This window comes from Ovis aries, chromosome 10 (genome assembly GCF_016772045.2).
Source record: "Ovis aries strain OAR_USU_Benz2616 breed Rambouillet chromosome 10, ARS-UI_Ramb_v3.0, whole genome shotgun sequence".
NCBI classification, from domain to species: Eukaryota; Metazoa; Chordata; class Mammalia; order Artiodactyla; family Bovidae; genus Ovis; species Ovis aries.
The window spans coordinates 74,798,108-74,942,286 of NC_056063.1; the positions used below are offsets into that span (position 1 = coordinate 74,798,108).

The window sequence follows — 144,179 nt, forward strand, 5'->3', positions numbered from 1 at the left end:
AAGTACAGACACCTGGCTGACTGGTAGACACCCGCTCCTTTAAGGAAAAAAGCAAACGACTCGGAAGACGGAACAGTTTTACCAACCAGCAGTAGTCACCCATCTCTTCAGAGGACCATTTTTTAAAGTTGCATAGGGAGCTGACTTGGACATTTCCGTAGCTTGAATGTGGGCACGTCTTCCTGGAGCCTCATCGGTGCACACACACACCCCCCCACACACACATGGCAGGTACACTGCCCCCTCTTAAAGAGTCACGTTCCAAGGAGAGTGTGCAAAAATCCTGTTATAAAATTTATTCGTGAAAGCATTCAGACATGTTGAGGTTTCAAAAGATGATATGCAGGTTTCACTACAAGATGCAACAGAAAACCCTCCTGGGAGGATAGGCCGGCTGGTGCGGCAGGACACAGGCCGGGCGCGACTCCAGCCAAAGTGAGACAAGGACGCTTCATCGGGGAGAAACTTGAAATAACTTAAAGCTTCATGAGGCGCGATATGTTTCCATTTAAAACACTTAAGAAATAGTACCATCAATGAAAACAGGAAAATCAACTTCTAAGTGTACCGAAGGGGCCTTAGGGCACGCAGGAGGAAAAAAAAAAAATCTGCATTTGCTGAGGTACAAACAGAGGGAGTGTTCCCGAAGAGGGGCATTTAATTATTATTAATGGCAAATCCTGCAGATACAAAATAAAACCCAAATCACTGGTCACATAATTCAAAATTTACATGTAATAAAGGCAAGGCAATAGACTCAAGTTATGGCCTGTCAAATATTTACTCCACTGACGGTATCTACAGAAGCACTTGGCCGATGTGTACACAGTGATTCCTATGCACGCCGAGAGGGTTTCCGTAAAAATGACACTATTTACAAGTCTGTACACTGATCCACCAGAGCGATTTCTCCGTCTCCTGGGGCGGGGGGGTGAGGGGGGGCGGGGGGTGCTTATCAACGTAAAGCAGGATACCTGAGGTTTCGTTTCTTCAGTCGCCTTATCATAATCCCAGATATACATTTCAGGGTTTATTTTTGTTTTCAAAGACACTTTCCTTGATATGTGCACTATGGTTAAAATTAAAAACGAGAATAATAAAATAATCGCTTGGAGGAGCTGGCCTTCCCCCACCCCATCTGGGAGTCCATCAGGCCCCAGGCCAGCAGAGACGGGCTGTGGGGCCCTGGACAGGTGACCCTGTGGCGGGAATGGGCCCCTGATGGTGCGCCTCTTCAGCGGAGTCAGCAAAGGCTCTCGTTGAGTTTTGAAAAGGAAGAGGGTGAAGAAGGAAAAAAATAAAAGGAAAAACAAAACCCCAAATGCCAAAAGGATTTCAATGGGATGAAGTTCCTCCACCACTTAGAGAATATCTGGGAAGAAACAAAACAAGAAACAGAAGTAAGTCAACATCATTTTCTCTACATTAAAAAAAAATTAATTTGCAAAACTTCAAGCAATGATCAAAGTCCTAGTTTTCATAGACAACCCCAAGTTGTAACAAATTAATTAATGGTACAAGCTATCAGTGAGCTAATTATAGTAGGACATGAAGAATTCATGAAAACTACGAAAATCACAATTCCAACACTAAAAGCTTCATAGATAATTTAGTTCAGTGTCCCAGGAGAGAGGAAAAGAAAGATACAAATAAACAGGTAAATGATATACCTTTACTTACAATCAATTTTTAAAAATTGAAATATTGATAATACCCAATGACACAGTAAGATCCCAAGGGCGCACGTGCATTCCAATTTGATCAGTCTAAGAAACCCTTTTTGGCCACAAAAATATTGATGGCTTGTTCAAGTAATCTGCTTCCTAAAACTATCTCTTAGATTTTCAGTAATTAAAATTAGGAAACAATTTTAATGTCCAACCATAGAGAGATGGTGAAGTAAAAGTGAGCTGAAACAGATTACAAATCATAGTAATACTTAAGCAACATGAAAACTACAGATTAAGAAATATACACAAAATTATACATGTCTGGTTTTACACGATTTATTCTACATAAAGACCAAATATGATGATCCAAAAATTTGGGTAGGTTCACGGCTCGTATGCAACAATGGAAAGTGATGCAACACCCCAAAAATCGTGGTGGTGGCTAGACTCAATGGTGGGACAGCTCCTCTCCCCCAGGAATTCTGCACATGGTCTCACTGTGGGACATAAAGATGGGGGGCAAGGTCCCTTTGATGACCAAGATTCCCTTAGCTGCCTCAAAACTGAGGCTGACCCAACCACAGGAGATGGCCGAGATGGGACTTGCTGCAAACATTCCAAATTATAGGTCCTCTTTTAAGAGCATTTAGGACGTATGACACTCACCCAGGGAACAAATGATTAGAAAATCACTGCAGATGCTGACTGCAGCCATGAAATTAAGACGCTTACTCCTTGAAAGGAAAGTTAGGACCAATCTAGACAGCATATTAAAAAGCAGAGACATTACTTTGCCAACAAAGGTCCGTCTAGTCAAGGCTATGGTTTTCCAGTACTCATGTATAGATATGAGAGTTGGACTGTGAAGAAAGCTGAGTGCCAAAGAATTGATGCTTTTGAACTGTGGTGCTGGAGAAGACTCTTGAGAGTCCCTTGGACTACAAGGAGATCCAATCAGTCCATCCTAAAGAAAATCAGTCCTGAATGTTCACTGAAGGACTGATGTTGACGCTGAAACTCCAATACTTTGGCCACCTGATGTGAAGAGCTGACTCATCTGAAAAGACCCTGAAGCTGGGAAAGACTGAAAGCAGGAGGAGAAGGGGATGACAGAAGACGAGATGATTCGATGGCATCACCGATGGACGTGAGTTTGAGTAAACTCTGGGAGCTGGTGATGGACAGGGAGGCCTGGCGTGCTGCAGTCCATGGGGTCGCAAAGAGTCGGACACGACTGAGCGACTGAAGTCATGGGAGGATTGACGCTACACACAAGGATCCACACACTAACTCAAAGTAAAACATACAGAAGCCTTTCAGAATGCTTCAGACAAAAGCCGGCCCTTCCTGTTTCCTCAGTGACCCAACTAGAATGAAACAAAGGGAGTGCAACTGGCTCTGGGGCATCAGCCACGACCAGGCCGCTGTGGACGGCCAGGCCTCTGGATGGGGGACAACAGAGAGAGAGCTCGGAGAACCAGACAGGGACCGCCAGGAGCAAGGGCATCCAAGCGCTGGGGAAGAACCCCACATCAGAGGAGGAAAGAAGGGGACTTCCCTGCTGGTCCAGTGGTTAAGACTCCATGCTTCCAACACAGGGGGGCCGAGGCTCCATCCCTGGATAGGGAACCAGATCCCACACGCTGCAACCAGAAGTTCACAGACCACAGCTAAAGATCCTGCGGCCAGAACAAAGACCCAGCATAGCCAAATAAATAAGGAAATATTAGGAGGAGGACAAGAGAACTGAGGAGGATGGGGAATAAAATGCCAACCGTAATGCAGATGGCAGGCACTTAAACCCGTGTTATCCTGTGTTGCGCATGGTTCACATTCGACGCTGACGCCGGCATCGAGATGCAGGGAGCTCCCAGTGACACGTGCCGTAAAGGGTGAAGCACACACCTGCTACTGAGACTCGGCCCGACAACCAGGGGAAAGGCCCCTATGCTGACTGCATGATGAAACAAGATTCAGATGCAGAGCGTTAAGAACTATACTATTAAAACCAATTTCACTTTCTTAAAGGTTATTTTTTTAAAATAATGTGGCTACTAAAAAATTTAAAGCCACACACGTGCCTCACACCATCTTCCTATTGAACAGAACTAGGACAGATCACCTGTGGCAGCAACTACAGGAAGGGAATAGACACAGGGATCAACTAAAGCCACAGAGGCCACCCCCTCTGGGCCTGGAGCTGCGGGGAAACTGAGTCACGCACAGGCGACGCTGGCGCCAACCTCAGGCGGTCCAGGACAATGTGGAAAACCTCCGTTCTCAGAGGGGCACCACAGACGCAGGAAACGAAAGACAACACCGGTTTCTGGTTTGGTTCTGTTTGTTGGACTCGAAGAATCTTTCAAATGAGAAATAAGAGCCGGTATGAACTGGGACCAGAGAAATCAGAAAGATGGACCATTATTAATTAAATAGGGCAAAGTCTACGTGACATTACCACAGGGTAAAATGTCCAATAATTTTACCAAAGCTATGTTAGAAGTGTAATTGCACACACACACACACACACTGAATGGAGACACAAACTTGGGGAAAAACAACGGTGTCTGGGTAAGCATATGGGAGACTTTTTAATTCTATTTTCCTCTATTTCTGTAATCTGCTAGTATCATAAGGGGGGGTGGGGAGAGTTACCCAAACACCATACTGGATTCCCTCAACTACCTCAAAATTGATGGTGGCCAAGTAAACAGTCTTCCCTCCAGCCTGAACATGAGAGCAGGTTAGGAAGTTAAAATGTTTTCACGAGGGAGCGAGTTCTGGAGAACCAACCTGAAGGGTCAGCACTGAGGTTTTCTCTGATGCCCACTTTGGGGGAACTCGGGCAGACCCTTCATGACCACTTCCATGTGGCAGCAGTAACCCTCCACGCCCCAAACATCACGTGCCACCCAGCTGACATCTCAGGACAGATCTGAGATGCTCCTGATTCCCATGGAGGCCCAGCCAACCTCTAGGAAGAGCTCGGCAGCCCGGACACTTCACCTGGAAGGTGAACCTCAGAGCAATGACCTGCCCGGTGTTTTGCAGGGAAAAGAAAAGGGTTTGGGTGTGGAGGAGAGCTCAGCTCACAGAGCTGCAGGACTGTCCGCCTCCACTCTCTGCAGCAGCCCCAGGGGACTGCGTTTCTGTGACCTCTTCCTCAGAAGAGGCTCCCCAACAAACAAGATTAGGGGAGCGGGCGGGAGCCAGATGGGCAGTCCCACCTCCTCCTCACTCAGGAAGGCATGCCACCAGGGCCGCTGGCAAGGCCAGGATGCTCTCCACTCCACCCCACAGAAGGCTGCCACAGAGGGGGATCCCTGCTAACACCACAGGGCTTCTGGGCACGAGACAGAACCGAGAACTCGTACAGCCACCCGCCCAGAAAGAACACAGCTGTGTCCACTCTTGCTGAGCCCCAACCTCTGGGGTTTCTGGACTCCTGACTTTAAAGCACAAACCCAAACAAGGAGTTACAGACACCGGGCTCAGGACCACACCCCTCCAGCTGGGCACGAGGCTGCATCTGGAAAGCTCAGAGCACCCGCCCCTGACATCATCCAGTGTTTATGAGACAAGTGCTACAACCACAGAGGTCTCTGGGCCCTGCCAGGAGAGCCCTGATTCACACAGTTCACCCGTAACTGATTTCTCGAGGGCAGAACCCCCTCCCTTCCCCAGTTCTGCAGCCAGCCCCGGCCCAAGGGCACTGGGCACAGACGCCTCTCACCTCTGCAGCCGCTGCACCAGCTGGGCCACCATGGTGTCCGAGATGCCGGGGCAGGCCTCCTCCGCCAGGTAGATGGCCCCGCGCAGTTCCTCGATGGAGCCCAGGTTTCCGCCGCACGCCTGGCTCTTCTCCTTCAGCTGCGAACACAAGACGCGGGGCCAGCGTGACTCCCCCGAGGATGAGAAACCACGGGCATCTGTGATATGATGTGTGGCCCATGCCTGCTCCGGCCATGGGGCCCCGGCAGCCTCAGCCCGGACCCCTCCCTTCTGGAGGCTGAGAGCTCCGGGCAGGCCCCAGTCTCTGCCCTCCCCAGGGGAGGGGGGCTTCTGTGCACCTCTTCATCCACTCCCTCTGCTTCCTTCTTCCATTTCAACCACCAGCAAAGCCGTCCCATGCCTACTCGGCTCTGGTCTGCAGCCGCAGCTGCAGCACAGGCTGGAAACTCGGAGCTCCCGGGGTTACCAGGCAGATGGCTAAGGCCTTGGGGTGCTGCCAGAACACTCGACTTCATGGAACCAGTGAAAAGTGAGTGGAAGCCGCTCAGTCATATCTGACTCTTCGCGACCCCATGGAAAACAGAGTCCATGGGATTCTCCGGGCCAGAATACTGGAGTGGGCAGCCTTTCCCTTCTCCAGGGGACCCTCCCGACCCAGAGATCACACCCAGATCTCCCGCACTGCAGGCAGATTCTTTACCAGCTGAGCCACCAGGAAGCCCATGGAACTGGGTGGCAGCCCTAAATCCTGGGGAGCCGGTGTCCCCTCAGCACCTCTGCCAGCCAGGAACTCCCCAAGGGGGATTCAAGGCCAAGCAGAGCCCAGGGATGAGCCTGTGGGTCCCTCCCACCCAGGATACCCCAGCCAGGACCGAGGAGCCCCGGCTAGAGTCTCCCTGGAGAGCTCTGATCCCGACCTGAACAGAAGGGGCTGTGTGGCTCACTCGGAATTACCTTAAAGGCGGCGTGAGCCAGGAGAACCCACAGGGTAGTGTCAGAGGAGACTATTTCCAACTCATCTCCTTGTCGGTACGAACCCGATGAAGAACAACATTCACCCTAAGACCCACTCTCGAAACACCTCTGAATGCTGTATGCACGCACCCATCTACAGGGAGCGGGGTCCCCCGAGAGGGCACCGGGATGCAGTGGCTGCAATCAGGGGCCCTGCGGGGTGAGGCCCCTATTGTGGGGGCTCCCCAGGAAACCTAAGAACCCCAGGCAATCTGATATCCCCTTAAAGTAAACATCTACTTTTCACATTGCCATCATTAGAAGGACTGATGTTGAAGCTGAAACTCCAATACTTTGGCTACCTGATGCAAAGAGCTGACTCACTGGAAAAGACCCTGATGCTAGGAAAGATTGAGGGCAGGAGGAGAAGGGGATGACAGAGGATGAGATGGTTGGATGGCATCACTGACTCAATGGACATGGGTTTGGGTGGACTCTGGGAGTTGGTGATGAACAGAGAGGCCTAGCGTGCTGTGGTTCATGGGGTCATAAAGAGTCAGACACGACTGAGCAACTGAACTGAACTGAACTGAACCCAAGTCTGGCAGAAGCAGAGGCGCCAGGTTGCACCCAACCAGGTTCTATAGAAAGCAGCACAACTGAAGTTCAAGCGGTCCTGGTCCATGTGTGGACTGGGGCCAGGCTGCTAAGTCCCTGTGAACGCTGCTGGCAGCCCCATGGCGACAGCTCCCAGGACAACGGGCTGGACAGAAGACGGCCCTGGGAAAGCAGGAGGCCCTCCTGGAAGGCAACCTGGCCCAGCCGGCCTCCAGGAGCACAGCCCACTGCGCCGGCAGCTCCGACCTCCCCAATTCCACAGGCAGCCCTGCCAGAGACATGAACGCCTGCGCCCCCTTCTTCCCCTCTCACCTGGCCCCCAACTGTCCACTGGGCATCTTACCTCTGCAAAGAGCGGAGAAATAATTGTAGATAAACACTGAGAGAAAGGCCTCTTTGGGATGTCTTTCATCTTGGGAGGAAAGAAAACGTAATGAGAAATGTTCTAACATCCATACTTGTCGGGGTTCACTGGACTCTGAGACACGGCCGCAGCGGCAGCTGCCTAGGGCTGCCTCACTGTGTTTTGCTTGACTACGGGGGCCACAGATATCATCCCTCGTGGAAAGGCATGGCGCACCGGGGAGCGGCGTCCTGTGTGGACGCGGGCAGGGCCAAAACTGCACCACTGGGCACACGTGGAGAGGGCCTAAAGACAGCGCTCACGCCAGGGCTGGCTGCCACAAGGGGCTGCCACAGGACAGCGCTGCCTTTTTCCTCTTCTGCAGCCTCCACCTGAACACGTAATGATGCCTGCTTCTCAGAGCGGGACTCTAGGGTCGCCAGGGGACAGCCACTGGTCCGCTCTGCCGAGGAGAAACTATGCCTCTGTGCTTCAAAACGATCCCTCAAAATATACAGTTTTTCATAAATGCCAACAGGCACAAAACCAAGTCATCGAAAATTACATTTGTCAGTCGCTCGGTCGTGTCCGACTCTTTGCGACAGTGGCCTGTGGACGACAGTAGCCCGCAGGCTCCTCTCTGTCCACGGGACTCTCCAGGCAAGAATACTGGAGTGGGTTGCCGTGCCCTCCTCCAGGGGATCTTCCCGACCCAGGGAATGAACCTGGGTCTCCCACGTGGCAGGCGGATTCTTTAACACCTAAGCCACCAGGGAAGTACCAAAAGCGATGTGTTTAAGATTCCTTAAAACTCAATCCTCAAATCGCGGTGCCTTGATGAGGAACGCCATTGTGCGCCAGAGGCAGAGTGTCGTCAAAAGCTCATAAGCTTGGGCATTTCCCAGCCACCCTTCCCCACCCCCTACAACCCAGTGTCAGAAACGCTGAGCTCACGGTGCGGCCACAGAGAGCAGCAGGAGCACTGCGAACCAGGCCAGCACCCAGACTCGCGGCCCAGCCTCGCCGGGTAGTCAGACAGAACAGAATCCCTTAATCTGCGGCTTCCTGACAGCAAAATTCCAACACAGGCGGCCCACAAGAACAGCAGGCTTCATGCCAAAGCGGCTCCGAAACGCCGCCAGTCCTGATGGCGAGGGCTAGTCTCTCCGCACGCACAGACTCACCTTGTTTCTTTCCAGATCTGATGGCTGGAGAGCTCCGTTCTCCAGACTCTTTGGATCCTTCTCCCGAATCGTGAAGATCCAGTCCCCCGAGTCGCTGCCTCCAGAAGCCTGGCCGTCTGTGTCCGTCTCCCTTAACACAGAAACCCAGGTACACCTGTGAGTGGGCGCCAGCTCCGTGGAGGGGGTGGGGTGTGGGGACAGGGCCCCCCCGTGCTCCATGTCTGATCCAGTCCCTCCAGGGCTGAGGAAGCCCACCCTGCCCTCACCCTCCCAGAGGCGGGAGACCCTGTGGGGATGTGGCTCCTATCACTTCCCATACAGCAGCTGCACCACCAGCTCCATCCACCCCAACAGGAACACACAGCCCTGCCCACTCAGCTCCCTCCCGGCCCTCAGTCACAAGCTTGGACACGTCACCTCCACTCCTGCCTCCATCTCCTACCCTCCGCTCACCCCCAAAACCCACTCTGTACCTTCATGCACCGTGACCAAGGCCCCCCTCTGTCCTCATGCCGTTGGGGGCTCAGCAGTGGATGCTCCCACTCAGGCCTTCCCAAGAGGCCCCCAGCTCCCAGACCTCCTCCCACCCGAGCAGTCCCGTAAGCTCTTCCCTCGTGAGGCTGTTCCGCAGGGCTTGGTCCCGGCCCTTCCCCGCAGGCGTGTCCTCAGGGCTCCAATGACCATCCATAGAGTGGCGCTTTAAGCCTGCATGGTCTGCCTATACCTCTCGCCTCAAGGCCAAATCTCACCAATGCTCCAGACGGGACACATCCTCCTGGAGACCCACATGTGCCCTCATCAAAGCCAGCTCCCTGACCCCTGGCCTCCCCAGACCAGCCTGGTCTCCAGGGCCATCCCCTCACTGGACTCCTGACACTGCTCAAGCTGGACCCCCCCATTACCCACACCCAACTGTAAACGTCCAGAACCACCCCCCCTGCCCCGCCCGTCTCTTCATCCTTGTCCCGACCACCAGTGTCGCTCAACGCCGTGACCTCAACCATGTCCTAGTCTGTGGGTCTCACCCCGACCTTGCAGTGGAATCACCTGGGGACCCTGAAACACACTCTGGGTCTCCCCCAGTGGCCCTGCATGTGGGCCTGGGCTGGGGGTCAGCTTGCGCTTCTGGCTGCGGTGTGAAGGGGCGCAGGCAAGCAGCCACCACCCCTGGGAGCACCTCCACAGCCCTGTTCCTCCCCTCCCGGCTCCAGTCTCCACTCAAGTCAGTGCAGCCGGTCCATCCAGCTCTCCCCACCTCTAAGCACCCCAAGGGTTCCCAGACCCAGTTCACCTCTTCAGCTAACAGATCTCCTAGATGTTCAACCTGACACCAAGTTACAGGAAATGCCTGGGGCGGAGCTTTTACAACACCAGGTACATACCGGCACACAGCAGAGAATCACCAATACCCTCACTTGTCTCTTCTTAAAAATGTGTGTTTGTTTAAGAAGCCTGGCATGCTGCAGGCCAGGGGGTCGCAAAGAGTCGGACATGACTGAGCGACTGAACTGAAAGATGTGTGTTTAAAGTCATTTCACCTGACCAGTATTTCGAAAAAAAGAAACAAGGTCCAGCTCTTTACAGATTTGGGACATGAATCTGAGCAAACGCCCAGAGATGGTGAAGGACGGGGAAGCCTGGAGTGCTGCATGCAGTTCATGGGACTCCAAAGAGTCAGACGCACGTGAACAACTATTACAGATTTACTCAGAGAAACTCCACTGGCAACAAAGAGAGACTCAAGGACTCCCAAACACAGACCCATACCAACACCAGAAGCACCGTCAGCCTGGATGTTCTTCCTTAAAGAAAAAAGAAACCCCAAACCCAGCCCAATCAGGAGACAAGAGCAAACAGGCCCACGTCACGCACAGCTTGGGGTTCAGACACAGCCTGGGGCTGGGGGAAGCCTCCCCTCTCCCCCAGGTCACAGACACCCCGAGGGACTCAGGCCGAGCAACTCACGTGTCGGAGTCTTCCGAGCTGGAGTCTTCATGGCTCTGCTCGGCCTTCCACCTCTTGTACCTGTCGATGAGCTCGGTCAAGTAGGAGGTTTTCTTTGCATTGCGGATTATGAACTTGTGCTTCAGTAACTCCTTAGCGGTGGGTCTCTGGAAATGCATCAACCGACACACCGAAGAGGAAAACATGAGATCAGGTTCTCGGCATTCCACTTGACTCCACCCCAAAGGACAGGCTTCTGCCTCAAAGTGTCCAGCAACCAATTCTAATACATACAGACGGAGTCCTATTTCAAAGTTTTCCCCTTTAAGATTGATTCAAAGACTGTCATGCAGCATCGGTGGGGGGGGTCCCACTCACAGTGTGGACAGGTACCTAGTATCCACTGGAGTCCTTAACACTCTGGAGCTAAGCGTCCAATGAAAGCAGACGCCCTTTCCCCCAGGAAAATGCATTCACACAGAAATGTTACAGAGAATTTCACAAAAGTCACTGAACCATCATTGCTAATACCGGCAAGAGAGAAAACGTGTTCTGTATATCACCTCGTTAACTTCCTTTTTGTTTGCCTCCATCCCTCAAAAACAAGAAGATAAATGTTCATTTGGATTCATCTGGAAGAAAGGAGCCAGGAGATAGCTTTTCCGTGGACACTGAAAGGGCAAGTTCTTAGTCATCAGCCTTCCCGAGTTAGAGACGCTGGTTTCCCGGGTCTGCCTCTTTCCTTGTGATGGGGGTGAGGACTTCCTCCAGGGCCCGGGCTCAGCACAGCCCCAGCCACTGAGTGTGCATGGAACTCTGCTGCTCGCTTTGAGAATGGCCAAACCACCTGTAGGGCACATGCCTCCCGAGAAACCATGCAGCCCCAACAGGAGCGGGCAGCAGGAACACACAAACCACACGAGTCAGAGCGCATTCCCACTTGCACTGAACCACTGCAGCTCCTGCATGGAGCTCCTGCCAGGCACGCTCCTCCGACTCAAGCCTGTGCGAAAGCCTGGGTCACTTCTGGTATTTCTCAGTCCCCGTCCACACGAGTGTGAAACTCCAGGCACCTCAGAAGAGCCCAGACCCTCAGCCTCTCATCTTCCCCTCGGTACATTTGGGGCAGAGATGTGTGCACTGGGCCAGCAAGCAATACCAGACCTATTATCTGTAATGGGAAGGTGTGCGAGCATCTTCTTAGGGCTGGAAATAAACTCCTGGTGACAACGTTCAGAGCTGAAGGACATGAAGCACGTGACCCTCATGGCACCTGATGAGTGGCGTATTCTGCATCCCCAAGGGGGTCTTAGAAGATGCTGGCATTCCTCACTGAATTCCGCTACCAAAACCTGGTATGGTATTAGAAACCCATAGTGCTCTTATTAAAACCAACCACTGGACTGCAAGGAGATCAAACCACTCAATCCCAAAGGAAATCAACTCTAAATATTCACTGGAAGGACTAATGCTGAAGCTCCAATACTTTGGCCACTGGATATGAAGAGCTGACTCAATGGAAAAAGACACTGATGCTAGGAAAGATGGAGGGCAGGAGGAGAAGGGGGAGACAGAGGATGAGATGCGTGGATGGCATCACCGACTTGATGGACGTGAGTGTGAACAAATTCTGGGAGATGGTGAAGGACAGGGAAGCACAGTGTGCTGCAGTCCTTGGGGGTCACAAACAATTGGACACGACTGAGTAGCTGAACAACAAAAGCATATTTTTAGATAAGAGTTCTTTGTAGGGAATGGGGGGGTGGGGGTGGGGATATGAGTTTAGAAGTTTCAGCCTGACCTGTGGCTAACCCTGCTGGAAAATTCAGAAACCCAACAAGGACATACGGTGTGACATGCAACACCAAAATACACAGACAACTTTGCAAGAAATATCCTAATTCAGAGAGAAAATGAGGCTGAAGCCATGCAGTCATCTCTGCCACATGGCTCTGCCAGATTCAACTCAAAAGCAGAGACAGTCAGAAGGAAGAGGGGAAAGCAAGGCGGGACTACGTTTACATCTCATTCCTCTTTCCCTTCCTAACACATGCCAAGAAGAAACCGAAAACGTTTACTTTAAAGACTTACTTAGCCACTGTTTCTCAGGCCGGACTTTGCAGATACGCCAACAGCTAAAAATAGCCCAACCTTCCACTATAAATATTAAAAATGTATGATCCCACATAGAATATTAAGGAGAACAGTCTTCAAAGCTCAATGCGGTAGGAGATACCAGAAAATCTGAAAGACGGTAAGTAGACTTTGAAGCCTTAAAAAGATAAAATAACAATAAGCATTTCCACTTCAGAAAAAAATCAATCATACCCATTTAGAAAAAGAAATGAGATCATGAAGACAGCTGAAAGCAGAGAAGGAAAACAGACCACTAAGACGCATCCAGACCCATCAGGCCCCCATGGGGGGAGATGCCCGTTCCCAGGTCAAGACACTCACAAAGCTCGGCTCCTTGTTCAAACAGGCCTCCACGAACTCCTTGAGGGGTTTGCTGTAGTTCCCTTCCAGCGTCGGGGGGTTGTTCTTTGGGATAAGGAATAGGACCTTCATGGGATGCAGCTCGGAATGCGGCGGCTCCCCCTTGGCAAGCTCGATGGCCGTGATGCCCAGGGACCAGATGTCCGCCTGCAACAGCGAAACACAGCTAGTTAGTTACACATTCGGAGGGGAGGCGGTTCAAAGAAACGTACTTCCTAGAAGGTAAAAAACAAAACCAAAAACTAATGTGCTTCTGAGGTCTTGAATAAGATACTCATTCTTAACTGAAAAAAATTTGTTAAAGATAAAGCCTTTGGTGTAACTTCAAAAAAGGCAACACACAGGAGGACATGTAATAATATCATCTTCTGCCTCGACGTGGAAGCTGGCTCTGATGATTACACCTCTTCCCTTTGCTGCCAGAGGTGGGAGACGTTCCACGTTTGTTTAAGTCCCTGAGTCAACAGGACAGGCAACCTGAGGTCAGTGGAGACGGCATGTCTGGGGACCACAGCACGTTTGCAGCCACCACGTCCAGAGATGCTTAGAAGCCAGCCCTTAAGCCACAACAGGATGAAATGAGATCCCTGTTCCCAGGCGGCCAGGCCAGGAGCCTGGGCCCAACCCTTGGAACTTCTCTTTGGTCCTCCTATATCAACCAGCTGCCAGGTGTGTGGCTCTTGACCTCTTGGCGCCCTGAGTCCCCATCTACCCCTCCTGCCTCCGGCTTAGTTCAGAAATGTCTTCTGTCCCTAGGGCTCCATGAGGGGCTCCAGAGTGGTCTTCCTGACTGCAGGCTCCGCCTGCATATATCTAACATCCTGCTGACTAACTTGGAAACCCTGACTGGCACTTGAATAAATGGCAAGCAATCTGGCATTATGCAGTCAAAGTCACAAAAATACCCACACTTGTTAAAGCCAACTAATTTCACGTCTAGGAATCGATCCTAAATAAATTTTATATTTAGAAAATGGTAAGGGATGCCTAAAATATTCAAAAACAGCATTACTTATGCTAAAACCTTAGAAGAATGACTATATTGCTATGACACATTAACTTGACTGAAGTATCAAATATTCAACACTGATGCTGATAGAGAATCAACTGAGTTTGTCTATTACGGTATCTAGGATTTACAACATCAGATTTTAAAATGTGTCTGAATTTTAAAATAAGAATTATATGGGAGAGGGCAATCATTTTTCAAGCAACTAAAATTGAGGTATAAGAGGAGACCTGTTTTACCATCGTTTGGGAAATCAGCTGTTAAGGGAAACCAACAGTGGTTTTCAAAAATGAGACTAAGTAAAAAAAAAATCACAGCTGAACTGCAGATATTTACTTGTGAACAGATTTTCTTTCCGTATGTGGTTAGTCCTGGGGAGCATTCTCCTAAAAGTGACAACGAAGAATTATCCGTTATTGATGAGCAGTGGGGGTGAGGGGACCCAAGAGGGGCACCAACAGCAGCTCTCAAAATCCTCGCAGTAACACTTAGTTAAGCAAAAGTCACCTGGCTACACCTCTGCAGACGAAATACAACTTTTTTTTTATGTATTAAAAAAATTTATGTATAGAAAATATTCTATGAAGAACCACAGAGGGGGACTTCCAGTGGTTAATCCATGGGTCCCTTGCAGGGAGTATGGGTTCGATCCCTGGTCAGGGAACTAAGATACCACACAGTGTGCGGGGCAGCCAGAAAAAAAAAAAAAGGAAGACAGGAGAAAAAAAAAAAAATGGAGAATCCCAAATAACAGTTATAACTAGTTAAAACACAGCCCAAAATGGATTTAATAGAAACTATTCAATAAGATGCAATATTCAGAAACACATTAAGTCGCACGAGAGGTATTGAAACCGTCTGAGACCGACTCCGTAGCAATACATGGCCCCACCATTACCTCACGCTTGGACAAAGCTGGATTCTTTCTCCGCTCACATCCTTCCCCTGTGTGCAAAGTGCATCCCTCCCAGCCAGGAGGTGGGAACTCCTGGCCCTGAGGATTGAGCCGGGGAGGCCATGGGCTGCCATCGGGACGGGAGGGTTGGTCACGTACCCAGTGGACCAGCTGGCTGTACACATTCCAACAGATGGGCCGGTCCTACCGTGTCTCCACTCATCTTTATTTTTCCATCAACACATCACCTGTTTTCATCCTTCACCATGGTGACTGCAAACAGTTATTTCGGACGCGACTGGACACCAAAATAACTTAGCTTGTGCTTGGGTATTAGGCCTACAGATGTTTTCCCCTTCGCTCATTTTTTCCAGTATTTTCCAGATTAAAGACTAAGTGCTGCTTTTGAGACCAAAAAAGGGGAAAGTTGTTTACAAGGAGAACACCAGTGCTGGCCGCTCAGCTTCCACAGGGGTTGCTAGCAGGGAAGTCGATCAACATTCCAGCACAAATGTCTCTCCTCTCCTCCCAGCTTGTCTCTGAAGGGCTGAGAAGCCCGCATCTGTGCAGCCCGACACCCTCTCGGCCCCGTGAACCAGCTCACAATCAGAGCCCCTGAAGCCCAGCGCCGCACTGGCTCACTGAAGCGTCAATCACCTGGCATGGCGCTGGGCTCAGCTACAGCAAGGGCAGAAGGGAATGAGCACAGAAGGGGGCAAGGTCCCCGCCCCAGTCCAGCCCACCCACGGACATCCTTCCCCTTAGAGAAACAGGGAAAAGATGGAAGGGGCTTCAGCCCAAGCCCAGGCTCCATGGGTGCGCCCATGGGCATCTTAGACTAAGCTTCACTAAGTCACCTTAAAGAGAACAATAATGACGAAGAAAGTTCTTAAGGCCCCTGAACTAACATGGCTTAGAAATGCCGGGCTCAGATCAAGACTTGAGATCAGCTTTCTCAGTTGGGGCGAATGACAAAGGACCAAACGTACTGGTTCCAGAGGTGACTGTGCCAAGCCGGTTCTAGACACACAGACACACACACACACAACACTGAGGCCGATGCCCCTTTAAGCCCAGGGAGATGAAGACGCTGGGGAGGCAGGCACAGCACATCCTCACCCCACCCACGCCCCCTTTTGAGAACCATCAGGACGTGGGCCCTGAAGTGAAACTGCCAGGAGCACCCGGCTTCCCCAGGGACCCCGGGGGACACGCTCTTTACCTGTAACACAGAGACCAGCGGGGGGACTGTAAAGGATGCGGGGAGGAGACGGGCACCGGCAAGAAGCCGAGTGTGTGTCTCAGGCGAGCAGAGGTGCCCGTTCAAGAGCATAACTGCCCTGCCAGACGGGCCTCGGGCGGGAGGCGGCCCCTGGGCAGAGGCCCTTTGTCAGGCGCTGCCGAGGACAAACAAGCGCTGGCAGACCCAGCCGGCCCGGCAGCCCCTGACAAAGCTCCGCACTCACGCCCTGAGCCTTATCTGCGCTTCCCACACCTCCTGTGTCAACAAGCCTGGGAGGCGCATGTCACAAACTTCTTCACACTGAGTTCCAGCTAAGGGCTGTTGGGTCTGATCCAAGCGAACCAAAAAATCGGCTTTTTGCCATAAGCCAGGAAGGCTGTGGTCCGTGGGGTTGCAGAAAGAGCCGGACATGACTTAGTGACTCCACAACAACACAGTCTAACATAAGGTGGGTAAAGGTTTGCGAGAGGTCGGACATGTTTCCTCAAGCTGCCCAACCAAGCGTGCATTTCCTGTATGTCTGTGACAACATCTTCTAATCTGCCTAAAAAAGAATGCCGCAGCATCTGCTGACCACAGAATATCTTTCTGATCTAGACAGCTCCAGGGAAGAGACAGCCAAGCTTGCTGATGTCCTGGGATCTCCATGGCGCAGAGCGTTGCCCTTGGTAAACACGAGGAGAGGCCCCCCGCCCAGGCGGAAAGGTGGGGAGTGGGGAGTCTCAGGAAGGCTGGATAGTTCTTGAGGAAGTGTGAGGTGGGCGGTGAGGAATAAAAGATAATCCTGAGTCACAGGGGGCCGGAGTTGACCAGCTAACTTATCAGTAAGGAAGAAAAGAGAAACACCAAGGGTGTTATCAGAGAAGTTAAAAAACTTGGATTCTAGTCCCAGCCCTGCCTAAAAATCTAGACCTGTGAACCTGGATAAACGAAAGTGAAAAAAAGTCAAAGTGAACCTCACTCAGCCTTGTCCAACTCTTTTTGACCCCAGGGACTGTAGCCCACCAGGCTCCTCTGTCCATGGGATTCTCCAGGCAAGAATACTGGAGTGGGTTGCCATGCCCTCCGCCAGGGGATCTTCCCCACCCAGGAATCGAACCTGGGTCTCCTGCGTTGCCAGCAGATTCTTCACCATCTGAACCACCAAGGAAGCCAATGATAAATGGGCCTCAGCTTAAAATAGAATGAACTGAATACATAAATTCCTGTAGAGTCTTAAAAATGGTATGACTCCAGGAAAAGGGCCAACAGAGATTAGAGTAGCCTCAGGGGCAAACCCATGCCGCGGGGCAAGGCACTCGGGCAACAGACACTCCAAAGGCTGGGCAGCTCTGCTGAAAACCTACCCTCAATTACTGGCCAGTGGCTTCCAAGGCCATGAGCCTACGGAAGTCACGGCCCTCAACAGCAAGAGGGCCAGGGCCACCTGGGCCCCGACAGACAGGGGCACCAGCAACTTCAGCACCCACGTGATGGCTCACCATGTGGAGCTGAGGTCCCCAGGGAAAGCCACTCCACGCTGTGTGTGCTACGTTTCACAAGGTGGGGGGATCGGTCAGGGATTGAGAAGATTTCTACTTAAAGAGAAGTAGTAGTATCTGGCACATAGAAGTATCTGAGTTAACTATTTGTCTGCCTGGAAATCCTGGCTTAGAGAAGCCTCTGCTCTGTGCCCACGTGGAGACTTTGCTGCGTCCAGGCGGCTGAGACAGAGCAGCCTGGCATGCAGGTGTGAAATCAGATCCAGGAGGCGGGGATCCTAGTAGGCTGTTTAAGCCCATACTAAACAGTTCAACAAGCTGAAGGGCAACAGGGAAGAGAGAAGACAGGACAAAATGGGACAGTGCAGCTCATGACAGGCAAGAAAGACCGGAATAAGGAGACTCTGAGAACAATCCCAGTTTTGTGTGTGTGTGTGTGTGTAGGGGGGCGGGGGCGGGGGGGGAATCCCCCTAAATGTGACAACAGGAAGGGTCTGCAGTGGCCATGAAAGGTACGCTTCCTCCCAGGCTCCGGCCTTCCAGCTTTGTGACTGGTTTCCCCTGGGGATCCTTTCTGCACTGGTCCCTGAAATACTGCTCAGCCTCCTGTCCCAGGCCCTCTGCCCTCACCCACTCCTCGGGCTCCACCTGCACTCCCGGCCCTTCTCCACAGGCCTGCGCCCTACAGGCCTCTGCCCCTGCACGCCCCCTGCCCCGTCAGACACTGTCAGCAGTGGGGACTGGACACGTAAAAGGGGCTGAATGAGGCAGCAAGAGAATCCTGTTTCTAACCGAGGCGCCCGCTTCACCCCAACAGGATGCGCTGGGAGGCTGGAGCCCAGGAGGGACGCCCCCGCTCTCCGCAGACCCCACAAGCCCAGATGCCAGCCTCACCTTTGAGTCGTAGGCTGACTGCTTGATGACCTCGGGCGCCATCCAGAAAGGGGTGCCCACGAAGGTGTTTCTCTTTATCTGGGTGTCTGTCAGCTGGCCCGCCACTCCAAAGTCCGCCAGCTTCACCTCCCCGTGTTCAGAGAGCAGGACGTTGGCAGCTGCAAAATAAAACCGAAGACGCCCTGACATTGGCAGCTGGACACTTCCGTCCACTCCCCTGCAAACAGGTTTGTGTGCCCCCCCCAGAGTCATCAGATTTCGACAAAAGCAGACAGTGGGTAAGACCCCCTCAAAGCCCCACACCCATCCCAGGTGAGACCCCCTCAGAGCCCTCACCTGCTCAGGCACATCGAAGGCACCCTCCACGTGCCCACAGAACCACTTCCCTTGAGAAGAGAAGCACAGTTAAAATGCTACAACAGACCTTTCTTTCTATCTGCCTTAGGGATTTCAAAGGACCATAAACAGGATGCTTTCTTACCTTTAATATCTCTGTGAATTTTCTTCTCTGAATGCAAATAATCAAGTCCTTTCAGTATTTCTCTTAATATAGTAGCAATCTGGGTTTCATCTAAAGGGCCAGGTTCTAACTAACAAGAAAAAAAAAAAAAAAGATTAAGGTTACTTAAACGATTCGATGAACAAGTATGAGATGACAGGACAGAGTCAATGTTAAATGAACAAGAATAATCAAGACTGAAATCTTCATTTCAAAACAGATATTTGGCCCACACAGTTAAAACCTATGTAAAAGGAATCCCCCTCCTAGCCAAAAAAATAAAAATAAAAACAAAAAGAACCAGAGAAAACGACTTCGCTGAATGAATTAAAGTGAGGCCAATGATAAAGGCCAAGGTCACCTCACCAAGCCTGCAGCCCGAGCGAGGAGGGAGGTCAGGCCAGAAAGCCAAAGCCAGCACCTCACAAGGCTTGCCAGGGAGGGGACCAAGCAGTCCGGCTCTGTCCTAACACAGGCCACGGGTACCAAAACACGAGCTGTCACGAAAAGGCCTGGGAGCTGACAGATATCCAAGGCTACCCTTGCACCAGAATTTTTTATTAATAAATCTAAATTTTAAACCTTGAGGGGAAGAAAGCAGAAAGATCAATCCGTCACGATGGAATTTTTTTTGTTATGTGGTATGACATGTATTTCAAATCCTGAAAGAGATGATGCTGTGAAAGTGCTACACTCAATATGCCAGCAAATTTGGAAAACTCAGCAGTGGCCACAGGACTGGAAAAGGTCAGTTTTCATTCCAATCCCAAAGAAAGGCAATGCCAAAGAATGCTCAAACTACCACACAATTGCACTCATCTCACACGCTAGTAGAGTAATGCTCAAAATTCTCCAAGCCAGGCTTCAGCAATACGTGAACCGTGAACTTCCAGATGCTCAAGCTGGTTTTACAAAAGGCAGAGGAACCAGAGATCAAATTGCCAACATCTGCTGGATCATGAAAAAGCATGAGAGTTCCAGAAAACATCTATTTCTGCTTTATTGACTATGCCAAAGCCTTTGACTGTGTGGATCACAATCAACTGTGGAAAATTCTGAAAGAGAAGGGAATACCAGACCACCTGACCTGCCTCCTGAGAAACCTGTATGCAGGTCAGGAAGCAACAGTTAGAACTGGACATGGAACAACAGACTGGTTCCAAATAGGAAAAGGAGTACATCAAGGCTATATATTGTCACCCTGCTTATTTAACTTCTATGCAGAGTACATCATGAGAAACACTGGGCTGGATGAAGCACAAGCTGGAATCAAGATTACTGGGAGAAATATCAATAACCTCAGATATGCAGATGACACCACCCTTATGGCAGAAAGTGAAGAGGAACTAAAGAGCCTCTTGATGAAAGTGAAAGAGGAGAGTGGGAAAGTTGGGCTTACAGCTCAACATTAAAAAACTAAGATCATGGCATCTGGTCCCATCACTTCATGGGAAATAGATGGGGAAACAGTGGAAACAGTGTCAGACTTTATTTTGGGGGGCTCCAAAATCACTGCAGATGGTTACTGCAGCCATGAAATTAAAAGATGCTTACTCAGCTTGGAAGAAAAGTTATGACCAACCTAGACAGCATATTAAAAAGCAGCAAAGGTCCGTCTGGTCAAAGCTATGGTTTTTCCAATGGTCATGTATGGATGTGAGAGTTGGACTATAAAGAAAGCTGAGCACAGGAGAATTGATGCTTTTGAACTGTGGTGTTGGAGAAGACTCTTGAGAGTCCCTTGGACTACAAGAAGATCCAACCAGTCCATCCTAAAGGAGATCAGTCCTGGGTATTCATTGGAAGGACTGATGTTGAAGCTGAAACTCCAATATCCACCTGATGCGAAGAGCTGATTCATTTGAAAAGACCCTGATGTTGGGAAAGATTAAAGGCAGGAGAAGGGGACGACAGAAGATGAGATGGTTGGATGGTATCACCAACTCAATGGACAGGGAGGCCTGGTGTGCTGCGGTTCATGGGGTCGCAAAGTCGGACACGACTAAGCTACTGAATTGAACTGATGACATGTGAACACACACAGGGGGTTTCATGGTGGCTCAGTGGTAAAGAATCCACCTGCCAATGCAGGAGGCACAGGTTCGATCCCTGGGTGGGAAGGTCCCCTGGCGGAGGAAACGACAACCCACTCCACCATTCCTACCAAGAAAACCCCACGGACAGGAGCCTGGTGGCCTACAGGGTCCTGCCTGCCGTCACCACAGACCGGGACGGTTCGCTACACACCTCAATCTGCAGAACCGAATTCCCCGCCCCGAGTTATCTGACTTGGAGTCTTGTTCTCAAGGGAGACACTGACTGCTCCGAAGCACACAAGTCTGGAAGCTCCACCTTCACGTCTAGTTCTGAGTTCGTAGACTGTGCGAATTTTGATACTCGAGATACTCAAGATGAAGAAAAATGCACTTTTCTCATACCCGGGGGCAAAAGAGGAAGGAGGCGGAGGAGCTGGCAGCTGTGCCCTCCACCAGCACAGAGCGCAGAAGGCTCACCCCGACGGCCACACCGCTGTCCCCGTGCAGGGCTTCCATCTCCTCCGCCAGCACGGTCACCCGGGTGGACAGCCCGCAACTTCTGGCTGGACCCCCTCCCTCCCACAATCAAGTGTCCGGAAAGGAACGGCATGGCAGCCTGGAGTCATCAGCCACGGGAGGTAAGAGCTGAAACCTCTCCCCTGGGCCATTTGAGAGCTGGCTCTCTGACTGATGCGTGGATGGTTATGCCCTTTTAGGTCTGGCCCAGACCTCACCCACCAGTGATTCACAGTCAGGGTGGGGAGAGAAAGACTATTTACAGAGCAGGGAGGTCCTTCGAGGGTAGAAATTCACTGTAAAGGGCGTCCAGTTGTTCCCTGGAGCACAGAGCTCCTCAATTCGTGGGGACTCGCCTTCTCCACCACTAACAACACGTTTCCAAGCAGTCTCTTCAGTTAAGAGGACTGTGGAACTCTTCCAATAATCTCTATAAAACAAAGATTCGGGGGGCGGGGGGAAGGATGCAGACTGCTCCTCATCTCTAAGAAAGAAAGTGGAGTCGCTCAGTCGTGTCCGACTCTTTGCGACCCCATGGACTATAGCCTACCAGGTTCCTCTGTCCATGGGATTTCCCAGGCAAGAATACTGGAGTGGACTGCCATTTCCTTCTCCAGGAGATCTTCCCAACCCAGGGATTGAACCTGGGTCTCCCGCACTGTAGGCAGGCGCTTTACCGTCTGAGCCACCAAGGAAGTCGCTCCTTGTCTCTGGGTGACCGCTAAACCCTCTCCCAAGTCTGTCATCCCTCCCTCCTCTTATGAGACCCTCAGCCTGCAGGCGGCCACCCAACTACGGACCACGTCTGCTGGCCTCTGCGGCCGCCAAGTCTGGCCATATGGCCAAGCTCTCACCAAAGGAATATGAGCAGAAGAGCCCCTTCCTAGTCCTAGTCTTGGCTTCGAAACACTGGCTGCCAGAGAGGACAAGGACTTAACGCCACAGGAGGTCACCCACCGCAGCAGGGCCCTGATGACCACGTGGCCTGAAGGCCAGTGAGCCCACGTGCGGGAGAGAACTGAATTTCCCATCTGCTGTGAGTCACTGTTTGGGGCGGCCACCACAGCAGCTTGCCCTAAACAGTAATGAATATGTCAATCATGTCTCTGCCTGCTTAAGTGACGGTTTATGCAGCCTTGCTCTTGTGTGTGCACTTAGTCATATCTGATTCTTTGTGACCCCATGGACTGTAGGCCCTCCAGGCTCCTCTGTCCGTGGGGTTTTTCCCTGCAAGAATACCGGAGTGGGTTGCCATTTCCTTCTCCAGGGGATCTTCCCGAACCATGAATCGAATCGCGTCTCCTGCACCGGCACTTCTTGGCCACTGCGCAACCTGGGAAGCCCCCGTACCTAGTCCAGTTGCTTCGTGTAGCCCAGTTCCTTCTTAATTAGATTCCTCAGATTCTGCTGTAACGCTGACATCTTGTGATCACTGAAAAATCTCTCCGTGTCAGACCCTCTGTTGCTAATCCTCATTCCCCTTCTCCCAACTGACCTCACACTACTTTCCTTTCCTTCTAACACTTCCCCACATGCAGTATAATCCACTGTCTGCCTCCACTCGGAACCTCAACTCCAGATAAAAAGAAAGGAAAAGGAAGTGTTAGCTATGTAACACACTCAAAGGTAATCCTGGGTGAAGGAAGGCGCCGTCTTCCTGCCCCAGGCTAAGGTGTCATCGAGACTAATGTCTTACAGCCTCAGTAAAAAGGCATGATGTCTAAAATGCAGAGTGAGAAAGGCCACTGGGCCTGTGGCGTTAGGTTAGAGCAGCTCCGATGCGTGAAGACGAAGTCATGTCTCTAAAGTGAGGAGAGCGCCAGTGAGACCGTTCTGTTCCAGGAAACAGCAGAGAGCTGCCCTAACAAGACACGGTCATCTCCCCCCGATGGGCCTCATGTACAGGGGCCACTCCAAAGACACACACACACGTGTCAGCACCATATCCCTTAACACAGATGCTAGATAAAGCAAGGTGGAATTTTTCAAAGAAATGTCCCAAACCCGTTTATTCAACTACCGTCATATGCAGCCATACTCCAGCTTTTTAAATCTTATATAAACACTTAATAGACTCTCAAAATAATCCTAATAGTCTTTAACATTCAAAACATAAATAAATAATTCTTGTATCTCATTATTATTAAAGTGCATCTTCTTTGACGACTGGAGTCAGGACAGCAAAAGGGAAAAAAAAAAGGTAAGAGATTAAGAGAGAAATGACAAAGAGGGCTTTGCAGCTGGTCACAACAATGTGCAAAGCTCAACGACATTTGCTAGCTGGGACACCTAATTTCTGAGTGTTTGTTTCCTCGACTAAAATAAGATGATTTGGGGACATTCAAAAAGGGTGCCTGGAGCCACTGATGTAAGAGGGCGGATGGCTCTTTGCTGGGACTCACACCAGATGGAATTTTATCTAATAAGAGGAGAATTCTATGCTGCCTTGCAAACTGTCGTGTCCATGATTTCAGACTTCAACTCAAAAATCCAAAGAAAGTTACCACTAAATAAATTCAATTATGGTGGCATTTGTAAGTGAAGTTGCTCAGTCGTGTCCGACTCCTTGCGACCCTGTGGACTGTAACCTACCAGGCTCCTCCATCCATGGGATTCTCCAGGCAGGAATGCTGGAGTGGGTTGCCATTTTCTTCTCCAATGGTGGCATTAGGAATGAATAAATAAAGCATCTAGAGACTAGAAATGCTGCTCTGAAGAGCTCAGCGTTGGGAAAGCGTCTCCACAAATAACTTCACACATGCCACAAATGAAATTCACTTAAGATAATAGTAAATCTAATTATACAAAATGAGGCAATTTTCTACATTTCTGTAGTAGTTCTCAAGAGTAAAAAAGCAAGCTCTTTGTGTGATACATATATTTATGGAAAAGCAAAGCGAGTCGAAAAGTGTATCCAGCTGTTTTGTCACTTTTCCATTTAAATACAATTATTGAGACTGTGTTAAATTTTTTCTTGAAATTTCCTTTCAAACTCTATTTTGACCAATTGCTTTTATGGTTTATAACATTATGTGATTTTTTTTTTTTAACTTCGGTACAGAGCCTTTTATAATACACACAGATTTAGAGGTTTACCTTCCCCCGCGGTCAGGGATAAAAGATTGCTGATTACGCTGATTTCACTTCATGACCACGTGGGGGTGAGATGTCAGGGGCTAAACAGCCATGTGAGATCGTTTAAAAATCTTTGTTTTGCATATACTGTGTTTCAAGGATGACCCAAGTAATGCTTATGATCTGCTGGTGATCTCTGAGCATCTCACCTGAGGCCAACATGTAACCATGTTTTACCATGAGAAATGAATCGCAGACTATGACTCTGAGGTCATCCTACACTGAGCTGCCACTACCATGTACGGGGGCCAGGCAGCTGGGTCCAGGCCAGGTAGGAGACACCGCCACTGGGAGGGGTCGGCTCCCTCAGAAACACACTGTGGGCACAGCAAGGCCCCTCAGCATGTGCACCCAGGAAACATGTGCGTTCACACGTGGCCTGACCACCGCTCCCACATATGACGCTGTGCCTGCCTCTTACCCCTGAAACCAAATTTTAATTTTTTTTCCAAATTTTAATTTTTAAAAATTCTAGTGAATTATAAATGAAAACGCTCCACGCAAGTTTTAGAAGTGAAGTTACCATCTGCAACGGGAAACAATGATGGTGTTTGAATGCCACAAAACTTCAAACCAGTTTTAGAAAATCAGAAACTGTTCTGAGGTCAGACTGAGCAGGCAACATGTTTTGTGGATGCGTGGAATGAATTCACTGGTTTCCCACGATACAGCAAAAACTGGCTTCACAAGGGAACCTCTACTTTTCAGCATCATGTCAGGAGCAGAAATACCTATTATAAGGAGTATTTTGGCCCTTTTTTCATGTAACTGAAGAGGGAGACAGAAATGTAAACAGAACCATCTTTACAACCAAGACCACCGCTGCATGTTCAATATCCAACGCGATACTTACAAGGTCCAGTGCAGAGCCCCCGCCAAGATATTCCATTATTATCCACAATTTAGTGTCCTGCAAAGACAAAAAAAAAAAAAAAAAATGAAAATTACTTACCAAAAAAAAAAAGGCAGAAATACTTTAAATAACCTAAAGGTATTTTCCACTGTGGTTCTGGAACTGGAAAATTTCATAAATACGTAACAGCAAGCAAGGCACGTGCAAGTGAGAGCTGTGTGGGAAAACGTGGAGTGTGTCAGAGGGGCCCTGCACCAGACCCCCTGCACCCAGTTCCACACCTGCCACACCAGGGCCTCAAGGGGGGGCACCCTGTTTTCACACAACGTCAGCTGGTGACCCTCTGGCACAGGAGGGTCGGCAGGAGGGGGGTGGGGGAGGGGGAGGGGGAGGGGGAGGGAATCGGCCCTCAGGGCCAGGCCAGGCCAGGCCAGCAGCAGCCACTCAGGTCCGGCCCTGGGGGTGAGCCAGGAGGCGCCCGGAGCGCAGCACCGGGGACAGGCCACCTCCCTCCGGCCTGCCGCTCTGAGATGCATGGGTGGGGCAGGTGGCTCGGCTGGTGCGGCCCATCACCCAGGAAGGCCGCGTGCCCTCCTTGGAGATCTCCAGGCGGAGGGCAGTGGGTGGCGTGCTCCCCGTCTTCTCCCCAGCCTCTGTGTCTTGTGTCTCTTCCTTCCATCCCTTCTGAAGCCCCATGGCTTCCCAGGTTCTTTTCCAGCGAAAGTCCCAAAGTGCTTCTCCCCTGAAAGCCAACGTGCTTGGCCCTGAGGGCTGCAGGCTCCATCAGGATTTCTCATCCTGGGCAGCACTGACATTTGTGGCGGGATCACATCTGTCCAGGGACCACCCCGTGCCTGAGACGGTGTTGAGGGGCATCCCTGGCCTCCGACCACTAGAGGCCAGCAGTGCACTCCCGGTCCTAAAGCCCAGACCCGGCCAGGGTCTTCTGGGGGCCAAAGTCGCCCCCGATGAACTCCATGAACTACACGATTGATGTCCATCAGCCTCAAGTGTTAACCGCACACCAGTGCTGCCCGACAACTCCCTCTTGCCCTTGGCTAAGCCAGCTTACACCGGGCAGTCTCTGAGCTGGGTGCCAGTCACCAACTCACTGTGAGACAGCCAGGTTGAGTGCGTGGGCCAGAAAAAGATGGCAATAATAAACCTCACGGTTCATCTGATAATAAAATGAGATCATGAATGTGAAAGCGCTTTGCAAAGCTCAGGGAACTAAACAAGCCAAGAGCAATTAGCCTCTGCCACGGCATCACCCTGAAGCGCCTCAGAATAACCTGATAAAACCAAAGCAGTCCAATCACCAAGGCCAAATAGTATTTCCCTGCATGGGGATTTCTGAGCCAAGTAAAATCTGGAACACTGATTCATACACATTCTACGGTAGAATGAAAAAATAATTACTGCCCCACAAGCCTTGAGGCCAGAGTGCTTGAGAAGGAGGTCTGCTCAAGGTACACAGGACCTGTTTTGGGAACCAAACTGGTGACCAGATGACCCAGCACAGTCGCGATCCAGCTACGCAGTCAGTGCCCTCACAGAACCTCCCGCATGAGTGACTTGCGGGAGCACTCCAAGAAAAGTAAGAAAGAGTTCTAAAAATAAGAATGATCTTAATCAGAATATTTCATTTTTTAAAAAATGACCTCAAACCACGTCAATTATGAATGACGTTCTAAGTTCCTCATAAGGGAAAGAAAGTATTTATTTATAAATAACGTCAGGACTGAACATTTTAAAGGTAACCAAGTGTTCCCGGGTGGCGCTAGTGGTAAAGAACCCACCTGCCAGTGCAGGAGATGGAAGGGATGTGGGTTCCATCCCTGGGTCGGGAAGATTCCCCTGGAGTAGAAAACGGCTTACCCACTCCAGTATCCTTGCCTGGAGAGTCCCATAGACAGAGGAGTCTGGAGGGCTACAGTCCTTGGGGCCGCAAGGAGTCGGACACGACTTAAGCGACTTGGCACACGCACACACAGTTTGTGGAGTGGGAAGTTTCCGTCTCACCCCTGGCCGTTGGCTGCATAGCCTCCACATCCAACTTCACATCACGTTTTCTGTAACTTCAGAGACTGTCTTCTGCAGATACCTATGAACCCTTCCTCCACTTCTATCCACACATAACACTCTATGCAATGTTGTGGGCTAAGTCGCTCAGTAGGGTCTTAGTGGCTCTTAGCAACCCATGGACTGTTGCCCCACAGGCTCCTCTGTCCATGGGGATTCTCCAGGCCAGAATACTAGAGGGGGTTGCCATGCCCTCCTCCAGGGGACCTTCCCAACCCAGGGATCAAACCCAGGTCTCCCACATTGCAGGCGGGATTTTTTTTTTTTTACCATCTGAGCCACTGTTCTATACCTTGCTTCTCCTCAGAGCACTCTATACCTGTCCATAAAGGAATCTTTTTTTTTTGGTAGCCATAACCAACCGACACCCTGCTGACAATGTTATTACCATTCTTTTGCTATCATGAGCCAGCTGTCAATTGAAGAACCTCCCATAGGTAACACTTTAGGAGTTCCTGGATGCTGAGTCAAAGGAATTCACTTGAATTTAAACAGATAATCACAGATGATTCTTCAAAGAGGTCAGCTCAGTTTCATCCTGCCTCCAACAATGTATGGGTGCTAATTTTTCCCCTTGCTTCGTCAACACACTCTATCCCTTAACCAGTGTCATGGAACTTAGGAGCTGAATTGTAGTCCCCCTCTGAAAGTCATACGCTGAAGTCCCAACCTTGAGGACCGCAAAATGTGACTGTGTTTGGAGACAAGGTCTTCATGAAGAGGTGAAAGGTAAAGTCAAGTCATAAAGCTGGGCCTTGTCCAAAGTGACTGGTGTCCTCCTAAGGAGATATTAGGACCCAGGCTCACAGAGGGGCAACCACAAGACGGCACAGGGAGAAGGAAGACAGTCCCTCCCAGCCAAGGAGAGAAGCCTCGGAGGACACTGGGGACTTGAGTCTGAGTCACGTGTGTTTTCTTTTTTCTAAGCCCATTATATCCTTTATCTGCTTTTCTGTTGACCTAATATTAGAGAAAGCAGCTAGCTCCCTGTAACATGAGCCACAAACACAGCAATGTCCTCATCTGTCTTGATTTTGCTTTTGGCAATTTTTGCTTGTGGAGATTAATTTACTGTGGACACGATGTCTACGATGATACCACTGACAGGCAAACTTGCCCTGTGCCGTCTGGAGTTGGTGACTGAAAGCTGGCACTCCCCACATTCACAGACATTCAGACAATGGGAAGGTTAAAACACAGTAAATGAGAAAAGGGGCCGATTCGGTGGCGTTAACAAGGATTACATTTTACAGCATGAATTCGGAAATGAAGTAAGTTCTGCTTGTGCATCTGTGCTGCAAGGAAAGGCTGGGCTCAGGAGGTCTCAACAGTGCAGGAGGTCTCAGTAAACCAGCGAATGGTTTATAAGGCAAAGGTGCCTTCTGCAAAGATCCCGGGCATGAATGCAGAGCTCCCAGCCCAGGCTCGGATCTGCCTCTGGCCCTCACCAGCTCCGCGACCCAGAGAGCAAGCTTGCAGCCATGTTCGGCGTCCCGTCTGCTCCGGGGACAGAAGGACGGCCACCTCAGGGGCGAGCCCTGCACGCCACAGTGCCCGTGAACTTGAGCTGTTACAACCACATGGACTTTACAGTGTCCCCTGTTTGAACCCGGGTCCACCGGGAGGTTTGTGAAACTAGGAGGCAAGACACTGGTTTCGAAGCCAAACCCCTACCCTGTTTTACAGTCAAACCAACGCCCTGACGATCACAGCACCTTCCAACTGTACTCCAGGCACAAGAACCCCATCCCTGACCTCGACAAAAGCTGGTTTAACTGTTCCTCTCCTCCACAGACGTCAGCATTCCTCAGTGACTCAGACACCTGCAATACACACAGTGTCGTGGCTCTGACAGGGCCCAGGCTCTTTTCCTAAATGAATCACTTTTCATGACAGAAAAGTCACCAAGTAAGTACCACCAGGCGGCCTGCGGTGGGACAAAATGCCGTGGGCGCTCAGAGGAGGGGCCCGTCTGATCAATGGCAGACACCACGGAAGTAATAGCGAGAGGAGGAAATGAGAAGATCCATCAGAAAACCAACGGCCAACAGGCGCCTGAAGAAGTATTCAACACCACTAACGACTGCTGCTGTTGCTGCTAAGTCGCTTCAGTCGTGCCCAACTCTGTGCGACCCCCTAGACGGCAGCCCCCCAGGCTCCCCCGTCCCTGGGATTCTCCTGGAAAGAACACTGGAGTGGGCTGCCATTTCCTTCTCCAATGCATGAAAGTGAGAAGTGAAAGCGAAGTCGCTCAGTAGTATCCGACTCTTCGCGACCCCATGGACCGCAGCCCACCAGGCTCCCCCGTCCCTGGGATTTTCCAGGCAAGAGTACTGGAGTGGGGTGCCATTGCCTTCTCCCCACTAATGACTAGGGAAAGGCAAATCAAACAACTGCAATGAGGTATCACCTCACGCGGGTCAAAATGGCCATCATTAAAAAGATAGCAAATGCTGGAGGGGATGTACAGAAAGGGGAACCCTCCCAAGCTGCTGGAACCCTCCTGGAAACTGCTGGTGGGAATGTTAAGCTGATGCAGTCACTACAGGGAACAGAATGGCGGTGCCTTAGAAAACTGAAGAGTTTCCATATGACCCAGCAATCCCACTCTTGGCATACATCCAGACAAAACTATCATTCAAAAAGGTAATACACCCCCTGCATTCACAGCGGCGCTACTGACAAAGGCCAAGGCATGGAAGCAACTCAAAGGTCCATCGACAGATGAACGGCTAAAGAAGGCATGGCTCCCACAGATGATGGGATACCACCCAGCCGTGAAAAAGAGTGAAATAATGCCATTTGCAGCCACATGGATGGACCTGGAGATGAGCACACGGAGTAAAGGCAGGCAGGCAGAGAAAGACAAGTATCAAATGATATCACTCACATGTGGAGTCAAGTGAAAAAAAAAAAAATTATATAAAGAAACTTATCTACAGAACCGGAACAGACTCACAGACACAGATAATATGCATCCAGGTCATCAGCCTCTTACATTTGACAGAACTGCATACCTGGCCGAGTGCAGGGCGGGGAGGCAACTGGGACTCAACCCCAGACTTAATGCTGAGTCAGACACCGAAACAGCAAGAACCACAGGAACCAACAGCAGAGACGCTAAGCAACTGCTAAGGGATGCCAGCGAGGGAGACATGTTCTAGCATAACTGCTCTTAACCGCTTTCCTTTCAGAAAGCAACCAACTCTAATCCGACTGCCTGAGAAGGACCTCAATCTATGTAATGTGTGCCTGGGACTTGCGGCATTCCCACGCCCCGCTCCCCTGAGCCAAGAAGAAGAACTTTTGCCCTAATGTCCTGCAGTAAATTGGAAAGGACACGGAGCCGTCCCCCAGATGCTCTTCTCAGGGTTCATATCGGGAGAGTCTCTCTCCTGGAAGAGGCTGCCTTCTAACTGCGTGCCATGTGTGTGCGTGAGTCTCAGTAATTAAGTCTCCCCAGACGGGTACTGAGATATTCTGCACTTTGGCATCAACACAAATCTGGCACAGCGCAGTAAAAGATGTGTTAAAGCGACGTTTCTGTGCTGAATGCTGGTAGAAACTAAGATGGATAAAAGCACTCTGCCTAAAGATCCTTACAGGGTCTCAAGGAAATAAAACTCACAACCTAAATCTGACAAACAAAATAACAGGGAGCGTGGAAGGAGTGCCCGGGGAGGTGGGAGGTGAAAGAGGAGGACTCTCCCTCCCCTGTCCCCCTCCTCCTCATCCAAGAGCAAACATAACAGTCAGTGGGCATAAACTGCCAAGTCAAACAAGTCTGCCATAATCATGATAAGCTAAAAATGGACTCTTCCCAAAAGTGAAGTGTTTCTAATAATTACAAGAGTATCCTTCTGCCAGGCAAAGATTTTCGTATCATTGCACATCATATCCAAAATCACTGCAGATGGTGACTCTGACCATGAAATTAAAAGACGCCTGCTCCTTGGAAGAAAAGCTATGACAAACCTAGACAGTGTATTAAAAAGTAGAGACATTACTTTGCAGAGAAAGGTCCATACAGTCTAAGCTATGGTTTTTCCAGTAGTCATGCATGGATGTGAGAGTTGGACCGCAAAGAAGGCTGAGTGCCAAAGAATTGATGCTCTCCAACTGTGGTGTTGGAGAAGACTCTTGAGAGTCCCTTGGACTGCAAGGAGATCCAACCAGTCCATCCTAAAGGAAATCAGTCCTGAGTATTCACTGGAAGGACTGATGCTACAGCTGAAGCTCCAACACTTTGGCCACATGACGTGAAAAGCCGATTCAATGGAAGAAACCCTGATGCTGGGAAAGACTGAGGGCAGGAGGAGAAGGGGGCAACAGAGGATTGAATGGCATCACCAACTCAATGGACATAAGTGTGAGCAATGGTGAAGGACAGGGAAGCCTGGCGTGCTGCAGTCCATGTTGTCACAAAGAGTTGGACACGACTGAACGGCTGCATGATGACAACACAGCAAACATCAGAAATATCTGCGAGAAAACCATAAAACCCAAAGAAGTGATTGCTAGGGTGCAGAATTAATTCTCTGATAAAGGTCCAGCCCAAAGATGGGACAAGACCGAGCCTGAGGGTGAACACAGCAGAGAAAGAAGACTTTTCTGTGGTTTGCAAATTGAAGAGGAGCCGAAAGTGTTAAGACAATTTATGGAATTAGGATATTCATGAATAACAGATGCTATTATTTGAAATGCACAGGTGGCGAATTCTCTTATGTATTTATACTTCTATTTCCATCCTGCAGGGTAATCACCACACCCCAACAGTAAACCGCTTCCGAAGGAAGGGACTTCTCAGTGTGCTATCTGTTCAGAGCTGGGTTGTGCTGAGGAGACGTTTCCGCCACCCAAATTCTTGCTCCTCTTCCTCCACACCTCCCGGCCACCTCACGTGCTTTTATCTTCTGCACAGCTCTATTAACAGTCGGACAGACGCAGGTACCCAATTTACAGTCAGTCTGTTCACGATGGGCGGCTGGACCCAGTCAAGCTGTACACGCATCAGACGTGCAACCCCTTCCCGGGGCGCAGACCCAAGGTCACTGACGAGACCGGTGGTTCTGGTCCCCCACACCCGACTGTGACATCAGCTACCACCTCCCCCAGCTCCACTGCTGCCTTGGTCAGAAGACCCCATCCAGGCATTTATACAAATGCCACATAGCTCTGTACACACACTCCGTACAGATGCCCAGAGACGAGCCAGGCTAAGTGCCCTGTCCAGCAATCGGCAAACTGCGGTCAGTCGGCTATGACCGCCACATCACCCGGCTCCCGGACAGGGTTCGATAAGAGGGCCTAGTCCGAGCACTCCATGTCTGCATTCTGATGTCCTTATTCACCCAAACACCTTAAAGTCCCGATTTTGCTGTGTGACAATGGGTGGGGAGGAGTCCATTCCCCTCACCCACAGAAAACTTCTCTGTAGTTACAGGCTAAGCAGCTCCTCATTACATAATCCAAGTAAGGGCTGTCATCTCAGGATACCTTTCTTCTCCCCCCAAGAAATTTACTTAGACAATGTGATGTGATTAGTCACCCAGTCCTGTCTGACTCTTTGCGACCCCATGGACTGTAGCCCACCAGGATCCTCCGTCCATGGGATTTTCCAGGCAAGAATACTGGAGCGGGATGCCATTCCCTTCTCCAACTTGGACAACAGAAGTTTAAAAAAAAAAAAAAGCATATGGCTTAACTGTGAATGCTAAGTCGCTTCAGTTGTTTTAGACTCTTTGCAACCCCAGGGACTGTAGCCTGCCAGGCTCCTCTGTCCACGGGATTCTCCTGGCAAGAATACTGGAGTGGGTTGCCATTCCCTTCACTAGGGGATCTTCCCAACCCAGGGATCAAACCGGCATCTCTTATGTCTCCTGCATTGGCAGGTGGGTTCCTTACCACAAGCACCACCTGGGAAGCCCAATATGGCATAATTAATTATAATTATTGTATCTAAATATATTAGCTGTGTTTAGATACGTCAAAGGTTCGAATGTGCAGAAAAGGTAAGGGTTGGCCAAAAAGTTCACTTGGGTTTTTCCATCGGTTGTCAAACAGAACTAGGAATACAATTAATGCTTATTTTAAATCATAGGTAAGTAACATCAGCCAGAAAACAGACTTGAGTTTCTTTTTGGTGAAGTAAAATATTTCGCCTAATTGGAAATTTAATTCATTCAACTTTCTTGAAAACCATAAAATGGAGCTGCCGAGTGTCTGCAGGGATGTTCTTCCGTTACAGCCGGGCAGTGTGTTCAGGGAGAGAAAGGAATCCACGTCCCTGTCCTTTGAGACATCTCAACGTTTTCTGTTCTCTTTGGTGCTGAGCCGACTGCTCGATCCCCATGACTGATTGTGAGATGAAATATATTCCCCTGTGATTTCACAGCCAGCTTTACTTCGGGATTCATTTAGGCCACCCACCAGTCAGTTGTTCTGCTTCTACCCGCGGTCACCCTGGGGTTTGATAGAGAGGGCTCCCGGGCCATTTCCATTTTTCCCAGAAACGCAAGGACAGATGCTTGCAAACTAAAAATCTCTCTCAGAGAAAACAGATGTTCTTTCCCCTCTCCCAGAAGCAGAGGCTGCAGCTGTTCCAGGACAATGGGGAATGCAGCAGATGACTTCCAAATGGCCACGGAGGCTGGGAGGGTGGCTGTCACCGTGTGGGTGCGGGTGGAGGGGACACGGGGCTCCCCCCATGTGGCTGAATGACCGCGCAGATCAGCACAGTGAAATAAGGGCCCCTCTAGCCCGAGGGTGGCAGGCGGCTCACGAGGGCCAAGGACACCCTGGTCCCCACACACAGGAGTCAACAGCACCATCTCCCAACAAGGCAGCAGACGTGGATGGGGGAGAGCGTGCAGTTCGTGGCCCAGGCTCCCGTTTGGGGGAAAGGCCCTCCTCGCAGAGCTGGGGGACGTGGGACAGGCTGCCACCGCCAGGCCTTCACGCAACCAAAGTCAGTGACTAAACAACCAGCACCAAGGACTCCACAGGCCCGGGACAGGCTCTGCCCTGCGCCGGCATCGGGGGCCCCTCTGGGCGTGGACCCACCATCTGGCCATTCCTGCAGAACACTAGGGCTCCCCCATCCACAAAATTAAAAAAAAAAAAAAATCCAACATCTGGGAAACAGCCGCTCAGAGGAGGTTCGAGAGAGCCGCGCATCTGCTCACATTTATGAAAATGTGCGTGAATTTCCTCCCTTTTCAGAGACTCTACCTTCTCATGGCCACGTTGCTCACGTGGAATCATAAGCCCCAAGCCAGTTTTCTTTACAGAAAATTAACTGGAGCCAACAAATAGTGAACACAGAAGGAAGAAGGACAGGAACGGGGCAGATATTTGGAAGTAACTCTGAAATCAACTGTGTTTAAAAAACAGTTTGAGCCAAAAACCAAGAAAGTGACCCAGAGGATTCGCAAACACATGATAAAATGGACGAATCAGATCATTTCCTGGCAGAGAGTCCACGCTCCCTTCCAAGTTTTAATATACTGAGAGTCTAACGTCAATAGGTCAAGCGCTTCTAGAACCAGCAGGCGTTTTCCAGATTCCTCCTGACCCCACCAGGTTCAGGCACAGGCCGGCCCAAAGGAGGCAGATGGGCAGCGGCCACCCTGCTCAGCCTCTCCTTGTGGGTGGCCCGTTCACCCCAAATTAGGAGTTGAGGTCCCTGAGGACTGCAAAGAGGGGAGGCGGGAGTGTCCATCCACCCACCAGGCTTGCACATGTGCGGCCCCAACACTGGGCAATAGCAGGTGGCCCTGCAGGAGAGGCAGGGGCCCAGGAGAGTCCAGGCTGGGCAGAGAGGCCCATAGAGCAGGCCTGGGATGGCTTCTGCGACGGTACCTTCATCCCTCGGTTACACTGTCTGCTCGGGGACGAAGCAATGAACAAAAGGGGAACTGTACCCCCACTGGGGCTGAGGAACCCTTAGGAACGACTTAGGCAAACTTTTATGAAAAAGTGAGACAAAAAGATTTTAGGGACATGTGGTTATTAATCACCCCACCACCACCACCACCAAGCCCCCAACGTTTCAGTCCGTTATTTTAAATCCACCGTAGATTTCGGCTCTCGTGATCTCTGTGTGTGTGCTAACGTATTACCTTGTGTTTCCTACGAACAAGACATGCACAAATAATTCACAGCTTATTTCCTCTCAAATCCCATGGTCTCACTCACAAAACTACTGGAAAATAAAACTGTTTAAAACATTACCATGCTATTTCATTAACTGCCTTTTATTTCATGCTTCATGGTCCTTTAAACCACCAACACTGAAAGGAATGCTCTTCTAAAGACAGCGAAATAGCAGGAGACCCACAGAAAACTGCTTAGGGCCAGCTTGGCGTCTCCAGGCGTTCTCCACTGCACTTGTCCCCTAAGGCTTATCCCTCCAAGTGCTGACTAGAGAGCTACTTCCAGAGGGAGCTGTCGGGAATTTCACAGAACTGAAATCTACTGAGCGAGAAACACAGAGAGAGAGAAGGGTCCCACAGAGAAATACATTTAGGAATACCACATATTAAACTTCCCCTTCAAGGCGCAAAAGCTCCAAGAACACTGTAACAGAAGCCTGCTAGACACAGCGTGTCCAAACATCTCACCAGGCAGCACCTACCAACATCTTCCAGGACGGGGCGCACCCAGAAATGCTCCCTTGGCTCAAGCCCCGCCTCAGAGCCCTCCAGCAGGTAGCCAGCCTGTGCTCCAACTGATGTGAGACCCTCCCCGTCCACCCCACCCCCAACAATCCGTGGAGCCCAATTATGTTCCAGTTATGTGGTGACAGGGAGATTCGGCCCACAAAGACCCAACAGGCCCTAATACAGTGTGAAAGGGTGGAGGCCAACCTCATTATTCACGAGAACCATGCATGCTCACACCTTCCATGACACCTCTAAACTTCAAGGGCTTCCCTGGCGGCTCAGCTGGTAAAGAATCCACCTGCAACGCGGGAGACTTGGGTTCAATCCCTGGGTTGGGAAGATCCTCTGGAGAAGAGAAAGGCTACCCACTCCAGTATTCTGGCCTGGAGAATATAGTCTATATAGTCCCTGGGGTCGCAAAGAGTCGGGGACGACTGAGCGACTTTCACTCACTAGACTTTCAAGTCACAGCTCAATGCCCTCCGGTGCCCACACCTTTTCTTACTATCCACGATAAGTAGAACTGTATACGCACGTCAGATGAGCCGAGAAACCTGTCTTTCTAGAAAGTCTTGTCATTCAATGTTACTGCTTAAACTCTGAAATGAAAATAGAAGGGGGGGGGGGGGGGGAAACCACAACAGAGGGTTCCAACAATATTTATATCACATTATTCACACCTCTTATGTGTGGTTTGAAACTCTTGAGTCTCTAAATCAACCAAAGTGATGAAACACAGTTTTCAAGGGACTGGGGTGGGGTTCACAGGCACAGCATCAAGGGAGTCCCCAAGGTGGCCGGCTGAGAGCAGGACCCCAGGGGAGAGCCACATGGACCCACACACACTCCTCATACCCCTAGATGCCCCTCCACCTACCTGGCAGCAAGGAGGGGGGCGGGGGGCACCAGAACAGCTGAGAGAGGCATGGAGAGAAGGAGGGCATCAAAGGTCAAGACCCAGCCCTGCCAAATGCTTTAAGTCTGTTTTTTAAAAAAATAATTTAGGAGCAGAAACCACACCACCTTTATAACAAGCTCGGAGAACTCAGGAGTGTGTACAGCTGTCTGACGTGGGCGAGTTCAGTTTACACTAAGTTATCTGACTTCGGACAACACTGCTCTGGGCCCTGTGGTGCGACCCGCACGCGGGAGTCACACGTGTCACCGTCCAAGACAAGTGGCTTTCCCTTCTCCCTCCTTGGGTCGGCGTCTTCATCACCGCAGCCCCCCTGCTATCTCCCCGCTGCATCTCCAGGCCCTCTGGCCCAGGGTGAGTCTCCCAGGCCAGGCGGCCTCTTGCCTTTGAGCTGCTCTCTGGACTCCGCAGTCTGAAGCCAGAGCTGGGGAATCTTGAAGAAACAGGTCCAGGAGGCCAGGCTCCATCTCACCCTGACCTAACATGCCCTCTCCCCTTCCTGGACAGGGGCCCTGACCACGAGAGCACTTGCTCAGGGTGGCAATGGCCAGATCACGCGTCTCCTTCCTTCACCAACCCGAGAAGATCTGGACACGGGGCCCCCACCTGCATCCGTGCCCGACGGAGGCAGGGCAGCCGGGCTCCGAGCGCCCAGAAGCAGCAAGTCATGTGACACGGTGGCAGGAGGGGTGGCTGGACCCGACACGAGGGGGCCCAGGGTCCCAAAACCCAGGCCAGGTGGTACCAATGGTAAAGAATCCACCTGCCAAAGCAGACAAGACGCCATAGACACAGGCTCCATTCATCCCGTCGGGAAGATCCCCTGGAGAAGAAACTGCCAACCCACTCCAGTATTCTTGCCTGGAAAAATCCTATGGACAGGGGAGCCTGGCAGGCTGCAGTCCATGGGGTCGCAAAGAGCTGGACATGACTGAGCTCCTGTCAGCAGCAGCGGCATGAAGGGAGGACAAGCTTCCGACACAAATGACCGGCACAGTCAGAACACATTCCAGGAGGAGAGGCCGGACTCCGAACGCCCCGGGCCCTGAGCGCACACACACAGAACGCCGTTCAAAGTTTTTATAAAGCAAGCACCTGTCAGATTACCTGTGGGGAAAGACACTTCAGACCCCAAAGTCCTTAAAGGCTCATACACCTCACTGAATATGTTGCAAACATTTCTTGCTTCCCCCACCCCAGTACAGCACAAGTGAACACTAGTTAAATATGCTCTAGGGGGGCCAGTCCTTATCTTAACCCAAATGCCCAAGATCCCAGTTTACCCAGAGAGTGCTTTCCTGAAATGAGGTAAAGACAAACACAGCTCTGCACACTGCAACGCATCTGGGGCAGGACCAAGAGCCCCAAACCTCCTTGGATCAAAGAAGACATCAGAGAGCCGGGCTAGGAACTTGCCGCTCCTGTTGACAGCCAACTCCAGGGAACCAGCTCTAATTTTCCGAATGTCAGACGGAGGCAGAAACTTGATTCGAACCGGAAAAGGCAGTATCAAACTCGGTACATTATTCAAGCAAGAAGGGAAGCTAGAATTAAAAATTCTCTGAATAAACCTGAGCTCATAACCTGCTGCTCTCACACGGACGCTGGGCTGGGACGGACTCCCTTTGATTAGAGGTGCAGCCGCCTCGTCAAGACAGTCCATGAAAGAAAGAGCAAGGGGCTGCGGGTGGCTTACCGCGCCTCTTGGTGAGTACACACGATATGGGGACCTGGGAGGTAAAAGAGCACGTGAGAACCAGGAGATGATGTTGCTAATGCTCTCCACACGGGCCCGGGGCCTCGCCAGAGCACAGCGCCCGGAGCTTGGAGGGAGATCCTGGAGACAGGCAGAGAGGTGAGCCTCACGGGTTAGAGGAAGCTACCTGCCCCCTCCAAAGGTCAACTATGAAGACACTTCCTTTTTTGAAAATGTGGACAAGCTGTCATAAAGGAAATGGTGGCGGTGAGGCGCCTCACGCCCCACCCCAGACATGGGATCACCCTGGACAGGGATCCCACCAACCAGCAGCCCCTCCGTGCCCCACCCTCAGGCTCTTAGCACTGAGCCCTGCAAAGATCCGACCCCCGTGACCTCCCAAGCCTGCACAGCTGGCCATCCTGCAACACCCGCCTGCCCACTCGCCGGCTACTACCGGAAAGGGAGATGGGAGGTCTATGCACCAAGTCCAAAAGACAACCCTCGGGTTAAAAAGTCCGCTTCTCTCGACAGCCACACCTCGGCTCCCAAAGTCTGACTTCATTCCAACAGCCCAAGGAAAGCTAGACCCCCAGCATCTTTTCCCAAGGAAGACAAGTTAAAATTTCTCCTCTTTTTAATCCGGACACCTAAGCCCTTCAAGACAAAAACACAAATGACAAAACTTTGCTAGAAAACAGAGTAATTTGTTCCGCTCTTTCTGCTCCTTGAAGAGTAAAGCGATGCGGACTGCCAGCAGCCAAGCCAAGCCGGCCCTGGGGCTGCGGTCCGATTCCCCGGGGGAGACGCGGAGTTGTGGTCCGCTGGGCCTTCCCCGGGTCCGGATCCGGAGCCATTACCTCCCAGACGGTCAGAGCTCGGTTTCCAATTCACACACACCGGCACCAGACTCCTAACAGTTGACAGCAATCCCATCAACAATGTGTTCCGCCTCCGTGCCACCCCTGATACAAGCAAGACGGGCAGGAGACTCTGTGAAACTTGCCCCTGAAGCAATAATAGCTCTGAGTGACCAGAATTAAGTCCACTGTGCAGTAAGTGACAGACACAGACCCGCAGCAGGCTGACCGTGAACTCAAGACCATCATCTCAGTCAGGGGAACGCCTGTCCTCAACCAGGAGAAAGCGGCCAGGCCTGCCTTGCACTCCACTCATTCCTAAGCCCCGCGTGGTTATCCGATGAGGCAGAGCCCCAGCCCTTGCTAGAGACAGGAGAGAGAAAGTCTCGGGGCCTCTGACACACGTGCACCAGCTGCGGGTGGAGGCTGAGCTCAGGCTGATGGAGGGCACACGTCTGTCCGGGCAGCGCCGACAGCAGCTTACCTCCGCGGGAGGCGAGGCGGGGGGTCATGTGCCCACTGTCCATCGGGCTGCCATCCCTTTGAGGAGAGGGAGACATGGATGGGAACCAAAGGATCTTCTAAAGGCAAGTTCTTAGCGCAAGATGGCCCCAAGGTCCCTGCAACCAAAGAAATCATTGTGGTTTTGCATTTGGCATATTTATGCCCCTTTTCCTTTAGGGACAAGTCTGTCTCCCTCTGAATGGAGATCCATTTTCAAAACACAGTGTCCAGAAATACCGCTCCACTTAGAGGTGGGGTGAGTTAAGGGGGCAAGAGAAAGGCAAGGAGTCTTGAATGCCACAGCTCAGGACAGAAAGCAAGCCTAAGAGCATTTCCTTCTCAAAACACAGCCAGAAATCAACTGTTACTTTTAAAGAACCAACCGTTTTCTACCAAACATTTCAACACCTGCAAACTCCTCCTCCTCACAGCCGTTTTAAAAATGTGCCCAATATTGATTCCCAAATCCACACGGCTCTCTATACCAGCCTGGTTAAAAGCAGTGGAAAAAGGCTTCTATATTAACAAAAAATATGGGTGATTAGCTTCAATAATCACTGGTCTATCGCCAACCTCACCAATGGCTGATCTCCACTGATTCCCATTTATTTCAACATGGAAAAGTCATTAGATGGAATTGAAGCATATAATCAGAAAGCCAATCTCACACTAAGGCAATGAACAACCATCAAAATCCAGGCAACTAAGTTAAAGACCTAAACTACTGTAATGATGCTTGGTCTACTTAACAGTTATAGAAACTGCTTTTAGCAACTCAACCTGCAGTAGGCCAATAGCCACCCAATGCCAAGACATCAGTAATTTCCAGGCGGCACTGGTGGTCAAGAGCCCACCTGCCAATGCAGGAGGTGTAAGAGAGGCAGGTTCGATCCCTGGGTCGGGAAGATCTGGAGGAGGGTATGGCAATGCACTCCAGTACTCATCCTTGCCTGGAGAATCCCATGGACAGAGGAGCCTGGTGGGCTGCAGCCCATAGGGTTGCAAAGAGTCGGACACGACTGAAGCGACTTAAACACACAGCTAGCAAAGCTGTCTGCATCTGCTCTACAGAATGTCGCATCCCAAGCTCCTTTTCTTCAAAAAGAATTCCTCTTTCCTTCAAAGAAATGCCTGAGGATATCTGCTACCTGCCACCACAGTAATGCGACTAACAGACATCAGAACACTCTGTCTGATCATCTGTGCGTCAAGCATACGGAGACAAGAACAGGGAAACCTACTCATGAGGAGTTTAAATAAGTCTACGTTTCAGACATCCAGAGAGGAAGAAGAAGAGAGTCACCTACAGATCAATTTACTTCTTTAAAGATGAGTCATCACAGGAGGGGAGAAATGGATACCTATAGGCTGATCCCTGTTGATGTACGGCAGAAACCAACACCATACTTTAAAAGAAGAAAAAGAAAGTGAAGTCGCTCAGTCATATCCGACTCTTTGTGTGCTGGACTATAGCCTAGCAGGCTTCTCCGTCCATGGGATTTTCCAGGCAAGGGTACCAGAGTGGGTTGCCATTTCCTTCTCCAGGGCATCTTCCCGACCGAGGGATCAAATCCAGGTCTCCCACATCGTAGGCAGACGCTTTACCCTCTGAGCCACCAGGGAAGCCCTTTAAAAAGATGAATTGTCACAACCGGGACAAAAGGACTCTCAAATGTACCAGTGAAACCTTTCGGTTTCATACGTAGGTTTTTCAAAAACATCGCAACCACTTCATTCCTCCTGAAAGGACCAAGAGCTAACTAGCTCTCCAGCAGTCAATCCTCCAGACCCCAAGGGTCAAACCAAAAGGCAACACCATCACAAAGGCCCCACCCCAGGATACGAGAGCACAAAGCATCAGACGCCAGCTGTCAGGGAGGACTGAGCTGAGGAGGAAGGGGAAGGGACGGGCTCGGGCAGTGGGCAGGTGAGGGCCGCCTGGTGTTCCACCCTCGGCCAAAGCAACAGGCCGGCGGTGCTGCTGGGACCACAACGCCGGCAGGCGATTCCTGGCAGAGACGAGGCTGGGCGCGGGCAAAGCAGTGGGAAGGGCGGGGCGGCCGGGACCAGCTGCCCAGACCCACGGGGGTCTTGGCAGCATGGGCGAGGCCTCTGGGTCTAGGCTGACGTGGGCCCCGGCTCCTGCATCAAGTCCAAGTCCACATGGTTCCCATACGTGCGCCACAGAGGGGACCATCAGCTCTGCCTTGGAGAGCGAAGAAAACTATTTCCCTGTGCCAGGCAAGAAGTCTCCTGTGGGACTACCCAGGAAATGAGGGAGCAGTAAATAAAAATTCAACACGGAGACAATAAGGCCCCGTGGAGACGACACCTTCCAGCCTGAGAACCAAGACAGGAGTGACAGGGTGACCCGGGGCCTGCAGGTCTGCCGTCTGGCCACCTGCTCAAGCTTCCCGTGGGGTCTCTACGAAAGGCTGAGCTGCGAGCAGACGCCGGGTTCCACGGGGTGCTGGTGGCAGGCACTGCAAACACGGACACGGCGGCTGTCGGGGCAGGACCTCACAGCAGCTGCCCAGTCGGACAGCTGGCTGTCCCACCTCCCGCCCCGGCCCTGGGACTCCAGGAAGCCCGCCCTCCTTCCAGCTCCAGGGCAAAAACCTTGTCTGGTGGGAGCCGCTGAGATGGCTTCTCCAGCAGCGGTTTTCTGCTCGAGAGAACAAAAGGTGAGGCTGGGAGCCTCCCAGGTCCCTTTCCGCTCTAATAACCTACGATTCTAGCAATTTATCTGCACGGGACATGTTTGTTTTTTAAATAATTTTACTTATTCATCTAATCTTTGACGGCGTTGGGGCTTCACTGCTGCATGAGCCTCTCTAGCTGCAGACAGTAGGGGCTACTCTCTGGCTGCGACGTGAAGGCTTCTCATTACTGTAGCTTCTCTTGTTGCTGGAAGACGGGCTCCAGGGCTCAGTTGTTGCGGCTTGCAGGCTCTAAAGCACAGGCTCAAAAGTTGTGGTTCAGAGGCTTAGTTGCTCTGTGAATTGAACCCACGTCTCCTGCGTTGGCAGGCGGATTCTTTACCACTGAGCTACCAGGGAAGCCTTATTAAACAGCAAGCCATGCTGAATCGCACAGAAAAAAACTCAAAAGATCAACGTGTCCATACTGTTATTTTGCACACACGTCCAACACCAGGTGACCAACTACGAGGCTGGTTTAACTAGGAGCTGGGACCCCCATCTTCAGAAGCAGGTAGAGTATCTCCAGAGCTCGAGCCTCGGGGTCAGAATGGCTAGAGAAGTACAGAGAAGTGGGGACACAAGGCAAACCATCGCCCCCTTTCTAACTAGGCTTCATCTCCAGCTCGCTTGTGGTTTTTCTTAAAACCAAATCTGCAGGCCTTTCCCCTGCCCCGCAACCCCCAAACTCCTCTCTCCCAGTCAGGCTGGGGCCACGTCATCCCACCAAGTTGCCTGGCCTAAAACATGGAGGGAAAGTATTGAAGTGGAACCTGAAAGCAATGGAGCAAGAAGACTTAATATTATAGTAAATTCAGGAACATGTACTGCCCACCAAGGCCGTCCAAGCCCCCCGGAGCCCCACTTCCTCCCAAGCCTCCTGCCACTTGAAGTGCTTTGCTCCCGTGTGTCTCAGACCAATCCCAGCAAAGGCAGAAACAGTTTCAAGCCACACACAGAAATGAGGACCACCCAGGACCTCTCCCCGCTGTCATCTGAGTGACTCCGACACATGACTGCCCCTTCCTGCTGGTTCCAAGACACAAACAGTCCACAAACTGCAGACAACTCCTCAACGTAACACACCAGCCAGTTCACAGCGTGCTCAGCTCTGTCACTCTGAGGCAAGTTAGTCCTCCACCCCAGAACCCAGAGACAGTTTAGGAATCGAGATGCAGAACCACCAGCCCAACAGGGAGTCAATATTCGATGATTCAAAAAAGAAAATTGATGATCAACTGAACAACCAGCAAAAATGCTGCATCGGCATCCTTCCTGACCCATGAGCAGGACGGAAGTACCCGGGGAGGGAGTCGGCAATGAGAATGCTGTTTGAGGCAAGGTCAGGTTCTATTTTCCTGTTCTGTCTGTGAGCACCCTGCAGAATTCAACAGAAAAGAACTGACATGTAACAGAAGGGGCTCGGACAGTTCTCAGCTAATAAAGGAACTCTCTGAGCCTCTCGGCAACGGCCAACTACAGAAGACTTCCCTGCTCTATGAAACCAATTAACTTTCTTAGAAATCAGAAAGGGTACGCTGGAGATCTGGCTACCTGCCATCTACTTACAGTGACATGGAAAGAGAAAACCCATATACTCATCTTTACAATAACAGGGGGGAAAAGTACATGTTATGGTTTGTTTGTTTAAAAACGAAGACCAAAACACTCTTAACCAGGAATAGAAGCAGACTTTCTTAAGAAAAAAAGAGGCCACACATCAAAATTCTATAGCAAATATCCTACTTATAGAAAAATGTAATGTGCTTTTTTTAAGATTAAGAACAAGACCAGTGTATCCCTCCGATCGCTGCCAGCCCACACAGTTCTAGAGGTCATGGTCATCAAAACATAGGCTGTAAGATGGTGATGTGAATGGACAGGGGCACAGAAAACCATCATTATTTACAGACGTGAGCATATGCATAGAAAACCAGTAAGAGCTCAGCAAGATTGCCAGAAACGATGTGGCCAAAAAAAAAAAAAAAAAAACACAAACTCGTCCCCTTAAATAGGCAATAACCAACCTGAAAATGTATCACTCAAAACAGGAATAAAAACGTGTCTGGGAACCTGCACAATCTTTCTGAAGGAAAACGTTTACATTGCACTAAAGCTCAAATATGAAAACCTAATTTAAAAAATGGACATTCATAGCCAAGGATGGGATGACATAAGATGTCAATTCTCAAAAAATCAATTCTGAAACTTTAGTAAGATTTTAAACTGAAAATGTACAAACTCATTCTAAGACATGTGGAAGAAAAAACGTCTTCTGAGACCTCATGTACTTGTTAAAAACAGCAAAAGTTTTTGGATGTATGTGGGCAGAGGTGGAGACCATTATCATTATAGATACTATGACTCAAAACAAGGCCAAGGTAACAATAATTCTATCTCACACACACAGACCATGAGTGATACTAGCCCAGGAATAAAACAGAAAATCCAGAAGCAGGCCTAGACATACAAGAGGACTTTGGTATATAACATCACATGTAAGTGGGGAAAATACCATTTTATACAACAGTATTATAAAACTTATTTCTACATGGAGAAAAATAAAATCCTCACTTCAAACTGTATGCCAGACAGATAAAAGAGCTAAATGCAAAAGGCAAAATTATAAGGCTGATAAAAGATGGACATTTTCATATAATTCTTAACCTTAGGTAACTGGAAGTTTCCTTAAACAGCATCCCAAAAGCAGAAATCTGAAGGTAAAAATTGATAACTACATTAATATTAAGGATTTTTTCAACAAAGGACACCTTAAAGGTAAAAGAACTGTAACAGAGTCAGAGAAAATACTTGTGGTATCTGAAACTGATAACATTTCAATATACATATCAAGTATTAAAACACAGGAAAGCCAACTGAAAACTTAAAAAGATATGAACAGAACTGAACAGAGTAAGAAATCCCAAGGGCTAAGGATTTGTGAAGACACTCAAACCCACTACTGACAGAAATGCAAATAAGCATAATAAAATGCTCTATTGTACTTACGGAATTGGAAAAAAATTTTAAGTTGTATATCAAGGCTGGTAAGGAAGCAGAAAAATAAGGCCTGACATCATTAAGCATGAGGGGGAATGCAAACTAAAACCACAGTGAGATAGATATCACCTCTCATCCCTGAGGGTGGCCATCATCAGGAATGCAAAGAGGATGTAGAGAAATTAGAACCCCCCTTGGTGCAGGTTCTTTGGAAAAGAAAACAGCCTGGCAGTTCCTCAAAGTGTTAAACACAGAGTTACCATATGACCCAACAATTTCACTCCTGGGCATATACCCGAGAGAAATGCAAGCAAGTCAACACAAAAACCAGAAAATAATGTTCACGGCAACGTTGTCCGTAATAGCCCGAAAGTGGAAACAGCCCCAGATGGTCATCACCCGCCAAATGGGTAAATAAACCATCACGCTGACGTACACTCAACCCCAGAGCAGAATCGTCTACACTCACATACAACACTAAGACATGTGAAGGGACTTCCCTGTATTACTTTGCTGACAGATACAACTGAGAAAACTACCCTAAAAGTTCTGGGAACTGAAGAAAAACTTAGTCTTAAGTCAATGCTCTGAATGCACTATTAGACAAGGACTGCTGGACATGCTTCCTTCATGTCGATAAAACAACAGAAATGACTGGGAAAAGTGAAGGTTTGACAAACACAGGTTTTGCCTTGCACCTGACTTGCGCTGGTTAAACTGGCCTGATATTTAAGAATATTACAGAATTTACTATAAAAGAAAGTGATAACCCTAATTTTAATATGCTAAATAAATATTAAGGCTTAAAACTTGCCAAGATAGCTTTTCCCTTAATTTAAAAAAAAAAAATCTTAAATTAGCATGTACTAAAAATCTAACATGCTAGACAGTTTGGTTTTTCCTGTGGTCATGTATGGATGTGAGAGTTGGACTGTGAAGAAGGCTGAGCACCGAAGAATTGATGCTTTTGAACTGTGGTGTTGGAGAAGACTCTTGAGAGTCCCTTGGACTGCAAGGAGATCCAACCAGTCCATTCTGAAGGAGATCAGCCCTGGGATTTCTTTGGAAGGAATGATGCTAAAGCTGAAACTCCAGTACTTTGGCCACCTCATGCGAAGAGTTGACTCATGGAAAAGACTCTGATGCTGGGAGGGATTGGGGGCAGGAGAAGGGGACGACCGAGGATGAGATGGCTGGATGGCATCACGGACTCGATGGACATGAGTCTGAACTCCGGGAGTTGGTGATGGACAGTGAGGCCTGGTATGCTGCGATTCATGGGGTCACAAAGAGTCGGACACGACTGAGCGACTGACCTGAACTGAGACAGTTTACCTATCTGATTTCAATCTTTACAGTAATCCCATAAAATACGAGACAGGTAATCATGACCTAGGATTCAAGACTAAAATCCTGGTTTATAAACTCTTAGGCAAGAATCTCAGAGATTCTAAACTGCTGGCAATCTTCCCAAGACCAAAAGACCTATAGAGTTGAGATGCTGAACAGAATGACTCTAATGAATGCTGCTTAAAAAGAAATCCGGCTTAGACTGAACTATAGCACCTCACTGTCCATTGTTATCTTCTGTCTTCACAGAGTAACTTAGAGCCGAAGAAGTCTCCCTCTCCTGCACACCACACCCAAACCACTCCTCACTCCCCACACACTCGGTTTCATTATGACCTTGTATTTTTGTGGCAGAAAGTTCCAGTGGTATTACATAACGGTTGGGATACGAAAAAGCGTTTGGTTAATATTCCAGCTGGTTTTAACTTTCCCCAAATTAAGCAGACTACAGTGAATGAAACTCCTGTGGCATGTGGTCATCTTCAGGACCTTTGCAGGCCTCAGATTCATCAACATGAGTTCTCCCTGTCGCAGTATTCCCCCTCCTCCCTAACTTGGTGGTGGTGTTTTTTGTTTTTACTATGGGGGCGGGGCAGGGGAGACAGGCTACATAGCAACTCTGTGATTTGATTATAGCTACACAGTCAAAATTGGCTCCACTCTGCTGATCTGCAGTAACATTCAGTATATTTAGACCACTTACCTATTGTTTTTTAATTTCTCCTTAAGTACAACACTGAAGCAAAAGCATAATTATGAGACCTTCTAATGCAAATCCAGCAAGAGAGAAACCAGTCTCTGCTCACTTCCTCTTTACTCAGTCTCACTCTGTGAAAGTCCCTTTTCAGTTCAGTCGCTCAGTCATATCCGACTCTTTGCAACCCCGTGGACTGCAGCACGCCAGGCTTCCCAGTCCATCACCAACTCCCGGAGCCTGCCCAAACTCATGTCCATTGAGTTGGTGATGCCATCCAACCTGCCTTCAGTATTTCCCAGCATCAGGGTCTTTTCCAGTGAGTCAGAGTCCCTTAACACAAGGTGAAACCCTGAGGTCCTCTCCCCATCACAACTTAAAGGACCAAAAACACTATCTCTGAAAGCTATGTGGAGTTTAACAAGGCAGGAACAGCCACAGGAAGCACAGTTATTTTCAACTTTGCGTCAAAGATTCATTCCTCTTACATGTCAATTTAAAGTGTATCTTACTTGACAGTATGGTGGTTGTGGATTTGCTAAGTTGTGTCCAACTCTTGAGACCCATGGACTGTAGCCTACCAGGCTCTCTTGTCCATGGGATTCCCCAGGCAAGAATACTGGAGTGGGCTGCTATTTCCTCCTCCAGGGGATCTTCCCCACCCAGGAATGGAACCAGGGTCTCCTGCATTGCAGGTATTTCTTTACCGTCTTGAGCCACGGGGGAAGCTACTTGATAGTATGGGAAGTGAAAGTGAAGTCACTCAGTCGTGTCCGACTCTGCGACCCCACGGACTGTAGTCTGCCAGGCTCCTCCATCCTTGGAATTTTCCAGCCAAGAGTCTTGGAGCGGGTTGCCATTTCTTTCTCCAGGGATATTCCTGACCCAGGGATCGAACCTGGGTCTCCCGCATTGCAGGCAGACGCTTTACCATCTGAGCCACCAGGGAAGCCCCTGACAGTATGGACCATACTAATCAAACTACCTAATCCTACGGAGACGGTAGGAAAACAGCCTCTGGCTCATGACTGAGGATCTTCCCCTGGGCCAAGGAATTTCATGTGACTCTCTCACCAAAGAGAGAATCCAGGGGTCTGGATTCTTGTCCTGCTCAAGTTACAGTAGTTAACACTGTCTTAACAAGAGCAGTTCATCGGTTTTCATTAAATGTGACAGAAAGGTTTAAGAAACGAAGGGCGACTTTTCACAACAGTGATATTATTCCTGGCATTTCTGAGGCAGTTACATTCTCTGCAGGACAATCTGCCTGGTGACATACATGAAGCACCACAGACACAACTCTTACCGCTCTTCATCCTGCCTGAGCAGAGGGAGCGGAGAAAGTCGCCCCTGGGGTTCTTCCGCTTCCCTCTGAGAGCAGATGGCCTTGGAAAGGACTGCCTGGCTCAGCGCCAAGCCGGTCTGCTCTGCAGCCCTCGACTAGATGGCCCTTCCCAGGCTCTCCCGGGTCGGGTGTGGTCTCAAGGCCGAGTCTGGCCAGGCCGTGTGGGCAGAAACAAGGTGCCCTGGGTCCTGGCCTGGGTGCATGAGACCTCCCCACAGGAGCCTCCATTTTCACCCCCGGGCTGACTTAGGGAAGCTGAACACAGCTGTAAGGGCAGGGGAAGAGCGACATGAGAGAAGGAACCTGGGTTCCTAGCAGCTGGAGGAAAACCAGCCACAGATCAGGCTACGTGTGAGCAAGAAATAAACTTCTATCATATTGAGCCATTAAAAACCTACGGCGTTCATTCCAGGAGCAGCTGACATGAGGTTACCTCACTCACTGGCCGACTCTAGAACGAGGTTAGACTGACGGGATTAGTGGCTCAGGTGAGACAAGGGTTAGACTCTCTCTGTAGACACACACAGTCAAGGTGGTGATGCCACGTTTGGCCACAATAAAGCAATCTACTTGGTACGCAGTAAAAATTCCACTGAGGAGCTGAGGCTGAAAAGGACACCTCTGAACCACTGCTCCTGAACTTCCATAGTTAGATATTAGCTGGTATATTCATCAGCAAAAATTCGTGAGGTTCTTCCACACTTCCTTTGCCAAAGCGACCATAATTCATGTTAAAATTACAATGCCTGCAGACCACATGAAACCCAACTCTGGATTTACTACGAAACTATGTTGAAGTCATTTCTCAAAGGATAAGTGATAATCAGCAGACAGAATTCAAGATGAGTCTCTTCAGCTGTTAGTTTTTTCCTCTCAATAGAAATTTAACATCAAGACAACCTTTGCCTTCCCGTGTGGAAGTCACATGTGCCCTACTCTCGTACCATGAAAATGAGAGAGCTTCTTTACAGCGCTTCCCCTTTGCCCCATCGAGACCCAAGCTGGACGCTCCCCCACGGCAACTGTCATTGCTAACCCCCTCCTTCTTGCTTCCAACCTCAGTGGATACATCTTCCACTGCAAGGTAATCTGAGAGAAATGGAAATAAACCCAGCCAATTAAGAAAGGAAATTAACACTCAATAAGTACCCACAACACGCCAGGTACTTTCATATACTCAATTCTATTTGCTCTTTGCCACAATGAGGTGTATAACATGATTTTCCATTTTACAAATGAGGAAGCAGGGAAGTTTAAACACAAAGTCCAGGACAAATGACTCCGAAACTTATTCTTCCCATTTCAAACTGCTGTACTTGACCTACGACGTACTGCCACTCTTTAGGCAATGAGAAAAAGATAGCATTACCATCCAATATTCATTTCCTTTAAATATGCATTTCAGTGAATCAACGGCTCACTGATGTCCCATCCTCCCACTTATACCTTATTACCACATTTCCACAAAATCGAAGCCTGCAGCAGCCCTCTGACGTCAGAGCAGGCAGACCGCTACAACACGGCAACCCGAGAGGACAGAGCCGGGGCAGGATGAGGCCTGGCCTTACATTACCCGGGAGTACTGCTGCCTACCCCTCAGAAGTTCTTTCTATCTGCCAAGTTCTAGTTTCCACAAGAATTATTTCAGAAAGCTTTTCACCAACTCTTTTAAGATATTTGAAAATGCAGTAAAACAGATATATGTCAAGGAACCTGAAACACGAGGAACAATCTTAAACTTTCCACGCAGAACTGGGAAACCATCTTTAACAGAATTCTTTCCCACCTGAAGAACTGCGTGAAGGTTGAAGACTATTTGTAGTATTATACTGTAACCACCACTTTAAGTAATTATTTACTAACCGAGAATTCTTCGAAGTCAAACAGATAAAATAGCTCACTAATCAACATTCTCAGTTCTCAGCAGTTTAAAAAAAAAAAAAAAGACACTAAATTAAAACACGTTTGACATGAAAATATCAAAAGACTCATATTCTTAGGTTGGCCTGAGTCTTCATCACAAACCATGCTAAAATTAGTTGATGAGTGGTTGTCATTAAAATAGCTTTAAAAAAAAAATGCACTTTTGATAACAAGGTCTTACTCAGACCTTACGCTTGTTTGAAAGAGAATTTCAACATCAACCACTTTCTACTGAAAATACATTTCCGTCAGTGACATTTAAGATGAGAGCACCATCGGAGCCAGGTCCTTTCGACTGCAAAGGTCGGGGCACTTCTTGCTGAGATGCTGCTGTGCTCTCTACTGAAGTCCTTCCGGACCGTGGCTCACATCTCAGTCAGGTGCAGCATCTTTGAGCCTTACCTTCAGGTAGGATCCATAATATTTGGTTACGTAGGGACTGTCGCACTGACTCAGCACTGTGATTTCCTGCTGAATGTCCTCGATCTCATCTTCTGCCTCCTCCAGGTCAATGATTTTTATGGCGACCACTTTCTGAGTCCGATTGTCAATGCCTTTGAACACCTCGCCGAAGGAGCCCTTCCCGATTTTCTCCAGTTTGGTAAAAAGCTCTTCGGGATCTGCTTTTAGGTTCTGTAGGAGAGAAGGAAAAGGGTGACTTCAGTAACTCACAGGGGTATTGACAACGGCTAGACCACGGTCTTTCCAGGTCAGATTCGTTTTCCTCACTTAAGGATCAGGCTGGTGGTAATCACGGGTCTTCACACTCAGGACACAAGCATTTCTCAATCTCACCTGCGTGTGTACACAGCAAAAGTGCAAACAGGAACAGTGACCCAGCTCTATTATAGAAGTGAGGAAGGCTCCAGCTTTTATATAAAGAAAACAAGTATCAAATCACTTATCTGAGCATGATATATGGATTTATTAATAAATCACTCGTGTCTAAGCAAAAATTCTACTTTTCTCCCTAAACGCAGCCCCCCAATTTCCTTAATTTGGGTAGGTATATACTGAAACATAGGTTAACCAGCAACATCATGTAACAGAGAAAAAGATACACCCTAGCCTGTTTCAGAGCAGGTCGTGTCCAGCAAACACAGCCCCAAGCATCTGCACTTAACTGCAGCTGCCTTGGCCTAAATATTTAACCGGATCCCAGGAAACAATAAGGAACTGTTTTCTTTTATCAGGTAAACGTCATGCCCTTGAAATGGCTTCTAAAGGCTCGTAACCACCAACCTGAATAGCGGAAAGACACATACCACCTACACCTCGTAAGGTTTAGCTCTAAATTCTCCAGCACACACCCTAACGAGCTCCCTTGACCAGAGAGAAGGGTGAGCAGCTGAGTTCTCCGTGGGCAGCACCTGTCACCCCCCAGGAGGGAGTGAGAGGTGGTGCTGACACTTGGGAGAGCCAGGGATCCTTCCCATCTTAACCCCAAGGAGCTGCTCAGACTACACCCTACAGAAACGCCTTTCCTGTGAAGCAGTGGGGAGGAGGGCTGAAAGGAGCAAGAACAACGGACCTGGAAGACAGACCCACAAAAAGGGGTCAGACACAGAGCTGGCAGTGTGGGTGGCTCTGCATTAACCGGGCCTCGCGGACTCACCGGACTCAATTGCTGGCTGATGCCTCCTCCCCTGACCTGGACAAGCCTGTAGACTGTTACAACCGTGCCTCCAGCTTTGAAACGTTCCCTCCCCGAGGCCAGGGCCCCTCCTGCACTGCGCCTGCTGCTCCCCTCAAACCCCGGCTGGCCTTGGGATTTCCTGCGACACTGGGCTAGGTTAAGCCTGCGATCCTGCAGCTGCACCTCCATCGGCCCCTCAGGAGGCCTGGGCTGGCTGCCGGCGGGGAGAACCCAGGCCTGGGTCACCCAGCCAGCCAACTACAGGCACAGGAAGGGACGCCCAGTGTCCTCGCTGCCCAACCTGGGCCAGGCCAGCAGCTCTCCCGCCGACCACGAGCGGCGAGCAAGCCCTGTGCAAAAGCCCCAGGTCAACCTGAGGAATCGGGAGAAACACTAAATCACTATTTGTTTCAGGCACTAAGTTCCGGGGTGATATGTCACCCTACTGATAACAGAAATCAACAGAGATCGCTGACCACTGCCAGACAAAAGTGTCCATTCCTGAGGACAGGGTCCAGACAGACAGACTTTCTGTACTCAGGAGAGGAGTTTGTCATGTCAATAAACTGCCCCTTTCCCTTGTGCTGGGTTTAAAACCACTTAGGAAAAAACAGCTGTTTTCACTACTGCCTTGACCCTCCTCCCTGAGGCCCTTTCCCGAGCATCTGCACCCATGAAGCCAGTACAGGTTTTCTGCCTCGCACCTGCTCAAGTATGGTGCAGCATTCCACCCTCTGCCATTGGGCCACCAGCTATAAATCCAACTAAAATCCACCCCTGGCAAGAAGGGAGCCACAGACTTCCCTGGTGGTGCAGCAGATGGGAACCCACCTGCTAATCCAGGGGACTCAGGCTCCATCTCTGGCCTGGGAAGCTCCCGCCTGCCCCAGAGCAACTAAGCCTGTGGGCCACAACTACTGAGGCTGCGCTTGACACCCCTTGAGCCACCACTACTGAGCCTGCACACCACAACTGCTGAAGCCCGTGAGCTTGGAGCCTGTGCTTCGCAACGAGGGAAGCCACCGCAACTGAAAAGCCGGTGCACGGCAAAGCAAGAGTAGCCCCCGCCTCCTGCCACAACTAGAGAAAGCCTGACTGCAGCAACGAAGACCCAGTGCAACCGGAAAATAAATACATTGGTAAAAAGGAGAAGGGAGCCATCTGTCAAGATGGTGACGGCAGAGCCCTGAACAAACAAGGGTCCCCGCCCTTCGGCAGTTCTTGCACAAAACCGTCACCAAGCGCTGCAGCTCGTGCAGTGCGGTCAGAAAATCAAAGCCAGAGATGACCTAGTGCACAAAGGAACGTCAAGATTCTGCCGCCAGGATCCCCTCTCCGAAGACAGGAGATCTCCTGGGAAGGAGGGGCATCATCCTGCCTACCATCCTGATATTTCAGAGAGGTCTAAGCTGAACCAAGCGCTGGTCATCACCTGAGGTTAGAAAGGCCTGCTCTTCACCCCACCCGTCCCCCACGTGCCTGAAAGGCAACCAGCTTCTGAGCAGGAGTCAGACACACAAAGGCTTGGTCTTCTCTGAGCAGGGAAAGCCAGGACCCTTCCCCACCCTTCCCCTCTCCTAGGGCAACGAGTTGGGGGACTTGGGCAGAGACTAGGGGCAGGAGCAGGGGTTCGGTGTTGCCTGCACAGCCTGCTCTTCAGGTTCCAGACCAGTCACTCAAGAACATCACTTCGATGCCCAGTGGAACTTCCCCAGTCCTGCAGCTGAGCCAGGAGATCATTACTCCATGGCCGAGCGGGGGTAAGTCTCACAAATTCGCTCACTAACCTTTGTGATCCCACTGAACTAACTGCCCCCTGGGTTTGTGTTTCCCCCTCTGAGGGAAGGGCTGGAGAGAGAAATAACAGAAAAAGGAGCACCTCTCCAGATTACATGCACCTAAGAGCAGGGATCTGGTACCCACCAACCAAGGGATGCGTCTGTAAGAGACGGCACTCCCATACTGACGTCTCCTCTGCTCGCACCTCTCCACATCCCTCAAAACCTTCCCCACCTGGGTCAGGAAACAGCCCAAGATCCTACCTGGGGGAGCCTGGAGGTTAAGTGAAAACTTTCAGGAGATGACAGTAGCTTATCCTAATTCTTATGGCTTCAGTTTTTTCCATCACCCTCCTCACCACGGCAACTCCAAGCCATCTGTCTCTGCAAACTTTGGTCAGTGAAATTCTAAGCCTTTCTACCCACTCATACTTTGTCTTGTTTAACTTCAAAATTTAGGAAAAATCAGGGCATTCATTACATGTCCTAAGGTCAGGATCCTTGAAACCAACCAAAATATGGAGACGTTGCGGCTCCCCTGGGGTAGGGGGTCCAGGCACAGGTCTGGGCTCTGCAAAGGCTCCCAAGGTCCCTCCCCCACTGAGCTCAGGAAAGCCTGGCTCAAGATCATGAAGAGCCAAAACCAAGGGAACATGCCCAGGCAATCTGGGATCACCAGTTCCACAAACGTTTCTCACTAACTATGATACGAAAGTGCCAGGGCTACTGGCTACCCCAAAGCCTGAGATCTCCCGGAAGCCAGACGGGAACAGGAATGAGCGCAGAAGTGGCTGTCACTGTGCAGGCGGCACAGGGAGGGGTCCGGTCCCTGAACCCTGAGGAAGGATTCTGATCCCCCTGAGAAAAGAAACCCCAGGGTGCGATGCCTGCTCCCCAACCCCCCACCGGAGAGCCCCACTGGAACTCTGGCCTCTACGGTCATTCAGCCCATTTCATGATCCATCGAGAGAACTCATTAAAATACTTCCGCGATGACTTAAGTATTTTATATTTTTAAACCTGAACAGCTATTACTGTGTTCTTTTGATCACTTCTGGCAAGGAAAAACTGCATCTGGCATCACTAATCAACCTTCAAAGGCCCTCAGCTTCAAACATACTACTTGTACAATTGTGCACACGGCACCACTCTGGGCTGAAGCCAAAACCCAGGAAAAGAAAAAGGAACGGTCCAGGTTTGCTGCGCTCTAATACCCGCTCCTTATCACATCACCATCCCCGAAGCAACAGAGAGGGCAGTGGGGTTCGGCTGGGTCTGGACTAGGCAGGCCCCTTCCTTCTTCTGAACTTGGTAAGCATCCCGAGGGAAGGACAGAACTCTCCTCCTGGAGCCCAAGTTGGCCTCAGAACCCCGCTCTCCCCACCTCCCCAAGGCAGCCAGGCAGGTGCTATAGGTGGGCCATTTCCCACGACCTCATCTTCCCATGTCGGTTTCTCCAATATTATTAGCAATGTTACCGTCTGTTATTCCCAAAGCTGGAAACCCCTGCCCTGCAATTCCTGTCTTATGCCCACCGACCAAAACTGTCTCTGCGTGCAGCCCCTCAACCACGCCAGGCTCACCCACAGCGGCTACACCCCTAGACCCCCCTGCACACCCTGCTGCCAGAGCTCAGCTTCCTCGCAGCTCATGGTTTTTCCTTCACTGCTTAAACCAGTGGGGACAGCACACCATCTCAAGGCTGAAGTCACACACTCGCCATGAAGCTGAAGCCCACAGCCCCTTCCCACCCCCACTGCCTGCTGCTCCCCCAACTGACCCTCCAGCCTCCCAACTTCTCAACACCGTCTACGAGCACCCAGGCCTACAGGCGGTACTCATGACTCTGTGGATAGAGATTCTACAGGGGCAGAACGAGTGAGGGTCAAGTCCGGGGCTTTCTCATCCCGACTGGGTGATTCTACTAGAATTCTTGGTCCTTTCTACACCTGGTTCCTTGTGCCCTCAAAGAGGCTGCTATGACTCCCCTGTTACAGCTGAAAAGGTCCCGTCTGCTGATGCGAACCCGGAGCCTGGCCCCAGGGCTCCTTTTTGCCAGGGCACGTGCTTCATGACACTGGTTGAAAACCATATTCACAACATTTTACATAGTATTTTCCCCCTTGAGACTACAATTGCCACTTAAGAACGTTATCTTGTGATCCTGCCAACCTAACCCAGCAAAGAGATGAGCAGCACGGGAACCTGCAGGCGACACCCAAGCCCCATTTTAAAAAAAAAAAAGGCAAAATCAAGGGCTTCCCTGGTGGTCCAGTGGTTAAGAATCCACCTTGCAATTCAGGGGAGGTGAGTTCCATCCCTGGTTGGTCCAGGAAGATCCCACATGCCTTGGAGCAACTGAGCCCACACGCGGCTAATGCTGAAGCCCTCGGGCCTAGGGCCCCTGCTGGGCAGTAAGAGAAGTCAGGCAATGAGAAGCCTTCGAACTGCAACAAAGAGGAGCTCCTGTGTGCCACAACAAGAAAAAACCCCGTGAGCAGCAACGAAGACCCCCACAGGCAAAAAATAAATGAGTCAATCTTAAAAAATAATAATACATCACAATAAAAATTAAAAAAAAAAAAAACAGCCAAAGTTCAGCTCATAATGAGGAGGAGACAAGGAAAACCTTGCAGCTATGGCCTAAAACATAACAAGGTCCTGGGCACACCAGATGCTCGGCTCTGATTCTCCAAAGCATCCTTTAGGGCAGCAGCTGGACAAGACCTGCAGAGAAAAGACACTAGATATACCCCCGCTCCTACCCCAGAGAAACTACCAAACACAGAGATTCAATGCAGTCCTTCTGAGTGCTTAAATCATCTGCCAGAAATCCAGGCTTCCAGGTAGCCACAGGTACCTGCATTCTAAGCAACCCAAGTTCAGGTCTCAGCTCTACCACACTACCAGCAAGTCATGGAAACACCCCGCCAGCTTCCACATACGTACATCCTTACTGCCTAGGATGCCGAGAGGATAAAATCAGAACCTAGAACCTAAGGAAAGCTCCCTGAATGGTATCTGCTTGAACACTCCTTAGTAAACAGAAACCATTTTGGCTGTTACAGTTGCTTTTGTGTGTACTTAACACCAAGCTATTCTTTCTGACAACACTTGGTCAAGACTGAGCAGCTTCTTCAGTTCAGTTCAGTTCAGTTGCATTCGACTCTTTGCGACCCCATGAATCGCAGCACGCCAGGCCTCCCTGTCCATCACCATCTGCCAGAGTTCACTCAGACTCACGTCCATTGAGTCAGTGATGCCATCCAGCCATCTCAACCTCTGTCATCCCCTTCTCTTCCTGCCCCCAATCCCTCCCAGCATCAGAGTCTTTTCCAATGAGTCAACTCTTCCCATGAGGTGTCCGAAGTACTGGAGCTTCAGCTTTAGCATCATTCCTTCCAAAAAAATCCCAGGGCTGATCTCCTTGCAGTCCAAGGGACCCTCAAGAGTCTTCTCCAACACCACAGTTCAAAAGCATCAATTCTTCGCCGCTCAGCCTTCTTCACAGTCCAATTCTCACATCCATACATGACCACAGGAAAAACCATAGCCTTGACTACACGGACCTTAGCAAAGTAATGTCTCTGCTTTTGAATATATTATCTAGGTTGGTCATAACTTTTCTTCCAAGGAGTAAGTGTCTTTTAATTTCATGGCTGCAGTCACCATCTGCAGTGATTTTGGAACCCCAAAAAATAAAGTCTGACACTGTTTCTACTGTTTCCCCATCTATTTCCCATGAAGTGATGGGACCGGATGCCATGATCTTCGTTTTCTGAATGTTGAGCTTTAAGCCAACTTTTTCACTCTCCTCTTTCACTTTCATCAAGAGACTTTTTAGCTCCTCTTCACTTTCTGCCATAAGGTGGTATCATCTGCATATCTGAGGTTATTGATATTTCTCCTGGCAATCTTGATTCCAGCTTGTGTTTCTTCCAGTCCAGCGTTTCTCATGATGTATTCTGCATAGAAGTTAAATAAGCAGGGTGACAATATACAGCCTTGACGTACTCCTTTTCCTATTTGGAACCAGTCTGTTGTTCCATGTCCAGTTCTAACTGTTGCTTTCCTATTTGGAACCAGTCTGTTGTTGCATGTCCAGTTCTAACTGACCTGCATACAGATTTCTCAAGAGGCAGCTTAGGTGGTCTTGGATTCCCATCTCTTTCAGAATTTTCCACAGTTTATTGTGATCCACACAGTCAAAGGCTTTGGCATAGTCAATAAACCAGAAATAGATGTTTTTCTGGAACTCTCTTGCTTTTCCCATGATCCAGCGGATGCTGGCAATTTGATCTCTGGTTCCTCCGCCTTTCCTAAAACCAGCTTGAACATCTGGAAGTTCACGGTTCACATATTGTTGAAGTCCGGCTTGGAGAATTTTGAGCATTACTTTACTAGCGTGTGAGATGAGTGCAATTGTGCAGTAGTTTGAGCATTCTTTGGCATTGCCTTTCTTTGGAATTGGAATGAAAACTAACCTTTTCCAGTCCTGTGGCCACTGCTGACTTTTCCAAATTTGCTGGCATATTGAGTGTAGCACTTTCACAGCATCATCTTTCAGGATTGAAACAACTCAACTGGAATTCCATCACCTCCACTAGCTTTGTTCGTAGTGATGCTTTCTAAGGCCCACTTGACTTCACATTCCAGGATGTCTGGCTCTAAATGAGTGATCACATCATCATGATTATCTGGGTCGTGAAGATCTTTTCTATACAGTTCTTCTGTGTACTCTTGCCACCTCTTCTTAATATCTTCTGCTTCTGTTAGGTCCAGACCATTTCACGAGACTCACAAACCGGCATACCCTCCATGGCACGATCCTAAAATCAGCTAAAATCCCCTTTCCTCCCTTAGGAAGGGGACAAGGAGAATTCTAGGAGGCCTGAGTGGACATCCTCAGAGAGAGAGAAGGAAACAGCTGTGAACTCCCAAGTACAGAGGCCACCCTGGGGTGCACTAGCCACCGAGGCCAGAGGGCCCTGTGGCCTGGGTGGTGTTCTAACAAGAGGGTCCAGGGCGGATGCTGAGCCGCCCGGGCAATGACACCTCCCCACCCCCAGTATGAGGCTCTCAGGGCTAAGAAAGGATGCTGCTGCTGCTGCTAAGTTGCTTCAGTCGTGTCTGACTCTGCAACCCCATAGACAGCAGCCCATCAGGCTCCTCTGTCCCTGGGATTCTCCAGGCAAGAATACTAGAGTGGGTTGCCATTTCCTTGTCCAATGCATGCATGCATGCTAAGTCACTTCAGTCATGTCCGACTCTGTGGGACCCTATGGACAGCAGCCCACCAGGCTCCTCCATCCACAGGATTCTCCAGGCAAGAACACTGGGGTGGGCTGCCATTTCCTTCCCCTGGGAGCTATAAATAAGCAAAAGATGGTGCCTATGAGAACCTTCCAAGCCTTCATAAACCTCCCTTTCAAACTTGCCGATAATGGTGACTACTAGATCCCTTAAAATAGAGAAAAGGACTTCCCTGGTGGTACAGCGGATAGGAATCCACCTGCCAGTGCTGGGGACACAGGCTCAATCCCTGCCCCCAGGAAGAATCCACGTGCCGAGAGGCTACTAAAACCCTTGTGCCACAACTACAGAGTCCAAGAGCCTAGAAGCCACTGCGAGGAGGAGCAGGTGCGCCACATGTGAGAGGAGCCCCTGCTCGCTGCAACTAGAGGAAGCCCTCAGACAGCAGTGAAGACCAGCACAACCAAAAATAAATTCGAAAAGAAAAGATGGGTCCGCTCTGCATCAGCAGCCTCAGGAGAAGGGGCTCAAGCTAGATGAGCAGAAGGGATTTTAAGTGGTAAAAGGAACACAGGCCCAAGTTCACGGAGAATTACAGCAAAGAAGGCAAGATGCAAAAGGCAGAGGCTTGGGACACACAGACACCCCACACAAACACATACTTTTGGTCTGTGTAACAGGAATCCTGTTAATCGTTTCTGAGCAGAAACCCCAATCTAAGAAATCTTGCAGAACAATCTGTAGAAGGTTTGAAAGCATAAGGCCGCTGCATGCTGACAGCCATAACTGAACTGGAATCCTGGCTCCCCAGGTCACAAAGCAGGTGCGGTCTCAGACCTGGCCTGGGTGGAACGAACCCTGAGAAAGACGACTGCCATTTCTGCAAGCCCCTCCATTTCCAAATGCGCCCCTGGAAGGAGAGGTTATCTCTGCCTTATGGTGGCTACGGGATCTGCCCCAGGACACAGGGCCTGTGACAAACCCTGAAACGGAACTCGGGGCCGTCTGACTCCAAAGAGTGAGCACGCTGATAACTGTCTTCCAAGCTCTGGCAGCAGATCGCGATAGAAAGAGCACAAGATTAAGACTGAAAAGACCTGGGTTTCCCTCCTGCAGTAACGCACTGCTGCGTGACCTTGAGCAAGGTCTTAACTTCTGGGTAAAATGGGAACAACAATGCCTGAGTGTTTATTGAACTCACAGGTGCGGCAGAGGATCAAATCCAACCAAGTGCAGAGGGGAAAGCGAGGCCCACCGCAAACCCTTTTGCAGAGCGCAGGTGACGGCTATTACCTTGCAGGGCGGGCGCCGGGTCTCAGCAAGCACAGCTAAGGCAAGTGAGGTCAGTTTTAAACCAGCACTCAGCTTTGGAGACATTTTAGAAATCACTATAAAACACTGACCCAGCAAACACTGGATGGCATCACCGACTCATGGACATGAGTTTGAGTAGGTTCCGGGAGTTGGTGACGGACAGGGAGGCCTGGCGTGCTGCAGTCTGTGGAGTCAAAGAGTTGGACACGACTGAGTGACTGAACTGAAAACACGGGCCCAAACACAGAGGACAAACCATGCACAAAACATGGCCTCGACGAGATAAAAAATTATTGTCTTAAAGTATGGCTTAACTCCATATTCCCACTTTTTTAAAAACCACAAATTATTCTTCCCATGAATATTTTTAAAGCTAATTAGAACAAAGACTCCTGAAAACTTGCCTCATCCGTTTAATCTAACCACCACATTTCAGGAGGCTTTCTGGACTCAAAAGTATACTTGGGCCATTTGTCTCATCAAGCCTATTGACCCTACAACAGGGTTTCCCTCCTAACAAGCTCAAGTGAAGTTGCTCAGTCGTGTCCAACTCTTTGCGACCCCGTGGACTGTAGCCTACCAGGCTTCTCTGTCCATGGGATTCTCCAGGCAAGAATACTGGAGTGGGTTACCATTTCCTCCTCCAGGGGATCTTCCCAACCCAGGGATCAAACCCGGGTCTCCCACATTGGAGGCAGACGCTTTAACCTCTGAGCCACCAGGGAAGCAAAGCTCACTCTATACCAGGGTCTTTCCCACACCTCGCCCACCTGAAAAATCAAGCTGCCTTCTCATAAAATACATACGGGAATATATATACATACACATAAGGCCAATGCAAAGTTAATAAACCGAAAAAGCACCCCTCCCCTCAAAGCCAACTACTCTTTTTACGGGGATGTTCCCAGAAATCCTATAACCAGGAGTCTCTACAACCTTCAAACCCCATTCAACTCCAGGAGCAGAGGCACAAAGAAACTTGAGGCGGGGGGAACCCCTGCTTCTCCCTGGCTGGGGAAGCCCCTCCCACACTTCTAGGAAGGCTTCCAGCCACCAGACATGGGTCACGGCCACATGTCAGTGCGCCCACCCCTACCCACCAGACATGGCTGGACACAAGCAGAACGGGGAACTTCGGGCTCCCTGTTCCAACCTGGAGAGGTCTCAGGGCAGGACTTTCTCTTTCAACCCTTGACACTGCCTCAGGACCCGGGGAACCAGAGCAAAACTACCTCGGTTTCCTTCTCCATCAGCCCGCATCCCTCAAAGGCACCAGAGACATGATGGGCTGTCTCGGCCAGGAGGAAGAAGGAACCACCCGAGGAGTCTGCCGTCTCCTCTGCCTTGTCGGGAGGAACTCAGGGGCCAGGGGAGAGACTGCAACCCCGAGAGACCCACAGGGCATGGGGGACCCCACGGCGGGGAGTGGGGGCGGGCGCAGGGCCAGTGGTTCCCAGCACAGGCACAACCAGCCAGGACTGCCTGTGCACCGGGCCCACCAAGAAACCCCAATCCCTGGGGCAAGAGCCCCAGCCCCAGCATTATTTAACCTCCCTGTAACCCGCCCTGAAGATTTCACCGTGCAGCCAAGGTTGAGAGCAGGGGCCTGGCCCCAGAGGCCGCCTGCAGTCACAGGCCTGCAGAACTCCCCACAGCGTGCTCACCTGCTCTCCTCACAGCGCAGCAGGGGACGGGGGGCACCCCCACAGCTTGCGTGTCCAGTCTTTCCTCTCCAGCCCCTTCCTCTCCCGCCTGGCTGACCACCAAGGACACCCATTCGCCGTCTCTAGCCCCAAGTGTTTTACATTAACTAGTTGGCTGACTTAGAGTCTCCAAAATAAAAACCGTTGTTGTTGTTCAGTCGCTCGATTCTTTGCAACCCATGGACTGCAGCACGCCAGGCTTCCCTGTCCTTCACCAGCTCCTGGAGTTTGCTCAAACTCGTCCACTGAATCAGTAACCATTATTTACCAGATAGAGCTCTTTCAATAGCAGGTGGCTCCAATTAGCTCAGCATTAGCAGATTTCTATCCTCAGATGGTCTTTTAGAAGAAGTCTCACTCCGAGCTAACTGATGGGAGGCCATTTTTTCAGGGTGAGGCCTAAGTCCCAGGTTTGCACAGAAACGGGCTTCCCTGCGCAGCACATCAAGCCCCCGGCACTCTGGGTGAGCTCCTCACAGCTGGTTTCCACATCGATCGCTGCCTCCAATGAGCAGCCCGTGTAGCCTCACACCCCAGCGCTTTGAGGCATGTGACACGCACTCCACAACCCCGTCAGTAAACCCACCTCCCCAACCTGTGTTTCCAGCCACCTGGACAAACACTCGACAAAATGTGACAAGAAAGAAAACTGAGACGGAGATGTTAAATGCATGAACTTATGTCTACACTTACATATCCAAATTACTAGAAATTCTCCTAAAACTCTTAATATTTAGGGAATCCTAGTAACAGCGTTCTATTCTTTTATGTGGATGTTTAAGGTAGAAACGGCTCTAACAAAATGCAATTTTTAGAAAAGCATTAAAACTGAGGGGGGGGGGGAAAGTGACTGCAAACACTCAAGTTACTTGTTTCAGGCAGGACGCACTCCTGGGGTGCGGGATGGGGGCGATCCAGGCTGGAAGCCGCCTGGAGAAGCCCTCTGCCATCACTCACTCAGGGCCAAGCTCTTTCTCAGCATGGACTGAACAATCTGGGTACGACCCCGCCAACTGCCTGCCCAGCGCCAAACGCTCCAAGACACTGTGCTGGACGCTCAGCGGGGTCACCTCCTTCGCAGCCCCTGCATCCCGAGGCCCGACTGCAGGATGAGCCAGGGGCTTGGGGCTGTAACTCGCCCTGGGTCACAAAGCTCAGGGAGAGCTCGGCACCCCAGAGTCTCCAAGCAGGGACGTGTCACCCCCCCCCCAGCCAGCTCCCCCAGCGGATGCTGGGTGCCCTTTTCTGCCGTGAGAGGCTCCCCAGCTGGAAGACAAAGGCTTGGGGTTTCTCTGAGGTGGCGAGTAGGCCCAGGTGTTGCAGCAAAGACCGAATTCAGGCTGGTTTCGTTTAGGCAAGCACTTGATGAAAGAAACGCCATGTGTTCCAAATGAAATTATGTATATAGCTCACTGAGGAATGAACCCTGGCAGCTTCTTTATTAAACCAAAACACAAATAACAAGCCAGCCACTGAAAATACACTGACCAGTCCTGACACCCGAGACACCCTGACAACCAGCTCTCGCTCCTGTTCCCAGGAGCTCCTCTCGCGAAGGAGCATGCTGAGCAGTTCTGCCATAGGCCTCGTCTGGGGGGCTGCCAGCCCACAAAGAAGGGACTTCGAGCCTCACACAGCGGAGGAACCTGGGGTGCAGAGGGCAGCTCACTCACACAAGGTAAGAAGCGTGGAGGAGGCTAGTCCTCACACGGGGCTCAGATAACAAGGTGCACGCACCAGTCCAGGCGAGAGCGACCCTCTGCCACCTCGGGGGGCTCCGAGCAGATCACGCGCCCATTGGTCCCCTCTCCTGCACAGAAGGGGCTCACGTCACACAGCCCACGGCCTGGCATGGAGGGGACCCTCAGTGAGTGTCAGCAGAGAGGAGGCAGACGGGAGCCCTCTCCCCGGAGCAGAGACCTGGCTGGGCACCCTGGCTGCTCCGCCTCCCCAGCAGGTAGCACCCAGCTGCACAGATGCGGGCTTCGGGCAAGCAGCGCTGCTTCCCAGGTAGGAGACCCATGGACTGTAGCCCGCCGGGCTCCTCTGTCCGTGCGATTTCCCAGGCAAGAATACTGGAAAGGGTTGCCATTCCCTTCTCCAGGGGATCTTCTTGACCAGGGGATCGAACCCGGGTCTCCTACATGGCAGGGGCATTCTTTACCGCCTGAGCCACCAGGGAAGCTCCAGGGAGTGAGAGGGGAGACGCAAAATCGCCTGCATCTGATTCCCAGATCTGATGAGGGACCCTGGACAAGTCACCCAGCTGACCCGGACCTCAGTTTCCTCTTCTGTAAACGGGGGAGAAGAGCGCCTCCATTCAAGGCTGCGTGGGAGGGGGAGATGAGAGCTGATCTATACGGAAGGACTAGGCGCCTCTTGTTCAGCCCAGTCCCGGGTTCAGCTCAAGGTCACAGTAGGCGGGCCCGCCCAGCCTCCAGCTGCCGCCCCGGTTTCACCATCACGACAGACAGATTACTTGCTCTCCGTCACCCCTTATCAGTGTCACGGGTCCACAGGCAATCAGCAAGTGCCCACCGCTTCCAGAACCTCCACCCTGAGGATCACTGTGGACTTCAGGTTTCAGCAGAGACCAGCATTCCCACATGGACAATCCCTCTGCTGATCCCTTCCTGGGCAGCGGCTTATCTCCACCTTACACTGACCTTCGGCTCCAGGGACGAGGTGTCAGCTCATCTTATCTGTCTCATCATCTCCCGTCTCTGTGGACCGTTTTCTCCTCCTCTTCCCAGCCTGTGTTTGTGTGACACACACACGGCCCAGGAGCACTCCGTGTGTGGGAACCGCCGCTCTCTCATGGGTTCCCCACAGTGGCTCACCTGCTGCTCAACCTCCCAGGCTCATTACCTCTCCCACAGGCCCCCAGAGCAGCCTTTCTTACTCACTCCTTAATTAGACCCAAACGGAGGTGAAAGAATTTCCTCATTACCCAGAAAACCACGGGGAAGGGATCACTTTGTCCTGCCCTCTCAAAATCTGTCAGGATTTTGGAAGATACCATAAGGAAAACTAAGTAAGTAGACATAAGAGTCCAGGGCTGTGGTTCACGGGGATGACCAAAAGAAACGGGTTAATAACCAAAACTTACATAAAAAGTTGCCCCACCAAAACAAAGCAGAAGCTTCCCTGGTGGTTCAGACGGCAAAGAATGCAGGAGACCTGGGTTCAATCCTTGGGTTGGGAAGTTCCCCGGAGAAGGGAATGGATACCCACTCCACTCTTCTTGCCTGGGAAATCCCACGGACTATAGTCCGGGCAGGCTATAGTCCTTGGGGTCACAAAGAGTCGATGTGACCGAGTGACTAACACTCCCACTTCCAACCTGTTCACGCCAGTTGTGTCAGCCTGAAGCACACTCCTTTCTCATGGGCGGGTTAGGCTGGCTCTAACACTCCGATGCCTCCAGAAGAGTCAGGACTGTATCACAGCTTTTTGGTTACTGGCTTGCTTTTCTCCATTTTGCCATAATGATTGATGTACCATATCCACGCTATACTGGAAGCAGCGGTAATAAATCTATGAAAACCACAATATGTCCCACAATATGCTAGAGAGATAGGAAATGGTGCAGCCGCTTCAGAAAGCAGTTCGGCAATTTCTGAAAAAGTTAAGCATAAAACCACCTGGAAATCACCTCTATGTCCATCAGCTGGTGATGGACCGAGAAACGTGGTGATTAACAACAGACACTGTTCAGCATGAAATGGGCACTACGCACACGTGCTACATCATGACCCTCGGAAACACTATCCAGGTGAAAGCCGCCAGCAATGAGGGACCACGTGCTGTGCAACTCCCTGGATAGGAAACACCCAGAAAAGGCCAACTGATGGAGAGAAACAGCATGAGAGACCACACTGGCGGAAGGAGAACGTTCTACACGGACTCGGGGGTGATTTCACCACTTGGTAAAGTTACTAAAGTTGTTCAATCACTGAGTTGTTCACCTGGAAGGAAGGCATTTTATGACACGTAAAAGACGCCACAATGACGAGACTGTTTATAAGAAAAACCACACAGGGCCTATCTTTCTTAACCTGCCTCCCTAGTGACTGCGGGGAAGGGCAGAGACGCCACCTGGCTCATCCTACCCCAACACTCTGCCAGATTTCTGGCACGGAGGGAGTGCTCAGCATCCAGGGAATGCATTTTTTTTTAAAAAAAAAAAAAAAACAAAACATAGCTCCACCCTCTTCCTCGGCTCCAAGATTAACCTCAGCTTCACACTCCACCTACTCCCCCACCCAATCTAGCACCCTGACAGAATGGTCTGTAGAGGCCACTGGCTAACGTGTCCATGATGCTTCAAGATCAAACTTGACAGGACCTTGACAAACTACCTATGAAGTGCAGTGTCTGTTCAAAGTTTAAAAAGTGTTTTCCTTTTATCTTTGGAAGAGAAACAGGATTTTTTAAAAAAAAACCTTTGGGGCTGTAGGGAGAGAAGAAAGAGAACAATCTCAGTATCAGATTTTCGAACACGGTGACAATTCAGGAAAAACTGCAATTTAAAATAAATCTTTAAGTTCTGTCGTGAAAGATTTGTTGCTTCTGACTCAGAGGCACCCAGTGTAATAAGCGTACCGGGGGAATTAAATGCTGTGAGTGAAGCCCTGACTCACCTGCATTCTGCACCATCTGTCTGTCTGGCATTTCACTAGACCGTGATCATTAAGGAGAAGCCATCAATCTCTGAAATGCAGGGCTTTATTTTCCAGAACTAGTCCCATTACGGCTGCAATCCGTGAGTAAGCACGGACTGCCTGCTACACAGCAGACTAGCTGGAGCTCACGCGGCCTGTTCCACTTAACCCCAGGTTTCAGCAGCGCCAGCACCTGCCGTTTACACAGGAATGCAAGGCTTCCTCGTGCGTGTGGGGCGTCGTGGTTCAGGGTGTGGCCTTCTGAGACCAACGGGTTCAAAGCCAGGCCCCACCACGTGCCTGCTTGATGCCCGTGGGCGAGAACCTCTGAAGAAAGTGTGGTTTTCCAGTCTTTGAAGAGGGGAGGAATTAGTGATCCAATTTCCTCTAATCACCCGCCATTAACGGCTTCTCATTCTGATCCCAGCTTGACCACCACAAGGCCTTCCCAGGCCTGCATCACTTTCTGGACCGGTAACACTCCTGAGTTACGGCACCAGAGTCCACCAGCCTGGGTGCTGACTGCTCTGTCAGCTCAGTTCAGTCGCTCAGTTGTGTCCAACTCTTTGCAACCCCACAGACCTCAGCACACCAGGGCTCCCTGTCCATCACCGACTCCCAGAGTTTACCCAGACTCATGTCCATTGAGTCAGTGATGCCATCCAACCATCTCTTTCGTCCCGTCTCCTCCTGCCTCACAGCCCTTCACATCAGGTGGTCAACTGCTGGGCGGGGGCGGGGGCACCAAACTAAGCAACTTTTTGGAAGGCGTACAAACTTGAGTAAATACAGCTGAATAAGGACCATTTGTGCCAAGTCTCTCTGTATGTTAGGTAAAGGGCAAATGACTGACAAATATGATACACTCATCCTTTGCACAGTCAAAAAATCAAAACAAAACACTCTACCTGAAGGTTGGTTCCAACCTCCTCCCAGCCCTGTGTTTTACTGGCGGTCATTAAAACGGAGCCAGCATTGCAGATTGGGGTTCAATGCAACTGCTAAGACGGTAACCCCTCACACCCGACTCTCAGAAAACCATCATTTAGCTGACCTCTCAGATCCAGGCAACAATGGACAAGTTGGTCCACTGACTTCAGATTAAGTTACGAACACACACTCAGTCCTCTTGGCTCCTGATCTCCAGGAGGAGAGCATCTGAATCAAATCTCCCTCTCTTGGAGCGGAAAACACGCAGTGAAACCGAGGGGACGAAACGCAGACCCCTGGGACAGGGGACAAGAGGGGACGAAACGCAGACCCCTGGGACAGGGGACAAGAGAGCCTACCTTCTGACTCTCTCTCACTGTATTTTCTCCATCCACATGTCTGAGTACTAACTTTCAGCTCCCAGCTGCAACAGCTTAGCTGAAGTTCAGCCCCCATAAGCTTCAACCTCCAGACCATTAACATACAGGCCGGCAAGAACAGGTTTGCAGTGGAGGTAACGGGACAGAGAACAAAGCCTGAGACCCTCGGGCCAGAGTGCAGGGAAGCCACCTAACCAAAGCCGCCCTGGGCCGGAAAACGCCGGCACAGGGAAAAGGGGAGGGGGTGGGGAGTCGGCCTCCGAGCTGCTCTCTGGCTGAGTAACAAAGGACAGCCCCTACCAACCTCCTCCAAAGCTTCCCCTTCAGCGCCCGCCCCCAGAGCTGAGCATCCCCCCCCACAACCCCCGCAAAAGAGAACTCAACACTTGACGGGCAAATCAAATGAATAATGTAACAAACCCGCTCCCAGGCTGGAGTGCGGTGGCAAGTATGCATATATTTAACTGAAGCGCACACAACTATTCAGCTCTTATTCGGAGGTCAGAGGTTAGAAACCTCAACTCTCCAGAAACACGAAGCAAAAAAAAAAAAAAAAAAGGCCTCTGAACACAGAAATAGCCGTCACGAATTCCGGGCCTGAACTCCCACGTGCTGCTCTTCACACAAGGGGTCCTCGGCTCTCTGCTCTCCCACAGAACATTCTGGTCCACCGTCAACACGCTCTCAGCGAGGCCAAGTCCTGGGGCTCCTAACCCACAGCAGCAGGCTGGGCACCTGATGGCGACCAGGGCACAGACCCCGCCATGCCAGGCAGTGCCCCAATTCATCACTGAATCTTGGACCAGCCAGGACCCTGCCCCCTCCCCGGGTGGAGGGGAGTGGGGGCGGGTGGGAATGCCAGCCAGCTCCCATGGGGAGAAGTCTGGAAATACCACACTGGAATAGCCAAGATGCAGCCCCCAAAGGGTCTGCTGCAGACATACAGACCCCAGACCCTGCACACAGCTGGTCCCTAGAGCTAGCTTCTTTCCAACAATCTCCAGAGGGGGACCAGGGGGGCAACCTCCGCAAACCCCTGCCAGAAAGGCCAGGGGGACCGAGCCGGGTCAGAACAGAGCCAGAGGGGGATCAGAGGCCCTGCGAGCACAGGCTCCTTTCCCAGCCCACCCATCGGAATGACTCAGGACTCACAGGACCCCGTGTTCAGCAAACACTGTGAAAGGAAGCTCTGACCTAAGGGCAGGTCTCTAAAGGACTTCCGGCAAGATGGTTTACTGCCGGACATTAGTCAGGTCTCGTCCCCGCAGCGCTCCACCCCAGATGAACCGCCCATTACACAAGTGCAGCTGCACTTCCTCCCGGGTCCTCTCTGGTTCTACCCTGGCCAGTGTGGACATCCCGGCTCCCATTCGAAGGAGCCAGTCCTGCAGAGGGAGCCCAGGCTTCAACATAACTAAGGTGAAAACTTCCGGTAAAGGAGTCCCCAGTGGCTCAGATGGTAAAGAATCTGCCTGCAGTGTGGGAGACCCAGGTTCCATCCCTGGGTGGGGAAGGTCCCCTGGAGAAGAGAATGGCTACCCACTCCAGTATTCTTGCCTGGACAATCCCAGGGACAGAGGAGCCTGGCAGGCTACAGCCCATGGGGTCACAAAGAGTCGGACGTGACCGCGAGACTAACACTTTCATATGTATTTTACTATTAAAAAGACAAAAATAGCCTCTTTTAAGAAGGCAAGCGAAAAGCATGTTTACGCTGCTCTCCTCTGATCCACAGTGAAGTTAATAAAATGAAAATAAGAAAAAAGGTCCATCTACAATCAAACTAGGAGATGCTGGAGGAAGAGCGAACTGGACAGAGGATAAGGGTGCAGGACAGAGGCAACCGGGGGCCTGGCACCGTGCTGGGCACCCTGCCAGACAGACAGAACTGCCCCCTCCAGAGACGCTCAGGCCAGAGGAAGCCCCAGAGAAACATGCAGAGACGCCTCTAAGCAGGAAGGGACAGCGAAAAAATACAATAGGCAAAAGGCAGAAGGGATCCCCAAGGGAAAGGGGAGACATTTCAAACAAATACTTTTCTTGACTCAAAATTAAAGAAAACTGGGACTCTCTTTTCAAAATCTCCAAATCAACAAGGCTGGAGACAGAGATAATAAAATCATTACCAAAATAAATGCCACATTAAGAGCAGCAAAAAAGTAGACAAGACATTGCCCAAAACAATGACAGAACAAAAATAAAATCGTATAAAAATGGAAAAACTGCGAAGATGAAAGGGAACACAGAAGCTGCTGGATACGGAAGCAAAGATGATTCCACATATACATATGTATTATACCTAAAAATGGATATACGGAAAAAGCAAAAAAAAAAAAAATCTCACTTCTGGTTTATCCTCAGGAAATAATTAAGACGAGTGGAAAGATTCAGAGTCAGTGGAGATTTCCATAATTTCTTTTTAAGCTGCAAATTACCTAAGCAGACATCAATTAATTACGGGAATTACCCTGCAGTCACACAATGAAATACCAAGCAGCCACTCAAAATAGTGTTGATTTACTGACATGGAAAAGCATCTCGATGTTTAAGAAGGAAAAGCACAATACAGAGCAGCAGGCAGGACGGCTCCAACTGCTGTTGCTCGAGTGCAGAGGAGGCCAGGTAACACAGAAAAAACTGGGGAGGCCAGGTCACACACACTCACAGGAAACACTGGGGAAGGGTGTATACACTAACATACTGACCGTGGTTCTGTTTCACTTCATCTGCTTTTCTGCATTGTCCCCATTGTTTAAAACGAGTTTATTTTGAGAATTTACTAAGAGCAGAACAATAGCATCTCCATTTTTAATGAACAGAACTGCATACAGAACACACACTAGAAGACCAAAAAAAAAAAAAAAATGCCAGTGTTAAAAGTTCAGGAAGGAGATTTTCAGCTTTCAGTCCACAATCCTTGGATTAATGCATTCTGGCTACAGAAGATCAGAGATCTCTAACCCCATTACCCTAAACCAATCTGGACAATAACAAAGAAGCTGAAAGCAGCCGGTGTCCTTCTATATTAGATTACACATTCAGAATGATATTACACCAAACACTAATTACTGAGTTACTTTGAAGTAATTCTTCCCATCAGGAGAACCGATATACAAAACAAAACTACTAAGAGACAAATCACCTGACAGAGCTCAAGAAAACGTAATTCCTGCCATATCTGCATTTACTGTTAAATCCACTTAATTTTTTTTTCCTAAAGCAAAACAGCAAACATGAGAGTGTAAAGAAATTGGGAGCCCAAAGGAATTCCTCAAGAGACAGGGAATTCGGAACTCCTTTTAAAATCTTTGTCATTCTAGGTTGCACTCAAGGAGAACAAGAAGAGAAATAAATTACATTCTATGACATCGTTCCATTTAAAAGACAGCACAATTAATTACAGGTGGCTTCTCACTTCCAGGCAGAGAACAAGACGTGACAAGACAGATGCGAGGCGGATGCAGGCATCCAGCCGATGAGAGGGGGTTCGCCTCCCACCACAGACCCCGACGAAGGCCCTCTGGGGGCCTGCTCGGGGCACTGATCACTTCTCCCTGAAGACAGTCTTCTCCTGCCAGGGTTGTCCCTCCCGGTCCAGGCATCTCTGCAGGGGCCAGCCTCACAGATGGAAAGACACCCCACCCTCCACTACCAGACACCAGCTTCCCTCCTTTCCAATAATGTCACAAAATCAAGCAGCATTTGAGTCATTCATTTCAAAAGGCTTTCTGGATATTTCCGGTTTTTTTTTTAATGATGAAATTATCAGATCTGTCAAAAAGCTTAGGTGCTGTGGATGGTATCGCCACAAGGTGACCGATTCTGCCAAGAACACGGCAACTCCGGCGCTTCTCAGAGGCTGCGGAGGCCTCGCTCGCTGGGGACTGCCCTCTGTCCTTTCACCAGGCTTCCTTCCAGCCACCCCGAAGGGCCTTTTATTACCCAAACAGGCCTTCTTATCTCCAACCCCACAAGCACAGGTGCTACAACCTCCAGCCTGGAAACGTAAGTCCCGTTTCTCACTTCCAAAAAGGCACCGAGAACCAAGCAGCAAGCTCCGAAGAGCCAAGACGACGGATTTTCTCAACTAAAAACTGACATAACACACTGACTCTTTGTGCGTGTCATATGAACCCTCTTAGAGCTTTGATCCCTGGGGCCCTGTAAGAGCCTCAGAGCTCCTTCCTTCTATACTTGTTTTAAAGAGAAGTGAAGTCGCTCAGTTGTGTCTGACTCTTTGCGACCCCATGGACTGTAGCCCACCAGGCTCCTCCATCCATGGAATTTTCTAGGCAAGAGTACCGGAGTGGGTTGCCATTTCCTTCTCCAGGGGATCTTCCCAACCCAGGATCGAACCCGTGTCTCCTGCATCGCGGGCAGATGCTTTACTGTCTGAGCCACCAGGGTTGTTTTAAGGCATGAGTTTTTTACATTAAAAAATTAACAACAGGGCTTCCCTGGTGGCTCAGTGGTAAAGAATCCGCCTGCCGATGCAGGAGACACGGGTTTGATCCCTGGTCTGGGAAGATCCACGGCCAGGACACAACAAAGTCCGTGCACCACAACTATTGAGCCTGTACTCTGGAGACCAGCAGCTGCAGCGACTGAGCAGCTCTCGGGCCCCAAGAGCCGGAGCTCCACAAAAGAAGCCACTGCACTGGGAAGCCCGTGTACCGCAAGGAAAACCCAGCGCAGCCAAAAACAAATAGAAATTTAAAAGATGCCCATAAAAAGAAAACATCAACATCAATTTGCGAGATGCTTTCCCGTATTTGCACTGAGACACCTTTTTGTCTGCTGAGGGGAGGTTAGGAGCTGTCAGCTTTAACTGCCCATCACTGTATTCTCTGAAAGGCCCCCCAGTTTTTTTTTAGCAATCAACCCAATAACCTTGGCCTTATTACTGACGACTCCCGACCAAAACTGAACAAGCTGAAAAGAAAAGCACAACACAGTTAACCTTTTCTAGATGTCTGCATCACAGCTTCAATCAATCCCTCCAATGCATCAGGCCCCCAGCTGCAAGTCTTACCCACACTCAACCATCTGCTGCTAAACCCTCAGGCTCCAACACACTGCCCAGCTGATAAGGAGAGCCGACTCACTGCAAAAGACCCTGATGCTGGGAAAGACTGAAGGCAGGAGGAGAAGGGGACGACAGAGGACGAGATGGTTGGATGGGATCACAGACTCAATGGACAAGAGTTTGAACAAACTCTGGGAGATGGTGAAGGACAGGGAAGCCTGGCGTGCTGCAGTCCATGAGGTCACAAAGAGTCGGACACAACTCTTTGAGTTGAGTAACTGGACAACAACAACCAAACCCTCAGGGAATGGATGCCATCTATGGGGCTAGGTCACCAGTCCCTCCCTTCCTTGAGAACTCAACTCACACTCTAAGTCTCCACTCCAGTACAGAAATCCACTGCAACCCCGGGCACAGTGTGAAGAAAGAACATGGTGCCCAAGGCCAGATGCCCAGGTTCAAATCAACCTCCGTACTAGTGATTCGATTCTCTAGGACTTAGTTTACTCAACTGTAGGACAGAAAAGCGCATATATATACACTATAGTTTTCCTGAGAATAAAATATGAAAATTAACTTTTTAAAGCTGCACATAACAAATGATCCTGGGTTCCCACTCCAGTTTGACCTGTAGCCTTAGCTGCATCCTTCTTCTGCCTCATGACTGCCAAATTCCATGCAGTCGTCGCTGAAATGCAGACAACTGGCACCCGTAAATTTCAACTAATGGCTGCATATGGACAGACAAATCACCAAGTGTCAAGGAAATGACCATCTCAAGGGTTTATCCTCAAAGCACATGTCTGACCACATACACACATCACTCGCGTCCCTCATGCCAAGTCTTTCTCTAGGAAACACAAATGAACTACTTAATCGACTGCATGACCTTCAGTGTCCATTCTGATCTCTCAGGCAAACCCTAAGTAACAGTAAGCAGACAAGCCTGGAATCATGACCCAGGTTTAGGACCAGAGTGGTCCCGACTCAGAGGCCTCTGCAATCGGGCTGTTGCTAATACAACCGCACGGGCTGTTGCTAATACAACTGCACGGGCAGCTCCATCCTGAGACCACAGGTGATACAGGCTGTGAAACGCAAAGGTTTCAGCGAAAAGGACTTTTTGCTGCAACCCCTTGAATATCATCAGCTAACCATCGACGAAGCTTGGCGACTTCCTCCATCAGCCACACACCTCTTCCCTGCCTGCCTCTGCTTGCGGAACCTCAGACCAGGCTGTCACCCCTTACAACTCTTTAACTGAAAGACCCTGACTTTTTCTACAGGAACCTCACTTACTCATTTAACTCATGAAGATGTTATTTCTAATGGCTGGAGTTGTGACTCTGCAGGGTCCTGCACGATAGCCAAGTTCCATCCTCCGCAAAAGGGGCTGTCACCCTAACTCACCAAAACTTCACCACTGGTTGTTGCCAACTAAATTCTTCAGAAAACATGAAAGCTTGATTCTCCTACCCCTCTTCCCACGCCCCAATCCACCCCCCCCCCACTTTAAATAGGAGCAGCCTCCTTCCTATAGTTTTGTCTTCTCAAAAGACAAACTACCAGTTAACTGTCACCAAGTCCAACTGTGCTTCCTGATATCCTGGCCTCCAGTGAAGGTTCACGGACCCAGACATCCTTTTCCTGAACCAGAGAAACCAGCCCCAGGGCTCTTGGCTCCTATGTAAAAGTCACTAACTTGCTAGTCATTTTTGTAAAAAAAAAAAAAACAAACAAACAAACAAAAACAAACACTGTCCTGTCTCGATTGAGAGGCCCAATTCTAACTATGCAAAAAAAAAAAAAAAAAGAGAGAGAGAGAGAGAGACCATCTACACTGTCTACTGTACTTCAAGTGTGTTCAGTCCCAATTTAAAAATAGAAAACAAAAACACCTCTTCTGAATCAGGAATAAAGACTAAGCTCAACTTTTTAACAAAGAGACACACAGAATACTGTAAGTATCAAGCCTACCCAGGTTTCCAATTGCTCCTTATTCTCTCTTCCTCAAGCAAATCACAAAGAAGCTAAGACCCCTTCAGGATTGGTCTGGATTATCCATCCAAGTCAGGAGAGACCACCTGATCTGAAGCCCCCATCATACTTCCCCTTTGTTTTTCAACAGTTGTATCCTATTCCAAACTAATACCTTCTCTTCCCCATCATCTCAGGTAGGATTGGAAGGCAAGGAAACACCCGTCACCTTACTACACCAGTCACCCCAAACTACAGCCCATTCGCGGAACAGACCCGTCTGCCTGGAGTGTCCTGACCCAGGCACCTTGAAGAACCACTCAAATACACACTTGCGTGCCGCCTCCTCCAGGAAGGCCTCCTTCCCTTCTCTCACTTTGGTTACAGCATCCTAGACTGCCTAAGGCCTCCTCTCTTTCGCTTTCACTCACTTTAGTTACATCACCCTAGACTGCCATCACTCACTGGAGCCTGCCCATACTGACCTGTCAGTGCATTAAGGACAGCAGGCACAGCTCGCCCCCTGCCCAGCCCAGGGCATGGTGCCTTAACACAGCAGACTAGGCCTCTGCTGGTTGACGAATGAGTCTCATGTCTCATTAGGAACATGAAAAGCACTTAAGTGCTGGGAGAAATCCAACTGCTTCAAGGGTCCTGATTAGAGGTTAGTGCCATTTCTGATGGAACTGCTGCACAAGCGAAGAGAAAAAAACCATCAAATGGAATTCCCAGCCTTCCCTTCAGTTCTAAACGCAAGACAGTGAAATAGCCTTTGCAATTAACAACCAGACTCCTTGCCTTCAACATATGTTACTCCCCTGGGGAACAAAATCATACAATCCTGCATTGTTTTTTCTCTTTAACGATTATACACTACTTCTATAATATTTTTAATAAAGTAACATTTTTGACAGCTCAACTGTTTTTAACAGGAATCTTTACACTGGGGGGGGGGGGTAGGGGTGGGGTGGGGCGTGCACCACGTGGGTGTTTGTCCCTTCTTCACACACACACACACACAGCTCCACAGAGGCTGAGTCAGCACCCATCCATCCCTGGGGGAGAGCTCCATCCACTCAACCCAGCTGGGAAAGGACAGGATGAGGGAGTCAAGACAAAAAAAAGGGGGGGAGACCTACTTAGAGAAGGAGGTGCTCCCATTTTCAGTTTTTGGACACTTGGATTTTTAACTTAGTCTCAAAGTACTTGAAGGGGCAGAGAATCGAAGTGAGCTGTGCAGAAGCGCACTGTCACAGAATCTCCCTGTCGGGGTCGGGAGGGTGGCTGCCAAGAGCCACTCACTTCTTCCCAAGCTGGCACACTGGTCTGGGCGCCCTCAGAACCCCAAGTGTGAGCGGCGTTCGTGGTCACAGGGACACGGGCAACCGCGGGGCACCACGCCAAGAGACACCAGAAACTGCAGAAGCTGATGAGGTTTGGGAAATGGCGTATATTCACAGAAAACCACTTCAGTCGGATCAAAGTGACATCATTTGAGAACGCCCTCCTTGATGTTTTAGGGCAGTGAAACTCTTCTGCAGGATACCAGAAGGGAGGATACACGTCCTGATACATTTATCAAAACCCACAGAATGCAATGCACTGCCCCATGGAAACTATGGACTCTGGGTGACAAGTATGTGTCACAGAAGGTTCACCCCTAATAAAAAATAACAAGAGTCCAGTGCAGCATGCTGACAGTGACCAGCAGCACAGAGGGCCTGGGAAAATCTCCGCATCTTCTGCTCAATTTTGCTGTGACCCTCAACTGCTCTAAAAAATAAAGTTTATTTTTAAAAATGAGTAATCTTCATTGCTCCAGTTACCCACTCCCCCAGTCAGCCCATACTTCCCCGAAATACTTATGGCCACTGCTCTTTACCGAAGGGAATTTTTTAAATGGGCCACTTCATTTTAATTATTAAAATTACCTCTGGCTAAAACTGTAATAAAACAGGAGATCTGATTTAACATGTCAAGTTTTATAAATGGACAACCCCCAGATCCCCAAGTATTCTAAAATATTGCGCCTCTTAAGAGATTAGATAGACTAAAAGTAAACCGACTCAAACTCCAAAATCCCCTTCTCATTTAAAACTAGCATTTTAGGATGCTTAACCTGTACAAATATTAAAGAGAATTATTTTAATAACATAATCCCAAAAAATCCACCCCGAACACGGCTTTCCTTTTTCCCCATTACGCTCCAGGCTGCACCAGGCCAGGTAAGAAGCACCATAGGAAACGAAGCATCACCTGTCTGGGGTAACAAGAAAGCTTAGTTGGGTTTAGAGTTAACCTAGAGGCTTCGACGAGCTTCCCCAGTGGCTCAGCGGTAAAGAACCCGCCTGCAATGCAGGAGACCCAGGTTCAATCCCTGGATGGGGAAGATCCCCTGGAGAAGCAAACGGCAACCCCCTCGAGTATTCTTGCTTAGATAAGCTCATGGACAGAGAAGCCGGGCTGGCTACAGTCCATGGGGTCCCAAGAGAGTTGGACAAGATTTATCAACTGAGCAACAAGGGGCTTCTACAACAATTTTTGCAGGTTTAACCGAGGTCTAAGACGTCTGAACGACATTCTTGCAAAATTCTGCTCTCCAGCTCAGAAAGTTATTTTCTGAGCCACTTCAGGCATGCCATTCATAAAACTACACATCAAAGACTAGCGGGGTCAAAACTAAGTCTATACTAGGTATTTGGAACCCTGGCATACGGTTTATCTAATCAAACTCCCATCACCCAAGCAACAACAAGCTGCTCTGGACTTTCAGACAACCAGCTCATGAACTGCTCCCGCTGGGGACAGACAGACAAGCCACAAGGTGCCCCTCCCTGCCCACCGGGCCCCCCATCCCAGGGCCAGGGTGGAAATCACTGATGCTGTGACTGCCCTGATGCTGTGATGGCAGCGGAGTTCAGGTGCCTAACAGGTAAAGCGGGGTGGGACAGCAGATGCCTCTGAGAGCTAAACGCAGGCTACACCCTCTCCAACCGCCCTCCCCACGGTGCCCATGCCACTCCTCAGGAGGCTAACCATCCCAATGACCTCATTCATAAATCAGCAGTCTGGTCGGTCCCCAGCCTGGACTCTTCGCCCAAGCTCCAGGCCCATGCACGTAACCACCTATTCTGTCCCTCCACCTGCATTCCAGTCCTCTGAAACAGAAACTCTTTATCTGGGTAGCTTCTTCCTCGTCTATGCCAACAGGTGGCCCCATGACTCATTTGTCTATGCCAATAGGTGGCCCTACACTGAGGCCAGATCCCAAGGGGCCATCACCAAGCCAGCTCATTCCGTCCACAGCTCCCTCCCTGAATCCCATCCACACACAGAGACCTCTGTCCATCAACAGTCAACCAGCCAACCCTCCACCCCTCCTCCAGTCCAAGCACCAAACTGTCAAAACAAAAACTGGTCTCATTCTGCCCCTTCAAACATTCCCCGCAATGCTGCATCACTTAACCAAAGCCCGAACCGCTAAGCACAGTCCTTTATGAGCTGGTCCTTTTCAATTTTGTCTATCTCTTTCTTTAACAGTCCTGCAAAACTGAATTTCCTGCCCTTTCCCCAACACTCTGTGCTACTGAAACAAAACCAAAAAACCCTATGCTTTTAAATACTTTATTCTGTCTAGATTCCTTCTGTGTGTATGTGTATGGGTCGCTCAATCGTGCCCGACTTTTTGCGACCCCGGGGACTGTTGTTCGCCAGGCTCCTCTCTCTATGGGATTTCAACCAGGCAAGAATACTGGAGTGGGCTGCCACCCACCCACTTCAGGGATCGAACTGGGGTCTCTTGCAGGAGTCGCCAGGGAAATCCAGATTCCTTCTGCCTTCTTTTAAAACAGAGCTCAGGCATCATTTCCTTTATTGATCTTCAAACTGCCACCTCTCAGTATATTTACTTCCTTCTCTGTGCTACTTCTGGCATGTGTACCAGTGGAAAGTGTTCACTCGTGTGCCTCTGCTCTCAAACTGTAAGCTCCCTGAAGTCAGGGTTATCATTCCTCTTCCTCATCAACGCCAGCACAGTGGCAGACTCTTCTGCAGCCCTAGACATCATGCCTGTCCCATGCCATCAGTTCTTCACTGCCTCCCATTCTACCTATCTGGTTAGATCAACATACATTCTTCCTCTCACTGAGTATGAACTTGTATAAATGCCTTCCCGACGTCTAACTAAAATCAATTTTAAAACAAAGAATAGGAATAGGAAATTTCACTGAGAACTTCTCAATGACATGTAGCAAAGAGGGACTCACGCCAGAGATGCAATATCAAGAAGGCATTAAAGGATGGGGAACAAGGGTCCTGGCGTTAGCAGGGAGGCCCAGTAGGACAAGGGACCAACCTGAACTCAGATGTTGCATGGACCCAGGCCTGCATCAACACTAGCAAAGAAAGTCTTCCTTCTTTTCCAGCTCTCTTATACCAACTAGCTTCTTGCCTGCAAAACCAGAAACTCTGAACTCATAGTTCAGTTAGGGTTTTCAAGCCTAGCCTCACAATTTAACCACTGTTTACAAATTTAATTCTGTTAAAAACACAGGGGGCACTTCAACCAACAAACTTACAAACGAAATCTGAAATGTACTTGGGGATTGCCCATAGTTAAAACTTTATTTCAGACACACGAAACCAATGTGCTGGTTTGTTTTTTTTTTTTTTTTGGTATCAAACTGTAAGAGAGGTGTTCATGGAAATTACAAATAGAAACATTAATAAATCCCTTATTAATTTCGTTTTACAAAGTACTATAAAGTAAAATGGCCACACTGACTACATTACTACATAGAATTTCAGCTTCAAATAGCAAAGATCTCTTATAAAGTCTGACAACACGTCCTCTTTTTTCTTTCATTGTCCTCTTCCCCAACAGGTTTCCCTTTCTGTGATCACTTTTGTAAGAGTGAAACAAATAACTAAAGACAATCAGTCACACAAAAAGGAAAACTTTTTAAAGTCTGAATAAAGAAAAAAGCAAATCAGTTCTAGCAAAATTCAGTCATGCTCTATTTTCATATCATTGCTGTGTATGTTTCCCTACGCTTTTCTATTCATCAAACATGGTAGAAGTCCAGCAGTGCAGGTCAGTGCCCCTTAACCGAACCCTCAAAGTCTCTGGGAACGAAGAGTTTTTCATAACTCCCCTGGAGGTGGGGAGACCTAAACTGATCAGAACTCACATGTCGGGAAAACCTTAAGCAGCTCCGGCAAGGCAGGCACCATTACCACCAGCAGAGCCGCACTCAGGAGTGCATCTTGGGCAGGAAGAAAACACGTACACACGGTCTGCGCGACTTCACGGACTGCGGCCCCATCACTCAAGACAAAACTAGAAGACACATATTCATCCTCATCTGGGGTGGGGGAGGGGGGCAGGAGGGCTGCTCATTCGCAGCAATGATTACATTTTTAAGTCATAATATTTGCACCTATTATTATCTGCACCTATTACTGCACCTGCTAATTTCTACATCTTCTACAACTTTTCATTCAAAGACTAAAAAGAGACACGCAGGACATAAAAAGCTGTTTTAAAACTAGGACTTTTTTTAATCACATACACAGAATATCCATCTGAAGAACAACCAGGAAGAATGCGATTCAGCCAGACGGAACTCCACATCCCACAGGTCCATCCCTTTGCTCCATCCACAGAGGACAGGCAGTCGGGAAAGGAGACCGGCTGTGTTGTTCTGAGTTCATGCTGTCACACACGCGTGTACACACACACACACGCACAGTCTCTGCAGGTCCCTGCCCACACGTGGGGTCCGCTCTTTAGGACACACATCTGTCACAGGGCAAAGGGCCCAGAGTGAATGCGTAATAACACGAGGAGCGCCATCTAACTCATTCATGTTAAGTGAAGCAATTACCAACAAAACTTGTTAGATAACAACTACCACTGCTTTCCAATAACACTGTTGTGGGAGGGGGAGGATGACCAATTTTTCTTTCTCCAAAGGCAAAAGGAAAAAGCAGCAAGGTAATTCCATCTCCACCAGCAGAGCCAAACAGGAACGGGTTGCTGGCTAGAACTCTGTGTCCTAAGGATGGGCAGGCCCCACGTTAAGGAGGTGAGTCAGAAACGCCATTAAAATCCTCACAAGGAAAACTGCAGGGAAACGGGCGTGATATTCACGATCCATTTCTAGATGGAAAACAATATGCCAAGCACACCTACGTATGACTGCCATCGCTTAAAGAGACACGTGTACAGAGACAACAACTCGAAGACCTCTACTCAACAGGTGGGTTTACAGACGCTCCTGCTTTAAAAGCAGTTTAATGGCCTATGGACTGAAGGTGTTCGTCCATTTCTGGACTTAACATGAGTAAGTTAGACGCTCTCCTTCTCAAACCCCCACTCACTTCATGATGTGCAAAGTGCCAGAAGTCCTCACGGCAACCCCCCCAACCGCCCCAACCAGCACATGCCCCCATCCCCACCCCTTCTGAACCGGATCATCGCCGCTCTGATGCAAAAAAGACCAAGAGAGAATCGTTTTCATGGAATTTCAAAAACAGCCTCATTTAATGGCTTCAGCTAACATATAAAGAAATAACTGATGCAACAGGCTAGGTATAAAATATAAAATATCTCAAAATGTTGAGAATTTTGCCATATTAAAAAGGCTTGTGGGAGAAAGAGAAGCTGGGATGAGTTGAGAGAAGAGCATTGAAACATATACACTCCCAAGTGTAAAACAGTGTGGAGTTTGACGTACGACGCAGGGCACCTAACGCCAGTCCTCTGTGACAACCTGGGAGGGATGGAGTGGGGAGGGAGGGGAAGGGGTTTTCAGGATGGAGGGGACACATGTTTAACTACGGCCAATTCATACTGCTGTCTGGCAAAAACCATCACAATATTGTAATTATCCTCCAATTAAAATAAGTATTTTTAAAAGGCTTACAAGTATTTTACCAACTTAAGAGCTTTTCACTCCAATTAATTTTCAGGATGCTGAGGGTTTTATTTTATTCCTTTTGGAAATACAAAAGTAAAAAAATGAAAACCCATTTTTTAGGTGCGCACACACATATCAGTATGTATTTATTTGGGGAGGAAGGCTGAGAAGCCCTCCCCTCATGAAACCGTTTGCTTCACATAAGCAGTAACTGATCCACGAGAGCAGGAAATGTGTAGATTCCTGGGAAAACTGCTTTTCCACTAAAAACTATTCTAAACTATGTACGTGATCACTTTAGGAGATGACTCTGCTTCACGATACGGCAAAACAGAACTCCGTCCTGCAACAGCCAGGGCTGCGCCTTGGCGCTGGGGTCGCTGAAGGCCCCAGGCCCACCGGGGAGGGTGACCTGAGACCCCCACCACTCAGATCCAAGCACCTCCCACCCACAGCACAGAAAAATACAGGCAGCCTGGGTCAGCAGGCCAGGAAATAAATGCAAGCAGTTTCACTCCATGTAAGCATTTCATTTTTCCTTGAAGATGACACTGGGAGGAAGGCATCCTGAATGACACAAAAGGAGTTTTCTTGTTTTGGATTTAAAAAAAAAAAAAAGAAAGAAACCCTTCAGATCTGTTATTAACAAAGGAAAGAAAAAAGCCCCCAAACCTCACAACCGCCTTTCTGGACACAGTTCATCCCCTAAATCTGCTTCATATGCCATTCACCCTCATACAGGAAAATGCCTGTATAATGAACCGCAAAAAAATTACAACACAGTTAAAAAAGTCCCCTACCCCTTGCCCACCACCAAAAACCACCCTCAGATAAGCAAGTATAGCTAATCACAGGACACACTAATAAAGGGCCGCTAATGGGGAGCTCAGACAGTAAGGAATCTTCCTGCCAAAGCAGGAGACTCAGGGTTCGATCCCTGGGTCAGAAAAATCCCCGGGAGAAGGAAATGGCAACCCACTCCAGTATTCTTGCCTGAGAAATCCCGTGGACCCAGAAGCCTGGCGGGCTGTAGTCCATGGGGTCGCAAAAAGAGTGGGACATGACTTAGCGACTAAACAACAACACAGAAATCTATCGTTTTTTAATTAAAAAATCAAGTCAACTAATTCTACACAAAAACACAAAACCTCTGACCTCCAAACCACGGAAAAGACTATTGGTCTGGAATAGTATTCTCAGTTCAGAGACATGCAGATCTGCTAAGTGTTAAGCAGAACAACTGTGAGAGAAGAGCATCAGCTGTGCCCAGGGGCGCCCACTCATTTCCTAGCTGCCCCCCACCCTCCACCAGGCACAGCAGCAGCCCCTCCTCCTGGGCCGAGCACCAGCTGGGAGGCGGACGATGGGGACCTTCACTGCAGGTCTCCCCTCACAATCCAATGGGGGGGGGGGGGGAGGAAAAGCCAACAGAATATCAACACTAATGGCTTGTCAGGGGCTCCCAGACACAGGAACCTGGGGTGACTCTGAGGGTGGGCAGGGAGTGTCTCCTGCAGGGTGAGGGGGTCCTGGGTGCTAAGCTGGAGTTTATATCTGGTCAGGGAGCCACCAAAGGGTTTTAAGCAGGGGCCGACCTGATGGAAACAGTTAAGAGGGACGACCCTGACAACGCTGAGGAAGAGCTTTGGGCTCAGGACCTTTGTTCAGGCTCAGAGTTTCCCAAAAGAATGATGAAGGCTAGTTCTGAGATGCATTTTTTAAAAAACAAGGTTCCAAAGGCAGACAGACATGGAGCACATGTCTTCCTCTGCCCCCTAGCCAGAGTGTAATACACACTAAAACAGTTAAGTTCAGTCAGTTCAGTCGCTCAGTCATGTCCAACTCTTTGTGACCCCATGGACTGCAGCATGCCAGGCCTCCCTGTCCATCACCAACTCCTAGAGCTTACTCAAACTCATATCCATCGAGTCAGTGATGCCATACAACCATCTCATCCCCTGTCATCCCCTTCTCCTCCTGCCTTCTATCTTTCCCAACATCAGGGTCTTTTCAAATGAGTCAGTTCTTCACATCAGGTGGCCAAAGTATTGGAGCTTCAGCATCAGCCCTTCCAATGAATATTCAGGACTGATTTCATTTAGGACGGCCTGGTTGGATCGCCTCGCAGCCCAAGGGACTCTCAAGAGTCTTCTCCAACACCACAGTTCAAACGCATCAATTCTTCGGCGCTCAGCTGTCTTACAGTTCAACTCTCACATCCATATCCAACTACTGGAAAAACCATAGCTTTAACTAGATGGACCTTTGTTGGTAGAGTCCAGCAATTCTTTCCACTGAAAAGCCTATTCAACTTTCAAAGTCAGACCCGTGCTTCCAAAGTCGGTTTCTGAAATACACACCCCAACTCGCCAGCACTGACTACCCACTGAGCCACTCTGCAACTGGGCACCACTACGGTGTGCGTCCATGAAAAGGGTTTTTAACTGCGGTGCAGCGGTTCTCAAACTGGCCCTGGCACACCTGGCATCTTGTTAGAAACACACACTCCACCCCAGACTGTCTACATTTTACCAAGCCCTCCAGGCGATGGATGAGGGTAAACGCTGAAATCTGAAAAACCACTGTTACAGGCTGCTTTTTCCAGTTACTACTTCGGCACAAACAACTAGGTTTCAAAACCACCAGGGCAACACCCTGAGAGGCAAGAAACAGACCCCAGAGGCTGCTCTCCCATCCCAGGGTGGCCTAAGGGCTCAGCAGAGAGAATTGAGAGAAAGAGAATGGCGACCGGCCACCTCCCCCGATACCCACCCTCTGAAACTCCAGGAAGTCCATTAAAAATAGCCCTGGAACATGAACAAACTCTTCAAAAGTCAAAAAAAAAAAATAAATAAATCATGGAAATAAAAGTGCCCCCAAATACCAGCAGGTACTGGCCCTGAACTGGGTTGGTCTCAGAGAAGCTGGAGGAGCAACCAGGTCCTTAGGGAAACAGCAGCCATGTGGACAGCGAGGCAGGATCTGAAATGCTAGGTAGGAGGCACTCTGGTGGAGGGAGGGCTAAAAATCAGGGCTCTGCTCCCAGGTGCGGAGCCCTGGTCCAGTTTCCTTTAGCCTCAGTTTTCTTGTCTTTAAAACTGGTCCAACAGCCCTTCTCGCAGCGGAAGCCCTGAGGATGGGCCGAGGGCATGAGCTGCCCCCGCGTGGGGCCCTTGGGAGGAGAGCAAGAGAACAAAGTTCCCTTCCTACAAGGACCCCACTGTCTCCTTGACAGGCATCAACGTGGGAACGCCCAAAGACCATCTCCTTTTCCTGCTTATCTCTCCAGGTTCCCCAGTGAAGCAGAAGGAAAAAGCCACCCGCCGCCCGGCAGCAACTGCTGAGGAAGCAAGCAGTTCTTCGTGCCTACCCCTCTTTTTCTTTTCAAATTACCTCTCAAGAAACATTTGGTACCACGAAAGGGCACTGCACACACGGGAGGAAGCGTGCACACAGGGCCTTCTACTGCAGGCTCCCGGTTCAGCAGGAGTTCAGGTGCCAGTTTGACAACTGTGAGTCAACCGCGCTGAACTGGATTTTTAAAGCGATGCTGGGAAAACTGTACCGAAAACAGCTGCTGGCCAACGCCCAGCCCCCAAGTTCTAGATTCCTTTTCATTTCCACTCGTTTATCACCATGTGCTTCTACCCCAAAAAGGTACTTTGTTTTTAGTAGGAGGCACAGCCTTGGAGCCACATGCCCACTAATGCGAGCATCTGAGGAGCAGCATGGAGCCAGGAACGGGGTCACAGGGACGCTCGCTCTTCATTTGTCCCGGACACACGTGCAGGGGCAGCCGGGTCCCACGGTCACCTGACCCACCCTGGCAGTGCCACCCCCGTCCTCCCAGGAAGCCCACACTCACTCAGGGACCACAGCTGCTCGCCCCAAACAGCAGTCAACTTAAGCAAAAGTTTCTCTGACAAGACACTGCGGGTTGCCCTGGAAACGGTTCTGGGTCCACAGGACCCTGAGACCAGAAAATGAGAGACAGAAGGGAAAAGGGGTATTCAAGTCGGGGAGGTGGGGGTCACAGACAGACACACAGAAAAACAAGGATATATGTACACCACCTCTTTCTGACGGAGAGAAACCAAAAGGCAAGATTCCACGAGAAAGAGGACAGCGGCTCAGAAGGCCCTCCCTGCACCACGGACTGGGCAGTCCTGACCTTGAAATTCACCTTCTACTTTATTCATCTGTTTAATATTAATATAAACAGTGGAAATGCTGTCACGATTCTGGAGGAAATAATTTCCAACTCGTAACTAAATACCCTGCCAAAATATCAACAGAGGAGAAAAGCAAAAAGAAGAAATTTGCAGATATCCAAGACTTAAAAAAAAAAAAAAAACTATCTCCCATGCACCCCATTCACAAGAAGGCCACAACAAGGTATGTCCCACCAACTCAGTGGTGGAAGCCACGATGGCAGGAGTCACAGAACACGAGCCAACCCAAGACAGCAACACGAGGAATCCGGGCGATGAAGGGAGAAACGACCCAGGATGCCAGCGGTCCAGGCCAAGAGGCTCATGGGAAGGGGTCTCCAAAGAAGTGAAACAAGACAGACTGCCTGCGTGCTCCACCTGGACTCCCCGAGGGAAGGTTTCAACAACTGGTCTGGGGCTGGGGTTGAGTGAGTTACAAGTGCTGCTAAGGACTAAACGTTTATGAGTACCCCCTACCCCATCATATGGGTCCATATTCTTGCCTGGAGAATCCCATAGACAGAGGAGCCTGGCGGGCTACAGTCCACGGGGTCGCAAAGGGTTGCACACGACTGAACAACTAACACATACACACCATCGTATGGTGAAACCAACCCCCCACCAATGTGATGGACATGACTAGGTCACGAAAGTGGGGCCCTCCGGATTGGCAACGGTGCCCTTGGAAGGAGAGCCCCAGAGAACCCCCCACCCCCTGGCCTCTCAGAAGACACCTAATCTGCCAGAGCCTTGACCTTGGGCTTTCCAGCCTCCAAAACTGTGGCAAGTGTTTGTTTAAGCCACTAGGGTTTTTAATATTTTGTAACAGCAGCTCAGACTAAAACAATTACATTTCCAAAAAAAGAACTTCCAAACAAGACTTGAAAAAGTAATCCTGGTTTAGTAATGACCCGCTGGGCTTAGAGATTCTGGAGTCCCGTTAATGTACACGCACGCATCCGACCAAGTTACCCTGTAACTGCACTGGGCGCAGGGAGGGAAGGGACAAGCCAGGGAAGGAGGCAAGGACTCAAGAACTAAACCCTCATAGTTGTCAGGGTCCAAAGTCTACAGACAGGGGAAAACCCTATTTGCAAATGCTCTTTGTGAACAAAGAAGTAACAGCAACTGCCAGCACAGAGCAAAGGGGCTGCCTTCAGGGAGGAGAAAATGGAAGCCAAGGGCAAGGAACTGCCTCTGTTCCAACAAACCCTTTATCACATGCATAACTTTTTAAACTAAAAAAAAAAAAAAAAAAAAAATCCTAAATAATTAACATAAGACAAAATATCTGGACTATGGGGTCCTTTCAAATCTTAGGGCCAGAAAAGTCTTTTGAAAAACAGGAAGGGACTAAGTGGGAAGATAAACATAGGCTGACTATCTGGTAAGCGTTAATATAAAACTCAGAAAGTTCCCACAATGTCTTCAGATACCAACAGGGTGCTGAACACACAGCCTCTTCTACTGACTGAGGTCCTCCTGAAAATACGAAGGTCTGTAAGTGGAGTGCTGTCCCCAGTGGGGTGTACACAAAGTACCTTTAACCCACAACTGGGATGTTTTATAATTTGTCTCAAGCTAAGGCACATCTTATTTCTCTCCTCTCAACCTTGGTACCAGTCTAATGGCAGAAAGCAAAGAGGAACTAAAGAGCCTTTTGATGAGGGTGAACAAGGAGAGTGAAAATGTTGGCTTAAAACTCAACATTCAAAAAACTAAGATCATGGCATCCGGTCCCATCACTTCATGACAAATAGGGAAAAAGTGGAAGCAGTGACAGATTTTGGGCTCCAAAATCACTGTGGACAGCAGTCATAAAATTAAAATGCTTGCTCCTTGCAAGAAAAGCTATGGCAAATCTACACAGCATATTAAAAAGCAGAGACATCACTTTGCCAACAAAGATCCACGCAGTCAAAGCTATGGTTTTTCCAGTTGTCATGTACAGATGTGAGAGCTGGACCATGAAGACTGATCGCCAAAGAACTGATGCTCTCTAACTCTTTAAGAGTCCCCTGGACTGCAAGAAGGTCAAACCAGTCGATCCTAAAGGAAATCAACCCTGAATACTCATTGGAAGGACTGATGCTGAAGCTCCAACACTTTGGCCACCTGATGCAAAGAGCTGACTCATTGGAAAAGACCCTGATGCTGGGAAAGACTGAAGCAAGAGAAGTGGGCGACAGAGGATGAGGAGGTTGGATGGCATCACCGACTCAATGGACATAAGTTCAAGCAAACTCCACAAGATGGTGAAGGACAGGGAAGCTTGGCATGCGGCCGTCCATGGGATCGCAAAGAGTCGGACCCGACTGAGCGACTGAACAAACGAAACCTTGGAAACCAGGAAGCCCTTCAGGATTAGGAAACTCCATATCACCCCAGGAGCCAGGTGCTATAACAGCCCTGTTTTTGTCCTTCTCAAAGCATTTGGCACTGAGAATTTGAAAGGCATTACACTGCAAAAACCTAAGTTCTGGGAGGGGAAGGGCCGGCCGGATGACAGGGCCTGACTCTGAGCAGCAATGGAGGGATAACAGAGTCAACTTTTTATTTCCTGCACTCCCACCCGCCCCAAGATTCCATTGCTGATAACAATGCTAAGCCCAGCCCAAGCACCAAAAAAGCCCCAGCTGGGCTGGTTGGGTGTGGTCCATTTCCTGCAGGTATGGAGTTGCACAGCAGGCAACTCTGAACCACTGGGAGAAATTACCCAAAAAGAGAATGAAGTGACCTGTTTCACAAGAAACCCTCAGACTCCTGGACCGGCCTCAGTGTTTGTGTAAAACACAGCAATTGCCAACGGGTTCATTTCCTGAGAAATCTGAACCCAAGACCTAGAAAAATACTGTTCAACTGAAAAGCTGTGTCAATCTGCGTCAAATAAGTACGCTCCATTTTGCACACTGGAACGATGACCACAGAAATTACAGAAAGGAACAAGAAAGGCCGATGGACGCATAACCACCCTCCTCCAGGACACTGGGCTATGTTATCAGCCCAGGAAAATCTAATCGGACCAATTTCTACTTGAAGGTCGAGGTGGTTCCACGTGAGATACTATCAAGAACGTTCCCTGATACAGGATTAGGACCTAAACGTCCTGGACTCCTCCAAGCTGTTTTCTTTTTCCTAATCTGACAATCCTGTCCCTCAAGAGCTGACTTTACGCAAAACAAATTCTTAACTTTCTTAAATTCTGCTGACAGAGAAGAGAAAACCTGAAGTCTTGAAACGAATATTAAAAAAAAAAAAAAAACTTAAAAACATCCTACTAACAATAACAGCAATGTGTCTTTATTTTCCTTATAACATCATTGCATTGGGAAAAGGTCAGAACAAATGCAAGGGGCATGAAAGAGTAATAAAGACTGTAAAACGAAGGTTAAGAGCCCCATTATGGACTTTCCCTGGTGGTACAGTGGGTAAGAACCCGCGGCCAATGCAGGGGACACGGGTTCAATCCCTGGTCCGGGAAGATCCCGCATCCCTCGGAGCAACGAAGCCCGAAGCTCACCACTGAAGAGCTGCCACCACCTCCTGAGCAGGCACCAGCGCGCCCAGCATTCTTTCACCCTCTCCCACCACCGGGGAGAGCACCGAGGAAGCAGGCTTCCGAGAACACTCGGCCCCAGGCAGCGGGGAATGCAGGGCCTCACCCCGGGTGCCACCCCTCCAGCTCCGGGTCCCAGCTAGGCCCCTCGAGCTCACTTGCCCATCCCCGAGCCCTGCTCTGTGCGGCCCCCTACCCTTCTGAACCTTCCTGGGCAGAGCACCCTGATCAGCCCTCACTAGGCTTCGGACTTCCTGAGGAGAGGCCAGAAGGCAGCTTCACCTGCCAGGGCTGCTACAGAAACACACCGCGTGTATGGCGGCTCCCCATCCAGCCCAATGCTGGATCGCACTCCACAGATCAGCCTTCCCTTCCAGTGCCTCAGGGCCCCCCACCTCACAAATACCCCAAGTCTACACACTCACGCCGACCTCTGCTCAGGGTGCAGGGTGCCAAGAGGCTGAACACGGGAAACAGGAAAGAACTGTGGAGATGGGCCACCAAGAAGGAAAGAGTCAGACAGCGCTGAAGGCACAATCAAGCGTAGCCATCCTCTGTCTCCAGATCGCCAGTGCACACGGGTGTCCCCCGGGGGAGCGAGAGCACTGGCGAAGTGTCCCAACTCACCCCCAATGGCCATTCAACGTTTCTCGCTCCCCACGCAAAAGGCACTCTCAGCGAAGGGTTCTCCAAGCAGCAAGAGAATTGGAAGGATGATGGTGACAAGTAGAGACTTTCACTTTCCCAGCTTTTCCTGTAAACAGTCTGTCCTGTCAAATATGAGAGTATCTTATATGTAGTTGCATGTTAAGTCGCTCCAATCAAGGCTCTTTGTGACCCTATGGACTGCAGAAATCCACGGTCCTCTGTGCATGGGATTCTCCAGGCAAGAATACTGGAGTGGGCGGCCCTCCTCCAGGGGATCTCCCCAGCCCAGGGATCGAACCTACATCTGTTTATGTCTCCTGCACTGACCGTGGGTTCTCTACCACTAGCGCCACCTGGGATGTATGACATCCTCAACACAGGCTAGAGCTGACTTGGGCCCTAACACACGGCTTACACTTCAACAGGGTATACTTCAGTCAGAGGATGAGATGATTGGATGGCATCACTGACCCAGTGGAAGTGAGCTTGAGCAAATTCTGGGATAGTGAAGGACACGAAAGCCTGGCGTGCTGCAATCCATGGGTCACAAAGAGTCAGACACGACTTAGCGACTGAACGACAATAATTCAGTCAGCTGTGAAATCAATTTAGTTTTGCAAAGGCTTTCTTCTCTTTAATAAAACGCATCGCACAGCAGCTCGCAAGTAGTGAGGATTAGGACTGTCTTCTGAAACTTTTAGTTTTAGGTCTTGATGTAAAATGTATTTCTTACATGGGTCACAGTTCAAAACAGGTTTTAAGGTGACTCATAAAATTCCACGATAGAAATTTATAAACCAAGATCTAATTCTAACTTACAACTTCTGCAACTAAAAGCTGATCAGTGCTGCTGTCTCCAGCTGATGCTTGCCCCTCTTTCAATCTGAATTAAATTGAGAGAAGCAACAAATGTTCAATGAAGGACAGGGAGTTATTAAATCTACCACTCAACCTAATTTCTTTATGTCTATTTGTAGTTACTACATTAAGCTAGTGATTTCCATTTTTCCCCAATGCTAATGAAACTGGGATGTGGGAGGTTAAAAAAAAAAAAAAGGAAAAGTGTCCCCCCCCCCCCAACTCCTCTTATGAAACAGTTATTAAAAAGGATAACTCATTCAGACTTACAGCCATCGACCCCTCATGGAGTACTTGGCACAACAGCGTTCAGTAACAGTTGCTGATCAAACAAACAAAATATCAGTCTCATATTTTAATTTCTTCTGCAAACCCAAGTTGGGATGAAACAAATGTTACTTTCTGCTAAAGTAATAAGACTAATTCAGCAAGGCCAGTAGGAGTATGAGTTCAAAAGTAGGAAAGACCTGGTCTCTAGTCACAGATTGCCACATAATGCACCTTCTCACCTTGGGTCAGTTCAATTAGTTTCTGCTGGTTTCCACATCTAGACAATAACATAAATTACACCTGCACCTCAGGTGGTACCAGTAAGAATCTAGAGGCATAAAAATGATTTGCAAGACAATGAAGAAGGAAGTTTTAACTGCAATTATTCTTTTAAATCAGGTTTGTTTTTTTTTTTAAGGATCTTTGCCTAGGGGCTGCCTGAATCCACTCTGCTATCTTTCTTGAAATTTTTAAGCCATCTCCACATAAATCCTGGTCAGGAGATGAGAGAGGAAAAAAGGGAGGGAGATGGGATTAACAGGGCAAGGGCACAGGTGGGTTAGCACTTTCCTCCCGTTTTATCCTGGAGAGCCGTCTGAGGCAGGTGTGCCTTTACGTTAATCCTCAATAACAACTCTGAGGAAGGCCTCCCTGGGCAGCAGCAGCTGCTGATTCAAAGCAGAAAATAAAATGTGTGTGTTGTTTTTCTTTTGGAGTGGAAGGGAGAAGGAAAGAATATTCCTTCCCAAATGGCACATCAGAAACAAACATCATAGATTGTATGGAGGCACTTCAAACACAGGGATGACTCTGTCCAAAGCCACCTCGCGCCCCTAAAACTGCAAGAGCTGAAAGTCTAGTTGTTTCAACCAAATAAAAACTTACCAGCCTTTATACTGAGAAAGCAAAATAAAAACAGCTCCCTTGTAACTTTACGGAGGAAATATGTTTGGGGAGGCAAGCTTTTCTTTTTTGAAGAAATGAATCTTCCTTATCCAAGACTTAAGAATTCTGGCCCACACTCCTGAAGCAAAAAATTGAAAGGTGAGGACAAAAAAAAAAGTGTTGAGACTAGATAACCACCTGACCTGGTGACCATCTGATACTGACTGGAGGGCATCAGCCAGAGAAGCTTTAAGTACCTTTTTAAATAGATTCCCTTTCCACAAAGGCTGACTACACCTCCACAGTAGTACTGAGCAAGGCATGTGTACCAGACTACATACAACCTAATTAACAGCATAAGAGTATATCTCAAGAAAGTACTGACCAAATATGGTTCTTGGTGGGGGGTTTTTTTTTTTCCAAATCATTACAAGAGGTCCTTCTTGCTCTACTGGTCAGAAATACATTTTTACCCAGTTCACCCTGCTTTCCTGTCTCTAAATTCAAACCAAACCAAAGCAGGAATTTTAGGAAATACCAAGAAACCACATCTGATTTCTACCTAGCGGTCAGCAGTAGCTTAGGTTTTTTAATGCGTGTTGTTTAAAAGCTCTTTACAGGAGGTTCAAGGACAGTTTTCTTTTTAAGTACAGTAAAGTTATTAATGTTAATTGTCACTCCACTTTAAAAAAAAGCTAAAATCCCGGTAACTTTTTTCTAGATATCAAACCTGAACAATGAAGTCGAGTTTTCTACTTCGGATTTAGAGAGAGAAAAGATCTCTCTCGAATGAGGGGGCAGATTCCTGGCTCCCATGTGGTCCAAATACTTCTCAGCCCTCAAGAGGAAGGGGAGGAAAAAAAAAAACAAAAACGAAACAGTACGTTGAACACTAAAATACAAATAATCCACTCGGATACTTGTGATTGTTTTCTTAAAGTTCGTACGTTCCCTCGCCCGGCTAACCTGGGGGGAACAAAACTTTTGAGAGATACCGTAACCGTTCCGTTGAGATTTTTAATCCCAAACATTTGCCACCATTTACCCGTTTATACACATCACAAACTAGCCGAGGAAGGTGGTTTTTATTTTTCAAACGCCTAAACATAATCCCCGAAGGCGAAAAACTTTCTTTGATGCATCCTCGCCCCCACTCCAGAAAAAAATTATTAAGCCGCTGGGAGGCCAACAGGCCACAAAGAAGCCACGGAGAGGGTTAGTGGGAAGGGACTCTCCGTGGTCGGATCCAATCGAGTTTCCAAGTCCAGCCCAGAGTCCCGGGACCCACGCTGTCCGAGTGCAAGCTGTCCGATCGATTCCTCCCTTCCAGAACGGACTTCCAGGCTTCGCACCTTCCCGTCCGTCTGCACCGGGAGGAAGCGCGCGGAGCAACGCGCTGAAAGCGGAGCTGGCGCTTACCCCTTCCTCTCCCCGCCCTGTCTCCTCCACCCGCCGGGCCGGGACGAGCCGGGGCGCGCCCGGGGGCCCCCTCTCCGGGGTAGGGGGGGTGGGGAGGGACAAGGGCCTCCACCGCTGCCCACCCCTAGCCCGCACCCGGGCCCCGAGAACGAGCCGGGCCTCCAAGGGCATTTCTCCACATCACTTCTTCCCAGGGGATGGGCCGGCGCGGGGCCTGCTGCTCGGGAGGGGGACGCGAGGAGGGCGACTGGGCCAGCAGCGCACATTCTCCCCTCCCCGGACCACCGGGACTCCCGGCCCGCGAGGGCCGCCTCCGGGCCGCGGCCCCCCAGGTCCCTTCACGACCCCCACCCCACCCGCGAGACCCGGGCCGCGGGGCCGGGCAGGACGCCCCGGAGGCGGCGAGCGCGGCGCGGGAGGCCGGCGCGACCCCGGAAGGGGCAGCGTTCGGGGGAACTGGGGGTTGGGGGAGCGGCCGTGTTTACACCGCCAAGTTCCCCGCTTCCGCCCCGGCCCGCGCATCCCTCCCGCCCCTCGGCGGCCCGGTTCCTGCCTGTACCTGCATGCCGGGCAGGCCCGACTGCACCGGGGAGTGAGCCATGGCGGTCAGGACGGCCACTTCCTGGGACGGGACGGCCGGGCCGCGGCGATCCGCGCGGGCGACGAGGCCCGCGGGCCGCGCGCAGCCCTCCTCGGGCGGCCGGGGGCGGGAGATGGGGGGCCGGCCGGCCGGAGCCCGAGGCCACCCTAGCCCCCCGTGGGTCCTGGGCCGGGCGGCGGGCTCAGGGGCGGGTGGCGGGCCTCGTCTCCATGCACCGCGCCGGGGACGGGCTGCGAGGAGCGCGGGGCCTCCCTACGAGCGGCCGCCCTGCTGCTGCTGCTGCCGCCGCCGCCGCCGCCGCCGCTGCTGCTGGACTGGAACCGGGCGGCCTGGGCCCGCGCGCTGGCGCCTGGAGCTGGAGTGGGGCGCGCACCGCCGGCCGAGCCCGCGAGCGCCGAGCGCGCCCCGCCCCGGCCCGGCCCCCGCGCCCGCCCCCGCGGCCGGGCCGGGGACCCCGCCCCGCGCTTCCGGGAGGGGGAGGAGGCTCGCGGCCGCCCGGCGCCCTAGGCCGCAGCGGTCCGCGCCGCCGCCGGGCCGGGCCGGGTAGAGGTCCGCGCGGCTCCCGCGGGCTAGACCAGGTGGAGGGGGACGCGCGGGCGGGTGCGGGGCTAGGGGCCTCAGTTAGCGGGGGGCAGGGGTCCCCCCCGGTGGTGAGATGGGAGGGCGCGGGTCTTCGGAGTCAGGGATGGGCCATGCGCCCACCCCGCCCTGCAGGCCCGGGCCGGTCGGACGCCCCGGGGGATCTGGGCTTGCCTTCCAAAGAAGCCCACCCCTCTCGGCCTGGCGACGGGCCCCAGGCCACTTCCCCGAGGGCAGAGCCTGGGGACCCGGCGGGGGCCTCGGCCAGCGGCCGGTTCAAAACTACCGGGGCGGAGCTTCTTCGGTGTCCGGGTGAAGTTTCCAAACCAACCCAAGGAGGAAGCCCTCCGGGAGGGGAGAGGCCGAAAGCGGTTCGTTTCCCGTGCTTTGGCTGCTTGAAAGCACTTGGAATACTAGGAGCTGTGAACTTAGCCAACAAACAGTGAGGGGGCTGAACCCCATCGTCTCTGGGCCCCGGACCAAGGCGTGGGGGCGGGGGACGTCCACCCACCAGAAGGGAGAAGCGGGCAGGGAGGGCCGAGGAGGAAGGGAAGACAATGGAAGGAAACGATGTCTAGACTTTCCCCTGCCTCTCTCCCGCTCTTTCGGCTGCCTCCACCTTCTGGTCACCTCTCCTCCGACTCCAGAGGAAAGAAGCAAGAAGGAGTGAGTCACTGCTGCCTCCAGAAAGTAGTAGTTTGTTTACAACGACCAACAGCGGCAGTCCCCTGAAGGGACCGGCTGCAGCTGGGGTTGCTAGGACCCCGACGTCTACATTCGTGCCCGTGAATGACGTTGCACCAAGGCTGGGTGAGGCTGGACCTCCAAAAATTAGCCCATAGAGTTCGCAGACCGCTGGAAGAAGTTGAAAAGCCCTCCACCGAATGAGGGGTGTTTCTTAGAGGTGTCAACTGGATTCAGAGTTCCCTGCGGTGCTCTGGATCAGATAAGCAATGACTTAAAAACCTACTCCCCGCTTTCCTTTGGGAAATTATGCATGTTTTGTATCCTCAGCATCTTCCAGGATACTTTCAGATACCTCACGGTGGTCCCTGGTGTGCGACCGTCACTGAGCCCTGAAACCCTGCCACCCCCAAATACTGTGAAGAGAATAGAGCAAATACAAACTTTAAAAAAAAAGCATGAACCCTGATGCTTAGGGCGCTCACCGGCTTGTGTAAATTTTGTGTACACACACACAAAAAGCGTACATAAAGAGACAGACGGCAGATCAGACAAGCGTGTGAATATTAAAAAATGTTCATCTTTAACCCAGGCATTTTCCTAAGGAAACAACGGAGAAGTGCAGAAGAATGGATATAAAAAATGCAATGTGGTGATATTTATGATGGTGGTAAAATTGGGAACCGATTAAAAGTCTGAGACTTACTTAAATGATAATATAGTCATACAGTCATTTAAAGTGATGTACTTCAATATTTACTAACACGGGAAAATATTTTCAAGATATATTGTTAAGGAAATGCAGGGTAGAAAGCAGTCTGATCTCAAGTTACTTCATATATATGAAGTTATATTTAAATATATAACCCTTCATATATATGTGTGTGTGTGTGTGTGTGTGTGTGGATGTATATAATTTTGTGTGTAAATGTATAAATAGAGAAAAACCTGGAAGTATATGCCCCAGGATTTAGCAGTGGCTAGCCCTGGAATTAAAGATGATTTTTTTTTTTTTTAGTTAGTATTCAACCAATAGAGACCATCGTGCTAATAGGTCTCTCCTGAAACTCCAGTACTTTGGCCACCTCATGCAAAGAGTTGACTCATTGGAAAAGACCCTGATGCTGGGAGGGATGGGGGCAGGAGGAGTAGGGGATGAGATGGCTGGATGGCATCACTGACTCGATGGACATGACTTTGAGTGAACTCTGGGAGTTGGTGATGGACAGGGAAGCCTGGTGTGCTGTGATTCACGGCGTCGCAAAGAGTCAGACACAACTGAGCGACTGAACTGAACTAGGGTCAGCCACCAGGCCAATAACATGGCAGCTAGATGAGGAAGAAATAGGATGAGTGAACAGGAATATCCAGGCACTGATCTGAGGCAGTAGCATAAGAAATTCAAAGAACCCTTGGGCCCACTTTGCAGTGGGCTAGTTTCCAACAAATGATCCGGGGGCAGCAGGGGTGCATAGTAATCTAGGCATAAGAAGTATTCAGGGGACTTCCCTGGTAGTCTAGTGGCTAGGACTCCAAACTCCCAATGCAGAGGACTTGGGTTCGATCCCTGGTCAGGAAACTAGATCCCACATGCCGCAACTGAGAGTTTGCATGCTGCAACTAAATGTCCTGCGCGCTGGGGCTTCCCTGGGGGCTCAGTAGTAAAGAATCCACCTGCCAGTGCTGGAGACATGGGTTCGATCCCTGATCTGGGAAGATCTTACATGCCACGGAGCAGCTAAGCCCCTACACCACAACCATTGAACCTGTGCTCTGTAGCCTGGGAGCTGGAATGACTGAAAGGCCGTGCTCCACAACAGGAGAAGCCGCTGTGCGCAGCACAGCTAGAGTAGTCCCTGCTCACCGCAACTGCAGAAAGCCCATGCACAGCAACGGAGACCCAGCACAGTCAAAAATAAAATTAATAATTATGTTTTTAAACGATCCCACACGCAGTAACTAAGACCTGGCACAACATGACCCAGAACAGCCAAAAATAAAATTAATTAATTAAATTTTTTTTAAAAAGCCCACATGCCACAACTAAGACCTGGCACAACCAAATAAATAATTTTTTTTAAGTATTCAGAATCCCAGAGACTAGTGAGGCTAAGCCCATGTTGGTTACAACAGGATAGGATTTATCTGGACACAGTGACTTGCATTCATTAGCTGGTCTGTTTCCCTATTCCCTGCTTATCGCCTCATCCCAACTAAACTTCATTTCCTCCTCTGACCATATATATACAACTGAGCAGCGTGCTCTTTGAAAGAGAAAAGAGAGACCAAAAAGGAGGTACTGGTTTCGCTCAGTCATAGGCAGACATTCCCCAGTATGGCCCACAGTAACCGCCTCCCTTTGTTTCAGCAGAGCAGAGATGATTGACAGGCCTGAGCCAATGATGAGATCCTAGCCAATTGTTCACTGCATCCATTTCAATACTAACCCATTCTTTGAGTGCCAACTTTTGTCAGACATCTACTTCAGTGCTGGGCATACAAAGGACCAGATCCTCACGTGCTTCATCCCACCGTTGGTGACATGACCTTGCAGCATCCTAACTTCAGAATCTTACAATACTGATTGATTAAAATCAGAACCACACTAGCCATAATTTCCACTAAGAAGAAGATTATCCTCTCATCCCCTTCTTCTTGTCACGTTGCCTCCACTCTCAATTACAATGACAACAGATCATACATTACTGTAATTTCAGAAGGAGAGATTTTGAGGGTCTCCATAGAGATTATGCATTTCCTGGTCTCCATGGAGATGCTAACCCACGAAATTATTTTCATCCCCTGACCCTCTTTGTCTTTTGTGTTGACTTAAAGACATGAGTTGGGCGATGAATTGTGCTCTCACATATATTCGGGACCACAAAGGACATTTGCATACCCCTCCAAATATAGAACCCTTGTGTTTGACTTCCCCTCAGCCAGCTCACAGTCTCAGCAGAGCTCAGTGGAAAACAAGAATTCAACAATCAGTCCCTTCACTTCTCCTTCTGAGTTGAAAAGATAAACACCCCCAAATGCCACTTTATAAAGAACAGCTAGACAAGTAGCACATTAGCAATTTAAATTTACAGATTAAAGAAAAGGACTCACACGGTGAACTTTAAAAGAGAAATATTAGTAGCTTGGATAAGTAACAGAAGGCTTAACAAATTTCTATACATGTTAAGCAGGTGAAGACACAAAAGAGGAAGACAGATAATTAACATCAATATACAGGAAGCATGTCTAGTCACGGTCGGATGACATGACAGCAAGAAAATATATCTGCCTAGGGCTTTTCTCAAGCCCTAGGAAAAGATCTAGCTACACTGAAGAATGGTGCACATGAAGTTTGATTCTGGGGGTGTGGGGCTCAGAGGGCAGGCTCTCACAAGAGCATGACTCTAAGTCAGTCTGGGGTTGCATCCTGCCTGTGTGTCCTAAGGATGCCATTACAGAGTACCACGGACTAGTTGACTCAAACTGAAATTGATCATTCCCTCACAGTTTTGGAGGCTAGAAGTCCAGAGTCCAGGTGTCAGCAGGGTTGATCTCTTCTGAGCTGTCTCTGCTTGGCTGGTGGCTGGCCATTTCCTCCCTGTGTCCACACCCGGCCTCTCCTGTGTGTCTGTATCTGTGTGTATGTGTCCTGAGCTCCTCTTCTTGTAAGAATGCTCATAATATTTGATTAGGCCCCACCCTAATTACTTCGTGTTAACTTAGTTACCTCTTTAAAGACTATCTCCAGGGACTTCCCTGATGGTCCAGTGGTTGAGAATCTACCTTCCAGCGCAGGGGATGCAGGTTGGATCCCCAGTTGGGGAACTAAGATCCTGTGTACTGTGGGGCAACTAGATAAAGCCCATATGCACGCTGCAACAAAGACCTAGCAGAGCCAAAAAGACTTATTTCCAAATGGAGTCACATTCTAAGCTATTTCAGATCAAGACTTTAACATATGAACCAGGTGAGGGGACCCGATTCAGCCCATAACACACCCTTCTCACTGTAAATGCACCTCTGGTCACCCCCTCTAAGCAACTCTTCCAGGCTTAGCTCCATGAACATGAGTTTCCTTTCTCTTTTCCCAAGGCCCTTCTACACATGTCATATTTCACATTTCTGCTCAGAGGCATTGCTTCATATTTCCCTGGGCGTAGTCCCTAAACTTTATGCTGCACAGAAACCAGAACACCATCTCTAATCACTGGACCACTCAGAGCAGTGGCAGGTGTTTGCTTGATAAAATATTTCTACTTAGGAGAATTCATCTGGAATACATATCAACACCTATCAGAAAAAAAGTTCAGAGTATTTTGCAGGGAGTACATTAAAAGTCGTAACCACTCATTTCAGCCAAAAGGTTGTTCTTTTGTAAGGTCTGTTTTTCTTTCTAGTTCTCCTTCACCCCTGAGTATCACCACAGTTGGGGATGCAATTCACCAGAAGGATTGGCATCTGGGGCCCCAGGGTGCTTTCTGTTGTGCGATCCTGGCGTGACAGTTCTAGGGGCTCACAAGAGGGAAACTTAGGCTGTTCAGAAGGACTCACTGAAACAGGCTCACTAGAAAAATTCTCTTGTGCAATTTTGCCTGGCAGAGAGCCAATTAACCAAGCACGTCACCCTCTCAATAGTGGCCACTTGACCCTGCCAATCAGCTTAGAAAGGATTCTGTATACAAAGACTCATCAAGCGGTATGTGTGTATGTGTATAGTTCCCATGTGCGTGAGTGTGTGTGTGTGTGTGTGTGTGTGTGTGTGTGTATGTGTGTGTAGTTCCCTCTCCCAAGGCTGGGTTTGCTCTCAAGAGTATCCAGAACAGGCATAAATGAAATCCTCCCCAGAAGGGTGATGTCATCCATCCTACAATCACGGAACCACAGTAAGAGTTCTTAAAAGCCCTTGGCCCTGTTTTGTGACAAGGAAGATAAATTGTAGAAAATGATTTTAATTTTCACTTCAAGGCGATCTAGGGAATTAAGGAACATTGTGTAACCACACAAAGGTAAAATCTGCCTCTGAGATGCAGGCATTGATGGTGAGCCTGAGTTCCAAAATGCACAGAACCAAGTGTACATACTTGGAATCCTCATGAAAATACTGGCCTTATACTGCCCTGTCAAGACTCCACCTTCAAAAAGATAAGCATGTAGTCCCATACAATAATTTTCCAGCCCAGATTTATTTGGTTTCCCAAGAAGCTATGCTTAGTGATACTATCAGTCAGAGATCCTCGAATAACAAGTGACTGAAACCTAGCTCAAGCTTCCATAAGCACAAAGGGAAAATTTTAGCTCAGTGGCGGAAATCCAAACTCGGCTAAATCAGGCATGGAGATATCCAGGACGGTGGGCACAATGATAATAAAATCAGAGCTCTGTCTTTCTGTCACGTCTGCCAACCTCTGTGTAGCTTCATCCTCATATAGGTCCTCTCTACAAGAGTCACTCTACGTGGTCCTTGCAACCCCAGAGAGAGTGACTTCCTCTTGCCCAGTGTCCCTAGGCTACATCTAGTGGAAAAACTCACATTTGTGCCTGTACACTCTTGTGAGACCAACCAGAGGACAAGAAGACACAGCCATGGACGAGTCCAATACAAATAGCGTGCAGTGTGGAAGGGGGTTTACCCAGGGAAAAAGGACGCTTGGCCTGATACATCCCACCCCTTGACTGCCCAGCAGGAGCCTGCACACGCACATACACTTGTGCACACGTACATGTTCTCTTTTTCCATGCATGTAATTTCTTCTTCAACATGATACAGCTAAGCTACGCATATCCAACCATGTACTTACCTCTTCCCCAAAGCAGGTCAAGCCCTAGTGCCTTCTAATTAGACCATCCATTTCCTAGTCCAGCTGCTCCAGATAATACACATTCCCTTTTATCAAATCTAGATGTGGCTTTTCACAGGCCAGTTACGCCGAAATGTTAAATCTACATCTAAATGTTACGTGTTAAGAATAGAACCACCGTATGACCTAGAAGTTCCACTCCTGGGTACAATCCAAAAAAAAAACTCACAAAAACTTTCATTTGAAAAAAATACATGCACCCCAATGTTCAAAGCAGCACTATTTACTATAGCCAAGACATGGCAACAACCTTAGTGTCCACCAAGAGGTGAACGGAGAAAGAAGATATGGTACATATATACAATGGAATACTACTCAGCCATAAAAAAGAATAAACTTTTACCACTTGCAGCAACATGGATGGACTTGGAGGGCATGACGCTCAGCGAAATAAGTCAGCCAGAAAAAGACAAATATACTGTACGATGTAATATATGTGGAATCTAAAAAATAAAATAAACTAGTGAATTTAGCATAAAAGAAGCAGACTCACAGATAGAACAAATTAGTAGCTACCATCTCATTGCATTTTCTGGCCTTTTTATACCAATAACCTTCTAAGTGTTGAGCAATGGTACATTTGTATGGCAGCTGCCCATGCCTGACGGTATTACCAGCTGGGCAGTACCAAGACACCCAGAGCCCCAGCCCAGTGTGCTATACAAATGCTAACCTTCTCTCTGTACATATGGATTTCCTAAGTTTTCATCCTCTGTCCCTACTGAGTCCAAAGCACACACATGATCCAGGTCCTGAATCATTAAGAGGTAACAATTCAGTCAGATTCAGATCAGAATCCAGAGACAGAAGACAGTTTCAAGGTCATCAGGGGAGGCGGGTGAGGGGACTGTACACTAAATGAAATGGTAATGAGCAGACAAGAGCCCTATGTCCATTGGAGTGGGGGGCCTGGAGGCTTGCTCTGCACAGCTGCTTAATCTAGTAGACAGGAAATCTCTTACTAAGTTCAGAATCTTTTCACAAAGATCCATGGATCAGGGGTTGACAGATCTTTCCTGTGAAGGGCCAAACAGTCGGTAGTTTTTACATTTGTGGAGCACACGACCTCTGTCCTAGTTACTCAGTTCTGGTGTCAGCAGACCAGCACAGACAATATGCATATAACCCAAGACAAGCGTTCTAAGGAAATGTCATTTACAAACACAGCTGGCAGGTTTGTGGACCCCTGATATGGATGAGTAACTTAGAGAGTTGGGTGAGTGGTCAGACCACAGCATGGAGTTCAAGCAGGACAGGTTCAGGGAAGGACAGGAAGAAGGAGGGAAAAACTACAGCCACACCACATGGATAGGAAGAGTGGAGACCAAGGAACTATCCTGGACTGTGTATTGTAAATAAGTCTGTAATACATGATTGAGGTTACAGATAAAGGCAGAGTTCAAAATACAGACATAACTGGCAAGAATACGAGGAGGCCAATTTCCCTATGAGGATGCAAGCCTTCCAGGAACATTACCAAGAAATCTTCATAATAAAAAGAGAGTCATAGAATATCTATGAAGAACCACGAGGTCAGAATTAAGGTCAGGGTCCAAGTTTGGTTTCTTTCTCTTGTAATCCCAAGAGTGTTCCTGGTATGAGATAATAGAGGAATCATATAATAAATACTTATTCATTTATGTCAGACACAGGCAAGTTTAAAAATTCTTTAGAAAGTGTTTAAAAATATAAGGGAACTGGCACTTATATAGTGCTGGCAGAAGCATAAATCAGTATGATTATCCTAGAGGAATCTTTAGTAATATAACAGAAACCTTAAAATAGTCAGACTTGAACATTTTTATTTCAAATAAAGTAAATATTTTCTTTCAAGGTATAATAATTAGAGAATAATTACAACTACTTAAGAATGTATATACGAAGATGAGTATTGTGTTGCTGTTTATAATAGAGAAAAAATAGAAACAGTTGAGTTATAAGGGCTTGTCTAAAAAATTATGATGCACTTATAGAATGGTATAAATTCTATGTAATGGTTTTAAATTATTGCATAAATTAATATTGACATTTATTTGAGATACACATGATTCACATAAGGGTAAGTGAGAAAAGTAAGTTACAGGAATGTAGTATAATAAGATTTTTCAGTAGGTTGTTTTAGAACAATCCTGCCATTAAGAATGACAAGAAAAGCTAGACAAATTGATTAGTAGAAGACTTAATAAAGAAGAAAAAGATCCCATGTGTTGGAAGTTACCAGAAAACTAGCAAGGCAGTTTCTGGAGCCAGATCCAGAAGAGAGTGAAGCCGAGAGGTGAGCCTGGCATTTTGGGCTGCTTTTCTCCTTGAAGCAATTGCTAATTTGAAAGAGACAATTTAGTGGCAAAATAACAAAACAGACAGAATTTTGGCACTTTCACAGGGCCAGGAGGGCAAAGTTTAGATTGTGGTGCCCTCTAAGGAAGATAAACTCAGGCAAATAATCCAGACTTTTGCTTGGGGCACAAAGCGCTACTTCTCTAGTGTACGGAGAAGGCAATGGCACACCACTCCAGTACTCTTGCCTGGAAAATCCTATGGACGGAGGAAGGTGAGTCAATAACCAGGCATAGTGAATTAGAACCTACAGAATATAACTAGGCATGCAAGAAGGCAAGGCTTGACAGAAAACAAAGAGAAGAAAAATACAATAGAAACGTATTCATAGGAGCTATCATCAGAAGGAACATGAAAATAAATATTAGCAATATAGTCAAGACTTGGAGCAGAAAATGGCAACCCACTCGAGTAGTTTTACCTGGGAAATCCCATGGACAGAGGACTCTGGTGGGCCACACTCCTTGGGGTCGCAAAGAGTTGGAAATGACTGAGCACTCACACATGCTATATAGTCAAGAAATTAAAAGGCGGAGAATTTGCTACAACCCTGGAAGCTACAGAAATGAATCAATAAAAATTCTAGAAATAAAATATAATTGAATTTTTTTTAATTAGTGGGTTTAAAAGCTGATTAGATACAACTAAAGAGAGATTTAATAGAAAAAGTATGGGTGTGTGTGTGTGTGTGTGTACACTGCAGCTTAAACATAATATTGAATAAAAGAAGACAGACATAAAACAATACTGCACATACAGAACACTGGATAGTTCCACTTACATGAAGTTTAAAAAACAGACAAAAATAGGGACTTTCCTGGGGATCCAATGGGTAAGACTCCATGCTTTCAGTGCAGGGGGTGTGGCTCAACCCTGGTCAGGGAATTAAGGTCCCACATGCCACATGACCAAAAAATTTAAAAAAATTTTTTTAAATAAAAACAGACAGAAATAATCTACAGTGTCAGACATCTGTGGTTAAATTTAGGGAAGATAAAGGGAATAATGGTTAGGTGTGGGAATGGGAGAGGCTATTTCTTGACCTAAGTTGTGGTTACACTCATCCACTGACTAAATTATTCCTCAAGCTGTTATGATTTGTGTATTTCTCTCTGTATATGTTATACATCAATAAAATATTTACTAATATATGTGTGTGCTGCTGCTGCTGCTGCTGCTAAGTCACTTCAGTCGTGTCCGACTCTGTGCGACCCCAGAGACGGCAGCCCACCAGGCTCCCCCGTCCCTGGGATTCTCCAGGCAAGAACACTGGAGTGGGTTGCCATTTCCTTCTCCAATGCATGAAAGTGAAAAGTGAAAGTGAAGTCGCTCAGTCGTGCCCGACTCTTAGTGACCCCATGGACTGCAGCCTACCAGGCTCCTCCGTCCATGGGATTTTCCAGGCAAGAGTATTGGGGTGGGGTGCCATCGCCTTCCCCAAATATACGTGTACACATACCTATAAATAAGAAAGTCTATTAATATAGGTTATCTTTGAGCCTTATAAACAGTTTTCTTCTTTTCTTTGTATTTTTCTGCAATAATCTGGATTCTTTGTGGAAAAGGAAATTAAAGAGAGAAAAAGAAAAGAAAAGAAATACTGACCTTGCTTTTTTTTTTCTGACCTTGCTTTTTGATTGAGGTACAATTGATGAATAACCAACCAGTTTTATTTATTCAAATTCTTCTAATCCCAGAGTAAAAATGAGATTAGATTTGGCTTAAGAGTCTCCTAGAACTAACAGTTGTTAAACAGAGAAAATGATGGATTCTTCTTTCCTGATAACCTTTCAGAATAGAATAATGGCTAAATATGTTCCTCCTGAGGGCATGGCTGTAGACCAGAACACCTCTTAAGATTCATTTTTTCATCTGTGAACCTATAGTTTTCCAGATGAGGAAGGGGATACATTCAAGGAATTTCTTTTATAGTGAGTGTACTTTCCACATAGTGGGCTGGTGGCTGGGAATAATAATATGTAATCATGATTCTAGGACCTTACAGTCTACGGGGGTCATATACGTGTAGATGAGATGTGATAAAGTAAATGCCACTCACGCCCTTTCTAACCATTATGAATTGTGTATACACAAGTCGGACTCTGAATCAGAGCCTGGGATACTGCAGTAAACAAAACGAAATCTATGCTCTCATGGAGACTACAGTCCAGTAAACAAATAGATAACACATCAAGCGGTGATAAGTGCAATGAAGGAAAAACACAGCAGAGCAAGGATGAAAAATGACGGTGGAGTTGGGACACAGAGCACCTATTTTAGACAGGCTGAGTGCAAGAGTAACGCCGCTGTGTCTGGGGACGCTGGGACACACATCTGAATGAGGTGATCTACGTGGCTTTCAAGCAGTCCTGGAAGAGCCAGTGTGCTTGGACCGCGCCTGAAGCTGCAGGAGAAAGATGATCAGGCAAGAAAGAATGTAACACACGAAGCAGCCTGGAGCAGATCACGTAGGGACTTAGGGTCTGGGATGAGGACTTTATCTTTGTGAAATGGGAAGCTGCTGGAGAGTTTGGAACAGATACATGATCAGATCTGACTTAAGTTTTAAATGAGTTTCTCTGGCTGCTAAGTGGAGAACTGATGTGAAAAGGCAACTGTGGACAAGATCATGAAAAGACTTGCTCTTCTCTTGGCAGGATGTGGTTTGAACCACGAAGCTATTACAAGGAAAAGGGAAAAGGGATATTATTCTGGATATATTTTGAAGGCAAAGACAATAGGATCTGTTAAAGGAATAGATGTAATACATATAAAACTAAATAAATAAAGTCAAGAATAACTTCAAGAATTTTGTTCTGAGAAACTAAGAGATTTGAGATGCAACGTTTATTGAATCAATGTAGTCTTGAGAAATGCAGTTGGGGAAGGGAATGGGCCTATAGGAGCAGAACCAACTCACTGTTGTTTTAATGCAAAGGAGAAAGCAACTAAAAAGACTGAGGAAGGCAGGTAGTGCCTCTGAAAATCATCCATACCACAGAGACTTTGTAATGCTCATAATATAAAAAGCTGCTATTCACTTTCCCCAATTTTCTCTTTTTTTCACTGTTGCATTTCAGTAGGGTCATAATTAATGGTCAAACCACAATATTCAAACCTGTAAATCATTGTAACTCATAAACATCCTTTACCACTTTCCTTAAGTATCACCCTTTCTGGAAAGCTTTCCCTTGTCTCTTCTATTAAAGTTAGGTAAGCCCTCGGGGCTTCCCTGGTGGCTCAGGGTGGTAAAGAATCTGCCTGTCAGTGCAGAACACTCAGGAGACATGAGTTCAGTCCCTGATCTGGGAGGATACCCTGGAGAAGGAAATGGCAATCCACCCCAGTATTCTTGCCTGGGAAATGTCATAGACAGAGGAGCCTGGCAAGCTACAGTTCATGGGGTCACAAGGAGTTAGACAAGACTGAGCGACTGAATGAACAAACGATTCCTCCTGTAGACTTCCCTGGAACCTCAAGGATCCTATCATATTCCTTATCAAATAAACTGTATTATCATCACCCATTTCTGTCTGATCAAGTAGACAGGTCCAATTAACTTTATGGGAGTAGACGACTCAGGACTTAGCACTCAATAAAAAATATGAGAAAGAAAGAAGGGCAGGGAGGGAAGAAAAGAGGGAGGAGTCGAGTATATCATCTCTCCATTATATGGAGATTATTTCACTGCAACAGGTTCAGTTTGCTTGAACTCACTCTTGCTCCTTTAGGCCAGGTGAGCTATAGGTACATTCTAGAAATGTTGTCCTAGTATAATTAAGTGGAAAATTATAATGTGATGACTTCTAGAAGCATCTTACCACCATCCCTCTGTTGCACTTGTATTAAAACTAGAATTATAGATCAGAGCTGTCCACTAGAATGTTCTCTGGTGAGGGGAATATTTTATATCTGGGTTTCCCAGTAGTTATACTAGCTGCCTATGGCTACCGATCATCTGAAACGTGGCTAGTATGACTGACAAAATGAATTTTAAATTTTATTTAATATATTTAAATTTAAGTAACCACGTGTCGTTAGTAGCTACCATTTGGATAGACTCTTGATATTAGAACTCGTATTTTCTAATTTTCTACCTTTACAGATGAATAAACCCAGCCTAAAAGAAGTCAACATTATTTGCCCAACTTCCTAATTCCTTGTACCAAAACACGTCCCTGGTTTTGTCACTAGTCATACATGGTGTGACCTTTATGTTGAAATCTATTTCTTACATAGAAACTTCTAATTTTCATATTAGCAGACCAAAAGTTCCTTATAAATTTGTAACCAAGAGAACACTTTAAAGGGAAAAAAAAGAACTTAAGTCCAGCTATATTTAGAAAAAGGTGATTTTCTCCATAAGGAATTTTTAAAAATTATTATAATAAATTACATATTGTGGCTCATCTGATGATCACTTTTCTTAAGCAGAAGCATTTGTTGAAACTCAGAATCAGCTGTGCATAACATTACTGGATTACCAGTGGTAAACTGAACACCTGAACAAAGAACCCAATTTCTGGGGCTTTACAGTCATCTCTGAATAAGGAAGTGGGGATACAGAAAATAACTGAAAAATGACCAACTATTAATATATTTTTTAAAAATCACATCTACCTTTGAAAGCCCCTCTACTTTCTGTACAGACACCTTGGGAACAAAGAGGTTGGAGCTGTGTGTGTAGGTGATGGTGGTCGGGTAGCAGCTGTGGAAGGATTGGGGAGCTAAGGAATTTTCTCTCTTCCCTCCTAATAATAAACACAATTCTTGGGGACCTTACTGGGTACCAGGCCCTAGAGCCCACAGAATGTTCTTTTCCACAGCTTAAACTAAACTCTACGTCTCTTTGGACTTGTGCGTGCATGCTTAATTGCTTCAGTCGTGTCCAACTCTATGCGACCCCCTGGACTGTAGCCTGCCAGGCTCATCGTGCTTGGGATTCTCCAGGCAAGACTACTGCAGTGGGTTGCCATGCTGTCCTCCAGGGGATCTTCCTGACTCAGGGATTGAACCTGTATCTCTTAGATCTAGCTTGCATTGGCGGGTGGGTTGTTTACCCCTAGTGCCACCTGGGAAGCCCTTTGTCTTGCATATCCACCTGGCAAGTCTCTAATCGTAGATGAATCAAATGTCCAGTTCTCCCTCTGGCACCTGAGAAGTGGACCACCTGGGGTAATCCTCACTGTCGGGGCGGTGGGGGCGGGGGGGGGGGTGGAGCACGGGGGCGGCGGGGGACAGGCTGCAGACCTCAGATCACCCGTCTCCAGTGGGACCCTAGGCTCCCTGTAGACCACCTCTGAGACCCCAGGAGGCCTTTCTTCCCTCTTCTGGCCCATTACTCTTAGCAGACATTCTCCTTTCCTGCTTCACCAAGAACAGATGCTGTCAAATGAGAAATCTCTCAGTATCTCATCTCCGAGGCTCCAAACCTATTGACCTTGGCCCCACTCCTCCCTTCTGGGGAAAGGAGGGATGTCGTGCCCTTCCCCACATCTAAGTCCGCTCTTTACAGTGACCTTGTGCTATCTCTGGTTCTCTGTTTCTCTTTGCTCAATATTTCTCATCAGCATTTAAACACACTCAAGTCTCTTCTGTTTTAAAAGATACAAAAGTGACCTTCCTTTGACCCCATGGACTCCCTCCAGCTACCCTCCCAACTGTCTCTCTCCATCCACAGACCACCTCTTGGAGCTGTGACCTACTTCTTCACTTAATCCTCCCTTCCCCAAGCCCTCCAACCTGGCGCCCACTCCTACCTACTCCACAATTCTCGCCAATCTCTGCACCCCCACTGCTCTGAAGCAGCACTAAATTCACCAATGACTGAGGCAGATGTATCTCAAGGGCAATTTGAAAACATTCATCTTTTCATCTGAGCATCTGTCATGGCTGACTACACTGCCTTCTTGCAGCCATCCCTTCTGCTGGCACCTGTCTCACAAATCCTCTTGGCTTGCTCTTACCTTTTAGCTTTCTCTTTCTCATGCTCCCCAGTGGGCTCACTCTATTTACCAAACTTTTAAATAGTGGAAGTTCTTAACACATTATTGACCAGAGATGCATTAATCTGTCTTTTGTTACCTGAACATTATTGACCAGAGACATATCAGCTCAGTTCAGTTCAGTCGCTCAGTTGTGTCCGACTCTTTGCGACCCCATGGCCTGCAGCACGCCAGGCCTCCCTGTCCATCATCAACACTCGGAGCTTACTCAAACTCATGTCCATCGAGTCGGTGATGCCATCCAGCCATCTCATCCTCTGTCGTCCCCTTCTCCTCCCGCCTTCAATCTTTCCCAGCATCAAGGTTTTTTCAAATGAGTCAGTTCTCCACATCAGGTGGCAAAAGTATAGGAGTTTCAGCTTCAGTATCAGTCCTTCCAAAGTATATTCAGGACTGATTTCCTTTAGGATGGACTGTGTGGATCTCCTTGCAGTCCAAGGGACTCTCAAGAGTTTTCTCCAACACCACAGTTCAAAAGCATCAATTCTTCGGCACTCAGCTTTCTTTTCAGTCCAACTCTCACATCCATACATGACTACTGGAAAAACCATAGCCTTGACTAGACGGACCTTCCTTGGCAAAGTAATGTCTCTGCTTTTTAATATGCTGTCTAGGTTGATCATAGCTTTTCTTCCAAGGAGCAAGTGTCTTTTAATTTCATGGCTGCAGTCATAATCTGCAGTAATTTTGGAGCCCAAGAAAATAAAGTCTGACACTGTTTTCCCATCTAGCTGCCATGAAGTGATGGGACTGGATGCCATGATCTTAGTTTTCTGAATGTTGAGTTTTAACTCAACTTTTTCACTCTCCTCTTTCACTTTCATCAAGGGGCTCTTTAGTTCTTTTTCACTTTCTGCCATCAATGGTAGTGTCATCTGCATATGTGAGGTTATTGATATTTCTCCCAGCAATCTTGATTCCAGCTTGCGTGTCATCCAGTCCAGCATTTCTCAAGATGTACTCTGCATATAACTTAAATAAGCAGGGAGACAATATACAGCCTTGACGTACTCCTTTCCCGATTTGGAACCAGTCTATTGTTCTGTGTACTGTGTACAATACCAGGTCAGGTGGTCTGGTATTCTCATCTCTTTGAGAATTTTTCAGTTTGTTGTGATCCACATGGTCAAAGGCTTTGGTGTAGTCAATAAAGCAGAAGCAGATGTTTTTTTGGAACTCTTGTGCTTTTTCCATGATCCAATGGATGCTGGCAATTTGATCTCTGGTTCCTCTGCCTTTTCTAAATCCAGCTTGAATATCTGGAAGTTCACAGTTCATGTACTGTTGAAGCCTGGCTTGGAGAATTTTGAGCATTACTTTACCAGCATATGAGATGAGTGCAATTGTACGGTAGTTTGAGCATTCTTTGGCACTGCCTTTCTTTGGAATGAAAACTAACCTTTTCCAGTCCTGTGGCCACTGCTGAGTTTTCCAAATTTGCTGGCATATCGAGTGCAGCACTTTCACAGCATCATCTTTCAGGATTTGAAACAGCTGAACTGGAATTCCATCACCTCTACTAGCTTTGTTTGTAGTGATGCTTCCTAAGGCCCACTTGACTTCACATTCCAGAATGTTTGGCTCTCGGTGAGTGATCACACCATCGTGATTATCTGGGTCATGAAGATCTTTTTTGTATAGTTCTTCTGTGTATTCTTGCCACCTCTTCTTAATATCTTCTGCTTCTGTTAGGTCCACACCATTTCTGTCCTTTATTGTGTTCATCTTTGCATGAAATGTTCCCTTGGAATCTCTAATTTTCTTGAAGAGATCTCTAGTCTTTCCCATTCTGTTCTTTTCCTCTATTTCTTTGCATTGATCACTGAGGAAGGCTTTCTTATCTCTCTTTGCTATGCTTTGGAACTCTGCATTCAGATGGGTATATCTTTCCTTTTCTCCTTTGCCTTGTGCTTCTCTTCTTTTCTCAGCTATTTGTAAGGCCTGCTCAGACAACCATTTTGCCTTTTTGCAGTAGCCATCATAGTCAACAAAAGAGTCTGAAATGCTGTTGCTGCTGCTGCTGCTAAGTTGCTTCAGTCATGTCCAACTCTGTGTGACCCCATAGATGGCAGCCCACCAGGCTCTCCCATCCCTGGGATTCTCCAGGCAAGAACACTGGAGTGGGTTGCCATTTCCTTCTCCAATGCATGAAAGTGAAAAGTGAAAGTGAAGTCGCTCAGTCATGCCCGACTCTTAGCGACCCCATGGACTGCAGCCTACCAGGCTCCTCCATCCATGGGATTTTCCAGGCAACAGTACTAGAGTAGGGTGCCATTGCTCTACTTGGATGCAATTTTAAAAATGACAGAATGATCTCTGTTCATTTCCAAGGCAAACCATTCAATATCACAGTAATCCAATTCTATGCCCCAACCAATAATTTTGAAGAAGCTGAAGCTGAACAGTCCTATGAAGACCTACAAGGCCTTCTAGAACTAACATCCAAAAAAGATACCCTCTTCATTACAGGGGACTGGAATGCAAAAGCAGGAAGTTAAAAGATACCTGGAGTAACAGACAAATTTGACCTTGGAGTACAAAACGAAGCAGGTGAAAGGCTAACAGAGTTTTGCCAAGAGAACGCATTGGTCATAGCAAACACCCTCTTCCAACAACACAAGATAAGACTCTACACATGGACATCACCAGATGGTCAATAATGAAATCAGGTTGATTATATTCTTTGCAGCCAAAGATAGAGAAGCTCTATACAGTCGGCAAAAACAAGACCAGGAGCTGACTGTGCCTCAGACCATGAACTCCTTATTGCCAAATTCAGGTTTAAATTGAAGAAGGTAGGGAAAACCACTAGACCATTCAGGTATGACCTAAATCAAATCCCTTACAATTATACAGTGGAAGTGACAAATGGATTCAAGGGATTAGATCTGATGGAGTACCTGAAGAACTATGGACAGAGGTTCATGACATTGTACAGGAGGCAGTGATTAAGATCATTCCCAAGGGATGTTATCAGTATCACTATATAACAAATCAGGGGCTACAGGCATTAGCCTCTGCAAAAATGCTCTGGTCCATAATGAGTTAAGACTCAGTTCCAGACCTCCTCATTCTGTTACTTTTCTTTACTTCCTTGGGTCCAACATACCATTTAAGTTATCCTGATGATTCCTGAATTTATATCTCTGGCCCTCTCTTTTGAGCTCAAGACTTGTAAAGTCAACTATCTGTGATATCCATCAAGCTGTTTGCCAAGGTCAAAAACTTGGTTCTCCTCCTCCGTTCTCAATATTGACTAATCTGATCATACAAACTCACTCACTCAAAAATCCCTGACCTGGGCATCACTTTCTTCCGGTTAATCGGTTCGTTCTATTATCGTATACTCTACATGGGTCTGAACTCTGTGCTGTTACTGGTGGTGGTAGTTCAGGGGCTAAGTCATGTCCAACTCTTGCAATCCCATGGACTGTAGCCCTCTAGGCACCTATGTTCATGGGGTTGTTCAGGCAAGAATACTGGAGTGGGTTGCCATTTGCTTCTCCAGGGGATCTTCCCAACCTAGGGATCGAACCCAAGTCTCCTGCATTGTAGGCAGATTGTTTACCATCTGAGCTACCAGGGAAGCCGTATTGCCCTGTGCTAAACCCTGGCCACTCAAGTGTGGGTCCATGACCAAGAGCATCCTATTCACCTAGGAACCTGTCAGAAATGCCATGTCTCCCACCTCACCCCGGACCTCCTGTGCAGTCACACTTAATAAGGCCCCACATGATTTGGCTGCATGTGAAATTTGAGAAGCACTTCTCTTAAACCACTGTAATTTCTCCCCCTGACCTTCCTGCTTTGTCTCTGATTCCTTCCAATAGACTCTCCACATAGCAAAACAAATCACATCCCTCACATACTACAAGCTTTCCAATAGCCTCCTGTTTTTCTTAGAATAAAGTATATTCTGTATAGTTTGCCTTTAATATACTGTGGTTTAAGATACTGTTGTCCTTTGTCTAACTTTCATCTTTATTGTATCTCTTTGAAGACCAGAAATATTTGACAGCTTCATTTTTTTTTAAAGTACCTTAAATCAAGAAGTGTTTCCTTTGATTTTGTCCTTCTTTGTACGAATGTTATATTTGCATTGCAAATGGGACTATTTCTCAGTTCAAGTCATTAGTTAATTCATATAATAAATGCATGGAAAAGGCCCTCAAGTATTAAAGAAATGGTTTTCTTTGCAAAATACCATAAATTATGCTCTGAAAGCTTGAGAGAAACCCCTCTGGATAAAGACTCAAAATTCAAATGTTGTCAGTATGGACAATAGAACTCTTTCTAGCTTTGTTTTGTTTAGTTTTAGGAAGACTATCCAGGACGTAATGGTTATTTCTTTGAAAGAACATCATCTGACATACCCAAATATGTTAAAAATAGGTTCAGCACTCTATTTCAATCCTGAGTCAAATGCCAGTGTGGAAAATGTTTTTGTTGTCATAGGTAACCCACAGGTTGTCATAGGCCTTTGGAAACAAGCACTGCTCAAGCCTGTAAAATTCAACTGAAAACAAAACAAAACACTTTTCACTGGTTCAAACATAAAAGAGGATTTGGGGGATACAAGTATTTCGTAGGGAGAAGGCAATGGCACCCCACTCCAGTACTCCTTGCCTGGAAAATCCCTTGGATGGAGGAGCCTGGTAGGCTGCAGTCCATGGGGTCGCTAAGAGTTGAACATGACTGAGCAACTTTACTTTCACTTTTCACTTTCATGCATTGGAGAAGGAAATGGCAACCCACTTCAGAGTTCCTGCCTGAAGAATCCCAGGGACAGGGGAGCCTGACAGGGTGCTGTCTATGGGGTCGCACAGAGTCGGACACGACTGAAGCGGCTTAGCAGCAGTATTTCATAAGGCTATAGCACCCAACCCAAAGTATAAAATGCAAGGCAGACTTTCCTCAAAAGCTCTCTATATCTTATCATTTGCAACCGGTTAAGAGATAACTGCTGATGATAGTGCCTGGAATGTATGCCGAAATCACCAGGCAGCTCACATTTCAGGAAGCCGAGTCCAAGACACCTCCGGAAGGAGGGAAGGGGTTCCCCAGAACACCTCTGATTCATTCAAAGCGCTGAATGGCAGTCGACGGTGGAGTTACAGCGGAGTGTCTTTTTGCCCTGGAGGGCTGCGAGCAGAGGCAGGATTTTCTAAAGACAGCTCCAGGGGCCGGGGAGCAGAGTGACAGCAGCTTCTACAAAGTGGGGCCAAAGAATCTGAAACTTGGGGATGGGTTTGAAAGGACAGAACTTGGGGAAGAAGAGGAGGGGGGTTGTTTTTTAATTCAAAACCGCAAAATAAAAGAAGCCAGTTAAAGGGGATGACATAAGGTATGAGTCCATGTATATGAAACAGGGTAGGCGAGTCCATAGAAGATAGCAGTAGATGATTGATTGCCTAGGGCTGGGAGAGGGACTGAGGGATTAAGGTTGATGACTAAGGGGTTCAAGGGTTCTTATCTGACTTTTTTTTTTTTTTTTTTTTGCTGCACCACTCAGCATGTAGGATCTTAGTTCCTTGACCAGGGATCAAACCGGCACTCCCTGCGGTAGCAGCACAGAGTCTTAACCCCTGGACAGCCAGGGAAGCTCCAGAGTTTCCTTTTGGCTTAATAAAAATTCTAAAATCGGGGGTCATGATAGAATATACTAAAAGATACTGAATTGTACACTCTACATAGATGAATTTTATAGTATGTGAGTCATGGTTCAGTAAAGCTGTTAAAAATAAATAAAATTAAGTTATAAACATACCATCCCCCAAAAAAGATGAAGAAGAAAAATGTTAAAATATGGAGATACAGAGTAGAAGTAACAGGGAGGATTCTTTCTTATGATTCATATACAACTATTTCTTGATTATTTCCCCCCAAGTTCTCTATCAACCATTAACTTCTTGCCACAACAGATGAAGATTCCACTTCTTACACACCACCTCCTCCATGCACATGTCAACTTTTTCCTCTCACCACCCTCCCGTTATAGCTGTATTGTAATTTTTGGTAAGATCAATATTCAGTATTGATGAGTCTCAAATGTATATCTCCAACAGAGTTCTTTCTGGAGTTTGGACCATATCCAAGTGCTTACTAAACATCTATACTCTAAGATCTAAGTGAAAGTGAAAGTGTTAGTCGCTCAGTCGTGTCCGACTCTTTTCGACCCTGTGGGGCTATGAACCCTCCAGGCTCCTCCGTCCATAGGATTCTCCAGGCCAGAATACTGGAGTGGGTAGCCATTCCCTTCTCCAGGGGATCTTCCCAACCCAGGGATCGAACTTGGGTCTCCTGCATTGTAGGCAGATTCTTTACCATCTGAGCCACCAGGGAAGCCAATATCTAAGTAGGCATTGCAAACTTAGTTTGTCCAGAACTGAGCCCTAGATCCCCCTCCAAAATCTGTTCCTCTCATTGCCTTTCACGTCTCAGTACACGGCAATGCCACTTTCCCTGTCAAGAACCCTGGAGGCATCGCTGACTTCACTCTCCCTCTCCCATCCCATAACTGATCTGTCAGCAAAACCATGTGGCTCCACCTTCAAAACATACCCAGAACCCAACACCTTCTCACCACTTCCATGGGATACCCACACCCATCCCCACCCAACTCCCGGATCCAAGACACAGTAACTCCCTCTTGAATTATTGCAATGGCCTCCCAGTTAGTTTTCCTATTTCTGTTCTTGGTGCCTTGATCTATTCTCAACAGACTGTTCCAGTTAAAGGTCAGATCAAGCTGCTCCTCAGTTCCAAAGCCTCCAAGTGGGTCCCCACTGCCCTGCAGGAACACAGCAGTGCTAAGATTCCTGAACCAGGAAATTCAACTGGCCCAGTCTCATCTGTTACCCAAGCTCGCAAGCCAGAGTTAGGCTTATTTTTGGTTTTCTGGAAAGGCTGCATGTAAGGCGAAAGATCCACTTAAAACATCAACCACAAAATCAACTCGAGCTTTGCCTGTTATGTTTAAAATGATCTCCATAAAGACTTTTTTTCATGCTGATAAACAGAAGTCCTGGTCACTGCCCGACACTTGGGACAAGGGCCCTGGACTATTCTTCTACTCAGCTAAAAGTAAATCCAGCTTTGATTGCCCTAAAGAAGAGAAGGGGAAAACACCTGCTCATTTTCCTAAAGAAAGAAAAGAAAGAAAGTCACTTAGTCGTGTCCAACTCTTTGTAACCCCATAGACTGTAACCTACCAGGCTCTTCTGTCCATGAGACTTTCCAGGCAAGAATACTGGAGTGGTTGCCATTTCCTTCTCCAGGGGATCTTCCCAACCCAGGGACTGAACCCAGGTCTCCCACATTGTAGACAGATGCTTTACCATCTGAGCCACCAGGGAAGTCCATCCCCCATATATACAGTGTCCTCTGGCTCCTTACACAAAGCATCTGCTGCCTTTTCAGGGTCCTAATTTGGGGAACCAACAAGATTTTCCAAAAGGAGAGTCTTAAGGCACATTTACCGGGGCCACCCTTTGGCTATCTCAAAACCTGTTTCCTTTTTTTGAAAATGGTTCTGCCCTTAACTAGCATGGCATTGTTGACCCAGTAATTGTTCTATTAAGCAGCAGTAATCGTCTTAATCTGTGAAATCCAACTATGTTATCCAGGAAGTGGTGTCATCGGAAGGAACTGAGATATAGAATTTCCTTCATGGATTACAAAAGCAGCACCCGAAGGATCTAGCAAAATCGAAGTCTGCTGAAGCTCTCAGACCCTTCTCCTTTGCCTTCCAGAGAAGAAGGGTCATCCTAAAGGAAATTAGTCCTGAATATTCTTTGGAAGGACTGATGCTGAAGCTGAAACTCCAGTACTTCGGCCACCTGATGCAAAGAACTGACTCATTGGAATGATTTCAGGCTCCAAGTTAGAGAATGCTGCAATACAATTGTAGTTTAATACTTTTAGCTTTTGCCTCTGCTATTTGCCTTGATGCTTCTAAAGCGCATGCTGAAGCTACTCCCTTACGCTGCACTCCTCCTAAGAGCATAGCCTGGGGCAAGAGTTTGCATATGGAAAGTTTACTTGCGGACTGATCCCCAGAAACAGGCAGAGGGCAACACGGTAGGAGAATCACCCTGGTGTCCGGGAGCGCCGCCCCCGCCCCCAATCCATGCCCTCCATGCCTCCTCTCCCCAGGCTATGATGTAGGAGATGCAAGAGACATGGGTTCAGTTCCTGGGTCAGGAAGATCCCCTGGAGAAGAGAATGGCAACCCACTCCAGTGTTCTTGCCTGGGAAATCCCATGGACAGAAGAGCCTAGCGGGCCGCAGTCCAGTGTCTCAAACAGTCAGACACTGCTGAGCACACACACACACACAGACACACACAGACACAGACACACACAGAGACACACACACACACACACACACACACGAAGTAAAACAGATGGGAAAGTTGGTAGCCAGAGAAGTGCAGAGAATCATCTGGGCCTGAAAGATGACTAGTACTGGTTCAGGTCCCCTGGGAGGCCTGAAGCTTTTTACCTGTGGGTTCGGTGGTCTGCTCCTAAATCTTCAACTCACCCCACTGCAGGGTTAGGCTTGAATCAGCCAATTTCTCTTGACTTGTTGCCATGAAGATCCAACTGGGTCACCCAGCATGCCCTCGCTGATGGTGGTCATTGTCCTTCAGAGCTTCTAAGCTTTAACTTTGATAAATTATTTACTTTCGATTGGTCAGCATTTGGAGATGACATTATCAGCAAGACAAGTTTAGAATTTATGAGAGGCTCAGCTTTTACTGGAAAGTGACTTCCAGTAGAATTTCTAGACCTTTCAGTCACTCATCAGTGTTATTCTGGGCCATGCTTATGGTTTGCATACTTATTTCTAGAACTTTATAAGCTAAATATGCATTATACTTATTTGTTTATATAAAAGAGCTATATTTAATATATGTAAATATTTTATATACATGCAAATTTATTATATGTGTGTCACTCTTGTCCTAGAGCAAAATTTTTACTGCAGTAAACAGCTTTCAAAATATTATTTTAATGGCAAGTTCATGTCCTTTGCCCTTTCATCCAAAAGTCTATTTATAAAAAAGAAAAAAGAGAGAGAGACTTATGTTCCTTATTTGGTGTTTATGTTTCTCCTACTAGAGTCTGCCTCACAAAGATATTTTTGTTGCTGACCTAGAGATTTTTTATTTGCTGTTGTTTTTTAAGATTCTTTACTGAAAGTCAGGGACTTCTTTGTACAGTAGCTGTTCCTCCCAGTCTGTGATGAAAAGGAATATTGCTTAAGAGACTTTTCTGTCAGTAGATTAGGTGTTTCCATTGTGTTGAGAGCACACTGTAAGCTAATTGATAAATACAGAAAATCAGGCTTTGCATTGCTCCATAGTGAAACAATGAAGTGGACGTTAAAACCTCGATGATTCCTTGTGAAGCTCAAAATGGAAATCTGGAAGGAGATATTAGGATCATGCTGACTTAAGCACAGGACTGGACATTAGTTCTCATTCCCCATTCAATGCCTTCTTTTTATTTTTCCAGCATCTTTAACGCCGGGATCTTTTCTGCTTTCTCCCCAAGCTGTTCCTTTGTTTTCAGTTGCTCTTTGGACTTCCTGATCGTTTTCCACCTTTAAACCCAGACGAGCAACGCTTAGGCGCTCCAGTGTGGCCAGAGACCCCTGCCCTTGATGTGTTGCATGCTGACCAGGAGTCTGGAGGGTCCTTTGCGCAGCTCCTCACATAAAAGACTTCAGTAAACACTGGCTTAGTGTCTGGATCCGAGGAGAAATGGTGTACAGAGATCCCTCAGGATAGGAAGGAAGGACAAGCATTCTACTCACTTTATTACACACATATTAGCTCTTTCGGAGACCAGTTTTATTTTTTATTTTATTTTGTTTATTTATGTGGCTGAGCTGGGTCTTAGTTGCAGCATGTGGGACCTAGTTCTCTGACAAGGGATCAAACCCAGGCTCCCTGCATTGGGAGCTCAGAGTCTTAGCCATTGGACCACCAAGGAAGTCCCTCAAAACCCAGTTTGAGATGCAAGCCTCAGGACCCATGCCTTTCTGGAGGACTGGGGTTGTGTTATAGCCACGTGTACAATAACAGAACAACTGCAACACTGAATGAGTGCTTGATACATGCCAGGCACTGTTCAATCACCAGAAAACTCCACGAGGGAGGTCACACTGATTTCATCAATTCTAATATATGTACTAATGATATATGAAAGTGAACGTTGATTAGTTGTATCTGACTCTTTATCACCTCATGAACTATATGGTCCATGGAATTCTCCAGGCCAGAATGCTGGCATGGATAGCCTTTTCCTTCTCCAGGGGATCTTCCCAACCCAGGGATCGAATCCAGGTCTCGCGCATTGCAGGTGGATCACAAGGGAAGCCCAAGAATACTGGAGTGGGTAGCCTATCCTGTCTCCAGGGGATCTTCCTGACCCAGGAATTGAACCAGGGTCTCCTGCATTGAAGGCAGATTCTTTACCAGCTCAGATATCAGGGAAGCCCCTAATGATGTATATAGCAATACTAATAATACTACTAACAGGCTATGAATAAATATAAACTATATATGCTAATACATATTATGTATTAAATATATTTTTTTCCACTAACCTCTCAGAATCCTGATGCATCTTATAACTGATGGCATTTTACAATCAGGATGGACTAGGCAGCAGCAATAAGTAGCTGTCTTCTCCTATATGTACACAGATTCGGTCACTGCTGTTAATATTAGCATTTCAACTGAGTTACATGCATTGCCAGGACTATGTGAGTACAGAAACAGAGCTGGAAACGGGTAGTGGAGAAATGATTGCACTTCTACACTTTCTTGCAAAGAAACAACCATGGTCTTCAGGAACAGAGAATATTCCCCAAAGGTGGATGGAGCTGTGTCACCTTTAGCTCCCGAGATGGGCACAAAGGGAATGCCCACCACATACTGAGCAACGCGGCAGGAGACGTGGAAGCCATCGGAAGCTGCTGTGACCAATTCATACTCTATACAGGGCTATTTTTTTTTAAGGCAACATGCCAAAGTTTAAATGGCAGCATTTACCTTTCTGAGAAGTAAATAATGTATGCCTTTACTCAAAGACATCTGAGACTCGATTAAATATATTATGCCCATTTCACAGATACAAAAACTGAGGCATGAAGAAATTGGGTAATGTGCCCATTTCACAGTGCGGAGAAATGATAGAGCCAGGAGGCAAACCCTAGGCAGTCTGATTCTAGATCTCATGGTCCTAATCACAAAACTGCACCACCCCTCAGGGCACTTAGCAAGGTGCCTGGCAAAATAAATATTTGTCGGTATAAACCACACTGTTTAGAGAGGGCTTACTCTTGGTGAGAAAATAATGTAGAGAATGTCTGTAGACATGGGAATACCATCATTCTGGTGGAGAAAAACTCAGAACATAGTTGCATCCAAAGCTGTGAGCCTGGGGATAAAAGGGACTTCTCAGGGGATCCGATGCCTACGTGGTCTCCCGTCCAGACCACTGAATGAGGAGCACCTGGGGCCTGAGCCAAGTGTCATGGGCCGGGGCCCATGGGCAGCAGCATACTTTTGGACCTCTGGCTCGGAGTGTGTAAGAGCTGGCCCCCAAGAATTCTCCAGGCCAGACTACCAGAGTGGGTAGCCTCTCCCTTCTCCAGAGGATCTTCTCGGGGATTGAACCTGGGTCTCCTGCATTGGACTTCCCTGGTGGCTCAGACAGTAAAGCATCTGTCTACAATGCGGGAGACCTGGGTTCCATCCCTGGGTCGGGAAGATCCGCTGGAGAAGGAAATGGCAATCTACTCCAGTACTATTGCCTGGAAAACCCAGTGGACAGAGGAGCCTGGTAGGACATGACTGAGCGACTTCACTCCTGCATTGCAGGCAGACTCTTCACTGTCTGAGCCACCAGGGAAGCCCAATTTCAACCTAACTTAAACCAACTTGAACTGAATTATTTCTGATTTGAAACTTAAAAGTTTTCACATTCATTATTTGTTCTGATGACTAAAGTAACTCAGGGGATTTCCCTGGTGGTCCGGGAGCTAAAACTCCAAACTCTCAATGCAGGGGGTGGGGGCCAGGTTTGATCCTTGGTCAGGGAACTAGGTCCCATAGGCCACAACTGAGACTCAAATAAATAATTATTTATATAGTGCAGCCAAAATAAATAATTAAATAAATAAATATCAGAAAATAGAGTAACTCAGGCCCCACAAAATTGAAAAATTCATAAGAAAAATAGTAGCTGCTCTGAATGTTCCAGTGTACATACATTTTCAACATCTGGGTTGTTTCATCTTTGGCTATTGTGAACAACTGGTTCACGAGTGTCTGTTTGCATCTCTACTTTCACCTCTTTTGGTGAAGAAAAATTGCTGAATCACATGCTAATTCCATGTTTCATTTCTGAGGAGCCACCAGACTATTTTCCACAGTGGCTACAACCATTTCACATTCTCACCAGCAATGCATAAGTGTTCCAATTTCTCAACGACTTTATTAGCACTTGCTGTTTTCAATTTTCTCCATAATTGCATACTTATATTCTAATAGATAGGGCCTCCCTCATAGCCCAGTCAGTAAAGAATCTGCCTGCAATATGGAAGACCAGGGTTCGATCCCAGGGTTGGGAAGATCCCCGGAAGAAGGAAATGGCAACCCACTCCAGTATTCTTGCCTGAAGAATCCCATGGACAGAGGAGCCTGGCAGGCTACAGTCTATAGGGTTGTATGAGTCAGATATGACTTAGCGATTAAACCACCACCATTCTAATAGATACAAGTATGACCTCATCTTAACTTTACATGTGCAAAGATCCTATTTCCAATAAGGTTACATTCTGAGGTTACAGGAAAGACATGAATTTGGAGGCATGGGGTTGTGTACTCTTTCAACCCTATCTGGAGAAGGAAATGGCAACCCACTCCAGTATTCTTGCCTGGAAAATTCCATGGATGGAGAAACCTGGTAGACTACAGTCCATGGGGTTGCAGAGAGTCGGATACGACTGAGTGACTTCACCTTCAACCCTATACATGTGGTAAAGAGGATTTCCCACAGGCAGAGTGGGATTTAAGAGTACAATTCCCAGAAATCAAATTTACTAGAGACAGGCTGTGATATATAACTCTGAGTGTGAATGAGGAATGATGGAGGTTAAACTAAAGGAAATAAAAACTAATGTTTCCCTCATGTTAGTGGCTGAATTGCTGCCCACTATAGAAGAAAACAGTGTTAAATTAATTGGACTGATAAATGGATTTTTATTTTGCGGGCAATGTATCATAGGTTTAAGATGGTAAATGACAAAGCCATTCTGAGAAAAATAATTTCCCAGATGGAAGCCAAGAGAAAGGCATTGATAGGCTAATCATCTCTTTTAATCTATAAAGTGTGTTTTTGGACATGAGAGGTAACTTTAAATGTAGAGCAAGAAGATGCTCATTGCCCCACCAGAGCCTTTGTGTATACAACTCGACAAGAGTACAGAACTAGGATGCTGCCTTTAGAGGACCTTGAGAAATTTCATCCCTTGGCGGTGTGCTCTCACAATTTACCCCGCCCTTACGGATGTTTTTGCTTGGATTAATGCTACTGAATTGATGCATTCGAATTGTGGGGCTGGGGAAGACTCTTGAGAGTCCCTTGGACAACAAGGAGATCCAATCAGTTAATCCTAAAGGAAATCAACCCTGAATATTCATTGGAAGGACTCATGCTGAAGCTGAAACTCCAATACTTTGGCCACCTGATGCGAAGAGCTCACTCACTGGCAAAGACCTTGATGCTGGGAAAGAATGAGGGCAGGAGGAGAAGGGGGCGACAGAGGATGAGATGGTTGGGTGGCATCACCAGCTCAATGGACTGAAGATAGAGAGAATGCATGTTTGAGATGTTGCAGGTAACAAGTGGAAGTATTTCTTATTAGTTCTAGGGGAACATGTGACCTCTTCTACCTCTTTTCCTATCTTTTGATTGTTAACTCTTGGTGGGTAAATTTTAAAAAAAAATACTAAAATAGTTCAAAAATAAAAATCCATATAAAGAAAATACAGTTGTCTAGTTCTAAGAGTGGAGAGATTAGTCCTAGGTGTTCATTGGAAGGTCTGATGTTGAAGCTGAAACTCCAATACTTTGGCCACCTGATGTGAAGAACTGACTCATTGGAAAAGACCCTGATGCTGGGAAAGATTGATGGTAGGAGTAGAAGGGGATGACAGAGGATGAGATGGCTGAATGGCATCACTGACTCAATGAACATGAGTTTGGGTAAACTCTGGGAGTTGGTGATGGACAGGGAGGCCTGGCATGCTGAGGTTCATGGGGTCGCAAAGAGTCAGACATGACTGAGTGACTGAACTGAAGAGTGGAGAAATATATTCTAGTGGCTCAATCAATAGTGAGTTAATTAACAGGCAAATAGTTAAGTAGCTAATTATTAGGGGTGCAGATTTTGGAATGACTGACTGTCTTTAGTCACAACCTCAGGCTCAGATCCAGTGTCCTATTTGACAGGGACTAGTGAAAAGAACCGTATGTACTTTCCTAGCCCTACACGGCATTTGAGGAGGATTAAATAAAGTAACATTCTTGAGGGTTTTATCTCAGGTCCTTCTCATTCCACATCCACTGACGGGCCCCTGCCACCTCTCACAGACATTCCGTGGGTATCTGCAGGTGGCTGTCTCCAGCCCAAACTGCTATGCTCAGTTCAGACCCTAATGCCCAGCTGACCACCAACCACCTTCACTTGGCACCTCACTGCCATCACATGCCATGTTCAGACCTGAACTCACCATCTTTCACCATCAACCTTGGCCTCCTTCTCTTCTCTGTCTCAGGGAATAACAACCCACCTGGTTGCTCCACAGGTAACCTGGGAGGCATCATGTCTCTCCTTTTTCCTTCACCCACGACAGGTCATCAGACACTCACCGAATTCTCAACTGAGATTCTCTCCTTGACTAGACTCTACCCAGGCTCCTCTGAGTCCTCTCCTTGGTCAGGCCTCAATGTTGGCCCATAGTTCAGTTCAGTCGCTCAGTCGTGCCTGACTCTTTGCGACCCCATGGCCTGGAGCACGCCAGGCCTCCCTGTCTATCACCAACTCCTGGCGTTTACTCAAACTCATGTCCATCAAGTCGGTGATGCCATCCAACCATCTCATCCTCTGTTATCCCCCTTCTCCTTCTGCCTTCAATCTTTCCCAAATCAGGGTCTTTTCAAATGAGTCAGCTCTTCACATCAGGTGGCCAAAGTACTGGAGTTTCAGCTTCAGCTTCAGTCCTTCCAATGAATATTCAGGACTGATTTCCTTTAGGATGGACAGGTTGGATCTCCTTCCTGTCTAAGATACTCTCAAAAGTCTTCTCCAACACCACCGTTCAAAAGCATCAGTTCTTCAGCGCTCAGCTTTCTTTATAGTCCAACTCTCACATCCATACATGACTACTGGAAAAAACATAGCTTTGACCAGACGGACCTTTGTTGGCAAAGTAATGTCGCTGCTTAAAAGACATTACAAAAAAGCAGAAAAAAGTTGGCCCATAAGACTTGGTCAAATGTTAGCAAGGTTTCTAGCATCTTAAGGTTGCATCCTTAGGGTGGCCCCAGCTTCCTTAAAGTGACTTCTGAGAAAACTCAAGGCTGCCCAGGGAAGTGCCTGTTGCAGCCACGCCTGAAGACCCTGCTCCCAGCGTCTGTGGGAGGGGACAAGCCTAACTTAGCAAACCCAGATGGCTTCACACGTGTCCACCCCGTTTTCTGTTTTTTGTAATTTTTCACTTCCTGACTCTTCTCAAGTGTCTGCCATTCCCCACTCTCCCCTCCATTTTCCCTTTAAAATAGCCAGTCACCTCTGCACAGATCAGAATGAGCCCTGGGAGTTTCCTCTTCTGCCAGTAGTTAACTGAATAAGACCTGTTTCCACCACTTTACTGTCTGGCTATGTTTCTCTCTAACACCCTCTGGGCTCTTCTCAGCATCTCTCAGTTCTATCCACACCTTTCCAACCCTTCGCTTCAGTCCTGACCACCATCGACTCTCCCACATTGCTGCAGCAGTTTCTGGAGATGTTCGGCCTCCATTCTTTCGGAACAGAGCACATTTGATCTGTGCCCCTCCCTCACCCCTACTCAAAGCCCTCAAAGATGGCTTCCCTCACCATTTGAACTCTCTGAAATCGGTCACAGTAATCACCACTGATCACCAAACAAACAAACTCAAGGAGTCTGGTAAGGAAGCAGAGTCCTTTGGGACAGGATGGCCTGTCCTTCTCCTCCCTGTCTGCGACAGGGCTTCCCACCTTGCCCTTCTATCCCTTCCTGTCTCCCCATCGTCCCAGGTGGGTTCAGCCTTGCAGGTCCCTCTCTTTGATATTTTCTTGGTGTAAGATCCCAGGTCTCAGGAAGAAAGAGGCAGCAGGAAGAAGTAGGAGGTTTTTGTGTCCCTTGTTTACCCTTTTGTTTACTCTCTATTCTTTCTGGCCACGCCTCAGGGCTTGTGGGATCTAAGTTCCCTAAGTTTGACCAGGGATCAAACCCAGGCACCATTCAGTGGAAGCGTAAAGTCTTAACCATTGAATCACTAGGGAAGTCCCTGTTGTGTTCACTTCTTAACACAGCATTGTTGGCACACAGCCCCATTCCCTGTTCCAAGGTGTTTCTTTTTCTTTCATTTAAACCCTAACGATCACCTTGTGAGGTAGGTTTTATTCTTCTTTCCATTTTGCATGTGAGAAAGCAGGCTTGGAGAACTTAGAAGACCAACCAACCCCAGTCAGTGCAAAGAAGGGCCAAAGCAAGTCTCCTATACCTGGATCAAGACTTTCCTCTGCTCTCACCAGCACCCCCTTTCTAGGACACAGCCTTTCTGCTTCTTTTGTATAAATTTCACCAATTCTATTTCCTTCTGCATTTTTACTTCTTGGAAGCAAGCTCATTGGAAAAGACCCTTATGCCTGGAAAGACTGAGGGCAAGAGGACAAGGGGATGACAGAGAATGAGATGATTGGATGGCATCATCAAATCAATGGACATGAGCCTGAGCAAGCTCCAGGAGATAGTGAATGACAGGGAAGCCTGGTGTGCTGCAGTTCATGGGGTCACAAAGAGTTAGACACGACTTAGCGAACGAAAAACAACAACAAGCAAGGAAAGTACTTCTTCTCCTTCTGGTTTCCTGTCTCAGCTTTCCCGTACTCTCCTATCTGCTCTGTATCCAGAGGGGAGAATGGATGATTTATCACTGAAGCTTTATCTCGTTTGAACACACAACTGTGAATTTATTTTCTCAAACAAGTAATTTATACAAATGACTCCAAAATGAGCCATACAGTGAGACACAGACCGAAAATTTTGTTTCTGCTCTTATTCTCCATCTTTCTGTTCCCTACCATAAGCACTTCCAGTATTTTATCCTGTTTATTTTTCTAGAGTTTCTGTATGCGGTACAAGTACCAATACCCTTACTTATGTGTGTGTGCATGCAGCTAAGTCACTTTAGTTGTGTCTGACTCTTTGCAACCCTATGGGCTGTAGCCCACCAGGCTCCTCTGTCCATGGGATTCTCCAGACCAAAATACTGGAGTGGGTTGCCATGCCCTCCTGCAGAGGATCTCCCCGACCCAGGGATCGAACCCAAGTCTCTTAAGTCTCCTGCACTGGCAGGCGGATTCCTTACCACGAGTGCCACCTGGGAAGCCCCATCCTTCTTTATACCCTTTGCCTTTTACACAGAACAAGCATACACTACACACCTTGGTTTTTTTTTTTTTTCCCACCTAACAATAATGTATATTGGAAGTCATCCACTATCAGGGCATAGAAAGTTCCTTCACTCTCTTATATAGCTACAGAGCAGCTCAATAAATGGATATATTCCATGATTTATTAGTTTGTCCCCTAGTGATGGAATTTGGCTAGTTTCCATTCTTTGGCTACTATTAAAAATGCTGTAAGGAATAACCTTGAGTATGTTGCATTTTGCCCAGAATAAATATGTCTGAGTCAAAGGAAATATTTATAGTGCTAAATCTTCTAATATGCATTCCCTCTAGCAATAAATGAGTGTGCCTGGGCAACAATTTGTGTTGTTGAACTTTGACATTTTTGCCAGGCCTTTAGATAAACAGGGGTATATTGCTGTAGCTTTAGTATGCATTTTGCTTATGTGTATGGGTGACCATTGGAGAAGGAAATGGCAACTCACTCCAGTATTTTTGCCTGGAAAATCCCATGGACAGAGTCGTCTGGCAGGCTACAGTCCATGGCGTTGCAAAGAGTCAGACACGACTGAAGTGACTTAGCAAGGGTGACAATCTATTTATATTTTTAAGTTATTTGTATTTATTTTAATGTAAACTCTGTTCATATCCTTAGCTCTTTCAGGAAGCAGGTGTTTTGGTCTTGTTATTGACACCAAAGAGCTTTTTATATATTAGGGTGACTAGTGCTTTGTGATATGCGTCATATAAATACTTTTTCTAACTCTGTCATCTGTCTTTTGAATTTGCTTATGATTCTTTTGGCCATGCAAAAGGTGTTTTTTTAAAAAATTAACATCAAATACAACTGACCTCTTCTCTTGGGGTACAGTTCTATACTCGCATAGTCGTAGAGCCGCCACCACCACAATCAAGACACAGGACAATCCCATCACCCCACAGACTCCCTGGTGCCATTCATGTGTAGGCATGTCTTTCCCACCCCTGGAAACCACTGATATGTCTTCCTTTCTCTATAGTTTCTTCTTTCCAAGAATATTTTACAAATGGAATCATTCTGTATGGAGCTTGTTTTAGCATTATGCCTTTAAGATTCATTCAAAGTGTGTTTATATCCTTAGCTCATTCCTTCTGACTGCTGAGTCCACTGTATGGACGTACCACAGCTGGCTTATCCATTCACCAAGGACATTTGAGTAGTTCCCAGTTTTCGACAGTTATGAATGGAGCTGAGCCAACATTTATGTGCGAGTTTTGGATGTGAGCACATGGTAAATTCCTAGGAGTGGGCTTTTGGGGCTGTACGTTTGACTTTATAAACAGCTGCACACTGTCTTCCAGAGTGACCGACTATTCCCAGCAGCACAGTTGCCCCTCCTCTTTCTCTGCAATTGGTGTCCGTAGGATGTTTTTGTTCGGCCACACCCTGTGGCTTGCAGGCTCTTAGTTCTCCAACCAGGGCAGGGATCTAACCTATGCCCGCTATAGTGGAAGTGAAGTCTTAACTGCCAGACCATCAGGGAAGTCCTGATAATATTTTTTATTTAAGCTATTAAATAGCTATGTAGTGGTATCTCATTGCAGTTTTAATTTGCATTTCCCTAACAATTTGATGCTTATTTCCCAACGTCCTCTTGGGTGAGCATCTGTTCAAATCTGTTGCCTATTTTTTCATTAGGCTGTTGTTTCTGACTTTTCAGTTTAGAGTGCTCTTCATATATGCCACATATAACCTATTGTTGGATATGTGATTTGAAAACATTTTGCCCCGGGATCTGGCTTGTCTTTTCCTTAACATAATCTTTGTAAATCAAAATTCTTTGTGCTTTACACAAAATTGTATAATTTTGATGAGGTCAGCTTAATCATTTTTTCATTTATTTATCATGCTTTGGCATTCTGCCTAAGAGTTCTGCTTAACCTAAGTTCATGAAGACTTTCCCGTATGATATCTGGTTATACATTCCGATCTATGATCCACTCTGAGTTTACTTTTTATAAAAAATGTAAGATTTAGGTCCAAGCTCATCTTGTGTGTGTTGATATTCAGTTGCTCCAAAGCTACTAAAGCAAAGTCATTGAAATGACTATTCATTCTCCACTGACTTGCCTTGTATCTTTCTTAAAAGTCAATTGGCCATATTCATTCGGCCCTATTTCTAGCTGCTCTGTTCTGTTCCATTGATCAATATGACTCTCCCTTGGCAGACCATACTGTCTTGCTTACTATAGCTTTACAATAAGGTTTTTAAACGAGAGAAATGATTCCTCTGAATTTTCGTTTTTCAAAATCATTTTGCCCATTCTTGTTCCTTTGCTTCTCCATGTGTATTTTAGAATCAGCTCACCGGCACCTAGAGAAATATCCTGCTGGGATTAGAGCTATGTTAAATGTGTAGGTCAGTTTGGGGAGAAATGACACCATAATTATACTGAGTCTTTCCTGTCTATCAAAATTCCATCAATTTAAACCTCCTTTAATTGCTTTCAGCATTAAAGTTTTGTAGTTTTCAGCATATAGATGCTATACACATTTTATAGATTTATCATTTCATTTCGAGTAAGCTATTGTAAATAACATGTGTGTGTTTTTAAACATTTCAGTATATGGTTTATTGCTAGTATGTAGAGATGATTGATTTTCATATTGACCTTTTATTCTGCAACCTATTAAACTCACTTATTATCTAGGAGTTCTTTTTTTTTTTTTGGTTTGTTTTGTTTCCTTGAGATTTTCTGTGTAGACAATCGTCTCATCTGTGCAGAGTAACCATCTGGGTCCCTTATTGCACTGGCCAGAGCTTCCAAGTGAGACATTAAATAAAATGAAGAAGCCTTTGTGGGCTTTGTTTGTTTTATTGGCTGAGACTGCATTTATCAATCTTATATGAATTTTGGATTTTGATGAATGATAAGAAGACTTTCCACTGGAAATTATTTTATAACTCTCTTTTTTCCCCCCTTTTTGGAAGTAAGATGCCAGGGCAGCTGTAAGGGCTGGATAACAGAGTAAAAGAGATTTAAAGAGGCAATTTGGTAGTCTGTGTATTTCTTTTCATGATGTCTGAGAACTGCAGTACAAGAATTTGAGGTTTTTTAAGACTATTCTTCAATTACTGAACTCTTTTCTTTGTCACACTCCACTCTGACACTGAACCATGGGGGTGAGAGCTCTGTGTCATATTACCAAGGATACTAAGAGCATCCACACTCAGTTTTAACACGAGTCTGTTTACTAATGCAAAGCGAGATAAAATTCCAGTGGCATGACTAATTTGAGTCTGATTTCAAGAATGGCCAATAAACATTTGAAAAGACTCTTATTCTTATTAGACATCATGAAAGCACGTTAAATCTCTAATGTGATACTATTATAAACTCAACACAATGGCTAAAATGAAAGAAGACAAAAATACAATGAGGACTAGTCTGGCTACGTTCATTCATACACTGCTGTTGGGAGTGTACATTGGCACAATCACTTTGGAAATTCGGTAATATTTACCAGCTGTTACCATACATCTCCCCCGACCCACCAATTACAGTCTTAGGCAGATATCCAAGACAAATGCATACATGAGTCTGATAAAAGATATGGACACGAACATTCGTAGTAGCACTGCTGGAATAATCCCAGATTGGAAGGTGTCCCACTCTCCATCAACAGAAGGACAAAGAAATTATGGCATTGCACACTGTTGTATATAAAATGAGATTCACTGAGAATGAATCCACTTTAACTACATACAACAATGGGCTTGAATCTCACAAACTTAATGTCAAGTGAGAGAAGTCAGGCACTAAAGAATATGTATTGTATGAGTCTATTTATATGAAGTTCAAAATAAGCAAAAGTGACCAGTGGCACTAGGAAGCACGATAGTAGATAACCTTAGGTGGGTAAAGAGTGGGTGTGAGGGGGTCCTGGGATTCTGATAGTGTTCTGTTTCTTAAAATGAGTGCTATTACCTGGAATACTATTTCTGTATGCCAGAAATTTTTTTAATGATAAAATTTCCCAAGTGGGAGATTATTGGCCCAAAGGATATAATGTTTTTTAGATTCTCAATATATACTTGGTAGGTGTTATTATTGACATTTTTCAAATTAAGAAATCAAGGCTAAGAGAATGTTAAGTAATTCATCTAGAGTTTGTTGTTTAATCGCTAAGTCGTGTCCAACTCTTTTGCAACCCCATGGACTGTAGCCCACCAGGCTCCTCAGTCCATGGGATTTCCTAGGCAAGAATACTGGAGTGGGTTGCCATTCTCTTTTCCAGGGGATCTTCCTCACCCAGCCATCAAACCCAAGTCTCCTGCATTTCAGGCAGATTCTTCAACCCTGAGCCACTGGGAGCTCATTAATTGTAGAGGTCAGATTCAACTCATTCTGGGATTTCCAGTGGTTAAGAGACAGTGCTTTCCCTGCTGTGGACCTGGGATTGATTCCTACTTAGGGAACTAGGAGCCCACAAGTTGAACTGCATGGCCCCCCCCCAAAAAAATTTTTTTTTAATAAAGGGACTCTCACAATTCAAAACAGGAAAGCAGATTAAACTATTTTTATGAAATGCCACAAACTCAGAACCCTAATCCTTGTGGTGTGGGAACCTAAATTAAATCCTTTGTGAAAATTAGCTGTGTGCAAGCTTCCTTATGATGCCATGCTTTTGCTTTGATGGGTCATTCCCCTCAGTAAACTTTTACGGGTATAGGGGAGGGAGGGGGCAGCTGAAGTCATCAGCTTTCGTCAGGGAATCAGGATGCCTGCCGTTAACCCTCCACGTTATCTTGGCAGAATGGTCATCATGACTGGGCCACAGTTAGCTTATCTGTAAAGTGAACACTCTGAATGACTCCTAAGGTCCTTTCTGGTTTAAAGTCCTGTCGTTAAATTAGAGTGACTACACATCTGGGGAATCAAGGCTGAAACTGTCTTCCTGGACACCCTCCACTAAATATTACGCCACAGTTGAAATGATTGCTGCAAACATACATGTGTTGCCTTACATTTTCTTCAAAATATCTTCAGAGACCAAAAGAACAACTCAAACATGCCAACTCCACAAATGTTCATTTAGAAGGTGGTGTTGAGAACTTAAGAGGTGGATCTACTCAAGAGTATAGTGTGTAGGGAAAATATGTCTTTGTATAGTTGAGAACTAGAAGGAAAGTGAAAAATGAAAGCCTTGGACTTGGAGGGATGACCTAAGAGGTTTTTTTTCAGTTCCTCTCTGCTGTTTGTGCAATGCCAACATCAACAACAAAAATACTACTTTCTAAGATGCTGGTGATGAATTCTGGCTTTGAGAACTTTGCCTGGAGGATTTTTTAAAAGTAAAACCTTATTCTTTAAAAAAAATATTTCAAGATCCTGGTTAGTTTGAGTCAGAGTGAGTATACATAATGGACGCAGGAAGCCGTCAAGAGAGCTCTGAAATTGGCCAGAACCTACGAAATGAAAGAGCAGGTTTCTGTACTTAGCACATTTTAACGACTGGCTGCATAAATCAGTTTCTGAGAGGGAGTGGCAGGGGGCCAGACCAGCTGAGCCCTCTGGTTCAGGATATTCTTTCTCCAACACTCCCCTCCTTCCAATCTCACCCTCTCTCTGCACCCACTTGTTATTAGAGACGATTAGTGACAGCTGCTTTCTCTCCCTGACTCCTTTGTGTGATTCAAAGCAGAGTTGCCTTTCTATCTGTGATTCTCAACCAGGGGTGGTTGGCTTCCACCTACACCCCAGGGGATATGTTCCGAAGTCTGAAGATACTTTTGGTTGTTACAAAGGAGGAAGATGCCTGCTGTCTAGTGGGCAGAGGTCAGGGATGCTGCTAAACACCCTCCAATCCCAAGACAACCCCCACCCCCACCACAGCAAAGAATGACCCAGCCCCAAATGTCAATGATGCCAAAGTTCAGAAACCTTGCTTTAGAGATAAAAGAAGTGAAGATGGGTTTCTTGACCTAGTCCCTCATGGCAAGCTGTCATTTGCAAAGGACACAAAAAGTAAGTAAGGTGTCATGGCCAGGCCTGTGGTTCTGCCTCAGTGACATCAGCTCCTGGAAATCTGATATCCAGAAGCTTTGCCCGGATGAAGACCGACCTCACCAGTCTGCCTGGGTTGGCAGGGGTTGGCCCCTGCCCTGACATGGTGTCTGTGACATACATTCCTATGGGCTCAAGAGGCCTTCATGCCTACCGCCCTTTCTGTAAAGCCTGTTTCTCACCAAGCAAGTTTCCTGTCAAACCAGTTTCTCAAGCCTGGAAGCCGAGCCCTCATATTTCCAAATCTCCTCTTCCTTAGTGATGTGAGCTCAAAGGCACAAGAGAACCAGGAAGCTCAGGACTAGGTGAAGGGGAAATTGGCCAAGAAGAGAAGCTATCAGAAATGTCATAAAACCACCAAGTCATATGAGGAAGTGCCACCAGAATTGGCACAGGCTGCACCCAAAGGCTGACCAGGAAACAACCGTTCTGGGAGCTTGGCTCAGGGAGCTGGCTCGCAACACCGAAAAGGGAAGGACAGGGAAAGGAATCGGTCAGAGAGCTGGAATCAGTGGAGAAGTCTTCATGGACAGGATAAAACAGTGAACCACGGGTTGGTGGAAATACTTCTTATAGCATCTGGCTTCTCTCACTTTAATCTTGTATTCACTGTGCAACTCTGACCTCAGTGAGGTTTTCTGAGATCATAGTTTTCTGTTGACTGGCTGAAATGAAGACATGCCTGTTTTTAATTGTAATTTAATAAACGAGCATTTTGGTTTTGTGGAGTCTGGCCCCTTCACCCTCGGGTGAGTCTGAGTTTCGGGACCTGAAATGCTAAGGATCCTGGAAACAGAGCTGGAGGTCCTGGGGGAGCTTCATGGCCACAGATGAGGGACCATCTTGCTTCTGGGGGAGGCTTTCGGTTGACAGTGCTGATGGAGGGGACGCTGACCACAAGGCTGCAGAACCGCCGGGCATGACAGTTCACTCCAGTATTCTTGCCAGGAAAATCCCATGCGCAGAGGTCCTTGGGGTTGCAAAGAGTCAGACACAACTGAAATGACTGAACATGCTCTGCCATGAGCTTCTTTTCCTTCCATCAACCCAGCTGAGGATATTTCTTGTGTAGTCGCTCAGTCATGTCAGACTCTTTGGAACCCCACAGACTGCAGCACGCCAGGCTTCCCTGTCCTTCACCATCACCTGGAAATTGCTCAAACTCATGTTCATTGAGTTGATAATGCCATCCAACCATTTCATCCTCTGTCATCTCCTTCTCCTCCTGCCTTCGGTCTTTTCCAGCATCAGCATCTTTTCAAATGAGTCAGCTCTTCCCATCAGGTAGCCAAAGTACTGGAGTTTCAGCTTCAGCATCAGTCCTTCCAATGAATATTCAAGACTGATTTCCTTTAGGATTGACTGATTTGATCTCCTTGCTGTCCAATGAAGAACTCTCAAGAGTCTTCTCCAACACCACGGTTCAAAAGCATCAATTCTTCGGCTCTCAGCCTTCTTTATGGTCCAGCTCTCACATCCATACATGACTACTGGAAAAACCATAACTTTGACTAGATGGACCTTTGTTGACAAAACAATGTCTCTGCTTTCTAATACACTGTCTAGGTCTGTCATAGCTTTTCTTCTGAGGAGCAAGTGTCTTTTAATTTCATGGCTGCAGTCACTGTCTGCAGTGATTTTGGAGCCCAAGAAAATAAATTTTGGAGCTGAGGACATAATCTTATTAATTAACCCAGATAATGAAGGACGTGTCCAACTCTGTGTGACCCCGGAGATGGCAGCCCACCAGGCTCCCCCGTCCCTGGGATTCTCCAGGCAAGAACACTGGAGTGGGTTGCCATTTCCTTCTCCAAAGCAAAAGGGAGGGCCTTTTAAACCCAGAGGTGTGGGACAGATAGATGAGTAGGTCAGTGGGCATGAAAGGTTTTCACTGCATTAAACTCAACAAGAAGTCTTGAGAAGTCACAGACACTGTAGTTAACAGCAGGGACCATGTGAGGTGAGGAAACCCCCGTGTCCTGGAGTCATGCAGGCTCACATACAGAACCCTGGCCACTCCCTCACCCGCCCAACCCCTCTCCTGGTGGTTTGGGGTCTTCTTCCAGTGACTTGCTTCTAGAATTACCACAGTCTTAAGTCTCCTGTTCCAGACTCAGACTTCGCCCAGTGGGTTAAGCTCAGATTCTGCTCAAACTCTGGGTCTGGCTTCTCCACCCTGGACCTCCACTTGGCTTAGTCACACCCAGACCTGCCTGGACAGCTTACTCAGATTCAGCTGAAAGGTTCTATCAGAGCTAAATGACTGTGCACCCCCTTAGCCGCATGGTGTATTCCTGCACCCCTCATCTGAGATCAGAGCAACCGCAGCCAGAGTTTGAGCTGGTCAGCTAGGAAAAGACACCCATGCAAAGAACCCACCTGCCAATATAGGAGACATAAGAGATGCAGGTTCGATCCCTGGGTCGGGAAGATCCCCTGGAGGAGGGCATGGCCACCCACTCCAGTCTTCTTGCCTGGAGAATCCTCATGGACAAAGGAGCCTGGCGGGCTACAGCCAATGGGGTCACAAAGAGTCAGACACGACTGAGTGACTCAGCACACAGCACCGTGACAAGTGAACATCAGGACCCATGGAACCCTACGGAGGCCAAGTTACAGTCATGAAGCCCGTGAGGCAACCAGGAAAGGTGTTTGTGGGGAAGCACTTCCATGAACAGGTGAAACAGAACAGGGACGTGCATGATGCCAAGAGGGCGTTTCTCAAAGATGATGCCATCAGAAGTATCTAGATCTCCTACATCCGCTGGGTCGGAATAACTGAGGCCAGAGCTTGGGAGCCTGAGTTTGACCCAAGTCATCCTGGTGGTTCTTACGGACTCCAAGAGAACCACGGCGGAAAGAACTGTATGCTTAGGACACAGAGCTGCAACCAGGACGTGCATCAAGTTTAGGGGGGTTCTTGCTGGATTTCTCTTACCCCACACTTTTTGCTACTGCTACTTTACAATGAAAAGTGAAGTACTTTTACTTTTATGATGAAACATAAAATAGAAATAAAACCAAACTAAATTAAAAGTAGAAAGGAAGAAAGAGGAATTGGATGGAGGCCTAGAGATAGGGACAGAGGTAGGCAGCCACTGAATAGCCCAGCTGAGAGACGATGAAGACAGGGCTGATTCAGTGCAGGTATAGAAGGAACAGACCTTTAGACCTAGACTTAGAAAGCCCTGGTTTGAGTTTGTGAAATCTGAATGCAATAATTGCTGGCATCATTGCCCACTTTCCATATGCCAGTTACTATTCCCAGAGCTTTCCATAAGTCATCTCATCCTATTATCACAGAAACATTTGGGGATAGATATTATGATCACCCCAATTTTTCAAACAAGGAAAGTGAGAAACAGGTTAAGTAACTTGCCCAAAGACACACAGCTAGCAAGTAACAGAGCTGATAAATAAGTATGAATGCGCTTCGTTTAGTACTCTGCTCTGTATGTCAGGGAACAGCTTTTCTCTCTTTTTTTCCTTCTTTTTTAAGTGGCCAAGTATTCCCTTTAATCAGTAGGAAAACTTCCGACACTTCCCCATGACTTCAAACTTGTCTGTTCCCCAAAGGGTCAACCCTCGCTGAGATCAGCACCACCTGAGACAGACTCTGAACTGGACCCGCTGAGAAATACCATCCCCACCATGACCAGTCCATATGGCCACAGGAAAGCCCTGTAGAGACCAGCCTCTTCACACCACGTCTGCCTCGTGACTTGGAGGTGTTACCTGCACTTCCCTGACCTGGCTCATTACCCAGAGTGTGCGTTTCAGTGTCAGGACACCTGGGCTCCAGTCCCAGCCCTGCCACCTGTCGGCTGCGGGATCACGGGCAACTCACTCACCCACTGGCCCTGCTGCCCCCCTGGCCAAACATTGGGTGGCTTTGCAAAGCCCTGCAGGTGATTCCAAAGTGCCACCAGCGTGGAGCACCTTTGGTTTGCCTCTCCAAGCTTTTTGTTTCTTATATTCCTTAAAATGGGAGTAACCCTTCACAAGCAAAACTTCTTGAGCACTGATTAGGCATTTTCTCATTGAGTCACCAGAAAAAGTCCACAAATCCAGAACTATTTATCCCTTAGTTTGCTTAGTGGCAGAGCTGAGACCCCAACCCAAGTGGTCAGACTCTAGGCACAGTTCTTTTTACCGCCTGCCATCTCTCCATCAGCAGTTTCAAATACAGATGTTCTACAGATCAATCAAGACACCCCTAGTATAATGCCTAGCATGTTAGACAATAAATGGAAAAACTGAATTATTAACTTGAGACGAAATTTATTCTAACCTATACCTTTCAAGGTGTCTTGGATTCCACAACCCTAGCCTCTGCCGCCCAAAGCACGGAAGGCATCAAGTTCCTTTTCTGTGATTATTTGATGCATAAAAATAAAAATCAGGGTCCTTACTTACCCCCAGTCCTGGATTTCTCAGATCAACTTCGCTCAGCCACAGTCTACACCGGGGGGATCCTCTGGGGCCACTACAATGCAGTCTGTTTTCTGGAGTCGAGACAATGATGGCCTTCCATCCAGGGCACAGCTTGCGCTGTATCGTCTCTGTCTTCATGAGGATCTTACTTAAGGTAATCTTTTGACTGTTGTATTTGGATAGCCCGACGACACACTGATGCATTCCAGGGGTTATGGTCACGGCTTGTCGGCCCAGTGGGCTGGCTGAGGGCTGTCCCTTCTTCTGGGGATACTCTGGGTCACAAGGAGGTGTGTGAAGGGCCCAGCATGTCAGCAAAGCCTTCCTTAAAACCCACTGCCCATGTTCCCTGTGTCAGGATCACCTGTGGGGCTTCTTAAAGCATCCAAGGACTCCACGCCCAGAGCTTCTGATGGAGCGGGGCTGTGCATTTAGAACTAGTGCTCGGGTTACGTTGATGCTGCTGGTCCAGGGACCACTCTGGGTTCCAGACACAGCCACCATATCACCTGGGCCTTGTGAGGCTGATTCCTGGCGATTCCGACAGTGACTCTGAGGCCACCTCGTGCCTGCCCTGGTCACGGAACTCCTCCTCTCTTTGGTCATGCACGGCCAGAGGTCCACAAGGAGGCGCCTGAGGTGGTGATGTTGGGCCGAGCCAGGACCAGGGGTCTAGAACCTCCGCTTGTTGGATCAGACGACTTCCAGGGCTGAACAGGGATGGTCTGCAGTTAAGGAAGCCTTGCATGCCAGGAGTGAAGAGCAAAGTCCAGAAGAAAGGCAAGGCTCCAACATCAAGAAAGCCTTTTATTTATTTGTTTTTGGGTCTCAGTTATGGCACGTAGGGTCTTCGGTCTTCACTGTGGCATGTGGGATCTGGTTCCTTGACCAGGGATCTAACCTGGACCCCCTGCATTGGGAGCTGAAGAAGAGCCAGAAAATGACTATGCAGTCTGCTTCGGACTGGGAGGGGCTCAGAGTCCTGGGAAGCAACCGTGCCAAAGCCACATGAAAATGTCCGTGTGATGGATGCATGCTTGTTACCTAAAACTTTTTGTCTGGTGCTGAGTAAGGTAAGAAATTGATCTTGAGAAACCATTTTGGTAGAAAACGTCAGATGTCGGTGGCTTTTACCCGCCAGAGACGGTGAGCGCACAGCTCCTCTGGCTGATCTAGAGCTGCCCCACTGCCTTGGATTGGCTGGTTGTCCCATCTCGGGGAGCATCACCCTCATTCATTTTGAAATTCCACTTTGCTCCTCTGCACTATGATGAGGAGCAAACGAGATGGCAAAGCTGAGGTCAGGAATGGCTAACTGTTTTCCCCGAGAACACAGGGGAGCGCTGGCAGGGCCCTGAGCCTTTCCTCAGCTCCGCCATCCATCATTCAGGCTTTCGTTGACATTTCCAGACCAAATGAGGACACACTGCTTTAAATGAAAAAGGAATATGACCTAACCTAGGAGTTGAAAGTTTTTAGTAAGAAAAAACGTTGTACCCTGCTTCGTCATAACAAAGAAAAAAGTTTTCAACTAATTGCTCTTCAGTTGGTAAATTGTTTTTATTGGAGCATCTTCATACCATGGGGCCAATGCACGTGCTCCAAAATGCAGCGGGACCCAGGTCAGAGAGGCCTCATTTCCTTTCCCGAGCGCCTCTAATGAAAAGAACACCAGAACGAGAATGTTGAGCAGTTTCTGCTGGTTAGCACATTTTTGTTTCGTCTTTCATGTGCTTGCTTCTAAATGGAGTCTTAATTGCATTGAACACTGTATTGAACCTTGGCGAAAATAAGGTTCAGTAACAGACAAGTATTAAGATGAGTAAGCACAAAAATGGAACGGGAAGTGAAAAAAATTCCAGGGTGATGGCTGACAGTTAAAAATGAGAAAGGCCAAGGCGACTCCCAGAGCTGATAATGGTCTTCAGTGTAGTAATTATGCTAAAAGGGGTTTGGAATATAATGGTGGAGACAGGGGAGTTTGATAATGCTCCACGCTCTCTTCTGAAGGCTTTCTGAAAACATTTTTCTGAACTCAAAAGAGGTTCATAAAGTGGAATTTAGAGACTTCACCAGGCTGAGTGGTCACATGGGTGTCATTTGAGAACATTCTCAGACCAAGAGAACGTGACTGCCGTCACCACCCAACGGGGAGGGCTCTGCGTCCATTTTCGGCCACATTTTGATGACAAGGTCAAGTCTAAACACTCCTCTGACCCAGGGGCCTCAGCACACAGATGCTTTGTAGATTCCTTTCTTTTCCCTGGTGGCTCAGACACTAAAGAGTCTGCCTGAAATGCAGGAGACCTGGGTTCGATTGCTGGGTCAGGAAGATGCCCTGGGGAAGGAAATGGCAATCCACTCCAGTATTCTTGCCTGGAGAATCCCACAGACAGAGCAGCCTGGAGGGCTACGGTCCATGAGGTCACAAAGAGTCAGACGCAACCGAGCAACTTCACTTTCTTTTCATCCCAGTGCTTTAATTCTGTAATGTCTACCGGATGTCTGTGGACAGTAACAAAACCAAAACCAGTCCAACACAAGAACAATGCTGGGGTTAGCAAGGACATTTAGTGTCTCATCTAGTCTCTGACGGGTGCAGATACTTTGGGGCCTGCTCAGGGAGGCTTCTTTATAACTCCCAGAACATCCGATATGGCTGAGTTGACATTCTCAAAAATATGGGAGAATCAGCTTTAAGGCGATAAGAGTGTTTTTCCTGAGGCTTAAGCATAAAGATGAAGGCAGGGGAGGGGACACCTCTTCTGAATACTTTCATGGAAAGTTATTCTACTTTGTGAAGGAAGAGCTGGAAAAGCACATGAAACTCTATTCCACAAGGTTTCATTCACTGTTAGCAGGGAACCTGATTCATTCTTTCCTGAAGGTGGTGGTCGGGCTGCCTGTGTTCTGTATCTGATCATTGCTAGCATCAGCCATCAGATTACCCCGAGCAGTCGCCAAGCATAACCCCGCTGATGCCGTTATGGTCTTTCATAGCATTCTCCTTTCCGCCCCCAGCCTGTACTGCCACCTGTCACACCGCCTACAGCTCCGCAGGGTGACTTCCAGGGGGAATTTTGTTTGCTTTCCAAAGGAGATGGGCCAGAGAGTCACTTCCCCTGAAACTCTAAAATGATGCCCACAGATTTGATGGCTCAGTAACTGGAGCACCCACACGGGGGAGATGATTCCAAAATAAGTGAAAACCACCCCAGACCTCCATCTGATCATCTCCCCCCCTCTCCACCCCTGGGGTGGGCAGGCTGGGATGATGTGGCCAGCCCATGGGGGAGGGTAGTGAGGATTCTGGAAAGAAGATCTTCAGGCCCAAGATGGCACATGGCAAAATATCTTTCATAGCCTTGCCTGTGGTGACCACGGACGACGTCCCTGGTCCTCAAAAGCGTCTCTAGCCCCCTGGATGCATCAGAGGCACCTATGCTGGAAGGAGAGGCGGATACTGCCCTCACTCACTCTACCCATCCCCCACCCCGGACGGAGCCTTCTCTCTTCAGAAACTTGAGCAGCTGGTCTGACCTTTGTGGAAATAAAAAGCAACCAAATGGGTGTCCCTGATGGCTCAGATGGTAAAGAATCCACCTGCAATGCAGGAGACCTAGGTTCCATCCCTGGGTTGGGAAGAACCCCCTGGAGAAGGGAACGGCTACCCACTCCAGTATTCTGGCCTGGAGAATTCCATGGACTGTGTAGTCCAAGGGGTTGCAAAGAGCAACTTTCATTGAAACTGAAAAGAGAAAGCGGGGAGGCTATCAAGTCAGCTCTTGCTGTAGCAAGGGAGGCAGCAGCCAACACTTGCCTTTGGCAGAGACTCAAGGGCAGGCAGAGGGGTGGGAAAGATACAGAGAACAGGGAAGGCTCCTCCCTGATTGGAGGCTGCTGGCCGTGGGAAGCTGGGGGCGGGCCAGTAGGAGCGGAGCTCCTATGTGATTGGTTGGGGGCCACGTTTGGCTTTCTCCGGTTGGCTGCGAGTTGGAAGTGAGAACAAAAATTAGGGAAGCTGGCAGTTGTTAAGCGAGTCCCGGCCCCCCCACCTTTTTTTTTTTTTCCCAACTGCTAGAATGATTATTGCTTCCTGGACTGGTTGCTAGAGTTACTGGCCTGACCTCCTACAAGTCTGACGTACACAGCTGGCTGGCTTCCTGGACTGCACATCAATGTCCTAACAGACCCCTCCCCCCGGTGCCCCCTCTCCCCACATTTACACGCCTAACTCTAAAACAACTGTTTTCTTAACACATCTTTCTTCAATCCTCACCTCCTCCTGGCAAAGCTTCGTAATTGTGAGGTCTCTGTGGACATTTGCTAAAAGCAACCCGGTTAAGGTGTGACGCACCCTGCAGTGCCTTCCCAGGTGCTTCTGCGTCTCTAAAGAAGACGCTGATTAAAGCTCATTCAGCTGCAACTCCGGAGAGTCCTGGGGTGTGACTCGGGGAAAGAATGCTGGCAGTAAAAGAGGGGAGTATCTTGGGTCACAGGTAATTATGTCCTGTGCAGTGGAAGGGCCTCTTTGATTTCACTGCTTTGCTCAGAGGACAGCCACAGCCAAGGGCAGGCTGCACAGGGACAAGGTAGCAAGGGATTTGGTGCCACGTGGAGTGACACAATTCCTAGGACTTTCACCGGCCACCCGGCCTCTCAGGTGGGAGATGGACTCAAAACACGTGGGCCATCAGCAACCATCTTGGGACATTTACAAAATTCCCTTCCTGTAGACTTAGGCTCAATATTTTGATGCTCATAGAGCATGTTCTGCCTACAATTCAAAACCCACAAGTAAGAAATTCAGCAGCTGGGGACTTCCCTGGTGGTCTCTGGGCTTCCCTGGCAGCTCGGTTGGTAAAGAACCTGCCTGCAATGTATTGGACCCAGGTTCGATCCCCGGGTTGGGAAGATACCCTGGAGAAGGAAATGGCAACTCCAGCATTCTTGATTGGAAAATCCTATGGACAGAGGAGCCTGGCGAGCTACCATTCATGGGGTCACAAGAATCAGACACGACTTAGGGACTAAACTACCACTGCCAGTGGTTAGGAATCCACCTGCCAATGCAGGAGACTGTGTTTTGTCCCTGATCTGGGAAGATTCCACATGCCAAGGAGCATGTGGAACTAAGCCTCATGCACCACAAGCACCACAACTACTGAGCCTGTGCGCCAGAGGCCAGAAACTGCAACTACTGAGCCCCAGAACCGGCGCTCCACAAGAGAAGCC

General features: G+C 48.1%; 1 protein-coding gene, 1 long non-coding RNA gene and 1 other non-coding gene across 4 annotated transcripts; 1 reads left to right on the forward strand and 2 right to left on the reverse strand.

Annotated features, from left to right (window-relative positions):
- Positions 1-281: 281 nt before the first annotated feature.
- STK24 (serine/threonine kinase 24) lies at positions 282-95,625 on the reverse strand. 2 transcript variants are annotated; one of them, XM_012184878.4, is made up of 11 exons: positions 95,222-95,625; positions 51,637-51,867; positions 25,503-25,559; positions 18,945-19,053; positions 18,464-18,621; positions 12,903-13,088; positions 10,467-10,612; positions 8,502-8,631; positions 7,318-7,386; positions 5,404-5,540; positions 282-1,372 (listed from the first exon to the last, which is right to left on the reverse strand). In XM_012184878.4, exons 1-11 carry the CDS (start codon positions 95,261-95,263, stop codon positions 1,336-1,338), a joined length of 1,302 nt encoding a protein of 433 aa, XP_012040268.2. In that variant the 5' UTR covers positions 95,264-95,625; the 3' UTR covers positions 282-1,335. The 2 variants fall into 2 exon arrangements, with proteins under 2 accessions (XP_012040268.2, XP_042110953.1); XM_042255019.2 differs by lacking the exon at positions 95,222-95,625 and adding an exon at positions 67,562-67,760.
- TRNAC-ACA (transfer RNA cysteine (anticodon ACA)) lies at positions 22,138-22,209 on the reverse strand. Its single transcript has one exon. It is a non-coding gene; the product is annotated as a tRNA-Cys (tRNA).
- A 115-nt stretch (positions 95,626-95,740) lies between the features above and the next one.
- On the forward strand, positions 95,741-97,237 carry LOC121820461 (uncharacterized). Its single transcript, XR_006061002.2, has 2 exons — positions 95,741-95,841; positions 96,490-97,237. It is a non-coding gene; the product is annotated as an uncharacterized LOC121820461 (long non-coding RNA).
- The last annotated feature ends 46,942 nt before the right edge of the window (positions 97,238-144,179 follow it).

Coding starts and splice junctions, on each gene's coding strand:
- STK24 (XM_012184878.4), bottom strand. CDS start 95,263: ATGGCTCACTCCCCGGTGCAGTCGGGCCTGCCCGGCATGCAG. Junction 25,560..51,636: donor ATTATGGATCCTACCTGAAG/GTAAGGCTCAAA, acceptor TTGTCTTTGCAG/GACACTAAATTGTGGATAAT. Junction 19,054..25,502: donor GGGGCTCTGCACTGGACCTT/GTAAGTATCGCG, acceptor TTTTCTTGTTAG/TTAGAACCTGGCCCTTTAGA.